Below are 130,607 nucleotides of genomic sequence, written 5' to 3'. Positions count from 1 at the left end.
CCTAGCGGGAGAGAGCCGCACCTACGTACTGCAAGGTCCAAAGGACGCCACTAAGGCCCCCTTGGCCCTCAGAGGACTCAAGCCTGCACCGGGCGTCATCCCCACCTCGCGTTTCTCCCTCCTCCGCTACGGGGGCTCGTGGGCCCGCGGAAGGATGGGAATGGGGAGTCCGCGTCTTCATTTCGACTCTGGTTGTGGCGCCCATGCGCCGCGACGCCCTGAACGCTCCACTTGCCGCCTTTTTCGCCACCAAGCCCGCGCAAGGCCCTACTGGGGTGCCCCGGGGGGGCGCGCCCCTGAGACTCTTACACGCCTTCTCCTCCCAATACAAAACCCCAGGGCCCCGGTGCAAGGATCCACGGGGCTGGCCTCCCTTGCCGGTCGTGGGGCAGGTATGCAAGGCTCCCGGCCACGGCCAGCCTTGGGCAGAACATCCGTGGGCGGTGGGCACCTGTCGAGGGCGTGCCAGCAGCAATGCCCAGTAAGGCCATGAGGCGCTTCCTCAGATCTTGGAGGAGAAGGATAAAGGGCTTCAAGTCAAAACGCTGCGTGTGGAAGCCCTTCCCGTCGGAGGACCAGGAAGGGACACGGGAAGATGGGAAGGAAATTGCGAGAACAGTCTATTAGAAAAAAATAATATTTTTTTCCCCACCTGCAACAGGATAAGGAACCTTGGAAGCTTTCTGCTTGGGGGCACCCCTCCCTAGACCGCTGTTTGGAAAAACAAGAAGTTCCAACCATCCCAAAGCCACCTGCCCTCTATCCCTCTCCCGCTCCCGAGTTGCCGAGGGCTCACCGGGGAACAGGCCTTCCAGTAAGGCGCTACTGCCAGGTGGACAGGGACAGCGGGGGCTGACAGCGCCCTCGCTCGCCCACCCAGTGCCCCTGGACAAGCTGACCTCTTGAGTGGGAGTAGGACTCTCATAGGTGTGTGGATAAGGATTTGGGGACACGAAATGGCCTCTTGGTAGAGGAATACTCTGGTAGCAAGGGCAAAACGCACGCAGTCAAAAGAAGCCACCGTCTCGCCAGGCCCACAGCAGCACGGGAGCCAGTAGCACTAGGGCAGGTCTTGGGGGGCGGGTGGGTTGGAGGGAGGCCTCGGCGTTTGGAGAAGTAGGGTGTCTGTGGCGGGGTGGGGGTGGAGAGAGAGAAAGAGAGCAGAGAGCGGGGCGCTGCCACCGCCTTGCCACACGTCCCTGTCTGGCGAAATGAGTTTTCAGGTTTTGGAAGAAGCCTCGTGGGGGCGGTTGAAATCCAAGTACAAACGTGGCGCGGGAAGGGCGAGGAGGAGCGGTTCCTAACATATAAAAATATATGTGCATAAAGGTAGAAACGTCAAATATAGAACACGCAGGGGCGACACTGGGCAGCCGCAGTTTCTAGGCGCTGTCACCTGTGCCCCCAGGGATAATTGGGGAGGCGGGTGTTCCGGGAGAAGCGGGGAGGTGGGGGTGCTGGGGAGGGAGTGTTGAGAATGAGGTCTGTCTTTCCAGTCCCCCCCCCCGCCCCCCACCACTTGAATGCGCGGTCGGAGCCAGGTGCCCTGGGGCGGCCTGGCAGCTGTGTGGCTCACGTGAATACGCGCGTGTGCAGGTTGGCGAGGTGCGCGCCCGCGTGGGCCAGGAGACACGGGCGTGGGTTCTTACAGGTTCGCGGACTCCACTCGGGACCAGGAATCTCCCCTGCTGCCCCCACCCTCCCGATGGCAGGGCCACGGGGCAGAACCCCCTCATCTGAGTTTAGGCAAAGAGTGTTTGCGGAAGTGAAATGAGCGGACAGAGGCCTTGGGGGTGGGGGGACCCAGGGATTGGGAATGAGGCGTCCTGCAGCCTTACAATGGGCGGGGGGGTGGGGGTAGGGGCATCCAGTCTAGGGGGGAAAGTGCATATAAATGTTGCAACGCGACCCTCTCGTCCGGCGCGGATCGGAGCCACGGTGCCAGAGGCCACGGTGCCAGAGGAGAGAGAACCTGGAGTTTTGCGAGCGTGGGTGCTTGCGTTCAGGTCCAAGGGTGGGAGCTCCTCCAGGGGCGCCCTCTTGAATCGCCACGTGCTCCGGGGCCGCGCTGCCGCCAGGGCTAAGCAGAGCCCGAATCTGGTCCCCCCCAAGCGGGTGGGCCAAGGGGCAGGGCCGCCAAGCCTGGAGGGGCCTCCGCCGGGATGTCGTTGGAGTCTTGTTGGTTTTGGCGGAGGCCACTCCAACAGGGGAAGCCCCGGGGACCAGGCAAGGAGTGGGGAGGTGGGGGGAATGGGAATGGAACAAAGACGGGGAAAGCAAAGAGAGAAGGATGGGGGCGGGTTAGAGAGGAGAAAAAGGAAAATTCTGGAAATGCATGCACATGGGCCCCAGCCTCTGGGAGCCTACTGCCTGTGCAGGCCCAGAACCCACCATGACCAGGCTAGCTGAGCTAACGGTGACTTCTGGCACCCCTGCCCCCAACAGGACAGCAGCACAGGGGGCACAGGGAGACCCCTCATTGCCCAACCCACACTTGAGACACTCAAACGTGGGGTTCCACACAGAAGCCTCCCTTTTCTATTAGTCCCACACACACTGCCCCACTGAGGGGTTTTTGGGGTGCCACGTGCCATGAGGATTAGAGGTTCCTTGCCCCACTGTTCTTTCAGCCCAGGTTTGAGACCCCCTAGACGGTGGGGGACAGTACACTCCTTTCCCCAGGGGTGAGGAGGGGTCTTGTAAAAACTTGAGTTTCCCCATCTGGGCCATAGGACCGTGCCTAGGGGGCAGGTGGGAACAGGAAGCCTGGGTTGCCCTGAGGAAGCTGACCAGGCAGAGCAACTTGTTTTTAAAGGCTTACCTGCTCCTGCCTGTTACACTGAAGGGTGGTGGGGAGAGGAGGGGGATGGTGACCTTGGCATCTGACCTTGCGGCCTCTGTTGGCTCATCTGTAAAACAGGTTACTCCCACGCAGGAGGGTCGCAGGAGGTCACAGGTGCCCGCCCACTGCCCGGTCCCCCCTCCGTTGGTATTTTGCCATCGATGACTGTTAATTTGATGGTGAGGCGTCTGTGACAAGCTGTGACGCCGAGTGTGATCGTGTGAGGCTGGCTGTGGGTATGTACGCCTGTGCCGCTCTGTGTGTGTGTGTGGTGTGTGTGTGTGTGTGTGTGTGAGACTGTGCGTGGACGACAGATTGTGCCGGTGTGCCGCGGTGCCTGTGACAGGCTGTTACCACACGACAGACTGTGGGTGGCGGGGTGTTGCCGGCGTTGACTGCGAAGGGGAGATGAGGCAGTGTGTGTATGTGTGGGGTGGTGGGGAGCTGGGACTGGTCGGTGGCGGGGAGGAACCCTGAAAACCTACCCTGGCGGGGGACTAGGGGAGGGGTGTCAGCCTGGTGTCCCCCCCGGGCCTGGACTTGTCACTTGTCTTCCATGGTGGCCCGCTGTGTGTGACACAGCCTCAGGCTTCCTCCTGGGGGTTGGAGCTATCCAGGAGGGGTGGTCGTGAGACTCCCGGCCGGTTGGGCTGGCATTGGTAACAGGGGTACCTGTCACCTGTCACGTGGGATCGCGCTCCAGGCCTGGGCAGGATGAGAGAGAGAGCAAAAGGAGAAAAGACTGGGGGGTTGGGGTGGGCATTGAGAGACGAGGCCCCTCCGGGCCCACCCCATAGGTGGCAGCTTTCTAGCCTGTGCGGGGCACATGGGGGCCTGGCTGAACTTACACGCCAGGCCCCTTATGAAGTGGGGTTTGCAAAAAAGTTTGTGGAAAATCTACTTTATCTCTTCACTCCCCCCGAGCACAGGTTGCCAGGGGCCCCTGTGTGCGGCAGCCAAGCCCCCCACTGGCTTCCCTCTAGGAAAAACAGGGCAAATAGCAAAGTTTCTTGTGATTCCCTCCATTTTTTTTTTTTACGAGTTACAGACAAGAGAGGGGCCCCCTAGAAACTGAAGCCTCTACGGGGGCTGGGGAGGGGATTTTTTTTTTTAAAGTCCACACTAAATTTCTATGAAAAAAAAAAAAAAAACCTATATACTTACAAGTTCATTTTTTAAAAAATGGGTCGGGGCGGGGGGAGAGAGGGCATGAAAGCAAATCTACTTTTGATTGTTCCAGACTTTTTATTATTATTTTAAGTGTCGGCTGGGGCAGAGTGTGGGGTGACAGGAACTCTGCACTTGGCGGGGGGATGCAGGAACTGTGGGTGTGTGTGTGGGAGTGGGGGGTGACACCCTGCCCCACCACGGGGCCTCGTGGGGTGTCACTATGCCCCTGTGCGTGTGTTACATCCCATTGGACACAGGCCTCCGTCTGCATGTCCGTCCATGGCCGGCGGCAGCTGTGTGTGTGTGTGTGGGGGGGACAGGAGTCAAGGCACACACTCCCCCCCCACCACCTCCAGCTCACACTCCCAACCCCCCTCCCCCGGAAAGTGTGTCTTTGATACTTGTGGCCTCGGCAGCGGCAGCGAAAAACAAGTTTCCACAGGGCCACTTTGGGTTGAGGCCAGGTCGTCCTCAAATAACATCAGAAGTTACTTAGCAAACTTTGTGTAGTGCCGACAGAGGATCGGGCAGCAGCGGGCTGGGAGGGGGGGAGGGCAATAAACCGGTTCTGCTAAAGTTGGGGGGGGGCATTGGTGCCCAATGTCAGCTTTGACTCCCCCATTCCACTCCACCTCTGGGGCAAGGAAATCAATTGAACAGACTCCCCCCCCACCCCCATCCATAAACACACCATTCCTCTTCCTCCTTCCCCTCCTCTTCCTCCATGGCCAGCTTATGCCTTGAACCTGGGCTGAAGTACCCGAAGTGCCCACCCTGGCAGCCAGGGAGTTACCAGAAATGAAAAGGGCTCTGCCCACCTCGGGGCTGAAGATGCAGGGAAAAGCTAAGCCGGCTTCTGGTGTGGGCCCCTCTAAATGTGCGCACACACCCATGTACCCACAAAGCCTCCTCCAGGTGCTTCTCTCCTTACCGCCCCCCAGACCCCGCTCCTCCAGGAAACAGCGAAGACCCAGGAGCCAGCCATGGCGGCCTTGGAAGTGAGATTGGCGCCTCCGGGAAAGGGGGAATGGGAGAAGATGCCAAAAATGGTGAGCATTTACAGGCACAGAGAGAGAGAAAGGCAGGAAGGAGCGGGTGGGAAGATGGAAGCCAGGCGGGTATCCATGCCCAGCTCTCAAAGGGGCACTGGACAATGCCTTCTCGCGAGCGGGCATTGGCAGAGTGTGCATGCTGCGGAGGGGCGAGCACATGGGGGACAAGCCCCAGGTGGCACAGGGCAAGCAAGGGACTCAGATGCATCGAGCTCTGCTACCTCCCGCACCTCCATCCGCGCCCCCCCCACCCCCACCCGCTGCAAGCTGTAATGGAGAGTGGCAACAGCAGCCGTTCAGCCCTGCCTGGGCATGGGGTGGGGGTGGCGGGCAAGGCAGGGGGCCAAACCAAATGCCACCGGCTGGGCACAGCAGTTGCCAGCCCGCAGCGGCGGCGACCCCACCAGCCAGCCAGGAGGAGCTTCGGGGGAGGGCTGGGGTGGGGATGGGCAGAGAGGGTCTGGGGCCTAGTAGGCAAGGCCAGCCCCCTCCTCCACCCTCACTACACATTATACACACATACAGCTCAACCCCCACCCCAGACTATGGGCAGGTCCCCAAGACCCTGAAAAATGATGGCATAGCCTGGTACTGCCAGGGTGACAGGCTGGGGTAAAAATAAACCGAGCCCGCCCCGGGGAGCTAAATCGAGGGGCCCAGGTGGAGACGCCTCTGGGGCCAGCAGCTGCCCCCGCCCCACCCCCCTGGCTCGGGGTGCCAGGGTTGGGAATCTGGGCCCATGGAGGCCTCATGGTGCGTGTGTGTGTGTGCAATGTTTTAAGAGGAAAGACCTCGGCCCCTCTTGCCCATTCGGTCTGCAGCAGAGGTGGCCTTCCATCGGTAGGCATGAGGACCTGGATAGACCCTGCTAACCCTCACAGCCATGGGCTCCAAAGCTTCCTTTTTTTCCTCAAGGGGCAAGGCCAAGGGCCTCCGCGAGGCCACCATCCTGGAGCTACAAGCTGGACAACATCGACTTTTTCCTGCAGAAAATCCACAGCCGCCCCGCGCTCTCTTCCCCGCCCCACCCCCACCGGCACTGTCTTCGGGACCCATTTGCTCCCTTGTTGATCAAGTTCACCAACAGTCGGCCCTCCTGCCCAGGCTGGTACCTTTCGCTCCCTGCCGAGCCCCCAGGGCCTAGCACAAGGCCTGGCACCCACAAGGTGCTGGGTAAATATTTATTGAAGGAATGCATAGTCTCCTTTCCTACCAACACAGCTGCACCCCCAGCACCCAACCACCTCCGGCTGGGTGCCCCGGCAAGGTGTGCGAGAGGACATCCAAACCAAAGTGGGGGTGCAAGGAGAAGCTCACCGATGGGGAAGCGAGGTACATGAGACCACTCCCTCGGGCTCCCGGGACCCTCAGCCCTGGCCAGGAGACCACGTCAAGGTCAAAGTGCTTTCAGAGGCCGGGACACACTTTTAGGGAACGCGAGTGTGTGCAGGCAGGCCAGAGGATGACCTGCTGACTCCCCGGGCGGGACCTGCGGTGACAACGGGGTACTTGTCCGGCACACAACGGGATTGAGAGACAAGCTGGATAAGGCCCTGGGCATATGGGACAGGGAACAGGAGCGCACCGGCCACGGGAGCTGTGGCTATTTTTAGGGATCCACATGCATTTTGCCATCACCGTGTTCTGCACGCTGCTGTCCTTCAAGATGTCCCAAGTCCAAAGTCTGAGCTCTAGTGAAGCCACATGGCACAGGGTCTCGGGGCTTAGCTCCGGCCCTGTCTCCTCTCTCTCCGATGTGTCCACATTCCCCCCACTCCCACCCCAAGCAAGACCTCTGAGTCCAGATGTCCCAGGCATCGGTGGGTAGGTGGCCTCCTGAGCTTGCCCCCCCTCTTGGAGTTCTACAATAGCACGAGAAGGATTTGGAGGTCCCCCGGAGAAGTCTTCCCGGGGTTCAAGCTCAAAGACATCCAGTAGGGGAGATGCAGGCTGGCGGCAAAGGAGTGGGGTCTGGGGTCGTGCCACAAGGCCAGGTCACCTCCAATCCAGGTGTGAATTCTCACGTGGACGTGACTCTGACCTCCCAGGGTGAGGACAACAACGCCAGCTACACCCTTTGTGCTGGGTGTCTGCAAGGGGGGAGGGGCACGGCTGCCTACGGGACAACTGCCAGGGACCCCACGAGCCAGTGTGCACGTGTTACAGAGTGTCACCCGCCACTTGCCAGGGTGTGATGTGTGAGTTTGTGTGTGTGTGCACGCGCTGAGGGAGAAGAGAGACTCAAATCCATGTATGCCTGGAGTGCCTCTGTGTGTGTGTGTGCATGTGTCTGAGTTATATACACTGTTGCCATTTGGCACTGGACCATTCTTTTTTTTTTTGAGGGGGATGTGGGAAATGGGGGCTGCTATACACACCCCCCCCCGCCGGCCTCCACCCACCAGATGTCAATATCTCCCCTTCCTTCAAGTGCAAAAATCAAAAAACATATCTGTATATGCCCACATGGGTCCACACGGGGCACGATCGTCAGAATGACAGCAGGCTAGCCTGTCCGGGTGTGTGCCCCTGTGTGCTGCGCACACTCCTGCGTGTGTAGGTGCGCCATGGGCATCCTCAGTCTGTGTGTTTGTGTGTGTGTGTGTGGGAGGGGTGAGTGTACCTTGCCAAGGGTCCTGTCCCGTGGACACTGCCATGCATGTCTAACGGTACCAGTCTGTGCTCCTGTGTCGGGCACCCTTCGGGTGTCACGTCTCCTGGCTGCGTTCTGGTGCGGTTGGTGCTTCTGTGTGTGTGCGTGAACGCGCAGGGTGAGCGTCTTTGTATGGCAGTGGCGCCTGCTGGAAGGAAGTGCGGGATGCCAGCGTGGTGGCATGATACTCAGTGCCTGCGTGTGCCAGTGTGCGTGTGCCGTGTGTGAGATGGATCCAAAATAAACCAGCCCTCCACACACACACACACACACACACAATTTGACCAAAGCTGAAATTTGGCTCAAACCACTTGGCTGATTCGGCCACCACCCCCGCCCCCAGCTTCTATGTACCTTAGTCTAAAACCCACCCCCAAACCCCCCAGTGTTTGTGTGTGTATATGGAGGGCAGCTGCCCCTCTGAGAAACCATCTCTTCCTCCAGCTTTGCTCACAGATTCAGGTAGGGATGGTCAGACACCTCACACACACCCCACTCTGGCCCGATCTATGCCAGAAAGGCTGGCAAAGAGTGCCGAGAGGGGGGCAGGGTTCTTGGTGCTGGTGGCAGTGGCCGTGTGTACTGCCCCCCGCCCGCTGTTGGGTCACCACCGCCACCCCCCCCCCACCCCCGGCTCTCTTCCTCAGGGTGGGGCCCGAGCAGAGGGGGGAGAGCTCCCTGGTTCAACCCCGTCTTCCGATTGGCTGCAAAGCGCCGCAGTGCCCGCTGCCCGCCTCCCCTCCCTGCCTGGCGCAGCCACATCGGTAGTGGTGGCACACACAACTTGGAGTTCTGGGCACAGCTGCGCCTCGCCAAGGCCTGCCAGCCCCACCAGAAGCCAGACACGACACCCCAGCTCTGTGCCCCCAACCCCTCCCCACCAGCCCACCCGCCCGGTCACTCTGCCTGCTGCCTCCCCAGTCCACCCCACGCCCCCACACACATTTCCCATCAACAACCTCCTGCCCCTACCGTGCCCACCCGAGTCGGTGCCCTCTGAGCCAGGCCCAGTTTGGGATGTGGGGGTGTTGAGAGGGTGGTGGGGTGCCCAGGTCCCTGCACGAGGCCATTCCCGCCCTCAGAGGGGCTTTGGGGAGAGAGAGGTGGTGAGGAAGGCAGTTTGGGGGGGTTGGGGAGCTAGTCCTTCCTTTAGTGAACGCGCCCAGAGCCGGAGCCAAAAATCCAGGAGGAGAAATATTCAGGGAGAGCCAAGACGCGTTTGGCAGGAGAGAGGGAGAGAGAGAGAGCGCGGAGGAGGGGAGGAGAGAAAGGGGGAAAAAAGGGGGGCAGTGCACAGCTTCCAAATCCAAACCCTCAGGGCCCTAAAGGGTCGATGGTGGCCGGGAGGGGGGCGGCGGGTAGAGACCCCTGGGGAGACAGGGCAGGCCTGACTGGGATGGGGGAGTTGGGGGGCGTGGGGGACTGTGGACTTGGCTCCCAGAGACAGCCGGACACCCAGCTGGCCTGGCCAGGGAGGACACGAGACAGAGGCCAAGCTCAATGTGAGCTGGGCAGACAGAGGGAGGCCTGTGGGCGGCTCAAACACATACCCGCACCTTGCCCGGCACACAACGGGTTTCTGTCCACACCAGACCAGGGGCACAGGCGGGCACAGGCGGGCAAGTGGGCGGCAGTGGAGGTGATGGTAGTAGTGGTGGGGGGTGGGGTGGACACAGTCAGCAGGGCCACACAGGAGAAGCGACAGCCAGCTGCCAGCCGGTTGCCTGGCCGCCATCATGGGCCCCGAGTCCAAGGGACGCCAGGGCAGCAGCACTGGGGGGCCAAGCAGTGTGCAGGGAGACACAACGACATGCACAGGAGCGGCGACACGTGGCACCCACATGTAGGTGGCTGACGCGTGCGGTGAGAGGTTCACCAACATGGGGAGATGGGGGTCAGACTGGCTCCTGCGACGGTTGGGGTACATGCAGTGGCGGTAACAGTCACCCCGCCTCCTCGTTGGCATCAAAATGGCGGCGAAAGGTACAACCCAACCATCTTCCACTGATGGACAGTCCTGTGTGGGACGCCCCCTCCTTGCCACACCGAGACATACATGCGTGCACGGATCCCCAACACCTACAGTGGCAGATAGCATGGTGCCCCACCCCTCCGGGCCCAGCTGGAGGACAAACAGAATCCCAGAAAGGACCTGCATGAACCAGTCGCAGGGCTCTGGCCCCCAGGGGTCACACCACTGTGAACATGGGGTGAGGGCGGCGTCTCCCCCGCGGTACCTCTCCCACAACCTGCGCGATCCCACCGAGTGCCCTATGGCTACACACAGTCCTGCCCCTGCCCTGGGTCCAGGGGAGAGTGCCCAGGGGCCCGGGAGCTTCGGGGGAACGTCCCCATGGTTGCCGTCATCCATCAGTTGCACCCCGTCTTTGTGCTCCTCTCCTCTGAGGAAGACTCAGCTGCACGCACAGACTCCTGCAGCCCTAAGAAGCTCACCCTCGCTGGCCTTGGCTCTGGCCGCCCCCCTCGTTGGCATCATCCCTCCGTAGCTTGCAGCTCTGCATGGGTTCTGGGACCTGCAGGCTCATGAAAGCTGCTGAGCCGTAAAGTAACCCATGTTGTCCTTCTATACCTCTTTTGTTTTTTTTTTTTTCTGGCCTCTTCCTACAAGCAGTCCGCCTGGATTTCTGCAGCAGGGAAATGCTCCCACCCTCCCACCTCACCCCTTGTAGGGGGCTTCTGTCTTCTTCCTAAACCCAGGAAGAACAAGAGAACAAGTCTTTTTTTTTTTTTTTTCCCCTCTCTCCAGTACCCAATGCAGTACCTATGTGCAGCCCTCACTGGCTATTTCCCAAACCCAGCCATTTCACAGTAAGGCCCAGCTCTCCGCTGGGAGCCTGTAACCTGTAAAGCACGAAATACTTCCGGTTGAGCCAGGACACCCCTCTGCCCCTTGGCGCAGAGAGGCCAACGCAAGCCTGCCTGTCCTACGAGCGCGTCATAAGCCAGCAGCGGCGCTGGCTGTGCCTTCCTCGGCCTGGCCCAGCGTGGAGACAACAGCAAAAAGCTCCCAACCCATGCCCACTCCAGACACATCCTGGGCCAAGGCCCGTCCCAGCCAAAGCTCGGGCCACGGATGCCCCGTCCCCAGCGGCACCAAACAGGCAAGGCCAGAACAAGCGAGAGAGAGGGAAGGGCCCAGCCCTTCCAACGCCCCTGTAAGGAACACGCATGTGCGTGTGCGGGAGGACAAAGGCGAGTAGATGACTCACTCTGTGTGTGTGTGTGTGTGTGTGTGTGTGTGTGTGTGTGTGGCAGAGAGTAATGGTACGGGTGGATGAGCAGTGTCACCTGTGTGTCTGTGTGTGCGTGTGTATTTGCCGGCATCTGTGTGTGTGTCTCTGCATGGATGCCCCACAGCAAAGGGCGGGAATATGCATCGATGTGTATGTGTGTGTGTGTGTGTGTGTGTGTGTGTGTGTGTTGGCCTATGAGCTCAGGACCACTGCTTTTCCTGTATTCCACCCACATGAGGACCACTCCTGTCTGGGAGGCCCCCGTGTCCATCGCAAGGGGCGCGTGGTGTGTTCCGACGTACGTGCGGTCCGGAGGGAATCCACACCAAGTGTGCGGGCAAGGGTGCCCGTGGTCGCCGTGCCCAGCCATGAGCGTGAGGTGTTCATTTGGCATGTCTGTCGGTCCACATGCTATTATTCTCTGGGGGTCCCGCTGGTTTGGGAGAGGGTGAGGTGAGGAGAGGGGTGTCTGCGCGTCCATTCACTGGAAATCAAGAGACCGCCGCCCCCGCAACTGCCCTGCCTAGTGGCCACACATTTTGGTAATTTTTTTTTTTTTCTAGAAGGAGATTTCCACCAACCTCCCCTCCACCCCGCCCACAGTGCCTTTCCCCCTCGCCAGGGCCCCGCTGCTCCAAGCTCGTTCCTGCTCAATCATTTATTGACTTTAAAATCAAAGCCAATTCTGGCTTGGAAAAAAAAAAAAAAGAAAGAAAAAGAAAAGAGAGAGGCCAGAGAGCCTGAGACGCCAGGAAAAGGAGGGGAAACAAGGAGATGGGGCCAGAGCAGAGACCGAGAGAGAGAGAGAGAGAGACAGGGCCAAGCAGAGAGAGCATGGGCAATGAGAGAGGCAGGGCGTGGGGCAGGGGGGCTGGGAAGACACCAAATGCAAGAGACTGTCTCCAGAGGGATCAGCAGGGCAAAGGAAGGAAGCAGAAAGACGTGTTAAAACAAGAGATGAAGCTAAGCTTAGGTTGCGGTGAGGGGCAACCGGACCTTGCTGGCTGCCCACCGCCTGCCCAGAGCTAAGGGGTTTCCCTGCCTGCCACGCAAGGGCTTTGCAGCCCAGCCAAAATGTGCCCACTCCTCTCCCAGCCGCCCTGGCACACTCCAGCTGTTGGGGCCTGGGCCCTACTGCGCACACACACACACACACACACACACACACAGTCCCAATGTCCTTCTGGGATGCCACAGAGCCAACCCCTTCCCTTAACTCCCAGCTGTGGTCATGGCCCCGGGTCTAGATTTGGATCTAGAAGCGGACGGATCCCATCTCAGTCACTTCCTACTGGCGTCTCCAGGATCATCACCTGGAATTCCTTCTCTCAGGGTGCTGGGCAATCCATGCAGGGGGTGGAGGTGGCGGGCTGGGTAGCTGAGTGGGCGGCAGGGGTAGGGTGGGTTCTCACCCAAGCCCCTAGGGGAGGCCAGGCCCAGATGTCTGCCGGGCTTGGCATGGGAGCCCAGTTGGCAGCCTGCTGACCAAGCAGCTGCTTGTGTGTGGGGGTCCCGCCGGTCCTAAGCAGGCCCCAGACGGGAGCCATCCATGTGCAGTTGCCCCAACTTGATCGCAGCTGGGTGGACAAGACGGGCCGGGCATGGCTGAATCGACAAGGCACACATGTGTGTCGGGCTGGGGAGAGTCCCGACGGCCAGAGAATCCAATCACACCTACATTTATACAGCAACACACACTCCAGTGGGCACACACACCCTTGCCCAGCAGATACATGCTCCTTGGATCCGCTTCCCCGGGGCACACATGAACCTACACAGGCCTGCCTCGCTGCTGAGCCACTGGACCAAGGAAGTCACACACACGTGCGTGCGTGCACTGGCGTGTGCACACACATGCATGCTCACACCGGGGTGATGGCCACAAATACCCCACCTGGACAGACCCTCCACACCCATGCAGGTGTCCTGGCTCACTTCTTTGCAGGCAGACCTGTCCACTCCAAGCCATGGGCATTTGCCACCAGGCTTGAGGTGGGCACAGGTGAGATGCTGCAGGGACTCAGACGAGGCCTGAAGAGGCCCTACGCACGCACACACACACACACACACACACACACACACGACTTAGCATTCCCCACCCACCTAGGTGCCACATCTTGCAGAAGGCTGTGGTTAACCAGTACCACACTACAGGACACTGCAGCCAGCTCTTGGGCCCTCTCTTGCGGATGTCTCCAAGCCGCAGCCCCCCATGGGGAAGGGGGAAGAAAGGCGGGACAGCAGCCCTGGCACGTTCCGGGGCTTGGCCGCCCGCTGCCACCGTTGCCCAGCTCCACGCCGGGTGAACTTCGCAGGAGGCGGGACGCGCGCGCGCTCGCCGCCTTGCGCGCGCCAAGGTCGGCGCTGTTGTGCCCGCGGCTGACCCGACCGACAGCGTGGCCGCAGTGGCCGCAGCGGCAGCAGCAGCGAGGTGGGCACTGCGTACATCCAAGCTACCGGTCTGCCGCCCCCTCCTTGATGCCTCAAGCCGGCGGGACGGGATTCCCCCTAAGGTCCCCCTGCCGCCGCCGCCACCACCACCACCACCACCAAGTCCAGTCCCGCAGCAGCCCCGGGTGGCTGGGGCAGGAAAGTTTGTGCTGAGGAAAGTTTGGGGACCCGGTGTATGTGATGTGTGTGTGTGTGGGTAAGGGGGGAGGGGAGTGGAGTGCGCGCGCGGGCTGGACGGCTAGGGTCTCCGGAGAGGCGCGGCCCCGGCTGGCAGCGCGCCCGCCCCTTCTTCCCCTCCCCTGCCCCTCCGAAATTTGGGAGCCCCGCCATTTTCTTAGCCCCGCTCCCTTTGAGGCCTGAACAAAGACTTCGGGGAGACGCCCGAGGACCGCTTTGGCTCGCCCCCGGGCACCCCAGCTGCACGCCGGAGGTAGCCCCCAAGCACGCACACCCGAAGCAGCTGCCACCCCTCCGAGGACTCGCTAAGCCCCAGCACCCCCTCCAGGGAGCCGCGCCGGACCCCCAGGAACCTCTTCGGCACCCTCGGGACCACCCTCCGGCAACCCTGTCATCCTTGCAAAAAAAAAAAAAAAAAAACAGAAAACAAAAACCACCTCCCGCGGCCACGCCGCCCCCCTGACGCGCGCGCCCCAGCCACCCGCAGGTCGCCGGCTGTCCCGCCGCCCACCGCACCCCAAAGAGCGCGCGCACCGCCACCCCTGCCTCCACGCGCGCGCACCCCCGTCCCGCGCCCTCCCCCGGGGGGCAGCGCCACGCACACAGCCCACCACCTCCCCGCCCCACTCCCGCCACCACCATCCACCCCTCCCGGAGTCCGCCCGCCGGGCCAGGGTCGCACGCGCACCGTGACGCCTGCAGCGCGTGCCCCGGACTCCCCACGCGGGCGCCACTTGCACCCCTCGGCGGTCCGCGGGCTCAATGCCTCCCCCCCTGCAACCCGCCCGCGTCCTCCCGCCCGCCGGCCTCCCCGCGCCCGCTGCCCTTCCCCCGGATCGCTCGGGGGCGGCGGCCGGTACCTGGGTGAGGCAGTACGGCGAGTACATAGCTGGGCGCCCGGGCGGGAGCGCGGCGGCCGGCCGCGGCGAGGGGAGGCCCCGGCAGGCGGTGGCCGCGCTCGGCTCCGGCTCGGCTGCTCCGGCCTCCGCCGCGCTGCGCCCGCCCGGCCCGCGCGGCCCCCCGCGCTCGGCCCGGCGCCTTTCGCCGCTTGCCGCTTGCACACTCGGCCCCCGCGGGGCTCCCGGGCCGCCGCCGCCGCGCTCGCCGCGCTCGCCGCTGCCTCTCGCGTCCGCCGCTGCGCGTCTACTCCATGCCGCCGCCGCTCGGCCGGTCACCCTCGCCCGCGCCGCCGCCGCCGCCGCCGCCGCCGCCGCCGCGCTGTGAAAGTGAAAGTTTAGACAAAGTTTGGAAGCGGCGCACTCCGGGGAGAGGGAGCGGGCGGGCGCGGGCGGGAGGAGGGGCGCGGGGAGGGGCGGGCAGGGCGGGGAGCGGCGGCCTGCGCGCTCGCTCGCGCGCTCTCTCCCTCTCTCCTCTCTCTCTCTCTCTCTCACACACAGACACACACACACACACTCACACGTGGGCATTGCAAGGATACACAGTCTATGCAGGCGGACAGGTATGGACTGACGCCTGCCACAGCAAGACACACACACACCGATCCACGCCGATGTTTGTCCACACGCTGGCACATATGTGACCACTCAGCCACACTCTGACTCACTCCAGACCCACAGCTCCCACAAGGAAACGCCTCTCTGCGCACAAACATACGGGCATCGGTGGCAATGAATGCATCCTGGCACCGGGAGCCATTGTCACACCAACACAAGCACCATCCACCTGAGCCAGGGCGACGTGGCTAGGGGTCGTTGCTGTGGCATAGCACCTAAGACACCATCTGCAGCGCCGGCTTTCCCCTGGGGGCGCTGGTTTGAGTCCCCTGGCTGCTCCACTTTCCATTCCAGCTCCCTGCTAAAGCTCCTGAAAAACAGCAAATGATGATGCTTGGGCCACCACAACCCCTGAGGGAGAGCTGGAAGAAGCTGCAGCCTTCTGGCTTCAACTGCAGCCAGCTGGGGGTGGGGGTGGGGTGTGGGAATTTGGGGAGTGAACCAGTGCATGGAAGATTTCTCTCTTTCTAAATCTGTTGAATAAATCAGTACATCTTAAAGAAAAGAAAAAGGAGCAGTGCGTTGCAATCTTGCACATCAGTGTCACCCACCTGTACCCGGGCCACCTCCGCCCACTCGTTCATGAACCCACACAAGGACAGCAGGGGAGCACACAGCATGGCCTGGGAAGCCTGAACATACAGAGAGGAGGCTGTGTTGCCTCTTGGAGGGGCCCCTGGCTCTCTCCACTTCCAGAGCAGCAAGGAATGCAGACCAGGTATTCCTAGGGCAAATCCTAGGGCAAGGGGAGGAGGAACCCGCAGGTGACCCCCAGGGTGGACAGACAGGCAGAAGCTGCTCACACCCATTCCCCTCACCCAGCTGCTGCTGCTGCTGCTGCTGCTGATGATGATGCCGGCACACCGGGCAAGGAACTGCCTGCCGGAGAGGAGGTTGGTAGCCGGGCGTGCGAGTGTGTGTGTGTGTGTGTGTGTGTGTGTGTGTGTGTGTGTGTGAGCACCTGCTGTGTGGGTACACTTGTGCATGTCTTAGCGCCCCTCCGGAAGGAGCTGACATGGCCCAGTGGTAGGTCAGCATCCCCGTCAGAGTGTCAGTTCGAATCCCGGCTGCTCCACTTCCCCTCCAGCTCCCTGTTGATGCTCCTGGGAAAGCAGCAGAGGGTGGTCCAAGTGCCTGGGCCTCTGCACCCATAATGGAGACCCAGAAGAAGCTCCTGGTTTTCGTTTTCACACTGGCCCAGCCCTGGCTCTCTCTCTCTCTCTCTCTCATTATGTCTTAACAAACAAAAACAGACCAACAAAATCCACTTCAGGCCTGCACAGTGGCCTAGCGGCTCAAATCCTCACCTTGCACGTACCAGTATCCCATATGGGCACCATTTCTAATCCCGCTGGTCCCACTTCCCATCCAGCTCCCTGCTTGTAGCCTGGGAAGGCCATAGAACTTGGCCCAAAGCCTTGGGACCCTGCACCCGTGTGGGAGACCCGAAGGAGGCATTGGGCTCCTGACTTTGGATTGGCTCAGCTACAGTCATTGCAGCCATCGGGGAGTGAACCAGCAGATGGAAGATCTTTCTCTCTGTCTCTCCTTCACTCTGTAAACCTAAATTTCCAATAAAAATTAAAAAAAAAATTTTTTTTTTAAAGAAAACCCCCCTGAGAGTGACTCCTGGTCGCAGTATGCCGTCACTGGTAGGTGAGCTGAGAGCATCCTTGAGGGCCCTGCGGGAAATGCCGAGCAGGGCACCCTCAGGAGTCCCTCCTTTGAGTGCCTGGGGTGCTGTATAGTGACCCAGGGTGTGTGGGGGGGACCAGAGGGTTGTGAGTCTGAGTTGACTCTCTGGAAGGCCTGTGCCAAGCACTGGGGACATGGCATGGGCAGAGACAAAAGACCCCGCCCCTTGGGAAGGTGGTATGCCAGGGTGTGTGTGCGTGTCATGTGCTGAGGTTACCTGATGGGGGTCTGCGTCCACACCGAAATGTGGGTGTGTGAGCGAATGAGAGGAGTGAGGCACCATGCTAAGACGTGGCTATCCCCTTGTGCGTGACCCCGCTGCGTGAGCTCAGCGGCTGTCCCTGTGTGCGTGACCCCGCTGCGTGAGCTCAGCGGCTGGGGGCTATGCATTTCACGAGTGTCACTTGCTGTGTGGTGAGCCCCATGAGCCTGGGACACGGATGAGAAAAGTGCATGGGTGGAACAGTGCATTGCAAGGGAGGGTGGGCAGGTGCCAGGCCAGGTGCCAGGGCTGTGGCTGTGTGTTGGCCGTGTCACCGTGCATGTGTGTCAGTCCTGTCAGTATGTGGGTGGGAACGCGTGTGCATGTGTGTGTGTACCAGCCTGAGTCAGAGCGTGTATGTGCCAGCCCAGGTCGGTGTGTGTGTGTGTGTGTGCACGGGCGCGTGCCAGGGAGGGTCTTTGTATGTATGTCTTTGTATGTGTGCACCAACCCATGTCAGCATGTGTGAGCAGAGGACGCGTGTCCGTGCTGCGCTCTGGAAGCCTCTCTGAGTTCCTCACTCCACCCAGACTGGGGCCTCCATCCTCAGATCCAGCCTTCCTGGGCCCCCACCCCTTGCGCCTGCAGCCGCTGCTGCTGCTGCTGCCGCCGCCGCCGCCGCCCGCCGCTGGAGGAATCGATACGTCCTTAAAAATTCAAGGGCTGCTCGTAAGCAGAAACTTTTAACAGCGTTTAAAGTTTCAGGCCTACCCGCAACCCCGGCTGCACCGCACCTGCGGGGGAGGGGGCTTGAGGAGGGGCGGGGAGGGGCGCAGCTGGACGACGTTGGGAGAGGCTGGAGGATTCAAACAGGTGGGACTTATGTTTGGGTGTCGGGGAGGGGGGCGAGAAGGAGGGGAACTGGAGGAGACTGGGCTGCGTGTAGAGGGGTCTGGGGCGTCTTTGTGGGGGCGCTTCCCAGGCGCCTAAGGTATGTGCAGGAAGGAGCTGGTCTTGATGGGGCAGTGGGCATGGGAGGGGCTGGGGGAAAGAGCAGACATGGTTTGGGGGTGACTGGGGAGCCTGGGTGAGGGGACGCTGAGGCAGGGCCCTGCGGTGGGAGCTCAGCCCAGGCTGAGTCAGGGGAAGGGGACATACGCATGGAGGTGTTGGAGGTTAGGGGCTTCTTGGGGAGCAGGCAGGTGGTCACCCCAACTCCTGCCCTCCAGAGCTACCCACTGGCTGCAGGACCCTGCCAGGCCCCCATCTCCATCCTGGTGGGGCTATCAGCAAACTCGGAACCTCTCCACACACTGAAGCCCTCCACGCACACACACGGCCTGTGCTCACACACACACACACCAGGCAACACTGACACACACACAGCCTCCACTCACAGACACACACACACACCACACACACACAGCCTACACTCACACACACACACGGCCTTCCCTCCCAGAACTGCCATCCTACACACACACACTTAACCTTCACACACACACATCCAGCCCTTGCTCACACACAGTGCTTACCCTACACACAAAAAGGAGTCTTTCACACACACAACACACACACACACACACACACACTACCCCTCCTCTGCTCACACAACACCTGCCCTTTTCTTACACCCCAGCAGACAACCTCAGCTCCCACTCGGCTTTCCTATCTCACACGTGTGCACGGCACACACTCCCACCACAACAAGCCCTGTGCTCCCAGCACAAACACCCGCCCTTGCTCACGCAGCCCCACTCAGCCCCTCCTCCACACCCAAGACACCCGCTTGCACCCACAGCTGCCACACTTTTATGGAAGTGTGTTGGGGGGTGTGGAAGCTGCCATGGAGGCCACCCAGGGCCCTCTCTGTCCCCCCCCCCCGCAGCCCCGGGGTCTCAGGGCACACCTGGCCTTCCAGAAACCACGAGAGAGGAGGGTGCTGCCAGGAGGCTGGGCACAGCTGGCTGCCACAGCTGGAATCCCCCACATTCCTCCCTGCCTGGGCTGCCCACCTGGTTGCGGCTGGCAGCACGTGTGTTTTTTTTTTTTTCCCATGCAGGTGTGGGGGTGGGGGAGGAGCGAAAGGGGAGCAGTGGGAACCAGGCCCATGAACTACCTGGCCAAGATGCCCGGGGCAGGGGAGCGGAGAGCCAAAACATCTGGGCTGTGGCTTCCCAGCCCCTCTCCCCACTCCAGGGCATGAAAGGAGCCTCTGGGTGGTGGGGTGGAAGCAGGATGGATCTCGCCTACAGGGTGGTAAGCCGCATACCAGGTTGTGGGCACTGCCAGGCTGGGAGAGGAAGAGGGCGCTAAGTTCTCACAGCTTTGCCTGGATTGCAAGGAGAGAGGGCAGAGCAGGGGTCCCCAGTCTCCAGGAAGGCTTCAAGTCCACCTCCCCCCCCACACACACACACCATCCCCCCCACCCAGCCTGCTGGGCTCTGGGCCCTGACCTCGGGAGAGGAGCCCTTAGCGGAAGCCAAACCTGGGCCCTTGTGAAGTCCCCATTCAGGAGTTGCGCTTGGGGGATGGAGGATACAACCACGCTGTCACTGCCCAGGTGGGCAGCCCAGCATAGCCAGGCGTGAAGCTCCACGGAAACGTACGCCCCTGCCTGCCCTTCCTCCTTGCCCGTGGGGTCATATACAATGCGGAATTCCGGGCCAGCATAATGGCTCAACTGGCTAATCCTCCACCTCCAAGCACTGGCATCCCATATGGGTGCCGGTTCGTGACCCGTCTGCTCCACTTCCCATCCAGCTCCCTGCTTGTGGCCTGGAAAAAGAACAGTGAGGGATGGTCCAAAGTTTCGGGAGCCTGCACCCACGTGGCAGAGATTCCTGGCTCCTGGCTTTGGATGGGCTCAGCTCCGGCCACTGTGACCACTTCGGGGAGTGAAGATCTTCCCCTCTGTCTCTCCTCCCTGCACATCTAGCTTTCCAATGAAAGCAAACAAATCTTTAAGGAATTCAGAATTCCACAGACGTGCACGCTCACACAGACCACTGTCACCCACACCCCGTGAAGCTGACCGACTTGCAAAGATTCCTACACTGAGGACACACACACACACACACACACACACACACACACACACACACACATGCACAGTCACACCCAGGCGGCTCAGCCCAGCCAGGCCCCACTCCCACCCCGCCCCGGACAGGGCAGCGGTCGGTCGGTAGCACCAGCCGGCCAGCCGGCCACAGCAGTGGTGAAGGAGTTGGGGAAATGTTTCATTTGCAGCTACCCTGGAAACCTGGTCTTCCCTCCTGAATGGGGCCTCTGTGCACAGCGTCCCCCAGGCCCGGCAGCAGAGGCCCGGCAGCCACCCCAGGGCACCCCAGGGCTCCGATTGCCTGACCAAGCCACGTGAGCCAGGGCTGGGCCTTGGTGGGGGGGACCCCTGACGGAGAATCCCTGTCCCCCACCCCCAAACATAGCAGTTCCTGGTGCTGCCTGGGGAAGCCACTCCCCTAATCCCAGCTGCTGGAGAGGAACAGGAGGTGAGGCTGTGTCCCTCCCCACCCCATGCGTGAAGGGCCCCCCTCTTCTCCCACCGCAGTCTGGGGTTTGTGGGGTGCATCCCAGCACCCCTGGTCTGTGCGCCCCTGCAGTTGCAGGCGACCACGCTGGGTCACCAGGGCCTCACTTCGCCCCCGAGCAGGGACACCTCCAGGACACGGCCTCACTGTCGCCACGTGTCCCGCAGGGAGCAGGCAACCCAGCTAGCACGCGTGGCGATGGTTTGCAAGCCGGTGCTGGCACAGCCCCCTCCCCTCCTCCACATGCCGGTGCAGGGTACTGGTGCAGTGTCATGGCCACCGCTCTAACATGGCCCACAAGCCCTGCCCCCACCCCGGTGGCTAGACCGTCACCATGTCCACTGCCCGTCGCAACATGGTGGCAGCCCCATGCTGGCCCAATCAGCAGCTGGGCATGCTGACCTGGTGCGAGTCCCAGGGACACACTCCCCTCCACCCACTGAATCTTCCAACAAGCCTGAGCCAGGAGGACACCTCCCGCTTCCCTTCACAGTCGGTCCAAGTGGAGCCCCAGGAGGGGGACTTTGGGGGGGGGGCTAATGGACTCGCAGCTGTTGGCAGTGGGTGCCAGCCCCCCCATGCCTCATGAATATTCATAAACTGGGACCCTCTCCTGAACCTGTAGGGAGTGGAGGTCCCAGGCAGCTGGGCCCCCCTTCGGTGCCAGGAGGCTCTCAGGTGGTGGAGGGGGTTGGGGGGCGGCTAGGCTGGCCGCAGCAGCCCTTGGAACACGTCCCCAGCTCCACACGCAAGCCGCACATGCAGTGCTCGCACCGGCCCACACGTGCGCTCACACACATATGCAGCAGACAGGCAAAGACACGGGCTCACACACACACATAGACTCACACAGAGATGTGCATACACACACACGCTCACACAGAGACACACACGCTCACACACATATGCAGCAGACAGGCAAAGACACAGGCTCACACACAGACACACACCTATAGGCTCGCGCACTGCACACACAAGCATGCACACACAGGCTCACACACAGACATGCACACACAGACACACATGCTCACACACACACACACACGCTCACACTGACACGCACAAGGTCCCACACACGGGCACCCTTAGGAAGCCCCTCCCCGTAGACTCTCTCCTGTGCAAACCGGTATCCCCTCTATCTACACTGACGCCCGCACACCCTCATCTCCCTCAGCCCACTCTCTCGCGTGGCTGGTGGGCAAACTGAACACAGCAATGTATGCACCCTCCCTGCCCCTCGGGGCAGCGGTTGCAGCCGAGCGCCCCCTGCCTGCCGGGCCGCTTCCTGGTGTGTGTGCACGCGGGCCCGTGTGGGCACACGCCTGGCGTAACCATGGCATCTTCCTGGCACGCGCGGGGGGGACGGGCATGTTGTCATGGTGCCGGCGCGCCATGAATGGGGCATTGTTCCTCGGCCCCGAGGTTCCCCCCATCGCAGACCCACCCAGACCCACCCACCCGGGGCCGTGGGGAGGGACGGAGTGGGGAGAGACAGAGAAAAGGCCTGGCCAGGTACCCAAGACATTGGCCCCAGGTGGGGGTGGGGAGATGGGTAGGGCTGGACCTGGCCATGACATGGAGCGCACACACACACACACAACATGCCATCAGATAAAAGCAGAGAAGTAGCTGAGAAGTAGCAATGGGCTCCACTACGGACACCCAGGTGCTCAGCTATGCAAGCGGGTATAAGAGCTTGGAGACCAGGAGGGGGTATTAGGGGATGGGTCCAGTCCTTTGGGTGGGGTCCCTGATTCTGACTTTGCAGAGAGCCCTCAGCACAGACTCACATCCCCCATGCAGGTGCCACCCGAGGGGACGCTTTGCCCATCGAGGCGGCGGTGGGGAGCAAAGGCAGCTTGCGCTTGAAGGGATTCATACCCCACATGGCAACCCCCTACCAAGCTAACCGTTAGACACCGTGCCACGCGGGCCACCTGCCCACGTGTGGGGGACACACCTGTTCCCCCATGTACTTGGCCCTCCGTCTTGACCCTGTGCTGAGTTCTGCCAGCTGTAACTGAACCAGTGTGTGTGGGGGGGCTGTTGACAGACGTCAACCAGCAGTGGAAACCAAGACAAAGGGGGAGACCCTTACAGCCCACCTCCAACACCCCCCAAACCCAAGCCCTCGAAAGACCAGGTCCAGCTGGACCCCACTGAACCTGAACCACATTCATCCCTGCCCGCATCAGCTTGGCCCAAACCTAGGCCAAGGGCGCCCCCTCGTGGCTGCATGTGGGCCCTGCCGCCAGCTGAGCGGGAGGCTGAAGAGGGGTCCCTTCCCCAGTTCCCCCCAGGGTCACCCCTGCACATACCACAGTCCAGAAGGGAGGACCAACTCGGACTGTAGAATCCAGAAGTGTACCCTAAATTCCAACAATATCAGGTTAAGGTGGAGGATCCAGAGCCCACAAACGCTCTGGGTTCCCCGTGTTTGCTCAGGCTCAGCCTTGACTGTCGGAAGCATGTGGGGGCGTGAAGCAGCAGATAAAAGATCCCTGTGTTTGCCCGTCAAGTAATTACACACATTCAAAAAAAAAAAAAAAACCTAAGACAGAGACAGAGGAGGGAGCCGTGGCGTAGTGGGTCGAGTCACTGCCTGCAGCATCCCCTGTGGGTGCTGGTTCAAGTCCCCGCTGCTCCACCTTCCATCCAGCTCCCTGTCTGTGGCCTGGGAAAGCAGTGGAGGACGGCCCAAAGCCTTGGGACCCTGCACCTGCATGGGAGACCCTAAAGAGGCTCCTGGCTCCTGGCTTAGTATCGGTTCAGCTCCAGCTGTTGCGGTTCCTTGGGGAGTGAACCAGCAGATGGAAGATCTTTCTGTCTCTCCCTCACTCTGTAGATCTACTTTACAATACAAATAAATAAATCTTTTTTTAAAAAAATGTGAACAAGGATCAGCCAGCAAAACCAAGTGCCCTCTGCCCTCCTAGGAACACATGGGTGGTAATGATGGGGGGGGGTACTAAGCCACAGAGGCAAGGGGAGGAACCGCACATAAGCCCCTAGGACCACATCCCCACAGTACACACCCTCCGCTGTCTGCAAACTTCCAGGACACCCGCTGCTTCCCTAGTGGATAGCTACACCCCCATCCGTATGTGCACCCATGCCGTCTCCCAGCCATGCATGCTGTTGCCCTCCTGGGTGCCAGTGTGGTGGCTGGGATGTGTGTGTGTGTGTGTGTGTGTGTGTGTACACCCATGCCAGCTCGCTCTCTCTCACACACACACACATGCCCCCAAGCGCCGCCAGACGCCATGCCCTGGCAACCTCACAACCCCTGGGAACATAAGCCCCGCCTTACCCTGGCACCCCCCCCAGTGCCCACTCGAGCCCTCCCCTGCTTGGGCCGGCTGGCGGGCTGTTAATACAGATGCCAAATTCGTAATTGTAACTGAGGGTGACAGGGTCACCTTGAGCCCCAGATGCTCGCGCGGTGACAGATGGCGTTGGCAAACCTGATTAGCGGCCCCCCGTGCCAGTGCCTGTGGCACCTGCAGCCCCCACCCCCCCTTCCAGCTCTCATTACCCACCCATTCTTGAGGGGGGAGCTTAGGGAAGCTGGGGGGGCAGACAGCTGGCACTGCCCCAGGGATGGGGGAAGAGGACTCCAGGGTCTCCCCCCTACACACACACACACACACACACACACACACACCGACCCATACACACACACCCTGGGCACCAAGGTTCCCAGCTGGCTCCCCTGGCTGGCAGGAGGTGGGCACAGCTGACTCGAATGAGGTGTGTGTGTGTGTAAGGGACAGGGGAGCAGGCTGTTGAGACACACCAGAGGGAGTGGGGCTAGGGACAAGCTGCCCACTCAGCCCCTGGGTTTGGTGTTGTGAACCCCGCAGCAGGGAGTGTGCACTCTCTCTCCCCACCCCAGGAACCCCCTTAGAGTTCCCCTCCCTCCCTCTGGCTCCTTCAAGCCAGGAGAGCTTTGGGAGCTGCCAGCCTGCGTCGTTCCCAACCCTGGGCAGTGCCAACCTGTAGGATCACCCAGGTCGCCAGCTCCCACGCCCTGCAGTGGCCCATCTGCTTCCTGGGGTCCCCTCTTCCTGTGCCTGACCCTCACCTACTGGGGGGTGAGGGGGGCGGCTTCCTTCCGGAGACAGGAAGGGGGAGGGGGAAGGGTGGGCTTGGCTCATTCCCCTTCCTCTCCCTGTCCCCCACCCAGTCCCACGCTCCAGGGGGCATTTGGAGGGAAAGCTGACCACGCCACATGTCCCAGGGTCTGTGCCAGGCAAGGCCATCTGCCGTCCAGAGCCAGGCTGCCCGGGCCTGCTATGGCCCCCGGGCTCCAGCTGGGGACCCCCAAGTGCCAGAGGCCGCCACCCATTTTCAGTCCCAGAAATAAACACAAACACACACACACACGCAGCATGACGGCTGGGCTGATCTTAATGGTCGTGGGCGGGGAGGGCTGAGGGGGGGTCGTCGCGGGCCGGTCTGTGGCCCACAGGGCGGAAACAGCAGCCAGGCCAATTCCAAGGCTGGCCAAAGTCTCACTGCGCGGGCTGGGGTCTGCCCTGGGTGGGGCCTCTTACACCTGTCCTCCCGGGACGTGGGAGAGTGTCAGAATGCGCGTGGCCGAGATGCGGCTCTGTCGAAGGGTGAAGCATGAGCATCCGGTGGGCGGGGATCACGCTGCCCTCTTGGGAGGCCCGTGTCTGTGCCCACCCCAGCCAGAGCATCTGGGTCACCCGGGCTTCATTCTCCCCCGCCCCATCCCAAATGCCCTCTCCTGCCAGCTCCCTGGTAATTAACCTGGGAAGGTAGCAGGTCATGATGGCTCAAGGCCTTGGGCACCCCCCCGCCACTTACTGGGGAGACCCGGATGAGCCCCTGGTTCCTGGCTGTGGCCCAGCACTCCTTGGTGCAGACATTTGGGGAGCGAACCAGCAGATCAAAGATTCTCTCTCTATTTCTCTCTGCCTTTTGAAAAAAGCAGGCATCTCACTGCCTTGGATCTAAATCCCGGTGTGCCACTGAGGGACCCTGCCTCAGTTTGTCTATCCACAAAACGGGGATGAGTCCTCTCTCTGGGGCGGGGGTGGGGGAGAGTGCCTGCTTGAGGGTTCTGCAAATGAGACCACGTGCCCAGCCTTGCGTGGGTTATGAAGACCCTAAGTTCCAGCGCTTGGGCCCTTGCACCTTCAGGAAATGGGGGAAAGTTATTCTGGGGACCTGCCTGCCCACCCCTTGCGCCCCTGGTCTCTCTGGGTGCTTCAGAGCCCGCCTCCCGCCACCCACACCCCACCGAAAAGAGGAAGGCTCATGGCTTTGGGCTGCACTGACAGCTGTCAATCAACACCGTGGACATCTTCACGTGCCGCCACGTTGACACGGGCCCGCCCCCTTGGCACCACAGCACCACCGGGGCCCGGCGCTGGCGGCCCGGCTCGCAGCTGTTGCAGAGGGCCAGCGAGGCAGGGTCGGAGCCGGGCACGAAGACCGAGGTGCAGCGGCCGAAGCAGATGTGGTTGCGCAGGCGTGCCACGGAGCAGCCGGGTCTGGAGAGCACCTGAACGGGAAGGGGGCAATCAGAGAAGGCCGGGAGAATGCAGTCTGGAACACCCCCCACCCGAGGCGTCAGCTGGCAATCTGGGGCCACCCAAGCATGACAGACAAGTGGATGTTGAAATCAAGCTGCCTCCCGTAGCCAAGGTTCAAGTCCCAGATGCTCCACTTCCGAACCGGCTCCCTGCCAATGTGCCTGGGGAAGCAGCGATGACTGGACGATCCTGCAGGCACATGGGGGACCCGGATGGAACTCCCGCCTTCAACCTTACCCTTGTAGCCATCTTGAAAGTTAGCCAGCGCATGGAACCTATTTCTAATTCTGCCTTTCAAATAAACGCGTAAACACCTAAAACTAGACTTTGCATATCATACCCCAAGTCACAGCCTTTCTCTCCTTCCCTACACCCTCCCCCAAAGGACTTCTAAACGTCAAAAATTCTGCTTTATAAACAGATATTTATTTATTTGGAAAGCAGAGTGACAGAGTGCTAACACCTGCTGGTTCACTCCCCCAGTGGCCCCAACGGCCAGGACTGGACCAGGCTGCAGCCAGGAGCCAGGAGCTCCACCCGGGTTGCCTATGTGGGTGCAGGAACCCAGGCCCTCGGAGCCATCACCTGCTACTTTCCCAGGCATGTGAGCAGGGAGCTTGATGGAGGATGGGCGTGTAGGGACTCATACCAGACACTTGCACTTGGCAGCTCACCCCAGGGTGCCGCCCCACCTCCCCCTCAAGTCCTCCCTTCCACCTGGGCTGCTGCCTGAAGCCCCTTCATCCCTCCACAAGCAACGTTAAGAATTCCTCCCTCGCTCCAGCGTGCACCTGCGGAGGAGATGCCGCCCCCTGGTGGTCTCTCTCAAGGCACCCGCCATCCCTTTCCTGGCAATGTCAAGGCGATGGCAAGTTTTGTCTCTTTGAGAATCGCTTTTATTCCTTCTATTTCTCTCTGCTACGAAGGCCAGGTCTTTGTCTGATGATTGTCCCTCGCTCGGGCATTTTGGATAGATCTCCCATCCACTGGTTCATTGTACAAATGGTCACAACAGGGCCAGGACGACGCCAGGGGCCAGGAGCTTCTTCCGGGTCTCCCATGCAGGTGCAGGGTCTCAAGGCTTTGGGCCGTTCTCCGTTACTTTCCCAGGAGCACTAATAGGGAGGTGGATCAGAAGTGGAATAGTCAGGACTTGAACCGGTGCCCATGTGGGATGCTGGTACGACAGATGGAGGCTTACCTAACCTGACTTGTGACTCAGGGGCAGTATTGTCCCTGGGAGCGAGAGGAGCGGCCGGCCCTGGGGTGGGGGTGGGGGGGGTCACCCAGTCAGGCTTGGACAAAGGCCAAGCCAAGGGCTCGTGGGAGCTGACCCCCAGCCAGGCCGGGTCACCAGCACTAGTGCACCAATGGCTCACTTCGACTGGCAGAGGCAGCCACGGAAGCTCAGAAAAAGGAAGCTAGAAGCAGTGCCGGCATCCCGCACGGGCGCCAGTTCGAGTCCTGGCTGCCTCACTTCCAGTGGAGCTTTCTGTCCATGCATTTGGGGAAGAAAACGAGGCGATGGGCCAAGTGCTTGGGCTCCTGCACCCACGCGGGAGACTCGGAAGGAGCTCCTGGCTTCGGCCTTGGGTTCTTCTACCCACGCGGGAGACTCGGAAGGAGCTCCTGCCTCCTGGCTTCAGCCTTGGGCCCCTGCACCCACGCGGGAGACTCGCAAGGAGCTCCTGGCTCCTGGCTTCGGCCTTGGGCCCCTGCACCCACGCGGGAGACTCCCAAGGAGCTCCTAGCTCCTGGCTCCAGGCTTCGGCCTGACCTGACTCAGGCTCAGCTAGCTGTGAGCCTGCAGAGGGGAGACGGATCACGGGCACCCTCTAGTGGCTGGCTGGAAATAGACCTGCTGGAAGCCAAGCTCAGATGCAGGTGGAGTGTGGTGGGGGTTAGGGTGGCACAGCCTGCACCCGGCCAATGCTGCCTGGCATCCAGGCGGCTCCGTCCACCTCCCCATCCCACTCACCTGCGTGAAGGGCACAGCCTTGCACACCTCCTGGGTCACTTCCTGAGGATCCAGCGGCAGAGAGATGGTGGCAGGGGCCACTTCCAGCGAAGCGCCATGCACCCGCAGCCTCCGGGGTCTCTGTAAGCCCAGGAAGGCCTTCCAGCTGCCAAGGCCGGGGGCTGGCACAGGGGCGCCTCCTGGCACAGCACGGGTTTCATTGCTCGCGCCCCAGGGCTGAGGTCTGGGCTTCCCGGATGCTAGGGGCAGCAGGGCTGCGCTGAGCAAGCCCAGGAAAGCAGCTAACCGGCCAAGGAGCACCTGCATGGCTGGCTGTCCGTGGGTGTCTGTCTGGGGGCTCAGGGGGGCCCGAGCAGCCGACCCTGCTGTCTGGGAGTGGAGTCTGGACCCCGGCTCGCCCTCAGCATCTTCTTTTAACTCCTTTGTCCCCGCCCCCATTGCCCCCTCTCTCCCCACCCCGCCCCCCAGGGTCACCTGGGAGCCGCCTGTGTAAACCCACAGGAGGAAGGCGGTAAAGACCCACTGTCTTCTCACACCTCCCCCCAGGCTGGGGCTCTGCCGGGGACCAGAGAAAGACAAATTCTACTAAGAGAAAGATCAACACCCAAGCTCTTGGCAGCTACTGGAACCCTGGAGGGACAGGGATCGGAGCCAAATGCCATCATACAGCTAGGCTTTGCTCAAGTTCAATCCCAACCCTCCTGGGTTCCCTTCACCGCTCTGGGCCTGTGCTCCCTGTCTGTGCCCTGGAGAGTCACCACAGTGCCAGCGTCATGGGGTCGCTGAGAGGGTCTGGAGTGATAGCCTAGCGGCTAAAGTCCTCACCCTGCACACGCTGGGATCCCATAGGGGCGCCGGTTCTAATCCCGGTTGCTCCACTTCCCATCCAGCTCCCTGCCTGTGGCCTGGGAAAGCAGTGGAGGATGACCCAAAGCCTTGGGACCCTGTACCCGCATGGGAGACCCAGAAGAAGCTCCTGGCTCCTCGCTTCAGAGCAGCTCAGCTCCGGCTGTTGTGGCCACTTGAGGAGCAAGTTTTTTCAGGCCATAGAGAGCTGAATCAGAAGTGAGGCCGCCTGGACTCGAATCTGCATCTCAGATGTGGCTATGCTATAACACCCACCATTCCCAGGCCCCACCCCCTCATAAAGAAACCCTTAAATTGCCGTTTTCCATTCAGTTTTTAAATTCAGCCTGCAGAATGGGCAGTCCCCAAGCAGTAAGATCCCGGGCGTGCTTGCAAGAGGGCCAGGTATGGGGCAGGAGGGGTGTCCGTCCCCAGCGCAGAGCAGGGAGCCGTGGGAACAGCCTGCTAACGCGGGCTGGGGGTGGCGGCTGCAACAGGCAGAGTGGGGGAGGGGAGAGGCCCGCCACAGTGGACCCGCACCCCCTACAGGGCGTGCATGTCGCACCCAGGTGAGGAGCTAAAAGGCTCCAGGGACCGTGAGAAGCCACGGTTCTGCTCCTTCCCACACCCCACCCTCACCGCCCTCCACCTCTCATCCCCTCCCCTTAGCAGCCCCTAACCATCACCGCCCCCACCCCTCAGCACCCCCATCAACACCCCCACCCCTCAGCAAGCCCACCCCTCACTGTACCCCCACTTTCAGCGCCCCCACCCCTCACTGCACCCCACCCCTCAGCACCCCCACCCCTTGTGGCCGCGCTGGTCCTCTGGCAGCGGTTCCTTGAATCGCGAGGTGGCAGAGGACACCAGCTCGCTCCTGGGGACCCTAAATATAGGGGGGCGGATGTGGGCCACTCGGTCCCGCCGCGTCCCGGCTCCCCGCAGTCACCACCATCACCCCCAACATGCCCCTCTGCGGTCCAGTTAGCGGGTGCCTGAGAGCACCCCCAATCCTGCCGGGCTGCGGCCACCTCCCTCCTCCCAGGGTGATCTCGTGCAGCTCCCCACCCCGCAAGTCCCCAAGACCAGCAGCAGGAGCCCGGAGGCCCCTGAGTCAGGTCAAGGTACCTCCCCTCGGCCCCGCTTCCCACCCAGCTCCCTGCCTGTGGCCTGGGAAAGCAGTGGAGGACGGCCCAAAGCCTTGGGACCCTGCACCCGCGTGGGAGACCCGGAAGAGGCTCCTGGCTCCTGGCTTCAGATCAGCTCAGCTCCAGCCGTTGCAGCCACTTGGACGGAGGATCTTCCTCTCTGTTTATCTACCTTTCCAATAAACATAAATAAATGTTTAAAATACACTGAATTGGACATGTACAGCACGACTGTACTAAAAGTGACTGTCCGGATCCAATGCAAAGCTGCACTGGCAGAGCTGCAAAGCCCCGCACGCTCCTCTCTGCGCTCAGGCAAGCGCCGCGGCCACCCCGGCCCGGCCCGCGAGGACCCCGCGCGCCCAAGATGGCGGCGCGCGTGCGGCCGGCGCGCCTGCTGCTGCTGCTCGGGCCGGCGGGCGGCCTGGGCCTCGGCGTGCGGCCTTACCGGGCGCCGCCGCCGCCGCGTCGTCCGCCGGGGCCCCGCTGGCCAGACCACGAGGCCCCGCTGACCCCGCACTGGCAGCGGGGGCCGCGCCACGCCGCCAAGCAGTTCGCGCGGCACGGCGCGGCGTCCGGGGTGGCCCCCGGCGCGCTGTGGCCGTCGCGCACGCGGCTGCGGGAGCTGCAGGCCGAGGAGGACGCGGGCTGGCCGAGCCTGGCGCGCATGCAGGAGTCGCTGCGGGAGAAGCAGCTGGCCGAGGAGCAGCGGAGCCGGGAGAGGTGCGGGGCTGGCGGGGTGCGGGGCGAGGCGGAGGGGACCCCGCTTAGGGCGCAGACCCTGGACGAGGTGACCCACGCTTAGGGCGCACACCCGGGACGAAGTGACCCACGCTTAGGGCGCACACCCGGGACGAGGTGACCCACGCTTAGGGCGCAGACCCTGGACGAGGTGACCTGGTGGAGGTGACCACGCTTAGGGCGCAGACCCAGGGCGAGGTGACCACGCTTAGGGCGCAGACCCGGGACGAAGTGACCCACGCTTAGGGCGCAGACCCGGGACGAGGTGACCCCGCTTAGGGCGCACACCCAGGGCGAGGTGACCACGCTTAGGGCGCACACCCAGGGCGAGGTGACCACGCTTAGGGCGCAGACCCGGGACGAAGTGACCCACGCTTAGGGCGCACACCCGGGACGAGGTGACCCACGCTTAGGGCGCAGACCCGGGACGAAGTGACCCACGCTTAGGGCGCAGACCCTGGACGAAGTGACCCACGCTTAGGGCGCAGACCCGGGACGAAGTGACCCACGCTTAGGGCGCAGACCCGGGACGAAGTGACCCACGCTTAGGGCGCAGACCCGGGACGAGGTGACCCCGCTTAGGGCGCACACCCAGGGCGAGGTGACCACGCTTAGGGCGCAGACCCTGGACGAGGTGACCACGCTTAGGGCGCACACCCAGGGCGAGGTGACCACGCTTAGGGCGCACACCCGGGACGAGGTGACCACGCTTAGGGCGCAGACCCTGGACGAGGTGACCACGCTTAGGGCGCACACCCAGGGCGAGGTGACCACGCTTAGGGCGCACACCCGGGACGAGGTGACCACGCTTAGGGCGCAGACCCTGGACGAGGTGACTCCGCTTAGGGCGCACACCCGGGACGAGGTGACCACGCTTAGGGCGCAGACCCTGGACGAGGTGACCCACGCTTAGGGCCCAGATCCAGGACGAGGTGACCCGGCCGGGGTGTCTGCAGGACGGTGCCGTTCCTCCCTGAGGCCTGGGCAGTGGGCTGACGAGCTGGCTGCCCCTCCCTGGCCTCAACCTTCCGAATCTCTCAGATGGGTCTGTAACTGGTACCCCATGGAACTGCACACGCTGAAGCGGAACGTCCATTTGTTTCTTGCCTTGTATTATTATTGGAAAGGCAGATTTACAGAAAGGAGACAGAAAGATATTCCACGCTCTGGTTCACTCCCCACATGGCCAGAGCTGAGCCGATGCAAAGCCAGGAGCCTCTTCCAGGTCTCCCACGCGGGTGCAGGGTCCCAAGGCTTTGGGCCGTCCTCGGCTGCTTTCCCAGGCCACAGGCAGGGAGCTGGATGGGAAGTGGAGCAGCCGGGATACGAACTGGTGCCCACACTGGATGCCTAGCTTAGCAAGCAGAGGATTAGCCAACTCTTGTCCCTTCTTTGCTGAGCACCTAGCACTGTACCTGTGGGGTGATGCTTACAGAATGGAGGTGGGGTCACCCGTGACAACAGCCTGGGTGGGGCTGCGAGTCACTCGACTCCTTCCTGCTCCAGCCTTTGACAGGTCCATGGCACGGATTACAGATTGGGGGGGCTACTCTGCGCCCTCACCGTGCCCCGCTCTCCCTGCAGGGAACAGCACATCGCCGAGTGCATGGCCAAGATGCCCCGGATGATCGAGGACTGGCGGCGGCAGAAGCGGGAGCGCTGGGAGAAGGCGCAGGCCGACAAGGAGAGGAGGGCGCGGCTGCAGGCCGAGGCCCAGGAGCGCCTGGGCTACCACGTGGACCCGAGGAGCGCCCGCTTCCAGGAGCTGCTGCAGGACCTGGAGAAGCAGCAGCGCAAGCGCCTCAAGGAAGAGAAGCAGCGGCTCAAGAAGGAGGCGCGGGCGGCAGCCTTGGCCGCGGCTCCCACCCCGGCCGCCAACCAGGACCCCGCTGCTCCCCAATAAAGACTGCTGGCCTGCCGTCTGTGTGTTTTTTCCCAGTGGGCCCTGGGCCTTCTCTGAGTGGTGGGGGCAGGAAAGAGGGGGGCTGCTGTGGAGGGAGCAGATGGCCGAGGAAAAGGGGGCTTCTGTTTACCAACATTCATCTCCAGTAATTAGCCAATTACCAGGGGGGGAACCGAGCCAGAGCCGGTCTGGGGATTGTGGGGGGCGGCTGGGGGGTGGAAGCAGGGCACAGCCACCCCTTCCAAGGCTGCAATTCAAGGCCTGACTGGGACAGACGCAGCTTTGGGGTGTTGAGGTGAGATGGGAAGGCAGCCCCCAGACCCCGGCACGCTGGAGTGGACCATGGGGCCGAGTTTTTTTTCTTTTTTTGTCCAAAACTTTTATTCACTTCAAAACCTTGCCGACTTTCTTTCCTGGGATGGGGGGGGGGTGGCCTAGGGGCTCAGCCCAGATGGAAGAATTTGGGCCACTCTCATAGAGGATAAAAGTTTGGGGGGCCAGCCTCCCCTCAATCGGGTGATGAGAGGACTGGGGGAGGGGCCAGCGAGCAGCCACCTCTCCATCTGGCTGCGGAGAGTTGGGACAGAGGCCAAGAGGGGCCCATCTGTCGCCTCCCAGCCCTGCCAGCGACTCCCGGGCAGGGCCGAGAGGAGGCGCAGGGACAGCTGTCTGGCCTGGTCCTTGCAGACCAACACGGGAGCTGGGAGTTGGTGTGTTTTTTTTTTTTTTTTAAGGTTTTTGATTCTTTTTTCCCCACTTCTTAAATAAACATGAATATATATTTTCTTCTTTTATAAAACATTCTGTGGAGGAGGGAGGGGCGGGAGGAGGCGGGTGGGCAGGGGGCGGGCGGGCAGGGGCACGGTGGCGGCCCGGCCTCCATCACTCATCATCGAAGTTCTGACTCAGAAGGAAGTTGGCAGCCAAGTTCTCATTCTTCTCACACGCGAAGTAGGCCTGGATCACCAGGCTCTCGGGGAAGCCCAGGGCCTTCAACTGCAAGGGGAGGCGGGGTGGTGTGAGCGCACCGGGCTTGGGGGGCTGTCCCAGCCAGCAGCCCACCCCCGCCCAGCCAGGCCTCTTACTCTCTCTATAGCTTCCTTCTCCTGCGGCGTCACCTGGATGTAGTTCATCTGCGGGGCCTCCTCCCCTATGGCGCCCACCTCCCCCTCCGTGTCCGAGATGTCCGCCAGCTCCCCCGGCGGCTCGTTGAGCATCTGGATGAACTGCTCCTGGTGCCGGCTGATTTGCTGTGGAAGGGATGGCCGCTGACCTGTAGCCCTGGGGCCCCGAGTCCCCGGTAGCTGCTCTTACCAGGTGCCTGCTGAGGCCAGGACCCCAGGCCCAGGAGGGACCTGCACCCATGTGGGGTGGGAACCCAAAAGGAAAGGCCAGGGAAGCCCAGGCAAGTGAACAGAGTGGCAGGACCTGAACCTCGGGCAGCCAGCTGGAGGTGTGCCAGCCTTGTGCACGCATGGCCATTTCCACATAGAGGAACCAGGTCCTCCTGCGCTGCAATGCAGGCCCTGGCAGCCCACGGACCACTGGGACCAGGTGGGGAGGAGAGGCCGGCCGGCCATGACCCTGGGACCAGCTGCTCCTTACAAACAGGGAGGGAGGATGAGTGTGGGCTGAAGTCTAGGGGGGAGCACGTGCGGGCTGCGTGGACAGGTTTGGGGGTAACCTCACAGATACAAGAGGGGCACTGAATGTATGCAGGGGAAGACCCATGGGAACAGGTGCAGCCAGCAAGGTGGCCAGGGGCAGGGGGAGTGTGACAGGAGGGGGGTAAGGAGCAGACACATGACACTGCCCTCCCAGGCCAGGATCTGAGAGAGCCAGCAGGACGCATGGTCCCAGAGTCAGTGGGGGGCCAGGCCACGGCTGCCCTGGGAGGCGCCATGCAACCAGAACCAGCGCGAGGGTGCCAGCTGTGTGTGGAGCCCAGGACTAAAGCCGGGGGCCTGCCGAGCGGGGGCTCTCACCGCCCTCCCAACCCCGCACCTGCAGCAGCTGCGGGTTCTCCTGGCCCAGCTGCTGGAGCAGCGCGGGCAGCAGAGCCGGGTTCTGCTGGACCACTTGCCGCATGTTCTGGAACTGGGGCTGGTCCCGCAGGAACTCCAGGGGGTTCTCTCCTGCTGGAGTGGAGTGAGGTCAGAGGTCAGGCCAGGTGCCCAGGAGCGCACTCTGCACGTGTCTGTGTGTGTACCTGCATACACCTCCCTTGCACACTGCTCCGCCCGCTCACCTGCCTGTGCATGTGGAATGCACGCTCACCTGTACACACCTCCCCCCTGCCCCTGCTTCTGTGTGTGTGTGTGCGTGTGTGTGTAGGGTGTGTGCACACACCGCCCTGCCCCGCCTGCTCACCTGCCTCGGTGGCCGGCTGCTCTGACACCTGGCTCTCCTGCACGGCCCCATGCTCCGGCTCGGGGCTCCCGGGGATCCCCTGTCAGGGCTCCAGTTCAGTTCTCACGCGCAGACCACGAGCCTCCCTCCTTCCCACGGGGAGACCCCTGGATGCCGCCGCTGCCACCCGGGGTCCCCCGAGAGGAGGTGGAGAGGCCCCACCTCACCGTGAGCAGGTACTCCACAGCTCGGTGAGGGTTGTTGTAGCTGGCGCGCAGGGCGGCCACGACCCGCTCCCGCTCGTAGCCCATGGACATGATCTCGGTGAGCATGGTCTCATACTCGGAGCCAGTCACTGCGGAGGGAGCGTGCCGGGGCCGGGTCACCGGGCAGCCGTGGTGGACCCTCCCGCCGACACCGGGGGCCGAGGCCCAGGCTGCAGCGCCGGGTCATGACCTCTGCCCGGGGGGACCACCCACCCACCTAGCGTGGAGGCCGCATCTTCCTCTCGCCCGCTGCTACCTGAAGAGGGAACAGAGCTGCAAATTCAAGAGAGAGAAATCGGACCCGAGCTTCCGGCGGCCAGCAGCCGCGCCCCCGCCCACCCTCAGCCTTCCTCGAGGTGCGCAGCTAGGACCATGGCAGGAGGGCACCGCCCCACATCCCCCGCCTTACCCGGACACGGACTCGGGCGACGTGGTGGGGGCCGACTCCTCGGATGGGCTCTTGTCTTCCCTGCCGGCTGCTGGGGGCTGGGACATGCCGGAGGCGGGGGCCGGTGGGCAGGCAGCGGACGAGGACTCCGGGGCGCCAGTCGGGGTGGCCTCTGGGGGTGCCGAGGAGCCCTGGCCAGCCTTGGCCTGTGGCAGCAGAAGAAAACACCGGGCATGGGCGTGGGCTCGTTATCACACCCACGCACCCCCACCCAAGCCCTCGGCCCTGCCCCGCTGGCCGCGTGCCCCCGGCACTAATCTCTCTCCCTGGCCGGCTCCCTGGAGCTCACCCACCCACCTTGGTCACCATGACGACCACGAAGTTCTTCTCGTCGATGCAGTAGTCCCGGATGGGGACGTCGTCGCTCAGGATCTTGCCGGCGTAGATGAGCTTCTGGCCGGCCACGGGGAACGCCTCGCGGCCCTTCTCGGCTTCGATCTTCTCCTTCAGCATCTTGACCTGGAAGGCGCCGTGGCCGGGCTCAGTTGTCAGACACCACGGACCCTGCTCTGCTGCCCCCGAGCCCCCAGCCCGTCATCTGGCAAGCCGACCCCTGCTCTGCGCGCCGAATCGGGTGCTGGGGATGTGTGAAGTGGAGGGAACCTGCTCTCACCAACGGGGCACGGAGGTGAGCAAGGGGAAAAACAAATTGGCTGAGGGCACAAAGAGGGCAGGGCAGGGCACAGTCCTGCTGCCGTTGCCAAAAGCTCTCATGGGGGTGGCCATTCTCCAGGAAACTGCTGAACAGTTATTTCAGACAGTGTAAAAGAGAAGGAAGAAGCCTTTCACAGAAGCCTAGTGGCTAAAGTCCTCGCCTTGCACACGCTGGGACCATACATGGCACCATTTCTAATCCCGGCGGCCCCGCTTCCCATCCAGCTCCCTGCCTGTGGCCTGGGAAAGCAGTGGAGGACGACCCAAAGCCTTGGGACCCTGCACCCATGTGGGAGACCCAGAAGAAGCTCCTGGCTCCTGGCTTCAGATCAACTCAGCTTTGGCTGTCGCTGCCACTTGGGGAGTGAATCAGCAGACAGCAGATCTTCCTCTCTGTCTCTCCTGCTCTCTGTATATGTGACTTTCCAAGGAAAATAAAAAATAAATCTTAAAAAAAAAAAAAAGGATGATGAGGTAAAAAGCACAATGAAGGCTCCCACATTCCACAGCGCTCAATCAGAACAATGACAAGCTTTCAGGAAGATTCAGCACATTTAATAAGGCACAGTGACAGAGCCATGCAGAGAGAGAAATCTCCCATCTGCTGGTTCTCTGCACAAGACAGGTGAGAGCTGGGACAGGAGGGTCGGGGTTTCATGGTGAGATGCAGGGTCCCTGCTGACAGCGCCATGGCTGTGTGCCACCTGCATTCCACCCCTGAATCCAGTCCCCTGTCCTCCAGCCGCTCCCGGCCCCTCTCTGCAGTGTGGACTCCCACCTGGAGGCTGCCCCGAGCTCACAACCACCAAGGTCCTCACACACAGCGCCATCACACACAGAGCGCTGTCACTCAAGAACTGACCTGCTCAGTGTCGCCGGCCCTTCCGCCGACACCGGGCCAGGCCAGGCTGGAGCTGGGCAATGCATACCGGGCTGGGTGCCCAAGCACTGGCAGCTCCCCTGGCAGGCGCCATGGCCATGGGACCTGGCCCCTGGACAGCTGCCCCAGCCTGGGCCCTGGACAGCCACCCAGCCTGAGCCCCGGGACAGCCCCAGGACAGCCGCCCAGCCTGGGCCCCGGGACAGCCGCCCCATCCTGAGCCCTGGACAGCCCCAGGACAGCCGCCCCGCCTGGGCCCCCGGACAGCCCCAGGACAGCACCCCCATCCTGAGCCCTGGACAGCCCAGGACAGCCGCCCAGCCTGGACCCTGACAGCCCCAGGAAAGCATCCCACCCTGAGCCCTGAACAGTCCCCATCCTGAGTCCTGGATAGCTCCCCCATCCTGAGCCCCGGACAGCCCCCGGACAGCCGCCCCAGCCTGACCCCTGGACAGCCACCGATTCTGACCCCTGGACAGCTCCCCAATCCTGAGCCCTGGACAGCCATTCCAGTCTGGCGCCTGGACAGCCCCGGGACAGCGTCCCCATCCTGAGCCCTGGACAGCCCCGGGACAGCGTCCCCATCCTGAGCCCTGGACAGCCCCCCGATCTTGAGCCCTGGACAGCCCCCCGATCTTGAGCCCTGGACAGCCCCCCGATCCTGAACCCTGGACAGCCCCCCGATCCTGAGCCCTGGACAGCCCCGATCCTGAGCTCTGGACAGCCGCTCCAGCCTGGACCCTGGGCAGTCCTGCACAGCCCTGGCGGGCCCGGCCCCGCGCCGTCCTTCCCCGGCTCTCCGGTTAGAACCCCGGGCTCCCCGCCCCCCACGCCACCCGTCACGCCAGGGCTCGGGCCCGGCCCGCACCGTCTCCTCGGGCTCCATGCGGATCTTGAAGGTCTGCTGCTGCAGTGTTTTCAGCGTGATGGTGACGGCCATGGCGGGGCCTGAGCGACGAGGCGGCGGCCCCGGATTCTCGGACAACATGCAACTCACGCCGCCGCCATCTTATAGCCCAGCCGCGCCGCGCGAGCCGACCGCTTCCGGGGCAGGCGGTGCGTGCGCGGACCACCGGCCCACGTGCCCCCAGCGTGACCTTTGGCTTCCGCGGGCATGCGCACCAGCGCGCGCTCGCCCCCGCGCATGCGCAGAAGAAATTCCCACTTTGCCGGGGAAGAGGCTAATTTTGCGGACACCTGGTCACGTGTCAGGTGACGTCACGCCGTGCCGATGACGTCATGCGGCAGCCAGGCGGCTCCAGCGTCCCTATATTTTAGCCCAAACAAGTTGTGATGTTTTCATTTTTATTCCTTCCAGAAAAATCTCTATTAAAGTGTTTTTTCCTTCTACCTACTTGAAAACCCCAAACACCATGCAGGTCTCCCACCAAGACCGGGACCCAAGTGCTGGACTATCACCTGGCTGCCTTCTAGGCCCCAAAGAGCAAAATTTGAAATATTTGGACCATCCGGGAGGATGCTATGGCCCATCTTCTATCTGCACGCACAAGGATGCCGGTTCACGTCCTGGCTGCTCCACTTCCAGGAAGCTTGTGGCCTGGGAAGGCAGCAGGCAAACCCAAAGCCTTGGCCCCCTGCACCCCGTGGGGGACCCAGAAGCAGCTCCTGGCTTCAGGTCAGCTTCTAGTATGGCCACCCGAGTGAACCAACAGATGGAAGAGCTAGCTCTCTCCTCTGCAAATCTGCTTTTCCGATGAAAACAACCCTGCGCTATCCCTGGGCCACGTGGTGACCTCACTCAGGCAAGATTTGCACCGACTCCTCCTATCCCTTGCTCACCTCACTGCCTCCAGCCGACCCCTACTTCTCGCTGTCCATATATTCACTATGGCTTTTTCTTCACTTTCCCCTGAAATACACCAACCCTAAAAGGCCTAGGAGGGACTGGAAGATGAAAAGCCAGTCCAAGGGACAGGGTCACCCACCCAAATTTGAAGAACAGAGCCCTGGGCCACTGGCTGTAGGTGAAGTTAGAACCGGGATGTCGGGGTGGGGCTGGAAGGCACTCCCACCACTCCCACCACCCTGACCCACTGGACACTGCGGAGCCCCTGGGCACCACACCATGGCCACGTTGCAGTGCACTGCAAACCTTGATTCTACAAGCTCCCTGGCCACTGACGGCTTCCTACCCCTTCTGAGCATTTTTGCCCAAGCCCCTGACCCATGCTGCAACCACCACGTGTGTGCCGTCGCTTCGGCCCGCCTCTCACCCAAGGCCATCCAGACACAAACCCTGCCCATTGCTTGGCTCGTGTCACTAGGGACTGGAGCACAATCCCATGGCCCACGGGGCCTCACAAGAGCTGGGAGGAAGTGACCAGGTCGGTGCGTCCATCACGGCCCCGCCCTCGCTCACCAACTTCTGGACCTGGCTTTTCTCATTAGACCAAGGCAGACGGGTTACAACCGACACTGGCTAGTTGTGGTGTGCAAGGATTACATGGGGGGGAATGAGCCGACACTGGCTAGCTGTGGTGCGCGGGGCACCATGTGGATTACATGGGGGGCATGAGCTGGGGGGCTGCTGGTTTGGAGGGAGGTAAGTAAAGGCCTCCGTCCTGCAGTCTTGAACCCCACCAACCCCAGCAGCTGCAGGTGGGGGAGCATTCTCAGGTGTCCCCCCTTTTGGGTGTTATGCGTCCTGCCTCTCAGAGGGAGACCCAGGAGGAAGACACAAAACTTAATTTAATAGAAATTTTCGTTTGTAGTTCTTACATTCTCAAGTGTGAGCCAAGCTGGAACCCATTGCCCCCCACCCAAAAGCGGCAGCCCAGCCCCGGGGGGTGAAGGTGGGGAGCAGGGGAGGGGTGGCAAGGGTTAGAGCCCTGATCCTCCTCAGTGCTGGGGGGTTGGCAAGTACCACCCCTTTTTTCCTGCCTGCCTAGTGGGGATGGCGATGGCGGGGGGCCTTCCTCCCCACTCCTTGTCCCCCACCCTAGCCCAAGCGGGAAGGGGGTTCGAAGGACGGGGAGGAGAGGGGCAAAGGTGATGTTGGATGAAAAAGGGGAGAATCAAACACCAGTAAAAAAAATGTGGGAGCTGTGAGGGGCAACAAAACCAAAATCCACCCCAAATCTGAACCTGCCTGGAAGGGAAAAACAAAGTTCTCACGGAGTCTCATAGAGACATTAGTGGGCGCGGCCGGCGGTGCGGCGGGAGCGCGGGCCGCAGTCCAGCCCCGCAGCGGGGAGCGGGCGGGCGGCGGCCTCTACAGCTCGTCCTTGGGCTGGGCAGCGTCGTCCTCCTCGTCCTCCTCCTTGTCCTCCTCGTCCTCGTCCTCCTCCTCCTTGTCCTTCTCGTCGTCGTCCTCCGCCGCCTCCTCCTCCTCCTTGCGCTTCTTGTCCTCCTCCTCCTCCTTCAGCCTCTGCTCCTCGTCCTGCTTGTCCTTCATCTGCTTCTCGGCCGTCTGAGGGAACGCCCGGCCCTCAGCACCCTGCATCCCACCTCCCACCTGCTGGCACAGCCGGCCCCCAGCACCCCGTGCCCCGCTGCCTGCAGGAACGCCCGGCCCCCAGCACCCCGTGCCCCGCTGCCTGCAGGAACGCCCGGCCCCCAGCACCCTGTGCCCCGCTGCCTGCAGGAACGCCCGGCCCCCAGCACCCCGTGCCCCGCTGCCTGCAGGAACGCCCGGCCCCCAGCACCCCGCATCCCCGCGCCTGCAGGAACGCCCGGCCCCCAGCACCCCGTGCCCCGCTGCCTGCAGGAACGCCCGGCCCCCAGCACCCCGTGCCCCGCTGCCTGCAGGAACGCCCGGCCCTCAGCACCCCGCATCCCAGCGCCTGCAGGAACGCCCGGCCCTCAGCACCCTGCAATCCCCACCAGCCGGTCCATCCCCCCAGCCCCTACCTTTGTGACACCCCACGTCTCGTTGCCAAACTCCTCAGCATAAGCCTCATCGTTGGTAATGAGGAAGTTGTCAAAGATCGTGCCCGACTTGACCTGAGCAACGGGACGAACGAGTGAATGAGGGTTCAGAGGGACAAGTCCGGCCAGACGGGACAGTGAGCCGGGCGTCTGCCATCCACAGTGCTGCCCCGCAGGTGGCCTGCGTGGGCCCTCGGTCATGGCGAGCTCTCTGTGGCCCTTTCCCCTGACAGCTGGCCTTGCGACTCGGGTACCAACTGTGCAGCTGCGGCAGGGACACCTTCAGTCCCGGCCAGGTCTCTGTCCTCAAAGACCCACTCGCTGACTGAGAAAGGCACTATAGGGAAGAGGGGAGGGCCAGGGACCTTGTCACCCACTGCCTCACCTCCAGGCCAGGAGCCCATCCGGGACTCCCACGAGGCAGAGGCCCAAAGACACGGGTCAGTACCTGCTGCCCCCCCTGGCACCTCGGCAAGAGGCTGGATCGGAACTGGAGCAGCCGCGCCCGGGCACTGTGCCACAGCTGTCTGTGGTGGCAACTCAACCTGCCGCCCCAGAAGACTGACCCCCTCCACCCCGACACCAGCTTTAGCCAATGGCAATGACCTTCCAAGATCACCGAGCTGGCTCAGGCAGCAGGTGCTGCAAGCCCGCCCAGCCAGCAACAAGCTGTGACTGTGAGGGGCCGGCTTCAGGGAGAGCATCGGCTCTGTCCGGCTCTTCCCCTCCGCTCCTGCTGCTCGCCGCCTCTCACCTGCCACAGATCCAGGCCCAGCACAGCAAAGCTGTCGTAGGCGTAGATGTTGGGGTCCGGCGAGTACTCGGGGTTGTCGATCTCTGGGTGGATCCACGTGCCCTTGTAATCGGGGTTGTCAATCTGCCGTGGCTTCCACTCACCCTGTCGGAAGGCGGGTGCACAGGGTGAGCGGCCGAGGCAGGCCCCTTCCCTGTGGGGGCGACCTCCGGCCGCGCCCATCGCGTACCTTGTACTCGGGGTTCTGGATGACCGGCGGCTCCCACTCGCCATCCATCTCTTCGTCCCAGTCCTCGGGCTTTTTGGCGTCGGGGTCCGGGATGTGCTCGGGCTTGTCCCAATCCTGGGAGAGAGGTCCACGCATGAGGTCAGCGTGCGCCCCGCTGGCCTCCCCCGGGTGTGCGACCGGGCAAAGGCGCAGTCCCAGCGCCCACCTCGGGCTTGGAGTCTGTGGGGTCGTCGATCTTGGCCCGCTCGTCCCAGTCGTCCGGCTTGGCGGCGTCGGGGTCCTTGATCTTCTTGGGGGGCAGGAAGTCCCAGTCGTCCTCCAGGGAGCCCGACTCCACCTGGCTGTTGTCGATCTTCACCTCATACGTGTTGTCGGGCCGCACGATGAGCGTGTACAGGTGTGTGAACTCATCATCCTGGGGGGGACAGCATGAGGTGAGCCTTCACCCGGCACGCCCTGCTGTCCCCGGGCAGTGTGCATGCATGCGTGAGTGTGCGTGTGTGTGTGTGTGTGTGTGCAGCACGCCCTGCTGTCCCCGGGCAGTGTGCGTGTGTGTGCGTGTGTGTGTGTGTGTGCAGCACGCCCTGCTGTCCCCGGGCAGTGTGCGTGTGTGTGCGTGTGTGTGTGTGCAGCACGCCCTGCTGTCCCCGGGCAGTATGTGACTGTGTGTGTGTGTGTGTGTGTGTGTGCAGCACGCCCTGCTGTCCCCAGGAAGTAAGCGTGTATGTGTGCAGCACGGCCTGCTGTCCCCAGGCAGCGTGTGACTCTGTGTGTGTGTGTGTGTGTAGCACGCCCCGCTGTCCCCGGGCAGTGTGTGTGACTCTGTGTGTGCAGCACGGCCTGCTGTCCCCAGGCAGCATGTGACTGTGTGTGTGTGTGTGTGTGTAGCACGCCCCGCTGTCCCCAGGCAGTGTGTGTGACTCTGTGTGTGCAGCACGGCCTGCTGTCCCCAGGCAGCATGTGACTGTGTGTGTGTGTGCAGCACGCCCCGCTGTCCCCAGGCAGTGTGTGTGACTCTGTGTGTGCAGCACGGTCTGCTGTCCCCAGGCAGCGTGTGACTGTGTGTGTGTGTGTGTGTAGCACGCCCCGCTGTCCCCGGGCAGTATGGTGCTGGGGAAGGGAGGACACGCACCTTACACCGGATGTCCTTGTTGATCAGCACGTTCTTGCCCTTGTAGTTGAAGATGACATGAACCTTCTTGGTGCCAGGCCCACAGATGTCAGGCCCTGGTGGGGGTGGGGAAGCCACCTCAGTGACCGCTGCCCACGGCTGCCAAGGTCCCCACCCTTCTTTCCCATAACCCCTCCCCCTCAAAACACCAAAGCCCAAGGACTCTCGACGGCAGATGTGGAAGTACCCGCACGTGGCCACGTGTGGCAGACACCGGGATCCCCGTTTCCACCCACGGTGACTGCCCCCCCCCACACACACACACACACACGACGGAGGCATGGGGAGAGTTTCAGGGGGCGGGGTCCCTCACCGAACATGATGTTGTACTCCGAGTCGCCGTGCATGTCCTTCTGGTCCAGGCTGGCCGGAAACAGCTTCACGTAGCCGCCCCCACAGTCAATGGTCTGCTCGTGCTTGACGGTGAACTGCACCACCAGCGGCTGGCCCTTGTTGCTGAAAGGCTCGAACCGTGCCGAGAGTGCGTAGAAGCGGGCGTCCTGGCTCGTCTGCAGCCCTGGGCGGCCGGCACAGAGAACCTGGGTCCAGAGGGCTCCCCCGGGACATCCTGCACCTGCCTTCTAACTCCCAGGGGCGGGGGTAGGGAGGAAGCCCACCCTGCTTCCCAGATCCGGGTCCAAACCTGCACCCCGGGGGGGGGGGGTGCCGCACACCCTCCCTCTTTTGGCGAACCTTTATCTTTCTCCTGATCGCCGTAGAACTTGCCGGAACTCAGCACGAATTTGCCAAAATCAGACTTGTGTTTGGATTCGACCCAGCGGTTGGTCCACCCATCTAAGTGAGGAGCGGGGTGGTGGGGGGAAGGGGGAGGTCGGTGTCCAGCGTCAGGTTAGGGAGACTCTGCCGGATCCCACCCGCCACCCCCTCCCCAGACACACACCCACCACCTCCCATCACCCTTCCCAGACACCTGCCAAGACCCCACGAGGTGGACGGGGTGGGGGTGGGGGTGGGGGACGGCAGAGGGGCGATGTTCCCACCCGTCCTTCCCAGGACGGAGCCTGGGTGACATTCCGGGATGTCTTGAGCAACAATTCCCCCCACAACTTCCAGCCTGCGCTCCCCCGCCCCCAACACCTTACACACACACACACCCCAGGGAGAGGCTGCCGTGCCCTCCACGCTCCCCGGGGAAGGTAAACGACGGATGGCCCCGCGGCTCTGGGTCCCCAGGGGAGGGAGGCCGCCGTGTTGGCCCTCGAGGGAAGGTAATTACGAGGCCACACGACGACGCCGATCCGGGCTTTGGGGGCGGCAGGGAAGGGGAAGGGCCACCGGTCGCGTTCGTGCAAACGGGCGCTCGAGGCACAGCCGGGCGTTACCTCCGTCCAGAAACTGTTCCTTGAAGTAGATGGCGGGCTCAGAGACGGCCAGGCCGAGGAGGCCGAGCAGCAGCGGCAAGGGGAGCAGCATGGCGAGCCGAGGGGGCGGCGGCGGCGGCTCGCGGGCCCTTTAAGAACGACCGTCCAGCAGCGGCTCTGCGGTACGGACGGACGCCGCTGCCGGCTGCGGCCTTTTATACCCGCCCGCCTCTCACACCAACCTGACCCGGCCTCTGGGCCCTCCCTTTCCGCGTTCCCATTGGGCGATCGCCGCCGCTCTGCCCGTCCATTGGACGAACGCCGGGCCAGCACGTCCGGTTGTGCCTCGGAACGCTGGGTTCCCAGATGGCCGATTTCTATTGGCCGCGCCGCCGACCAATGAGGGTCGACCACGCGTTGCGGGGGGGACGCCTCCTCGCGCGGGCGGGGGGCCGCGAGCGCCTCGGGCGCGGGTCACGTGAGCAGAGCTGGGGGGAGCGGCCCCGCCCTCGGCCGCGCGCCGTCCGCGGCGGAAAGCAACGTTCGAGAAGCCGCGGGGAGACCTTCTCTCTTCCCGGGTGCAGGGGGTCGCGGCGAGCGCCCCGAGAGGGGACCCCGCTAACCCAGCCCAGCTTCTCCTCGTCCCCCTTCGTCCAGTCTACCCCGCTGGAGGGGGCACCTCCATCCTGACGCCGAGTCTCTCCGCCCACGTTAGGGTAGGAGGCAGGCATTTGGGGTGGGGGGCGTCCCTTTTAGCAGGGGCTGCATCCCCCTAGTGCTCCAGGGCCGGTAGAGTCCCGGCTTCCTCCTGCCCCGGCACCTGTCACCTTACTGCTCTGTGCCCTGCTGAGGGGCCGCCCTGGCTGCATCTACCTGACAGAAAAGCCTTTTTAATTTCTTTTTTTTTTTTTTCCCCCTCTTAGGGGGCCGAAGGGTCAAAGAGGAGGCAGCTCTGCCTCTGCTCCCGGGGCTGGGGGGGCTGGACGCCTTGTTCCCGCGTCGTTACAGCGTCTGCCCCCCCCCCCAGCTGCTGGGTGCCAAGGGGGCGCTGCCCTGCCCCCCGATCTCCCACAAATGGCCAGCTAGAGGCAGGTGGCTGACCGCAGGTCCCATCGTGTCTCTCTCTCTCTCTCTCTCTCACTTTCCATCCTGATGAGAAGAAGTTTTCTAAACTCTGAGCAAATGGGCCTTGGATCTGGGAAAGAACCGGGAAACAAGGAATAATGTCAAGGAAGTGTGTGTGTGTGTGTGTGTGTGTGTGTTGGGCGGGGCTTTCCTGCTGGCAGAGGACACTCGAATAGAGGAAGAATGACAGTTTTTGGGGGCAGCTGGGGAAGTCGCTCTTCTTTCCCCCAAGGGACTCTGCACCTGTCCCTCCCCACCAGCCAGTCCTGCCATTGGCCTCTGCCCTCCCTACTCCCCCACACACGCTTGGGCTAGATGCTTCCTGTCTTGTGGGTAGGGACTGTCCATCTGCTTCATTCACTGTGTGCTCTGCCCTGAGCGAGGCTGGTGAGGGAAGGAAGGGCCCCAGTGGAATAAGACATTTACTAGGGGGAAGTGCTTTGGCGCCGAAGAGAGGATTTTTTTTTTTTTTAAAGATATACTTATTTGAAAGGCAGAGTTACTGAAACAAAGAGATCTTCCATCCACTGGTTCACTGCCCAGAACAACAAGATGGGCTGATTGGGAGCCAGGAGCTGCTTCCAGGTCTCCCACGTGGGTGCAGGGTGCCAAGGCTTTGGGCCGGCCTCCACTGCTTTCCCAGAGTCATTAGCAGGCAACAGGGTGGGAAGTGGAGTGGCCGGGACTCAAACCCGCGCCTTTAAGGGACTCTGGCTTTGCAGGTGCCCCGTGTAGTGCCTCAAAAACTAATTCTCTAACTCCGAGTGCCAGCATCCTGTAAGGGGGCCTGTTCGCGGCCCAGCTGCCCGACTTCCCATCCAGCTCCCTGCCTGTGGCCTGGGAAAGCAGTGGAGGACGGCCCAAAGCCTTGGGACCCTGCACCTGCGTGGGAGACCTGGAGGAGGCTCCTGGCCTCAGATTAGCTCAGCTTCAGCCGTTGTGACCACTTTTTATTGGAAAGTCAGATATACAGAGAGGAGGAGAGACAGAGAGCTTCCATCCGATGATTCACTCCCCAAGTGACCACAACGACTGGTGCTATGCGGATCCGAAGCCTGGAGCCCGGAAACTCCTCCAGGTCTCCCACGGCTTTGGGCCGTCCTCCACTGCTTTCCCAGGCCACAAGCAGGGAGCTGGATGGAAAGTGGAGCTGCCAGGATTAGAACTGGTGCCCATATGGGATCCTGGGACATTCAAGGTGAGGACTTCAGCCGCTAAGCCACGCTGCTGGCCCAACATCTCATATTAAAGATGTATTTGTTTTTATTGGAAAGGCTGGTGCTTAAAGAGAGGGGATTTGACAGTTAAGCCATTGTACCAGGCCCAATACATATTCTTGTAAATATTTTAAATATAAGCTGGACCTATTACAATGGCTCAATTGTTTAATCCTCCATCACAAAGCAATGGCAATGGCTAGTTCCAGTCCCAGCTACTCCACTTCCCATCCAGCTCCCTGCCTGTGGCCTGGGAAAGCAGTGGAGGACGGCCCAAAGCCTTGGGACCCTGCACCTTGAAGGAAGTTACTGGCTCCAGGCTTCGGATTGGTGCAGCACCGGCCCTTGTGGTCACTTGGGGAGTGAATCATCGGACGGAAGATCTTCCTCTTTGTATATCTGACTTTGCAATAAAAATAATTTTTTTAAATAAAGAGTTTTCTGTCTCTCCTTCATTCTGTAGACATACTTTTACAATAAAAATAAATAAGGTCCATTCTCCAAAAGCCACCTGGTTGTGCCAGGCGCAAAGCGCAGGCAGACACTGCTTCCGGGTGTCCCACGTGGGCAGCAGGGGCCCCCAGTGCTCGAGTCATCCCCACTGCCTCCCAGGCATGACGCTGCATCTGAAGCTAAGGTGTCAACGGGATCCCAGACCATCTGCCAGGGGGTTTTGGGGTGTGTGTGCCAAGTGAAGGCTTCACTGTCGTGTGCCCCAAGTTGACACAAATGTTTTGAAGTATGGTCCTACAGGGTCAAGTCTGGGGGGAGAAATGAAGTGACAGATTTGAAGTAGGAAGCTCTGGGCCAAGCGGATAAGCTGGTACTCCGAGCTGAGGTTCCTAGATGGGTCCTTCTCCTCTCTACAAATGAGTACAGTCTCTACCCAGACTCCCTTTGAAAATTAAACTAAATAAATACAATAGCTGACAGTCGAATGGCAATCTGTAGCCCACTGCGCAACCACCCTCCAGTCCCAGGACATGCGCGAGGGTGCAGTACAGGGTCGCCCAGCCCGCAGGTAGGGCTGCAAGAAGCTAAAGGCAAGTCTGTGCTGCTAACACGGGGCTCTCCTGTAGGAGGGGACGGTATTAGGAAATACTTTCTTATTTTAAAAAGATTTATTTTTATTACAAAGTCAGATATACAGAGAGGAGGAGAGATAGAGAGGAAGATCTTCCATCTGATGATTCACTCCCAAAGTGAGCGCAACGGGTCGGTACTATGCTGATCCGGAGCCAGGAGCCAGGAGCCAGGAGCCAGGAACTTCCTCCAGGTCTCCTACGCAAGTGCAGGGTCCCAAGGCTTTGGGCCGTCCTCCACTGCTTTCCCAAGCCACAGGCAGGGAGCTGGATGGGAAGTGGGGCTGCCGGGATTAGAACCGGTGCCCATATGGGATCCTGGGACATTCAAGGCGAGGACTTTAGCTGCTGGGCCCCTTGTTTTTCTTTTTAGGCTTTTCCTTTATTTCCTCTTCTAACTCACAGTCATCAAAGGAATGCGTGGCAGCCTGTTGGGGGTTCTCCCATCTTCCCCTTCTGTAATTGCAATAACTCCTTTAATGAAAGAGCAATGTACTCCAACAATCAGCAGGAATATCTTCTGTCATTCGGGCCTCTTCTACATGTTTCCGTGCACGATCCAAGACTTCGGTTTCTAGTGTCTCTTCATCCAGAAACCAAGGGTTCTATTTAAAAATAACTTCTAAACAAGAACGCAATTGCTGCCTAGTTATGTTTATTCCGCGTTTCTTTAAAAGGCAATGCATACGAGGTGATTCTGGCCCATTGTTCCCACTCACCTCTTTCTGTGGGGGTCTCTGTCGCACGGGCGCCACTTGTCGCTGTCCCGCAGCGATGGACTTGCTGCACGGAGCCGATAATAACACGCGTGGACCCTGACTGATGGTCAAAGCCGAAGTTGATTAGTGGCATCAGACTTTATACGCTGAGGTCAGACGGGATAAGGGAGGAGGTATTGAGCTCATCAACAAAGCCCATCAACAGTTTTTATGCTTTTGTTTGGAACTCCTTTTGTCTTGTATATTCCATCAAGTGTTCTCACACACATGATTTCCATTCAACTGTTCTTATCCCATCAGGGTTGTTTGTTCGCGTGCAAAGGATATCCAATCAGTCCAACAAAAGGCACTCATTCAGTTGTTTATCACACAAATATTGTCTAATCAACTGTAATCCTGTGCTCGCTGACCTTCTAGGGTCACAATGTCCTACACTCTCCATTTTACCTCTCTGCTTAACCTGATGTCAAAGGTGGAGGTGGAGCGTGGGGGAGTGGGGGGAAGGCCGCCACACTCAAGATGGCGCTGTTTCGCGCCCGACGTCTTGTGTCTGACACCCTCAAGGTGACGCCTTTCCGGTTCCGGCTCCTCCAGGCGGCTGCTTCCGGCGACTCTCACACGCCGAGCTGTTTCGGAGATTGGCACACGCCTAGCTGCTGCCGAGACTCGCGCACGCCGAGCTGCGGAGTGGGTGCAGCCATGACGGACGGTCCCGTGGCCGAGCTGCTGCTGAGGCGGCTGGAGACGGCCGATGGCGGCCTGGACAGCGCGGATCTGGCCACTCAGCTGGGCGTGGAGCACCAGACTGTCGTGGGCGCCGTGAAGAGCCTGCAGGCCTTGGGCCAGGTGAGATGGGCGCGTGAGGGCGGAGGGTCGCCTCTTGGCCCTTGGCATCTGCTGTGTCACCCCAGATCGGCCCTGCCTAGCTTCGCTGTGCACCCGCGGAGAGCCTGGAGCGAGTGACGGGCCAGATGCTCGGATTCTTGTTTGCTAATGGCATCGAGGGGAGGAGGTGGTGGTGGTGGGGGTTTGGGACGGTCGCAGCCCAGGAGGAAGTCATCGTTGACCTCACAAGGCCTGTGATGCTCAAAGGGACCAGAGTGTGGAGGCAGGAGTCAGGGAGAGCCGGTGACAGACCATCACTGGCCGGTCCCTAGCTCACAGAGGGGACGGGGGAGCTGTGGCAGGCTTGGGGGGTGGGGGTGACAGCGGCAGAGAGGGTCCCAAGCTAGAGGGCATGATGTGGCTCTGCAGGGGGCACTGGGATTTGGTGGGGAGGTACAGCATTGCAGGGTTTGAGTGGAAGGGACTTCTGGTTCAAGGGGTCAGGGGGCAGATTCATGGGAAGCGGGCTGTTCACCAAGGGCACGTTCTATGTTCCGTTGGCTGGCCCTTGCTGTGGCGGGGAGACATTGTGCCCAGTCGGCAGATGCAGCAAACGAGGCTTAGCCTAGGTCAGTGGCGAGACAGAGGAGGAGAAATATGCCATGTGCTGGTCCAGTCCCTCAATGCTCGCCAGGAGGAGCGAGGGACACTGGCAGGCCCAGGACCCCCAGCCTTTGGGCCGTCCTCTGGTGCGTTAACAGGGAGCTGGATTAAAAGTGGAGCAGCTGGGACTTGAACTGGTGCTGCTGGCATAGCAAGCTGTGGCCTCTTGGGCCACGACAAACGACTCTTGGGCAACTCGCTTGATGGCTGTCTCCGAAAAGGGGCTGGGGGACTTGGGATTCAGAATAAGATGGGGCATTCACACTGCAGAGCCTTGAGTCATGGGGCGGGCGGTGACAGGGCGTGGAACGGGTGTGTTTGTGCGGGCGTCCCGCCTGGTGACGTCATCCCAGCAGTCACACAGATGCTAAATGCTAAACAGGCTCCATCCCTGGATGCGATTTGATTTCCCCCAAGCTTTACAGCAAGTGTCTGGGCAAGTGGGTGGCCGGCCATTGAAGACATCTCTGTCGCCCACCAGCATGCTCGGGTACATATACTGCCAGCTCCCATTCCTAGCTTCCTGCTCACTGGCGGCAGCAATGGCTCATGTGCCTGGGTCCCTGCCGCCCGTATGGGAGACCCGGATGGCTCCTGGCTTGGACCTGTCCCGTCCCCTGCTCTTGTGGGCATTTGGGAAGTGACTCAGCAGGTGGGAAAGCTGTCCTCGAATCCTCTTTCTGTAACTTATCAGATAACTAAAAGAAAAATAAGTAAATAATGATTCAAGAAAGGAGAAGGTGTCACAGGCCAGTGCCAGGAAGCGGCCGTCATTCTGCCCTGTCCTGGAAGGTTACAACTGTGACACCGCAGGAAGGACAGGAGCTTCCGCCAGGGGACACCTAGCCGAGCCTGGGACGCAAGGCCGGCTCTGGGGGGCTGCACTTCACACCTTGGGTTCTCCCCCACACACACCTGTGCTGTGGCAAGGGGTGCACCTGTCTCTAAACCCTGCCCGTGTCCCCTACAGGTGATTGAGGCTGAGCTTCGCTCCACCAAGCGCTGGGAATTGACGGCCGAGGGCGAGGAGATTGCCCGGGAGGGCAGCCACGAGTGCCGCGTGTTACGCAGCATCCCCTCCGAGGGGCTGGCCCAGAGCGAGCTCATGGTAGCCCCCCTCCCCACCCACTGCGTCGTCCCCCTGTTGCCAGGGCCGAGGGAGGTGGGGCGGGGTAAAGGCACTTGGGGATCCCTACCCACCCACACCCTGCACCCCTCGCCCCTGCAGCGCCTGCCCAGTGGCAAAGTAGGTTTCAGCAAAGCCATGTCCAACAAGTGGATCCGCGTGGACAAGAGCGCGGCGGATGGGCCCCGCGTCTTCCGAGTGGTGAGTGCGGGCACCCCTTCCGAAGGCATGCGGCAATGGCGGGGGGCGGGGTGGGTGCCCAGCGCTCAGTGCCTTTCCTCGGTGGCAGGTGGACACGGTGGAAGATGAGGTGCAGCAGCGGCTGCGGCTGGTACAGAGCGGGCAGGTGGAGAAGCTGGGCGAGAAGGAGAGGAGCGAGCTCAGGAAGAGGAAGCTGCTGACCGAACTGTGAGTGTGGACCGGAGCTGGGGACGGGAACCTAGCCCTGGGTGCCACAGCAGGTGGGCTGGGGTGGGAGGTTCCAGGTGCTGGCAGATCCCCTCAGCTGAGCAGCATGGGTACTAGAACACACACATTTCCCTGGCTGGAGCCAGCTAAGGGGGAGGGGAGCTGTGCTCTCACAGGCATGAGGGTGGGCCAGGCGAAAGCCAGGAGCTTCTTCCAGGTATCCCGTGTGGGTGCAGGGTCCCAAGCCCTTGGGCCGTCCTCCGCTGCTTTCCCAGGAGCAGGATTGGAAGTGGAGCAGTCGGGACTCGAACCAACATGGGATGCCAGCCATTGCGAGCAGCTGTTTGACCCACTGCACCACAGCAATGCCTCCTGTTTGTCTTTTAAAATGTTTAGTTTTGGATCCAATGTGGTAGCCTAATGGCTAAAACCCTCGTTTTGCGTGAGCCAGGATCCTACATGGGCAACAGTTCATATTCCAGCTGCTCCACTTCCCATCCAGCTCCCTGCCTGTGGCCTGGGAAAGCAGTGGAGGATGGCCCAAAGCCTTGGGACCCTGCACCCGTGCGTGGGAGACCTGGAGGAGGTTCCTGGCTTTGGATTGGTGCAACTCTGGCCATTGTGACCACTTGGGGAGTGAATCAGAAGATGGGAGATCTTTGTCTCTGGCTCTCCTTCATTCTGAAAAATCTGACTTTGCAATAAAAATAATTTTTTTTTAAAGTTTACTTTTATATATTTGAAAGGGAGAGAGAGAGAGACTGATCTTGTATTTGCTGGCTCACTCTGCAAATGCTCTGAACAGTTGGGGTCAGGCTAGCCCAAAGCCAGGAGCAGCAGCTCCTGACTCGCCTGTGCGTGCCCTGGACCCCGGCAGGTGACCCACCTCCTGCTGCCTTGCACAGTGCACCAGCAGGGAGCCGGGTGGGAAGCCAAGCAATCGGCCTCCATCCGGCCGCTCCCGACCTGGATACAGACACCCCAGGCCGCACCCCTGCCCACTCCTCCGTGGACATTTGTCGGATGACTGGGCGAGCCAACGGGGTGCTTTGGGGCGACAGTGCTTTCCAGGGAGGACATTGGCCGAGCGTGTGGTGTGGAGGGGTGGGTCTCACTCTGGGGGTGTGCATCAGGCAGGGTCCTCCCTTCCCTCCACCACTCCAACCACCACCATCTCTGGCCTCAGAACCTTGAAGACCTACTGGGTGAGCAAAGGCAGCGCCTTCAGCACCAGCGTCTCCAAGCAGGAGACAGAGCTGAGCCCCGAGATGATCTCGAGGTGAGGGGTAGCCCTGGGCCGGGGGTCTGGGGGGCCAGGCTGGGGGTCTGGTAGCCCCCCACTCAGCAGTGCCCCCCACCTCCACAGCGGCTCCTGGCGGGACCTGTCCTTCAAACCCTACAACTTCTCGGCCCGTGGCATCCTGCCCGAGAGCGGCCACCTGCACCCGCTGCTCAAAGTCCGCTCCCAGTTCCGCCAGATCTTCCTGGAAATGGGGTGAGCACGGGGGCGGGGCCTGCACAGCCACTCCCACCGCACCTGCCGGGGCAAGCCTCACCTCCCACTGCCACCGCAGGTTCACCGAGATGCCCACCGACAACTTCATCGAGAGCTCCTTCTGGAACTTCGACGCCCTTTTCCAGCCCCAGCAGCACCCGGCACGGGATCAGCATGACACCTTCTTCCTGCGAGGTGAGTTGGCGGGGAGCAGCCAGGACTCAAACTGCCCCCCAAAGCAGGGTGCCGGTAACATGACAAGTGGCAGCTGGACCACAGTGCTGGCCCCAAAGTCAGACGGTGTCCCACATGAGTGCCACATGAGTGTCTAAGCTGCTCCACTTCCCATCCAGCTCCCCGCCAGCGCTCGTGGGAAAGCAGTGGAGGGCAGCCCCCACGTGCTTGGGTCCCTGCGCTCACGTGGGAGACCTGGAAGAAGCTCCTAACTTCTGGCTTCAGCGTGGCTGAGCTGCCACCATTGTGGACATCTGGGGAGGGAGCTGGCAGATGGATGACCTCTCTCTGTCTGTCCTACTTCTCTCACTCTGCCTTTCAGCTAAATAAATACATCCCCAAAATTAAAGGCATCCGTTAAAAATTGAAGTCTTGGCTTAAGCAACAGGCCAAAGGAGGTTGCTGTATATGGGGAAGGAAAGTTTCAAGCAGAGGGGGCAGCTGCTGGAAGGGACCTGAGGCAGAGCCACCCATCAAGGAGAGTGGGACTTTGCCAGGAGCCGGGAGCAGCGTGGGGCCGTGGAGGGGTGGAAGTGAGAGGCACGCAGGGAGAGAAGGCCGCAGGTGCGCCGGGAAGGGCGAGTGCCACTCCGCCTCAGGCACAGTGACCGCGGGAGGCCGGTTGGTGACCAGGCACTGCCACACCCCACCCAGATCCAGCAGAGACCCTTCAGCTCCCCACGGACTATGTGCAGCGGGTCAAGCGGACTCACTCACAGGGCGGCTATGGCTCACAGGGGTGAGTAGCGGGCAGGGACAGGGATGGGGAGGGAGAGCCCTGGGCATCGCCCCGGGCGGACTTTCAGCCTTGCCATCCCCAAGGTACAAGTACAACTGGAAGCTAGAAGAGGCCCGCAAGAACTTGCTGCGGACGCACACGACGGCGGCCAGTGCCCGCGCCCTCTACCGACTGGCACAGAAGGTGTGGGGCTGGCTGGCTGGCCAGGGCGCTGGGAGGGAGGGACATGGGCCTGCCGTCCTCGCTCACCTCCTCACCTTTCCCCGCTTCCTACCCGCTCCGCAGAAACCCTTCACGCCAGTCAAGTACTTCTCCATTGACCGTGTGTTCCGAAATGAGACCCTGGACGCCACGCACCTGGCTGAGTTCCACCAGATCGAGGGTGTGGTAGCTGACCACGGGCTCCACCTGGGCCACCTCATGGGCATCCTGCGGGAGTTCTTCACCAAGCTGGGTGAGTGGGTGGGCCCCCAAGCTGGGGCCTGTGGCCTTGGGGGAGTTGGGGGGCAGGAGCTGGAAGCCGGGGAGAGGGGAGGGTAGGCACCGCAGTGCATCCCCCAGGGTCACCAGCCCCGCCTCCTCCAGGGATCACCCAGCTGCGTTTCAAGCCGGCCTACAACCCTTACACGGAGCCCAGCATGGAGGTGTTCAGCTACCACCAAGGTCAGCCAGAGCTCTGGCGGGGGAGGGAGGGAGACAGTGCAGGTTCCCTGTGGCTATGCGCGCCCCCCCCCCCCCCCCCCCAGAACAGCGCCCCCAGAGCCGCCCCTGTGCTCTCACCCCTGCAGGCCTGAAGAAGTGGGTGGAAGTCGGGAACTCTGGAATCTTCCGCCCAGAGATGCTGCTGCCCATGGGGCTCCCTGAGAACGTGTCGGTCATCGCCTGGGGCCTCTCTCTGGAACGGTATGTGCCTGGGCTGGGCTCTGCAGGGGGATAGGAGTCAGCGGAGCAGGTGGCTTCACTCACCTGCCAGCCTGAGCCAGGCAGCGCTGGCCCTAGGCCCTGCACTGCACCAGAAACAGAGGCTCGGGCTCCTAGGAACATGAGGGCAGTGAGCAGGCGTGGTCTAGAGGGTCAGGGAAGGCTGCACGGAGGAGGCACCATCGGAGGGAGGCGTGGAGGTGGATGGAATGAGCTTGGGGAAAGGCCACTGTAGGCAGCGGGCACCACCTGTGCAAGAGCCCTGAGGTGGGGGATCAGACTCGGGCAGGTGGGAGGAAGGAGTGAGGCAAGAAGACCCTGAGTGGAGGTGGGGGAAAGGGAGCAGGGACAGGCAGGACTCTGGCATCTCCCCTGACGGGATGGGAGAGCCCCCAGGGTGTTCTGAGCCTGAGCCCGACTCACCCAGCCGAGAGCTTACCCATGTTCCCCCCCAACCCTCCACGCCTTCCTCCAAGCCCTACCATGATCAAGTACGGCATCAACAACATCCGGGAGCTGGTGGGCCACAAGGTGAACCTGCAGATGGTGTACGACAGTCCCCTGTGCCGCCTGGAGGCCGAGTCGGCGCCCCCGAGGACGCAGGAGGCCACGTGACAGCCTGCCCTGGCTGCGTCCCTGCCACGGTCACCCCTGCCCCGGTCCCGGCCCCCGTCCCCAGTCCCGGGAGCTGTCACTCCAGGCTGCTTGTATTTATAAGGCCTCTGTGAGGCCAGCCCTTCCAGCTCTGCCCCCCTGCCCCACTCCTCCTTATCTCCTCCACCCCCGGGCTGGGGTACAGGAGGGGGTAGGAGCAGGGGTCTCCTCCCCGTCCGGTGGCCGCTTTCTCTCAGCCCCACCAGGCAGCCACTGCCTGCAATAAAGAGGCCATTTCTCTTACTTGGTATCTCTCCTTAGTGGTACGGGGTCCTGGCAGGGAGCAAACCGGGAGCTTGGGTGGTGGAGAGGAAGCTGGGAGGGAGCTGCTGTGAAGAAAAGTGGGGCAGCCTAACTAGTACGCAGTTGCCACCTGCCACCTCAGCATCCCATATGGTGGGCGCTGGTTTGAGTCCCGGCTGTTCGCCTGTGCTCCAGCACCTAGGAAAGCAACAGAGGAAGAGGATGGTCCACACGCTTGGGTCCCCGCACCCACTTGGGAGCCCAAGGTGGAATTCTGAGCTCTTGGCTTCAGCTAGACTGCGACCTGCAGATGGAAGATCTCTCTATCACATTACCGAATAACTAATTCTGAATGCATCACTAAATGATGTTTGTTTTATTGAAAGGCAGAATATGGAGAGGGAGAGAGAGTCCCCAAATGGCCACAACAGCCAGGAGGCAGGCACTGCTCCTGGGTCTCCCATGTGCATGGCAGCCACCCAAGCATGTGGGCCAGCCTCTGCTGACTTCCCCAGATGCGTGAGCAGGGAGCCAGATGGGAAGCAGAGCGGCCAGGACTCAAACCAGCACCCATGGTAGATGCCATTGCCGTTGTCAGTCGGTATAACACCGCCAGGCCAGCCCCGTTCGCACCACATGTTCACCCCGTCACTGCTACAGCAGCCTGATATTTTGAATTTGTATCAGTTCAGTGGTAGTTGGGGGGAGATAGGGACTACAAGAAGCTCATGCAAAATGAACATAGGGCCCAGTTCAATGGCTTAAGTGGCCAAAGTCTCACCTTGCAAGCACTGGGATTCCATATGGGCACTGGTTCCAGTCCCGACTACCCCACTTCCCTTCCAGCTCCCTGCTTGTGGCCTGGAAAAGCAATCGAGGACAGCGTAAAACCTTGAGACCGGGTGTTGTTTTAACTCATACCAGTTATTGTTTCATAGCTTTTCAGCTATGGAAATGTATATAGTGATGGGAGTACTGGGGTCTGCCATATCCAGATGGGGGGGTATAACTCAGCATGCATTCCTGCTTCCACACAACAGTTGGATTCCCAATGAAACTGTTGGAAATGTGTGACCAGTGGGATCCTGGACTGTCAGACATTGTCTATACCAGCAATGTCGTGGTACACTTAAATAACAGACTGATGGAATGATATGATTCCTTAAGAAGGACTATACCATTATAGTATAATGGGGAAAATCTGTTGGGGGGCAGGGGGATCCCAGTCTATATGGAAAAAAAACAAATAAATAAAAAACCTTGAGACCTTGCATTCATGTGGGAGACCCAGAGGAAGCTCCTGGCTTCAGGTCAGCTCAGCTCTAGCCATTACAGCTAGGTGGGGAAATGAACCAGCAGCAGATGGAAGATCTCTCTCCCCTCTCTGCAAATCTGATCTGCCTTTCCAATAAGGAATAGATACACCGTTAGTTCTGTTGTGAAACAGTGCAAAGACATGCTAAAGGCCATCGGGAACTAAGCTCCACAGAGCGCGGTAGAGGTCAGAGGTTTTTCTTTTTGGTTTTTGTTGTTGTTGTTGGCTTTCCTTAGAAACAGATTCCGGATCCAAAGGGAGGAACTGAGGCCCAAAGGCAACACCACCGCCACCATCGTTACCCAGCACGGGCGCCATGGCGGACCTGGCGTCTCGCACATGCGCACACATCCTCCATCCCCGCGTGCGCGGGCTGCGCGTGCGCAGCCCAAACCGTCGCCAAGCGGCCGGCGGCTCCGCCCCCTCGGGGCACGTGCGCGGGGAGGGCGAGGGCGGGGCTGCGCGTGCGCAGGAGGCGCGAGCGTGAAGGCGGGAAAGGCGACGGCGGCGGCATGGAGCGCCAGGGAGTACGCGGCTGCGCTCGGGGTCCCCCGGGGGGCTCCCGGGACGCGGGCGGCGGGGGGACGGGCGGCGGACGGCTCCCCAACCCCTCGGCCCGCCCCGAGCTTGGCCGCCGGGCCCCTAGCCTGTTCTCCCACCGACTGACTGACTGGACGACGCCGCCGTCGAGCATGGCGGCCACAGGGCCCGGACAGCCTGACTGGCCGCGCCCCACTGCTTTACGGCCTCGTCCGTGTCCTCGAGCGGACACCCGGACTGGCTGGGAGCGCCTGTCCCCGCTCGCGCGCGTGTGCGTGCCCCCCGTGCCCCCCGTGCCCACCTGTGCCCCCGTCGCCCCCTGCCCCGCGCGCGGCTCTGACCCCCTTGGCGGCCGGCTGTGCCCACAGGTGGACCTGGCCCACATGGACTGCAGGGAGCCGGAGCCCGCGCCCCTGGCGCTCAGCAGGGAGCATCTGCAGGGCGAGGAGACCTCTGAGCAAGAGGAGGCTGGCAGCGGGCCGGCCAGGTGAGGACGCTCCTTCCAGATCCTTCCACAGGGTTCCAGATCCTTCCACAGGGTTCCAGATCCTTCCACAGGGTGCCCCGCGGGGGGGGGGGGGTCAGCGATGGTGCTGGGAACACAACCCTCAGGTGGAGGAGGCCCCTGGCGCCCCCCCCCCCCCCCCCCGGCTTGGTTCTAGAACCTTCTTTATCCAGGACCTGCTCCTTTCTGTAACGGGCTGTTCCATCTGCACAGCCTCTGGGTGGCTTTTAGTACCTGATCCAGGCAGGCCTTCGCTTCCAGTCGGACGCCCCTGAAACAGATCCCCCCAAATAGTTTGGGTTTCCCAGAGCATGGGAAGGTTCTGTTGACCCTACTCTGTGGTGCGTTCCATGCTCAATGTGCTCTTTCCAAAAATGTTACCGTTCAACAAAAATACATGATGCGTTTTTCAAAAATAATTTTTAAATACTACCGCCCAAACAGGCTAATGATCACGTGCCCTGTTGGAAACATAGGTGCCCTTGGACTTGACGCATTGGAGGTTGCTACGTGAGCGATTGTTGGTCCTGCCGGGCCCCACAGGGTACCCCGCTGTGCCACCGTGCCGGCCCCCAGTCGCTTGAGCAGATCAGGATCCACCCGTGGGCTTCAGACAGCGCGTGGAATTGCAATTAAAGGAGAGGCTCATTTTAGTTAAAACAAAAAACAATCAGTCCGTGCATATGAGAAATCTTCAAAAAGCTCATGAAAAACTGCACGGATTGCAGTTGTGTTTTTTGTTTGCTTTTGCACCCAAATAGCCATCCTTTAATGCCACTATGCACGAGCTTTTCCATCCTGAGGAGACACAGACAAGTCACAGAGCATTGAAAGGCTTCAGGGAGCCCCAGGAGAACTCGGCCAAAAAGGCTGGGGCCTGCTAACCGACCTGGCTAGCACACTCGGCGGCGGCGTGATTAAAATGTTAGCACGTCGTGGAGCAGGGGGGGTTGGGGGAGCTCAGCTCCCGTTCAGACCTCTCCTCTCCTCTCCCCTCCTCCCATGTCTGCTAGCCACCAGCGCGTCCCGGGCCCGCCACACCGGGATGATGCTCCTAAGTGGCTGGCGGCTTGTTTACTGTGTGTGCGAGAGGCCACGTGGGGAGGCCCCAGTGGCGGGCGGCCCTGGCCGGCTGGCCTGCCAATCGCAGCTTTACTGGAGCGAGCAGATGGTCTGCCCGCTCAGCCCCATTTCCTGCGTGGTTCCTGGGCCCCTGCCAGCCCCGCAGGGCCCTGCTTGGGACGCGTCCTAATCCATGCAGCCGAGTTAGGGGATCCCCAGAAGGACAGCTCATAATAGATGAGCGCAGCCGTGTGCTTGCAAGCCCCCCTTGAGCCCCGGCCAACACCTCCAGGGGCCCCCGAGCAGGCCTTGTTCCTCGGGCGTGCAGAGCTGGGCCCACGTCCAGGGCACAGCCGAAAAAGCCGGCCTTGGGGCCTCCCTGAGAAGCCGGCGGCGAGGCCGCCACACATTTTGTTTATTAAAGTTAATTGGTGAATGCAGGCCTGGGGAAGCCAAGGATTCATTAACATCCTGATTAATATGCAGCTGCTGAGTATGAAGGGAAAAAAAAAAAATGAAATGTAACAGACTCGAGTCCCCCGCCAAAGGAGAGGCTCGGCAAAATAAAGACGGGCTCCGAGGCGGGCTTTTGTCCCACACCAAATGGGAGCTGGTTGAATCCCGGCGATTTTTGGCCACTTGCGCCTGCTGCTGCCGCCAGGAGAACCCCTTGCCGTGTTCATCCCTTGGGCCTCTGGAGAGAGGCGTCAGGGCGGCTTTGGCACTTGCAGCTGGTGGCAAACAATGCCACACAAAAAAGGAAGCATGGTGACATCATTGGGTTTTTTGATGGGGAGGGCCCTGACCAGCTAGACCTGACCTCGTGTCTGCAAGGGGGGCGGCGCTGTGTGTGCCGGGGGTGGGGGGCTCTAGACGCAGTTTGAAAAGTCACTGTGCCTGGGAAGAGATGACAAGGGTGGGGCTGCCGAGGAGGACCGAGAGGAGCAGAGAGAGAAGCCAGGCTCCAAGGCAGAATGCTCGTTTCCGCAGCGCGGTCGCGAGCGGAGAGGGGCAGCAGCTGGTCTCCTAGGAGGTTGGGCGCTCCGGGAGAGAGGCCAGGGCTGCTGGTTGGCGAGAGAGCAGCCTCACGAGTCAGGCATGTCCTTGGCATCCATTTGTGGCCCCTCTCGGGCTGGATGGCCACGGAGAGGCTGAGCACGGCCGGCGGGCCCAGGCTTGAGCGAGGAGGCGGGGCTGGTGGCTCCACTCGCCCTGCCCACTTAACCCCACCGAGAACTTGGTGGGACATTGGTGGGGGAAGGGGAATGTCTGCCAGCCAGGCTGCGCCTGGTTCATGGAGGAGAGGCAGGAGCCTGCCCGGCTGTGACATTCGAGGTGTGAGGGGCGGAGAGGGGCCGGGGTGGGGGGGCTGAGGCAGGCACGTCCGGCCCACAGCTGGGTCGTGGTAGATACACCGACGGGGGCGGTGGAAGGAGCCAGGTGTGGGTCAGGGCCGGGGAGTCCTGGAGGTTTGGAATGGCCCCTGGGGGCAGGAGAGAGGAAGGTGACCCAGACACGTGGGCTGACGGATGGCCCAGAGACCAGGCACGCACAGCGTTCGCAGGCACAGCTTCCTCCCGTGACTCTCGGGTTCTTTTAAAAAGTAAAGATGTGAAAGTTTTCTGTTAAAGGCAGAGGTAGGTAGAGAGGGATCTTTCCTCTGCTGGTTCACTCCCCACATGGCCACACAGCCAGAGCTGGAGCAGGGAGCCTGGTGTGTCTTGGGCTGTCTGCTGCTTTCCCACGTGCACGGCCAGGAAACTGAATTAGAACTCAGAGTAGCCCAGACTCACCAGGCACCCCTCCCCCACTAGCTGCAGGTGTCCCAAAGGGCTGCTCAGCCCGCTGTGCCACAGCATTCACCCCTGGCCCTGTGCTGTGGGTGGCCGTTCCAAAGAAACAAGTTGGTTGTCAGATGCGTGTGGGCTCCGGGCCTGGCAGGTCTCCTGGTCTGGGCACACTTAGTCTGCGTGCACTGTTCTTTGGACCAGGTCTGATGTCACTGCTAGTGTGCCTGGGGCTCCCAGCTGCTTGGTTTGCATCTGGCTCCCTGCTCGTGTGCACCTTGGGCGGCAGCGGGGCTAGCTCAGGTGCTTGGGCCTTCGCTGCTCACCTGGGAGACCCCGCCTGAGACTGAGGCTCTTGACGTCAGCCTGGTCCAGCCGCAGCTGTCATGGGCATTTGGGGAGTGGACCAGCAAGGGAAAACCCCTCGATTGTGTATGTATCCCCAGCAAAATGAAATGAAAAAATAAACGAAGAAAACAGTGTGCCCCTGCCCCTCTGGGCAGGTGTGAATGAACCAACCAAGGGAAAGTGCAAGGTGTCTCCCAAGAAGGTAGCTACACAGGGTCTACCTGCCATAGCCTCCTCTTGGTGGGGCCCATCCTGACCCCTCCTCCCCTGGGCGGGGCCCATCCTGATCCCTCCTCCCCTGGGCGGGGCCTGGCCTGACCCCTCCTCCCCTGGGCGGGGCCTGGCCTGACCCCTCCTCTCCTGATTTCTCCTGGGCGGGGCCCATCCTGATGTTGGTCTCCTGTACTTTCAGAAGTCAGGTCTCTAGCCCTTCTGTTGCCACCTCCAGTGCCAGCCGCCCACCACCCACACTGGAGGGGAAGACGGGTGCCTACTTCTCCTCGCTGGACTCGAGCATCGACGTCCTGAAGAAGAGGGCCCAGGAGCTGATCGAGAGCATCAACGAGAGCAGGCAGAAGGACCACGCGCTCATGACCAACTTCAGGGACAGCCTCAAGAACAAGGTGCCAGTCCCCACTGCAGGGAACAGAGGGCCAGCTTCCCGTAGAAGGGGAGGGAAGGGGTGACCACTGAGTGCCCGCTGAGTCCCAGGCGGCTGCCCTGAAGTGCCTCACCTCACCCCAGGGACCAGCCCAGAAGAGAGACTGGACCCATCTTCTGGATGAGGACATTGAGGCCCCATTGCAGAACCAGAAGTGCACCTGCAGCCTAGCCCTCGCACTTCCCAGAAGGCTGTGGGAGTGGTGGGGAGGAGCAGGCTGTCCACAGGGTGCTGGGGCCAGGACCCCTATGGATCCCCCAGTCCACATCAGCACCCAGACTTTCCATGGGGTAGGAGGGGAGTGGGCAGGTCCCCCGAAGCCACAGGCGGGCACACCATTCATCCCATCCAGCGGCAGGCGGCCTGTAAATGACACCATCGGTCCCCAAAGGACCCTGGGCAGGGAGAGGCATGCCCAGCCCGCCCACAGCTGCCGGTGCCCCGGGCCGGTCTCGGGCCGCGCGCGCACGGCTGCGTGCTCCTGTTTCCAGTCCACAGTCGGCTGAATCCCTAGACACACAGACCCAGTGGGGGCAGAGGGCGCAGGGGGTGTGGCGGGCTCCGCCCAGCGCCCCATCTGTCGCTTCCGGCCCCGGCCCTCCTGCAGGTGTCAGACCTGACCGAGAAGCTGGAGGAGAGGATGTACCAGCTCTACGACCACCACAACCGGCTCATCCAGGAGAAGCTGCAGGAGTTCACCCAGAAGATGGCCAACATCAGCCACCTGGAGGCGGAGCTCAAGCAAGTGTGCCACTCGGTGGAGACGGTGTACAAGGACCTGTGCCAGCAGCCCGAGGTGCGGGGCCAGCTCCCGGGGCCGGCGGGGAGAGGTCAGCGAGGCCGTCGGGGCACCCGGCCCTGCTCCCTTGGTGAGCGGCCGGGGCCTGAGCCGGGCTTCGGCTCTCACAGCGGCCCTGACACCGAGACACAGGCCAGGAGGCTGTTCCGCATGGCTCGGTGACCCACAGCCCCAGGCGTGTTGGCGAGTGCCCAGGGGGCCGGCGGGCAAGTGAGACCCGGGGCTCAGGTGCACGGGTGCTCTTTATTTTCATGGCCCTCACCCGCCCTGCCCTGGGGTCCAGAGGAAGTATGGCACTTGCCCCCAGCGTGGCTCAGTGTGGGGTAAGCCGGGGGTCAGGGCCGCCCTCGGGCCTCTCCCTGCCTGGCTCTTGGCTGTGTCTTGTTCGTGGTGGAAAGTGGGCAGGACGCGCTGAGCAGAGTCCTCGGTGCTTTGGCTGCCGGGCGTCCTTGCCTGTCGCTGTCCCCCGACACGGGCCAGGTCCCTCTGCATCACCTCCCCAGCTGAGCCTGGCGCCCAGGGTACAGGCCCGGCGGCCGTCCGGGAGGCAGGGTCACTTGGCAGCCTTGAACGCCTGCAGGCCTGTGATGGCCCTTCCGAGGATCAGGGCGTGAATGTCATGCGTGCCTGAACACAGAATGGGAGCAATTTGGGGGCGCCCTCCTCACCTGGGACAGCTCCCAGCCCCCTCCTGAGTCAGTCTAACGTGTCACCCACCCTCGCCCACAGGCTGGCCCCTTCTCAGAAGAACAGAGCCACAAGGACGGTGAATGCTGACGGGTCACCCGCCACCCCAGGCCCGAGACAACGGGCGCCACGGCCGGGCTGCGGCCGCAGGTTGTTTTCAGAGTTCTGTGTGGAGTCTTGGCCAAGGCGAACCTCAGGGCCCCTGGTGCAAGGCCCCAAAGTGAGGCCCGGGCACCCCAGCCCACAGCTCTGCCCCGCTCTCACACACTCTATTAAATGTTTGATGTTTTCAATCCTGCTGGCTTCCTTGTCTGGCCATGCAGAAGCCAGGTCGGGGTCCCGCAAAGCCACCGCAGTGCCCCCACCCCACAGGGTCACCCTCACACCTTTGGGGACCTCGCCCCCTCTGCTCCCCACAGGAACGACTCCGGGCCCAGCACACGGAGGCTGTCTGCACGGGGAGCCCCAGCGACGCCCCCATGTCTTTGCGTCCCTGCTTGGGTAACCCCGCTTGTGATGAACTCTTTCCACGTCTCCCTGCTCCCCAGCCAGCCAGGAGGGCTGTAGGGCCCCGACTGAGGGGGCAAGCACACTGCGCCCCCGCGCACCGGGCGGCACCCACCTTCGTAGGTGTTCACGGCCTCGAGGTTCATGGCGTGCCGGATCACGTGGTACTCGTCGCAGATCCCGTTGCCCCCCAGCATGTCCCTGGCCTGGCGGGCGGCATCCAGGGCCTTCCCACAGTTGTTCCTCTTTAGCAGGGAGACCATCTCGGGGGTGGCCCTGGGAGGGGTGCGTCCATATGGCTGACCCTGCCTGGACCCCCTCACGTATACACAGGCACCCAAGGGTGTAGGGGCACCCAGCTGCCAGCAGGAGTCCATAGAGGTGAGGAGGGGGCGACACACACATGTTCCCCGGCCACCAGGCAGGGCCCGCAGAGGCCGAGAGAAGCACACGCACACATACAGGCTGCCTGGCCCTTACTTGTCCTGGTCCTTCAGACGGCCGAGCCGCAGGCAGGCGTGCAGGCCCAGCGTCACCTCGGTGAGCATGTCCGCCAGCTTCTTCTGGATCAGCTGGTTCTTGGCCAGGGGAACACCGAACTGCAGCCTGGGCGGGGTGCCCAAGCGGGCAGGCCAGGTCACTGGGAACCTCAGGGGAGGCCTGCACCCCACTCCCACCCCGAGATCCCAGTGTGGCTCAGGCTTAAGCCAGAGAAGGCTAGGGTGCAGGCTTCTGAACCCCAAGCTGGCCCCACTCCACTCCAGGGAGATGGCTGGGCGGTCCCCACGCACCTGTCCAGGGTGTACTGCCGGGCCGTGTGCAGGCAGAACTCGGCGGCCCCGAGCACGCCCCACGTGATGCCGTAGCGGGCATTGTTGAGGCAGCCGAAGGGCCCCTGGAGGGGGAGACCCCGGGGTCCATCCAGAGCCAGCTCGGGGACACGGGGCAGCTGGCTAAAGCAGCCCTGCCCGCCCCGCCGGGCAGCCGCGTGCCACGCTCACACCCAGAGCACAGTTAGTGTGGGAGACGAGGAAGACACCCGTGGGACCCCTGGGATCGCAACAGTGGCTCTGTCCCACGCGTGTCCGGGGCAGGTGGAGGGCCGACACTCACCGCCAGGCCGTCTGCACCGGGGAGCATGCTGTCCTCGGGTACCTCCACGCCATCCATGACGACCATGCCCGTGGTCGAGGCCCGAAGGGAGAACTTGCCCTCGATCTTGGGGGTCGAGAGGCCCCGCACACCCCGCTCCAGCAGGAAGCCCCGGATGCGGCCATTTTCACACCGAGCCCACACCACAAACAGGTCGGCTACGGGCGAGTTGGTGATCCTGGGGGAAGGCACTGGGTGAGAGCCAGCCCACCCGCCGCTGCCCAACCGCCCGTCTCTGCCCAGGCCCCTCACCAGGTCTTGGTCCCATTGAGGACGTAAGTCTTGTTGGCAGGGTTGTGGCGGGCTGTGGTCTCCATGCCACTGGGGTCACTGCCGTGGTTGGGCTCCGTGAGCCCAAAGCAACCCAGGAGCTCCCCCGTGGCTGCAGGTGCAGGGCAGGGTCATGTGGCTGCCTGGCCCACGGACCTGGGGGCAGCGACAGGTTCCCCAACCCCCACACAAGCCATGGTCATGGTGCTAGGATGGGGGCAGGATGGAGTGAGGGGAAGCTGGGGGGTGTTGGGGAGGACCCTAGGGGACAGGCTTTGCAGAGGTCTGAGGGCACCCAAGCTGAGCTCGATGGGAGGGGCTGTGGCACAGGGGGTAAAACTGTCGTCTTGTGACCCCAGCATCCCACATGAGCGCTGGGTTCAAGTCCCAGCTGCTCCACTTCAATCCAGCTCCCTGCTAATGGGCCTGGGAAGCCGGTGGGCGGTGGCCCAAGCGCTGGGGCTTCCTGCTAGCCACATGGGAGACCCAGAGGGAGTTGCAGGCCCCTGGCCTGGCTCAGGCCAGCTGTTGGGGCATCTGGAGAGTGAACCAGCAGGTGCAAGATGTCTCTCCACAACTCGGCCGTTCAGATCAGCCGCAAAGGCCTGGCCACACGCAGCCCGAGGACCTGGGTTTCATTCCAGGCTCGGGCTCTGGGCTGGGACGTGGGGCACACAGCACGTCAGCCGACACAGAGGGCTCGCGTGCAGTGAGGCCAGGCGTCCCCAGCTCCCCAGCTGGCAGATCCCAGGCCCGAGGGAGCCGCGGCCTCTCACCCAGCCGGGGCAGGTACTTCTGCCGCTGCTCCTCGCTGCCGTAGGCGTGGATGGGATGCATGACCAGGGACGACTGCACGCTCATCACCGACCTGTAGCCGCTGTCCACTCGCTCCAGCTCGCGGGCCAGCAGCCCGTAGGCCACGGACGAGACGCCCGCACAGCCGTACCCTGGGGGGAGGAGAGGAGGGGCAGGAGGGGCCACAGGGCACCCGCTCCCCAGCCCGCACTGTGGCCCCTTGGACTAGCCAGGACGCGGCTGGGGCTGCTCCTACCTTTGATGGTGGGGCCCAGCCCGCCCAGCTCGCCCAGCTCCGAGATGATCTCCCGATGAAAAACTGCAAGGAGGCCCGCGAGACACCCAAGATCAGCCTCAGTGGTACGCCCTGTGTCCCAGGGTCTACAAGGGCAGACACCCCGTCCCGAGCCGCAGGGCGCCGGTAGGGCAGGCGGCCCGGGGAGGTGCCCTGTCCCCAGGGTCTACAAGGGCAGACGCCCCGTCTCCAAGCCCCAGGGCGCCGAAGGGAGAAGGGGAGAAGCTCGGGGCACCTTCGTTGCGATTGGCCAGCAGGATGCGCGGCATGAGCCGCTCCTGGCAGTAGGTGCGGAACGTGTCCCTGATGAGGACCTCCTCGGCCGTCAGCTCCTCCTCCAGCAGCAGAGGGTCCCGCCAGTCAAAGTCCGGGCGCGAGGCTGCGGCGAGGAGGCGGGGAGGGCGGTGCGGGGGTGAGCAGGACCGCGGCCGGGCCACCCGCCGCCGCAGGCAGGCCTTCTCACCCCGGGGCGGGCAGAGTCCACCGAGGGGAGTGGACACTCGGCACAGCTGCTCCCGGGCCTCTTACCCTGCGCAGGGCGGCTCCGCGCCTCCCCGCTCCTCGCGCCTGCGGAGACAGAGACAGCGCGCTGCGAGGGGGCCAGGCCGACCCCCGACCCCTGACCCCGGCCACGTTGACCCCCGACCCCGGCCACGCCGACCCCTGACCCCCGGCCCCGGCCAGGCTGACCCCCGACCCTGGCCACGCTGACCCCCGGCCCCCGGCCACGCTGACCCCCGGCCCCGGCCACGCTGACCCCCGGCCTCCGGCCCCGGCCACGCTGACCCCTGACCCCCGGCCACGCCGACCCCTGACCCCCGGCCACGCCGACCCCTGACCCCCGGCCCCGGCCACGCTGACCCCCGACCCCCGACCCCGGCCAGGCTGACCCCCGACCCCGGCCACGCTGACCCCCGACCCCGGCCACGCCGACCCCCGCACTGACCGCTGTGTGCGCTCGCCGAGATCCAGGCGCGCAAGCCACGCAGCCCGGGCCCACGGCTCAGCAGCCGCACCGAAACGCCCCGCAGCGCCAGGGCAGCCATGGCGGCGTCCGCGACCTGGAGGAGCCGGGGAGTCAGCGCGGAGGTGCCCGCCTGTCCCCGGGCCCCATGCCGACCTCGCCTGCCCCCCGAGACCCCCAGCACCCCAGGACCCCGGGACCCCCGGGCCCCCATGCCCGCCTCACCTGTCCCCGGGACCCCATGCCCGCCTCGCCTGTCCCCGGGCCCCATGCCGGCCTCGCCTGCCCCCGGGAACACGGGAACCCGCACCCGCCTCGCCTGCCCCCCGAGACCCCCAGCACCCCAGGACCCCCGGGCCCCGCGCCCGCCTCACCTGTCCCCGGGACCCCATGCCCGCCTCACCTGTCCCCGGGCCCCATGCCCGCCTCGCCTGTCCCCGGGACCCCATGCCCGCCTCGCCTGTCCCCGGGCCCCCATGCCGGCCTCGCCTGCCCCCCGAGACCCCCAGCACCCCGGGACCCCCGGGCCCCGCGCCCGCCTCACCTGTCCGCGTCCGGAATCCCCACGCTACTAAACCAAAACTTTCACGGCCGCCGCAGGTGGGCGGGGAGCAAGCGCGGCCTCCTATTGGTCAGTACGAGGCCCCGCCCCCCAGACGCCGCGCCAGCCGCGAGGGGGCGGAGCGCGGGTCTGCCAGGGTGCTGGATCCGCCTCCCTCCAGCTCTGATTGGCTCTGGGAGGGGCTCGGCCCACTTTGGATTGGCCAATTGTAGAAATCTTCGCGAAGGTCACCCGGAGTGAGTTACGGAGGCCGACGCGTGCCAATCCTTCACCTTGTGGCGCTAGCATTCCGAAGGCCGCCGGTTCGAATCCAGGCTGCTTCTCTTCCCACCAGCTCCCTGCTTGTGGCCTAAGAAAGCAGCAGAGGACGACCCAAGGACTTCCTTATGAGTCCTTTGTTATTTATAAGTATATATATAAATCGCGTTTTAAAAATATTGTTTATCCTCATTGCAAAGTCAGATATACAGAGAGGAGAAACAGAGAGAAAGATCTTCCGTTCGATGATTCACTCCCCAGTGGCTGTAATGGAATTGAGCCAATCCAAAGCCAGGAGCCTGGAGCTTCTTTCGGGTCTCCCATGCGGGTCTCCCTGATGTGGGTCACTGCCCTCTCTCGTTCAGGGTGCAGTTTTGCATAGTGAAGGTGCCCGGCTTCCCCTGTCAGACAGGCTCGGCACAGCCGGTTAACTGCATCCCCTCTCTGCTCCAGTTGAGTCCCAGCTGCCCCACTCCCCATCCAGCTCCCTGCCTGTGGCCTGGGAAAGCAGTGGAGGACGGCCCAAAGCCTTGGGACCCTGCACCTGCGTGGGAGACCTGGAGGAAGTTCCTGGCTCCTGGCTTCAGATCAGTGCAGCCCCAGCCATTGCAGCTGCTTGGAGAGTGAACCATCAGATGGAAGATCTTCCTCTCTGTCTCTCCTCCTCTCTGTATATCTGACTTTGCAATAAAAATAAATTTTAAAAATCTTGAAAAACTACCCCATGTGTTCACTGCCACCAGGTGCTATTGCCCGGCTGCACCATGTTACATTGGGTGATCATGTAATTTCATGCATGGGGACCACACATATGTTGGGGATGGGTGTTCAGTTCTCCTCCCTGGGACATCGCTCTGCATTCCCCCACTTTGGGGGGTGGGGCAAAAACCCAGCCAGAGCCAGGCCCCCACCCCAAAGCAAAGCATCCCTCTCTGCCTCTGTCCCTATGCAGCCAGCCCCTTCCAGGGCCGTCCTAGGGCCCACAGCAGCTACTACCAGTGAGGGGCACTGGCTGGGGAGCTCGTGACCCAGGCAGCCAGGTGACGTTACAGGCCCAGTCCCCCCCCCCCCGGGCTCCCCCACTCACCAAGGAACCCAGCGATGGTTGCCCCATATACCTGATAGCAGCCTGTAGCGTCTGTTATGCCTGATAATGACAGGCAGGAGGCCGTGCCAAGTCCCGCCACCAGCACCACCGTTGTTGCTGTGTTCGCTGAGGAGGGGGAGGTGTGCAGGGGAAGGAAGGGGGTGGGGTGGGGTGGGTCCTGAGCCCCTTCCCACAGTGCCCATTCTGCCTGCCACCCTTTGGCCGGCAGCAGGGCCCACCTACCCACCCCACATCTCCCTTTGCTCAGACACCGGGTCTGAGTCTCTACCCAGACACACACCCCCGCCCCTGACCCCTGACTTGGCATTGGCAAACAGGGTTGGTGCTGGCCCCCAGACACGCTGAGGTGAGGTCTGCTCCCCAGAAAGTCACCCACTCCGCCCCCTCGCCTTGCCTGGCCTGACCTTTTATCAGGCGCCCTGGCCAATCAAGCGAGGGCAGACAGGAGCCCTTCCAGGGGCCCATCGGAGAGGCGGAGCCCGTGCCGCCCGCTCTGCAGCCAGAAGAGCGGCAGGCAGCTGGAGCCCCCGGGGTGGGCACCACACCATGGCCACGGCTGACACTGCACTGCCTTCCATCAGCACCCTCACTGCCCCGGGGCCCCTCCCGGAGACCCAGGAATATTTCAAGGTGGAGTGTGGGTGGGCTGGCTGTGGGAGGGGGAGGGATTCGGGGTGACAGTTGGGGGTCTAGGGTCCAGAGTTATGTTTAGCTGTGGGCCAGGTCTGGGGGGGTGGGGTTCAGGGTTCCATCTAGCTGTGGACCAGGACTTGGGGAGGCAGGCAGAAAGAAGCCAGAGGGAGGGGTCAGAGCTGGAGCTGGAGCTGGGACGGGGTGGTGGCGATGGGCGGTGGGGTGGGGGCTTGGTTGAGAGCAGGGGCTTGTGGTGCTAGGAGGAGCCCATTTCCATATCAGCAAACTGAGGCTTTGAAATCCCCTGGATAGACATGGTGCATTGCACGGAGCCGTCTGATATTCTGATAGCAAAATTTGAGAATTCTTCTTGTTAGGGGATCAATGGCGGGTGGGGGAAGGAGGGGAAACTGAGTCAAGCATCCCGCTCCTCCAACCTCCCGTCCTCCCTCTGTTGGCCACCCCATCCCCCATCCGAGTGTGGCTCCAGATAGTGGAGTCTTATCTCTAGCCAAGCCCCTTCATCAACCTCTGGGCCCTGGGAGCCGGAGGAGGGTGGCTGGGGGTGGGGGGACTTTAGGGGGGCGGTGGGCGACACCCCTCTGTTTCCTGCGCTCAGCCTTTGTGGGGCCCTATCCAAAGCCGGGTCCCCAGCTCTCAGCTCAGCTTGCCCTCTGGCTCCCACAGTGGTGGCGTTCCACGGAGGTGCAGGATTTGGGCCCAGGTCCCCCTGAGCCCTTCCACCTGAAGCTGGAGCCCGACGGCCTGACCGTGAACGCCGGCGAGGACGAAGAGCAGCAGCAGCAGCAGCCTGCCGAGAGCGCTGCCTGGAACCTGGACCTGCTCCTCAGCAGCTTCCCCAGCCCGGAGCTCAGCTGCCTGAGCCGCTCTGGAGGTCTGACCCCAAGCAGCGAGAGCCCCTCCGCGCCCTACCCGCCGCTGCCCGAGGCTCTGGGCGCCTACGGGGGCGGCCCGGGGCTGGTGCCTGCGCTCGTGGGGCCCGACGAGCCGTCGTCCGGCTGGGCGCGCCCTGCCCCGCGTGCCCTGGGCCCCGACGCCTTTGCAGGTGCAGCCCTGGCACCGGGCCCTGCGCCCAGGGAGCTGGCGCTGCAGCCGGGGTACCCGGGCTCCGGCAGCTACTTCCCCCCACGGCCCGCGCTCCCTGCAGCGGCGGGGCCCGGCTCCCACTACGAGCTGCTGCCCGGGTACCCCGCGCTCTACCGGACCCCGCAGTATCAGGGCCATTTCCAGCTCCTGCGGGGCGCCGCCGCCGTGCCCTCCTTCGTGGGCGCCGCAGCGGGGGGTGCGGGACTCGGCCGGGGACCCCCGGGAGACCCTGATCTCCTGGCGGCCGCGGCGCCCAGCAAGCGCAGCCGGTGCTCGTTGGCGCGCAAGAGGCAAGCGGTGCACGTGTGCGAGCACCCGGGCTGCGGCAAGAGCTACACCAAGAGCTCGCACCTCAAGGCGCACCAGCGCACGCACACAGGTGAGGGCGGGGCTTAGGGGCCGGGGCGGGGCCGGGGGCGGGGCTGAGGGAGCGGGGGAGGGGTCTAGTGGGATGGGGCGGGGCAGCGAGTGCAGGGGTCAGGATGCTGGAGGCCGGTGCAGTGAGGCGCTCTCGGCCAGGTTGGACCTGGACCACGGGCTGGACGTGGGCGCTCGGCGTGGAGCTGGAGGAGGGCAAGCGGGGAGCGGGACAGCGGCCCTGAAGGCCCTTGGCGGCGGTTCCAGAACTGGCCCAGGGTCGCAGCAGGGAGGGGACAGGCCTAGGCGGGGAGTGTAAGGGGGCAGGACCCCAGGATTGGGGAGTGGGTCGCAGGTGCATGGTCCCTAGGTGGAGGGGGCATCAGAGGCACCTGTGTGTGCACAGACCCGCTGGCCCCTGAGGGTCCCGGGCTTGGAGTGTAAGGGGGCAGGACCCCAGGACTAGGGAGCAGGGTCGCAGGTGCATGGTCCCTAGGTGGAGGGGGCATCAGAGGCCCAGGTCCCCTCCCTGTAAGTCAAATGTGCAGCCAGCCGGCAGGGACCTCGGGAGGTAGGTGGGACCAGCCCCATCTCACTCATGGCTTTCTGGCCCTGTATCCCCCACCCCACCCCAGGGGAGAAGCCCTATGCCTGCACGTGGGACGGCTGTGGCTGGAGCTTCGCACGCTCCGACGAGCTGACCCGCCACTACAGGAAGCACACTGGCCAGCGCCCCTTCCGCTGCCAGCTCTGCCCGCGCGCTTTCCCGCGCTCCGATCACCTGGCTTTGCACATGAAGCGCCACCTGTGAGCCTCGAGCTGGCGCCTGGACCCTCTCTCCCGGAGCAGATTTCCCAAGAACTTGCCATCCCCTGCAGGTGCACCCCCCCCCCAAAAAAATCCAAGACTTACCCACCTCCCTAGACAGAACTGGAGGCTGGGGCCGCCCCTCCTCCCAGCATCCTCAAACCATAGGGTACCCCGCCAGCATCCGATGCCCACAAACACCAGCAAGATGGAACACCCGTGGAACAAGTGGACACGCAAGGACAGCTCCCGCCCAGCTCCGTCCAGGCGGGGATGTGGGGTGGGCCTTCCCAGAGACCCCGATCTCCTCCAGAAGCTGGGGCATGGTGGCAGGCCTCAGCTCTGAATGGTTACGGGGTCCTATAGGGGGAAATGCCTCTGGTGGATGAACTGGCAGTACTTACTGTTGGATACGCTGTGGCTTTACTTCCCGGACACACCCAGGGGTGACCACCAGATGGAGCTCCCGGCTCCTGGCTTCAGCTTCATCCAGCTCTGGGTGTTGCAGGCATATGGGGAACTACTCCAGACCGTGGAAGATTTCTGTCTCTATGCCTTTCAAATAAAATGAAAACAAAGAAATAAGTATATATATATATATTTTTTTTTTAAAAAGAGCCCACAGGGGCTGGTGTTGTGGTGTAGCATCTTAAGCTACTGACCGAGACATCGCCACTCCATTTGGGTGCTGGTTCGAGTCCTGGCTTCTCCACTTCGGATCCAGCTTCCTGCTCATGTGCCTGGGAAAGCGGTGGATGATGTTTCAAGTGCCTGGGGGGCCTCTGCCACTCGCTTGGGAGTCGTGGAAGAAGCTCCTAGAAGCTGGCCTGGGTCTGGTCTAGTCATCTGGGTCCTCTGGGGACATAAACCAGTGGATGCATGACCCCTCTGTCTCGCTCTCGCTCTGTAACTGATTTTCAAATAAAATATATTTTTTTAAAAAAATAAAAGAGCCACCAACTCGCAAGATTTAGTTCAGGAAGAGCTGGAGGAAAATGGTGCGCAATGAGAAAGGGGAAAGCCTGGGATACAAGCGCCCGTCAAGGTGTGCCCGGCGCAGTGGCGCAAGTGGCGCAAGTGGTTAAGGTCCTCGCCTTGCATGCCCCGGGATCCCATATGGGCGCCGGTTCTATCCCGGCAGCCCCGCTTCCCTTCCAGCTCCCTGCCTGTGGCCTGGGAAAGCAGTTGAGGACGGCCCAAAGCTTTGGGACCCTGCACCCGCGTGGGAGACCCGGAAGAGGCTCCTGGCTTCGGATCGGCATAGCATTGGACGTTGCGCTCACTTGGGGAGTGAATCATCGGACGGAAGATCTTCCTCTCTGTCTCTCCTCCTCTCTGTATATCCGCCTTTCCAATAAAAAAAATAATAAAAATAAATCTTTAAAAAAAGGTGTTACACACTCATATATTCGCAGAGAGGAGGCATCAGGAGCCGAGCAGGGTCTCGAACCCGGACATTCTGGGACATTCTGGGACGGGGGTGGGCATCCCTAGCAGGGGTGGACCCGTGTCTCCACCAGGCGAGCAGCCTGTGCCAGTTGCAGAGGTGGCGACGGGAGCTGGGTCACCCGGAAGAGAGCGCGGCGGGAAGCAGCAGCGTTTCAAAGCCGCGGAGGCGGAGCCCCCGAGGGTCCAATCCCGCGTCCCCGTCGGCCTCATGTGGCGCTTGGGGGGCGCGGCCCGAGCCCAGGAACTCGGGGTGTTGAGCCAGCAGCCAGGCCCGGGACGGACGCAGCCTGCAGGCGCGGGATGCCCACACACCAAGTTCCCCAGCGAGTCTGGGGAAGTGCGAGTTACTGGAAACCTCTTGCCCCAAGCTCGTGACCCGGGCCGCTTCCTCCACCATCTTCACCCTTTGCTGGATGGCTGCGCCGAGCTGGCCGAGCTGGCCTCTGTTGGTCTCCCTGCTGTGGGTCCCTGCCGGCGCCTTGACCTGCTACGGAGACTCGGGACAGCCGGTGGATTGGTGAGCTCGGTGCCCTTCTCCGGGTTGGAGGGGGGGCAGGAGGCATCCGTCAGGCTTGCTGTGCGCAATTTGGTGCCAAATTGGGTGCTTTCTTCTTCCCCGCCTCTTCCAGGTTCGCGGTCTACAAGCTGCCGGCCAAGAGCAGCCCCGGGGAGGCGGCGTCCGGCAGCGGGCTGCGCTACAAGTACCTGGACCAGAATTCTGGAGGATGGCAGGACGGCGTGGGCTCCATCAACAGCTCGGCAGGGGCCGTGGGCCGCAGCCTGCTGCCGCTGTACCGGAGCGGCAACAACAGCCAGGTAAGGTGGGTGGCCGAGGGGCAATGGCTGGGGCGCGGACTCCAGGCTGGGCACCCCATCAAGACCATTCCACCTCCATTCCCCCTGCACCCCAGCTCGCCTTCCTGTTGTATAACGACCAGCAGCCCCAAAGCTGCGGCCCCGGGGAGGCGGTGTCCGGCAGCGGGCTGCGCTACAAGTCCCTGGACCAGAACTCTGGAGGGTTTTCCTCCAGCCGGGGTCATGCCAAGGGTAAGGCTGAGAGGCATGGGGACGGTGCTGGGGAGGGAGAGAAACTCTGGCTGTCTCCCCCAATCCATTTCTCTGCCAGCCAAGCCCCTCCCCATCCTCCTTTCTGGCGCAGGTGTCCTAATGCTGGACGAGGAGGGGGGCTTGTGGCTGGTGCACAGCGTGCCCTGCTTCCCTGCACCTGCCTCCTCTGCCGCCTACAGCTGGCCCCCCAACGCCCAGAGGTACGGGCAGACGCTGCTCTGCGTGTCCTTCCCCGTCACACAGTTTAACAGCATTGGTGAGCGCATCCCCGCCTCCTCCTGGGTGAGGGAGGAAGGGCTAGCACGTCCTGACCCCCTGAACTTTTCCCCACTTCCTCCCATCCCAGGCAGGCAGCTGACCTACACCTACCCGCTAGTCTATGACCACAAGCTGGACGGGGTCTTTGCCCAGAAATTCCCCGCTCTGGAGGAGGTGATCCGAGGCCAGCACGTGAGCCGGGAGCCCTGGAAGAGCAGAGTAACCCTCACCTCGCAGGCAGGGTTGGCTTTTGAGAGTTTTACCAAGTCAGGACGCTTTGGAGATGGTGAGCAGGGGGGGAGTTGGCATGTGTGTGGCGGGGGTGGGGGTGGGGTGGGCTATGCCAAAAGTGGGCACAGCCAGGGTTTGGGCACTGGAACAAACTCAATCCAAAGGGAAGTCAGGGTGCTGGCTGTGGGGTGTGGGACTGAGCCTGGGCCGCAGCCCGCTCGAGGGAAAGGTGGGGTTGGGGTGTCCGCGGTACAGGCTGGGTGTGGCGCGGAGCACACGTCTGGGGTATCACTGATGTCATTTCCGGGGCTACTGATGGGCAGAGTGAACCCAGCGCCCAGATGGCCTGGGAAGTGCTTCTCACCGGCCCTTCCCTCCTTCACCCCAGACCTGTACTCCGGCTGGCTGGCCGCAGCCCTGGGGAGCAACCTGTATGTCCAGTTCTGGCCACACTCGCCGGGTATCCTGCCCTCCAACTGCTCGGGGCCACAGCAAGTGCTGAACGTGATGGAGACAGCCTTCCCCGGGCCGGCCGGCCCCTCCTTCCGGGATACCGAGGACCACTCCAAGTGGTGCGTGGCGCCCAAGGGATCCTGGGCCTGCGTGGGCGACATGAACCGTAACCATGGCGAGGAGCACCGGGGCGGGGGTACCCTGTGCAGCCAGGAGCCAGCGCTCTGGAAGGCTTTCCAGCCACTGGTCAAGGCCTGGAAGCCATGTGGGGAAGAGAATGAGAAGGGCTGGAGCCAGAAACTCCCTCCACTCCACCCTGGGGCTTAGAAGCAGCTGAGCAACTGGCTTGGACTTGATTTTGGACCCAGCTCAGCCTGCCTGATTATATGACAGTAATTATACTGTGTGGGACTCTATCTACCCATCTGCATAATGGGAATGACAGCATGTAGCTCAGGATTGTGGGACAGCAAAATAAACTTGGTGGATGAAGCTGCTGACCTGGCTTGAGGCCGGGGAAGGGCACTGCCATACCCACTTCTGCTTTCCGCTAAGGGTTTAGAAAGCAGCAGGTGCAATGAGAAAAGCAGAAGTGGACAGACCACAGGGAGGGCCCATCCAAAATGGGTCACCCCCTCTCCAGTGGCGACCAGCACTGGAATTCTGTGCCAGGAAGCACAGAGGCAGAGCGGGTGACCAAGGGCAGGGGGTGGGTCATGTTACGTCATTGTCTTGAGCCCCAGGAAGGTCACACTACACAGTGGCATTTTTATTTATATGTGTACATATGTATATGGGACAGCTGTACGGCGCAGGGCCAACCCGGCGCTGGGGTTAGGGGCCTGGGGGAGCGGGGCTGGACGCCCCTTTTTTGGCCGGACCTGCAGGGGCCACAGCTTCGGTGGGAGCCCGTGAGGTCAGCCCCACTTCGCTCTTGGTACCTGGGACCAGGAGGGGAGCGGATGTGGCTGGAGGCCCTGCACTACTACCAAGTGCACTTTTGCTTGGGGCAGGGGAGGAGGTCTGGGGGTCCGGAGAGGGCTTGGGGGAGACCGGCTTGGAGCGGGAGCCGCTCAGCGTGGTTCGCTCCTCCACCACTTCCAGCACCCAGCGCTCCCGGCCTCGGAGGGCCTCGGGCGCAGGAGCGGCTGGGGGCGCAGGTCCCTGCCCACCCTTGGAGTCCACGATGCCCAGCTGGGGTGCCTGGGTCTTGACTCCGGGCCGTGCGGGCTCCACTACAATAGACACTGGGGGTGTGCCCGCTTCCCCGGAGCTGCTGCGCCGGCCCGACTCATGCTCCTGCACGGGGCTCAGCGCGGCCTTGGCCACAGCCCAGGGTCCCCCAGCAGCCATTGCGCCGTCTTCCGTCTGCACGCTCTGGTGCCGCGTGCAGCTGCCAACATCCCGCTCCAGGGTCCTGCCCCCCGGGGTGGTCGCGCGGGATGGAGGGGTGCAGGCCTCCGTGCCGCCCGGGGATTCCTTCTCCTTGCTTGTGGTGGCAGGTGGACGGGACGTGCCCTCGGGCAGCAGCATCGGGTCCGTGCCCAGGCTCAGGGGCGACTCCTGACGGCCCAGGCGGCGGACCGCCACCTGCCTCGGACCTTCGATGGGAGGCGTCTCGCCGTCGGACTCCGCCAGGCTGTGCAGTGCCAGCTCGCCGTGGAAATCCTTGCGGAAATCCGGGTGGCCCACCTCGAGGCTGTGTTTGCGCAGGGCCCCCTTCTTGTCGGCACCCAGGGAAGCACCCAGCTTCTCGGCCGACTGCACACGCTTGAGCAGCGGCGAGCGTGGCGGCTCGGCGCTCTTGGGACGCGGGCGCACGACGGGCGGCGAGGAGTGCAGTTTGGCCGGGAAGCTCTGCGTGGTGTGCGAGCTGCCCACCGTGTGGCCGGGCAGTGGTGGCGGCGACGCCTGCGTTGGGGACGGCGTGTGCGCCAGAGGCGACAGCGGGATGTTGCCGGCCGATTTGCACCGCGCCGAGCGGTACTGGCGGTGCAGCTTGGGCGACAGGCCATGCAGCGTGCTCGGCCTGATGTGATGTGAGGCCGAGGACGCGGGCGAGTTGGGCGTGCTGGAGGCGGGCGAGCTGCTCTGCGAAGAAGCGCCTGCCCGGAGCAGGTGCAGACAAGGGCTCGATGGAGGACCCAACTCCGGCAGAGGGTCTCGCCTTCCCAGCCCCCTGCACCGCCCTCCCCAGGCCCCAAGCACCTGGCCTTACCTAGGTAGGCGGAATCGGGCGTGGAGCGGTAGCTATGCGTGGGCGAGCGCGCCGGCAGCCCGTGCGTGGGCGAGCCAGGGAGGCTATCGCTGGACGACAGCGAGCGGTTCAGCGACGAGAGCGAGCGGCTTGTGTGCAGGAGGTTCGACTGCTTTGTAATCTTCCGGAAGAGAGAGCTGCGCTTCTTGCTGGGGGACAGGGACGGGGGCCACCTAGCCTCGACCCGACCCCCTCCCACGGGAGCTCCGGGCTCCTCCCACTTCTGACTGCACAACGCGGGGTGCGGGTGGACGGGTGGGGGCATGACCTCCCACCCTCGTGGCCCCTCCCTCTCCAGCTACAACCTGCCTAGCAAGACAGAAAGAACTTCTCTTAGTTCAGTCCCACTACGGGATCTACCCACTACCACCACCCCCGAACCACCTAGAAGGAATGAATTTTTTTTTTTTTTTTTGTTCCACCCACCTTCTTTCTGGCTCCTCCCAGACTAAGCTCGAACCCGCTATCCGGTCTTTTCCTCCATCCAGGCCACCACAAAACCGTCCCTTTGTTGTGGGGTGGGTGTGGGGGCCCACCTGGCCCCGCCCTCTCTCTTCTGGCCCTTTCCCGACCAAACCAGAAACACCCATCCAATCTCACAGCCAACCCCCTGGGCCCTGCCCACCTGCAGAACCTCCTCCCTCTCTCATTACAAAGTACCGTCTTGCCTAGCTCCTCTAACTCCCTCTGGTGCCCACGCCTCTCATCCCGGCGTGGGGAAGACCCTTCCAGCCCCACCCACCCTTTCTAGTGCCTTCTGCAGCCTTGTAAGGAAAGGAGCCACTTGCGCTGGCTCCACGCTGCCTGGCATGCGCCCCTGCGTTAGCCATCCCTTCCAGTTGTGTCTCAACACATCCCTGAGGGCAGGGACCCCCCCTCACATCCCCCCAGCTTTTTGGACATGCACACCTGCTGTCCCCCTTCCCCCCAACGCCTGGCGCAGCCTCCTTGCCTGCCTCTTCTCACCATCCCAGCGCCGCCCTCCTTCTGTCCATCCACCCTCCCCCGCAAGCCCTCCTGGCCTTGGTCCACGCTCGAGGGAGCAGGTCGCTGTCCTTCTGCCCACCTCTCCTGGCCCTCCTTAGCAGGACGCTTGTTTCTCCTGGCCATCTTAGCCTTGTAGCTGCTGCGCCTGGCAGGGCCGATGCGGATGGAGGTATTCTCGAAGGGTGTGGTCGTCACCGCCACCTTATTGCCGCTCTAGGGAGGAGTTGGGGGGTGGGAGTGGGGAGGGGGGTGGGAGTGGGGAGAGTGCTAGGTCAGAGACTGCTGGGGGGGGGCTCCCCCCAGCCTCGGCCCGCTCACCCCCATTTTGTCCTACACTCACCTTAAGTATCAATTCCACGACTTCAGGATGCACCATGCCATGCACGGGCTCCCCATTGACGTGGGTGATGAGATCGCCGGCACACAGCCCCGCCTCCTGGGCCGGGCCCCCTTCCTCCACGTGCTAGCCAGGGGGAGCCCCATAAGGTGCAGGGTTAATGGGATTGACCACAAGGAACGGGTGTCCCCCAAGCTTACACACCAGGCACTTGGCTCTCCGGCCACAGATGAAATGGCAATTTTTACAGAGGGAGGAACTGAGGTGTTGGGTGTGTGGGGGGGTCCTCAAAGCTGCAAGGATCTCACCAGGGGTGCCTTGCTCCAGCCATCGCCACCTCGCACCCAGGGGTGCTCACCCAGACAATGTGGTGGACGCTGTAGACGTCCGAGTCTCCCATGTAGACACGGATGGCGCGCAGCGTGAAGCCGTACTTCTTGCCCGAGCGTTGGATGGTGATGGGGGAACGCAGCCCGCTGACGGCCGGAGAGTAGTCCCGGCTCGGGGAGGAGTCTCGCGAGGACGGATTGGAGGAGAGAGAGCGCGGGGACATGGGGCTAGCGAGCGGGGAGCCTCCGTGGGGGTCCACTGCAGACACAGCCGGAATCAGAGATCAGGGCTCTCTCCCCACGTCTGCGCCCCAGAGCAAAAATCTCAGCGCAGAAGCTCATTGGTCCGTGCCAAACACAATCACCGTGGGCGGGAGGGAAATGGAGCATCTTATTGGATCATCTGGCCTTCCATAAGGGTAGAACCTCCCTGCTACCCCGGGGCCCACCATCACCTGCAGGGATCATGACGGACAAGGCAGTGGCCGAGGCCGACTTGATGACTTTGCCTCCGGTTCTCGCCGGCCGCTTCTCCACCGCAGAGTCACCCGACAGCTGCTGGTGCCGTGCCCGACGCAGCACCAGGTCATTGGTGGCCCGAGGGCCTCCTGTAGGGTCCCCATCCTTCGAGGGTGGACAGAGCTCACCGGGGCGGGTGCCGTCAGCTGCAGTGGGCAGCAGGTGGTTAGGGCTCAGCCCCAGGTCAGGGAACGCTTTGTGTACCAGCAGAGGAAGAGGGTGGGGGCTCACTCACCGGCCTCGGAGTTCCCAGAGCTGGGAGGGCCTTCTAATGGGGGCCCCTCTTTGGAGGCCCTCGCGTCCAGCGAGCCAGAGCCGGGCGGGTCGGAGCTGGGCCGGGGAGGTCTGCGCAGCCGGGCCTCATCCTCGTCCTCCTGGGGGGCGCTGAAGCGGCTGGGCTCCAGCAGTGCCGAGAAGCGGCGGCGGGCTCCCAGAGGGGGGCTGGCCTCGCCCTCCAGGAAGCTGGCCTCAGATGCCGAGAAGCGTTTGCTGCTGGAAGGGCGGAAGGGGCACGGTCAGAGGGGGTCACGTCCCACTCAGCTCTCCGCTCCTCCTGCTCGGCTCACTCACATCTCCGGGGAGCCCCCTCTCCAGGTCTTCTCTCGCAGGGTCAGGCCTCCCAGCCCCTCCCGCTTGCCGCCCCCTGTGGCTGCCACAGGGGTCTTGGGCTCGTGCTGTGACAGCTGTTCCATACTGCTGTACACCTGCAAGGCAGAGGGACAGCTGGGGTGTGGCCCATCCTTGATCCGGAGTCAATCGGACAAGCCCAAACCAAGCTCCACCCCCTGACCCCACCTTAGGCCATCACCCAACAACCTACAAATCTGCTCAGGCCCCGCCCTCCCCAGACCCATCTGCTGTGGTCCTGGCCAGGCTGCGCCCACTTCGCCCAGCCCCCCTGCCCCTCTCAATAACCCTCCTCCCTTGAGAATCTGGCCACCTGGACCCAGTTCCCCACGGTCCCTCCCACACCTGCCTGCACCTGTCACGCCCACCCAAGCCGCGCCCCTTGGCCCACCTTGCTGAAGCGAGGGGAGCAGGAGGAGAACTGGCGGATCTCCACGGGCTCCTCCTCGGTCGTGTCATCTTCGTCGTAGGAGTTGACGTGGTGGTACCTGTCGGAACGAGCTGCGGAGGGAGGAGGAGCCGTGGGCTGCCACTGCGGGTGCCTCCCCCACCCCCAAATGGGAGTGGGGTGGAAGGGCGTGAGTCCTCCTCCCCTCTCCCCCACCCCGGCCACACCCCTGCTTGCAACCTCCCAGGTGACTAAGGTTCCGCCCAGATGCTGGGACCCCTCCCCCTTCAATCCCCAAGAGGCAGTGCCCACTGCGCTGGGCACCTAAGGATGTGCGTCCCGGTCACCTCAGCCCTGCCAGTTCTGGGTCTTAGCACCACCTTCTGGGTCAAGCTGCACCCCTACATCAATCAGCATTGAAGCCCCACCCCCTACATACAGACCCCCGGCTGCAGACCCCTGCCCCAAAAGGCCCAGACCGCCCCCTGCAGGGCACGCCCCTCGCGCGTGCCAAGCCCCCTGCCCAGTCTCTCCCGGATCGCACTCCACTCACTGTCAAAGTAACTGGTGTCATCCTCCGACTCGAGGTGCGGGATGAACTCCGCCTTCTGCCGCAGCAGCCCGGTCCAGTCGAGGTCCCGGAAGAAGCTGTGCTGCTTCACTTCAAAAGCGCCGCCTGCGAAGGCCACAACGCTCGCTCCACAAGCCGGAGCGGCCCGCGCCACACAGCCCAGCCCAGCCCAGCCCAGCCCAGCCCGGGGCCACGGCGCCAGCTGCGCCAGCTGCGCCAGCTGCACGCGGCTCTGTCCCCCAGCGCGCAGCGCAGCACAGCCCTGCCTCCCTTCCCTTACCTGCCCCCAGCCTGATCAGGGGGTTAGTTTGCAGCAGGTTGGAAATGAGGAGCTGGGCGTCAGCGGGCAGGGCCTCGTCCCCTTCTGGCCACAGGATATCATCTGCAAAGCCGACAGGGGCTAGGGGCCGCCGCGCCGGGGCGGCCACGGCCAGGGCCTGTCCGTCTCCCACATCTCCCGGCCTGGGGGAGCAGGGGCGCCTCACGGGCTGGGCCACGCGCGTTCCGCTTACCGCTGATGACCTGGCCGAACAGCTCCTCGGGCGTGTCTCCGAAGAAGGGCACGCAGCCCACCAGGAACTCGTACAGGATGATACCCATGGCCCACCAGTCCACCGGCTTGCCGTAGCCCTGGCGCAGGATCACCTCGGGCGCGATGTACTCCGGGGTGCCGCACACCTGGGGGCGTGCCGTCAGCCTGTGCCCTGGCCCACCGCCTGGGGTGGGGGTCCCCCGGGAGAGCTGACCCTGCCACCTGACCCCGACCTGGTCCTGCCTCCATCCTGCCCTGGGTACCCTCCACTCCTGGCAAAGCCCCACTCACCCGCAGCCACGCCTGCAAGCATGCACGCGCACCTGTTTGTCCAGGAACTCGCGGGCGTCCTTTTCGATGTGGCCTTCGTACAGGTTGGTGGTGAGGCTCATGAGCCCCATTTTGGATAGCCCGAAATCTGTGAGCTTGATGTGGCCCATGGAGGTGATGAGGAGACTACAACAGCGCCAGAGGGGAACAGGGGGTGTCACCGCCGGAGGCCTCCCCGGGTGGGTAGGCGTGCAGGGCAGTGGGGGGGACGGTCCAGGCTCACTTGTCCGGCTTGAGGTCACGGTGCACGATGCCATAGTTGTGTAGGTATTCCAGGGCTAGGACAGTCTCTGCAAAGTACATCCGGGCCATCTCCACGGGCAGGGCCCCGATGTTCTTCAGCAGGGTGGCACAGTCACCGCCTGGGGGCCAGGGAGCAGACCCCCATCACGTGAAGAGAGAGGCATCCTTGGCCCAGAGTCCAGAGCTCCCTGCGTGCCCTGGCACCGGCTCAACCACCTGTACCCATTGTGCGGCTAAGAAACACTGAGGCCCTAAAGGAATTTTTTTCTGAAGTCACAGGGCACGGCTTTCTGTTTCTCACATGCCCTTAGCCCCTGTGGCAAGAGAGAGATGAGCCCGTATTGCTAACAAAAGGTTGGGTCGGGCACGCCGAGAGCTGAGGGCAAGAGGTGCGGCCTGAGTGGGAACCTCTGAACACTCAAGGTCACGGTCTTTAACATTCAGGTTCCTGAATCTCACCAGGCGTGCCGCAGGCAGCATTAGTATTTACTGATCAATTTCAAAGTCAGAATTACAGAGTGAAAGAGGAAAAGACAGAGAAAGACAATCTCCCCTCTACTACATCTCCCTGAGATGGAGACAGCGGCCAGAGCTAGATCAAGGTGAAGCCAGGAGCCTTTTCCGGGCAGTGTTTAATCCACCGCTTGGGGCTCAGGCATCCCACATCCAATCCACTGCCTGCTCATGGGCACCCTGGGCACCCTGGGCACCCTGGCAGCAGGCGAGGGCTCAAGGGCCTGGGGCCCTGCTGCCCGTTGGGTGGGGGGAGACCCCGATGGGGTGCTAGGTTCAGAGCTTGTGGCCTGTCTGGTCCTGCCTGCTGCAGGCAGGCATTTGGGAGAAACAAACCAGCACGTTGGAAGAGTTCTCCTTTGCGTCTCAAATATAAAGGAAATAAACGAAAATACAAAATAAACAACAGGGAGGTGGAAAAACATATGGATTCGCAGACGAGCGCATAGATGAAAGGATTAATAATGGAGTGTAGATTGCTAGATGAAAAAAACAAAATCAGTGGAATGGGCCCAGCATTGTGGTGCAGTAGGATAAACCACTGCTTGCAACCCCTAGCACTCATCCTGAGCGCCAGATCAGATCCTGGCTGCTCCACTTCCAACCCAGCTTCCTCCTCATGCACCTGGCAAAGCAGTGGAGAATGGCTCAAGGGCGTGGGTCCCTGCACCCACGGTGGGAGACCAGGAAGAAGCTCCTGGCTTTGGTCTGGTCCAGCCCTGTTTGTTGGGATCATATGGGGAGTGAACCAGCAGATGTAAGATCTCTCTCTCTCTCTTTCGACTCTGCTTTTCAAACAAATGAAACGAGAAGTCTGAAAACATCGCATCCTCGCAGATAGCGTGTGAGCCCGCCATCCCCCCCCCCGTCCCACCCCCGCAGCCCCCGAGGCAGCCACACCTTCCACGTACTCCATGACCATGCAGAGGTGGCGGCGCGTCTCGAAGGAGCAGAACATGCCGACCACGAAGGGGTTCTCGGCGAAGGTCAGGATGTCTCGCTCCACGAAGGCCTGCTGGATCTGGTTGCGCAGGATCAGGTTCTGCTTGTTGATCTTCTTCATGGCGAAGCGCTGCCGCGTGTCGCGGTGCCGCACCAGGTACACGGCGCTGCAGGGGGAGGGAGCGAGGACCGGCCGTCACCGCTGGGACACCCGGCCTCCGCCGCCCGCCCCCCGCCAGAGCCCCGGGTGGCTCACCCGTAAGCGCCATTGCTGATGAGTTTGATGGTGTCAAAGTCATTCTCCCCCGGGGGCTTCTTGGCCTTGGAGGTGCCGCTCTGACCCTGGCAGGGGAGACCATCACTTCCGTCACCGCGACAGCAGGGGAAACTGAGGCACAGAGTTGGTGTGTGTGTGTGTGTGTGTGTAATGGATCAGCAGGTGAACCCATTCCATGGGAGAGAAATAAATGAGCATGGGGCCTGGCGGCGTGGCCTAGCAGCTAAAGTCCTGGCCTTGAACGCTCCGGGATCCCATCATATGGGCGCCGGTTCTAATCCCAGCAGCTCCACTTCCCATCCAGCTCCCAGCTTGTGGCCTGCAAAAGCAGTGTACGGCGGCCCAAGGCCTTGGGACCCTGCACCCGCGTGGGAGACCCAGAGGAGTTCCTGGCTCCTGGCTTTGGATTTGTTCAGCTCCAGCTGTTGCGGTCACTTGCGGAACGAACCAGCAGATGGAAGATCTTTGTCTCTGTACCTCCTTCTCTCTATATAGCTACCTGTCCAATCAATAAAAAAAGTTTTAAAATGGAGGGGAGACGGAAGATGGCCCAAGTCCTTGGGACCCTGCACCCGCGTGGGAGACCCAGCAGAAGTTCCTGGCTCCTGGCTTTGGATCAGCTCAGCTTTGGCCATTGCGACCATTTGGAAAGTGGACCAGAAGATGGAACATCTCTCTTTCTCTTTCCTTCTCTCGCCCTCTCTTTTTTTTTTTTCTCTCTCTTTAATCCTTTGACATAAAAATAAGTCTTTTAAAAAATGGCAAGATGAAATTATGTCATCATGTTTTGGGGGTGTAAGGCAATGGCAACCAAGGATGATTGGCCTCTAAGACACTACATGAAAAGATTGGTGAAATACGAAAAGTGTTGAGCCTCTGTGCTCCTAAGAATACAGCCTGACGGTGCTGATTTTCCAATGGACAGAGAGAGAGAGAAGCAGGCGAAAGCAAGGATTCAGGACCAATCTTTCACAGAGCATAGCATTCATCAGGCAAAACGAATAGGAAGATGGAAGATTCGTATCACTCGGCTCACAGGTTTGATTCGACGGAGTTAATAAGGGTCCTATGAATAGCAATTAGAGATAAATACCTTTTTTAGAGTTTTAGACTTTTGAGTGATGTCATTCCATTACCTATTCAAAAAATTAAGCAAATGCATGCACAGGTAAGACTCTTTTAAATAGATAACTACGTAGAGCAAGGAAAGCGTGTGTGTGTGAGCGCAGAGAGACCATTGGACAACAAGCTTACGACCTCAAATGACTGCACATTCCAGGCAGACCAGGTGTTGGTCAGGAGTAGCTGATGTGTTGGGGGAAGTAGGTACCCCAGAGGACAGGACAAAAGTGACCCAGTGCGACCACCACCTGCACAGCCGAGGTGGGTGCTCGTTTCATATCTTGGCTGCTCCGCTTCTAATCCAGCTCCCTGCTCATGTGCCTGGGAAAGCAGTGGAGGACGGCCCAAGCACTTGGCCTCCTGTACCTTACATGAGAGATCTGGAAGACACTCCTGGCTCCTAAACCAGCCCTGGCCACGCTCTGCCTCTCGAATAAATCAAATAAATTTTCCCCTAACAAATCTCATTTTTTTTTTTTTTGTAGATTGCAGGTCCAGATGGACGAGAGACGGGCCACTTGGAAGATCTGACGGGGCGGGGGTGGGATCATGGCACATTTCCCCCACTCTCAGAGCTGCCCTTCCCGTAGGCAGACAGCCTAGGAGGACCCGGGATGCCTGAAGGGTTACAGTTTCCAAGGCAACCGCGTTTCCTCTCCTGGTTATGGCCACAGGAAGGGAAGCAGGTTTGCCGAAATCGGTGCTTGTGAGCGAATGCTGAGAGCAAGTCTATTGCCAAACAGAGGACAACCCAGTATCTACCACTGTTTCTGGTCCGGCCATCCGCCCAGGACATCACTAGGCTATGACAACAACGGACAAAAGCTGATATGCACCAGAGCACCTCTCGCTCTGACAGGAGTATCTTGAGGACAGGCATTGGGGGCCTAGGGGGTACAGCCACACCTTGGGATCCCCCACGTCTCAGACCCGGATGTTGATTCTGGTCCTGCCGTTCTGCTTCGGATCCAGTCCCCTTGCAAGCAGCGGGGATGACCTTGGGTCTCTGGCACCCACCACGGAAGCCACGGAGGGAGCTGCTGCCTCCTGGCTGTGACGTGGCTCAGCCTGAGCTGCTGCAGGACATTTGGGGATGCACATTTTTTCTCTCTCTTTCAAATAAAAACACGAAGCTAACAGACAGATAGGAGAGCCCTCAGAGTGAACGACCTGGTTTACATGAAATACCCAGAACAGGCAAATTCCTGGTGAAAGTGGCTCCAGGGGCTGGCGTTGGGGTGCTGGGGGCGGAAGTGCCACTTCTGATCCGGCAGCTCATACCAGCAGCTGCTCAACTTCCCACCCAGCTCCCTGCCTGTGGCCTGGGAAAGCAGTGGAGGACGGCCCAAAGCCTTGGGACCCTGCACCCACGTGGCAGTCACGGAAGAGGCTCCTGGCTCCTGGCTTCAGATCTTCTCAACTCTAGCTATTACAGCCACTTACAAAGTGAAGCAGCAGACACTTTTTCTCTCTCTCTCCTCTTTGTAAATCTGTGTTTCCCATCAAAAATAATACAGATATATATATTATTTTTTCATGTTTCATGTTAGGTGTCTTCCAGTAGGACACGCAATTTCCGGGAACAATGAGGTGTTACCACCTCCATTGTACAGATGGGAAGACTGAGAAGTGGGCTGTCCGACCTCAAATGAGGTGGTAACCAAGACCAAGACCAAGAAATCTACACAGAGCCCCCAGGGCAGACAGCTGGCACGTGACCCCTGCACCACTCAGCTGCCGCGCCTTACCTCCGAGAGGTCGTCAGGCTCGGGGGTGTTGGAGCCTCCGCTGTCCTGCTCGTCCAGATGCGCCGTCACGTCTAGGGAGGGGCTGAGAGTGAGGCTGGACTGGCCAGCCCTCCGCCCGAGCAGCCCGGAGCTCCCCGTGCGCCCTGCCCCGGGGAGGGGGCCGCACCTGGAAAGGGGTCCCGCGTGAGGCCGAGCTGGCGGATGATGTAGCGAGGAATGTCAGTCTTGACCAGGTGACCCTCCTTGGCGTGGCCCTCGGCCGCCTCCAGCAGATGGTAGAATTCCTCCGGGTTGAACTCCTGGGGGGTGAGGCAGGGCAGGGGTCAGGGGCCGCCGCGGGCCCCCAGGTTCCGCCCCCAGCTCCCCACCGCGTCCTGCCCCCTCCTCACCAGGCACTCCAGCAGCCGGGCAGGCCTTGAGATGATGATGAGTAATTTCTTCACCAACTGTGTGACAAAGGCCACCTCCAAGCTCTCGGAGCGCTCGTAGGCCTGAGCAGGGAGAGAAGGGCCCAGGTGATGGGCGGCTCGCAGGCATCCTGGGTCAGCTAGGTGCCCGGCACTGCCCTCCGCAATGCACCTGCTCCTGCGGTCCCATTGCACGCCGCAACAAACGGGGCCCCGGGGGTTTTACAGTGAAAAAAAAAATCGCAATGATAGGGGTCAGTGCTGTAGCATAGCATGGAAAAATGCCAACCGCGGTGCCAACATCTCATATGGGCACCGCCTGGAGTCCTGGCTGCTCCACTTCCAGTCGGACTCCCTGCTCATGTGCCTGGAAAGGCAGTGGAGGATGGCCCAAGGGGTTGGGCTCCCCGCACTCATCAGGGAGATCTGGAATACAAAACAAAACAAAACAAACCCCTCTGGCTCTCAGGACCAGCCCAGCTTCAGCCACTGTGGGCATTTGGGAAGTGAACCAATGGACGAGCAGCCTTTAAAACAAAAACCTGCTTTCTCATCGCATCTTCTTTTTCACCCCTGGATGTCCAGTTTCAGCCAAGCTCGTGGCAGGTGCACCTGTTAGCTCCACCACACACACACACACACACACACACACACACACACACACACACACACACACACACACACACACACACACACACACACACACACACACACCAACAGCTGCACAAGGGGCGGGCTTCCTTGGTCCTCCACTCACGTCTTGCAGCAGCTTTTCCAGGTTCTCCTGCAGCTCGTAGAAGTAGACGGTGGTGATGAGGCCATCGCGAGATTTGGCCAGGCAGTCGCGGGCCAGCTCAATGATCTGGTGATGAATAAAGCTGAGTACGCCGTCGGCCAGCGGCAGCACGCTGTCGGGTTCGTAGGCGCGGGCGAAGTCGCGCAGCTTCTCCTCCATCTGCGCCGTGGCCTGCAGAAGGAAAGGGAGGCACGGCGTTTGGAGAGGGGCTGATGGCTAGGCGTGCTTGTAGGCAGTGGCTGTGAAGAGCTTGCTGCCAGCACGGGGCGCGTTCCGGCTGGCACAGAGTGGAGGCCGGCCAGCAGCAGGTGCAGCAGGCGCATGGAGCCCCCTAACAGCAGGGGGTGCGCAGAGTGAGGCCTGAGAACGAACCAGCCCGTTCTCCCCCAGCCTCACCTTGGGGAATCTCTCCTTGTAGACATGGTTCATCATGACGATCTCGTTGTCATAGGAGGAGGGCGAGCGCCCGGGGCTGCAGGGACACAAGGAGCGGCACCGTCTGATCCAGTCCCCTGCCTCTGAGCTGCACCCCAACTATCAGCGTGCAGGTGAGGGTTGGGGCGAGCGGCCGGCTGGACAGCGCCCGCGCACCTGAGGCTCCGGGAGCGCGGCCGCACCGCCGGGGAGCGCCGGCCGCCATCCTCGTCCGTGACGCTCTCGGTGCTGCCAAAGTGCTTGGAGAGAAAGTGCAGCTCGTCCACCGTGGGCTGGTAGGGCAGCTGATGCAGGCGCTCCTGGGAGGAGCAGGAGGACTGCAGGGGACAAAGAGGCCGGGGTGGTGGGGTATGGCTGGGTGTTCCGAGTATCAGCCTGGGAACATTTTGGGAGGACCCCTCACACCCACCCGGTCATGGGCGTCTATGACCACCAGCTCCCAGCATCCAGCAGGACAGGGCTGCAGGGCGGCAGGGAGCCTGTTCAAGCTGGTCGTACCCCTCCACTGGCCAGAACCCCCCATGGCTCCCAGGTCCTCACGGGACCCCACACGGCCTGGCACGCACACCTGTTCCCCTCTCCTGCTTAGCCCTGACCCATTATCATCACCCCTCCTCCTCTGCTGTTCCAGCAGAACCTGACTCGCACAAGATCCTAGAAGGAGCAACGGGCACCGCTGCCTCAGGGGCTGCCCAGGACACCCCCAGCCCAGGGAGGCCTCTGCTGGCCACACACATGTCCTCACCAAGCCTGGCCTCTCCTCCTGCTGGCTGCCTCATCTCCCGCCATATTGCATCTTAAATTTTATCATTGGTTGCTATCTGCCCTTCCAAGCCTGGCATACAGCCGGCCAAACACAGCTGTCCCTTGCGGACACAAGGATGTCCACTCCGTTCTGCTTGCAGCCACACTGATGTCTTATTCTGAATCATTTATTTTGGGGATTAGCACTCTGGGATAGCAAGTAAATCCACCTGTGGTACCACCTGTTTGAGTCCTCACCTATACTCCACCTCCCTGCTGATGCTTTCCGGGAAGCAGCAGACAATCACCCAAGTGTTGGGGACCCTGCACCCCGATGGGAGACCCAGAAGAAGATCCTGGCTCCTGGATCTGCTCAGCTCTGGCTGTTGCAGCCACGTGGGGAGTGAACCAGTAGATTGAAGATCTCTTTCCCTCATGCTCTCTGTAACTCTGCCTCTCAAATAAAATCATCTCTAAAAAATTTTTTTTATTACATTTGAAATACAGAGCTTTAACCAGAGGAATGAAGGAATTGATGTTTTCAAAAATAATTTCGGTAACACAAATAAATGATTTAAAAATAATAATAATAAATTTTTGAGACCTTCGGCAATGGCTCAATTATTTGCAAGCACCACGATCCCATATGGGCACTGCTTCATGTCCCAGCTGCTCCACTTCCCATCCAGCTCCCTACTCATGCACTTGAGAAATAACGGAAGATGGCCCAAAGCCTTTGGGATCTTGCACCCATGTAGGAGCCCAGGAAAAAAAAAAAAAAACTCCTGGCTCCTGGCTTTGGATCAGCTCAGCTGCATATGTTGCAATCATTTGGGGAGTGAATCAATGGATGGAAGATCTTTCTGTTTCTCCTTCTCTCCGTAAATCCACCTTTCTGATAAAACTAAATAAATCTTTAAGAAAAAGTCATTGTGGGGGCCAGAAATGTAGTGTAGCAAGTGAAGCCACCACCTTTAATATTGACGTGCCGTAAGGGCATCAGTTTGGGTCCTGGCTGCTCTACTTGCCATCCAGCTCCCACCCTGCGGATGCTCCCTGGGCGTGACTCCAGTACTTGGGCAGCTGCCGCCCATGTTGGAGACCCAGATGGAGTTTTGGTGGGCTCTTGGCTTTGGCCCCCAGCTCTTTGTGGCCACTTGGGAAGCGAACCAGCAGACAGAGGATCTATCTTTTTCTGTAACCCTGCCTTTTGAACGAATAAGCAAATCTTAAAATAGAAATGCGATAGCCACTTGGTGCTGTCCTGTAGGATTTATAGCAAAATCCACCTCCCAGCCTTCGCCAACAGTCCCAGCAAGGTCAAGGACCAGGCCTTCATCACCTCTTTCCCTTGTCTGCAATCCGGAGGCGTGGCCACAGGAGGCTGCTTTCACCTTCCCAAATGTAGCAAATCCTCCCAGGTTTCCCATTGGGACTTACCCATTGGCTGATCACCCTTCTGGAACATTCCCCCCTCCCCCACAGCAGCCTTCTTGGGCTTCTGGCAGTTGAGTCACTTGCAGCCGCTGTGTGGTCCCCTGCCCTGGTGTTATTCCCATCCCAGCTCTAACCACTCCTCATGTTTTAACTCCCATCTTCCTTCCCCCACTTTCCCCACCATGCGTACTAAAGGTGGGGGGAGGTACCCTGAGGGCGCCACCCTCACACCCACCCACCGGCCCTACTCACCGAGACTGTGGAGCTGGGCGTGTTGGTGCCATAGCCAGAGGAAGGGAGGGAGGCCAGAGACCAACGGCGTCCATCCGCCCTGGAACCCAGCCACAATGCTCAGCAGTTTCTGGGTGCCTGGAGGTCATCCCCACCGTGTGTCCCTCCCTCCCCAAGGGTGAGAGAAGAAGCCACGGCCAGTGGCAAGGGCAGGAGCAGGAGGAAGGGGCATAGATCTGCCACTGGGGTCTCCAGATGGGACCCACCTCTGTCTCACCCTGTGGCCCTGCTTGGCTGTCATCCCCATGACGAATTAGCCCTCCAGATTGGACACTGTGGGGCCATCAAGAGAGTCATCCCAGAGCGACCCTGAAGTCCACCTACAGTGAACCCCATGAAAAAGGCTCTCAGAAGGAGAGCCCCAAGGGTTAATGTGCCAAGGAAATCAAGTTGAGAGTGTGCCATCTCACCCAACACACACAGGCTGAACACGAGGCTCGCACGGCCACCAGGCCCTGCACTGTCACACACATGCGCCCAGACTGCCATGGCAGTGCGGTGGGTTCGGTCCACCCCCTAGCAGAGTGTCCACTTCCATTCCAGCTGTTCTGCTCCCCTGTCAGTGCGCCTGGCCAAGACAGCAGCAGAACGCCCAGGCACCGTGGTGCCCTCACACGAGGCTCCTGGCTTCAGCCTGGCCCAGCCTTGGCCAATGGAGCCGTTTGGGGAGTGAGCCAATGGATGGAAGCTCTCTCAAAGCATCTGAGACAAATAACCTTGTCTTTCCAACAAGACGTGCACGCATGCACATACCCACGCACACACTCCCCGGCGCGTTCACATTCACCCAGCGTGCACGTTCAGGGCGCCCTCCTCCTGTCACACACGGCAGTTCTCACTCCGCCACATGCTCATTCACAGTCCTACACCCCCACGCACGGCTGCACACACCCACGGGACTCACGGAGGCACATGACGGCTGCCACATTCATAATCTCACACACTGACACGTCACCCCCCCACACACGGCCACGGGCACACAGCCACACACCCACTTAGACACACTTCTGTATACACCACCACAGCCTGCTGCCTTAGCGCCCTCCACCCAACTGCATGGGCCACGCCCTGCCCCTGTGGGGCCTGGGTCTCCCACACCAGCCCTTGCCACGACCAAGCTTCCCAATGGTCAACCTGCCCTGCTCCACCCTGTGGAAATGGATACAGTGTCATTGCTCCAACACCTACAGCATAGCAGGTGTCTGAACATTGCTTGGTAAAAGAGGTTGGAATAGGAGTCTTGTCACACCTCTTGGAGATGCCCCATAAGTTTCTCCCCAATGTATGGCAGCAATCTGTTCCCCAAACTTGCCTCCCCCAAATCGTCCCTTGGAAAATGCAATTGCAATTAGAAGTCCTCAGGGGGGAAATCTGAGCTTCCCCCAGCCAGCCGCCCTCCCCCCACCTTGGAGACCAGGAATCCCCTGGATGGGCAACAGCGCGCGCGCGCGCTCTGCGCCTGCGCACCTCCTCTGGGCAGCCCGGGTCCCGTTGCTATGGAAACGGCCGACCAAAGAGAGGGAAGAGTCGGGGAGACACCCGCCTCCCCACCCCACCACCGAGTCCCAGGGCGCAGGCGCACTGTCCATTCCGCCGCCTTGGAAGTCCTGCCCCTGCCAGGAGGGACTGCGGTTGGCACCGCCCCCAGGCTGCACACCCTTAGGGTCCCTCCAGGCCGAAGCGTGGGGACAATTAGGAGAACAGATGGCAGCCCAGACGGTGGGTGGGAGGGAAAAGGTGGCAGGCCAGGGCTCTGGGGACTCACCTTCGTGAGGACGCAAAGGAGAAGTGGGCGGGGGTGTTGGGGGAGAAGTTGCGCGGGCTGTCCAGAGGACTGCTGCCTGTGGCGGAAAGACGGGGTGCTGAAGGCCATCTCATCCAGGTGCCCACAGCAGTGGGGGGCCCCCTAGATCTCCTTGGATGTGAGCCTTGACCCTTCGGCCATGGTCCCGCCTCTCTGATCCCGGGATGTCCCTGAGTCAGTCCAGCCACCTTTCTGGGAGATGGCCCCACGCTTCGGGTGTGGGTTCCTCCATCCTGCCCCCCATCTCCTGTCCACTCCATTTAACAAGCGCCCTTGGCAGGAATAGCTCCATTCCTTCCCCCTCGCCATTGACCCGACCTCCTACGGGCTGGTGCACGCCCACCGCCTCTCACCCAAGTGTCCCGGCAGCGGGGAGTGGGGTCGCGGCAGCGTGGGTGAGGTGCTGGTCAGGATGAGGCTTTTCCGGTTACTGGTGCGGCAGCTGCAGCGAAGGTGAGGCGAGAGGGCCAGGCCAGGCCAGAGCCCAGTGAATCCCTGGGCTGGACCCAGACAGCCCACCCACCCATGTCAGATCCTGTGTGTGTGTGTGTGTGTGCTGGGAGGTACCCCCACCTGCAGGAGGAGGCAGCCGTGTGGATGGCAAGGGAATGCCATCTCCCATGACCTGTGTGCACCTTGGAGACATTGACAGAGTGGATGCAAGGGCCATGGGAAGCACCACACCTGACCGTGAGGGTGGCTTCAGGTGGATGGCAGTCTGTGTGTCCACCTCACCCCGCGTACCCCTGTGTGGGCAGCATTCTGGGGTTCTGTGTGGCCTGACCTGGGTGGGGCTTGTGTGCGATCCCCTGGGATTCTCCATGTGTCCCCTCCCTGGGGGTCAGCGTGGCTTGGCCTGTGTGACACACATGCCTGTCTATAAAGTGTTGTGTGTTATGACACCATTGGGTGCCTGGTTGTGTCCTTGCCACTGGGCGACCTCCCTGTGTGCAGGTGTAGTTGACCACACAGGTGGGATGGGAGAGGATGCATTGAACACAGAGCCTGGGGAGGGGGGGAGCTGGGACCCGCGTGACCCAGTAATGCGGCGCCCCCCCCTCGCCAACCTCTGGGCCACAGGAGCTGGTGTGAGCGCGCGTGTGTGTGACATCATGCCTGCTTGCCTGTGTGGCACTATTTTCAGGATGAGGCTGAGTTTTTGAGGGGGGGAGAGGTGTGTACTAGGAATACAAGCCCCCACCTAGCCCCCTCCCCAGCCTCCTTCCACCTCCCGAGACCCCAACTAGGGAAGAGGGAGGCCCCCTCCCCCAGCCCCAGCCGCAAGATCCCCCCTCCACGCTGAGCCGCAGTGACTGAGCAAAACAGGTCCAGGAGCACGCGGCGTGTGTGGGGTGCGGGGTGGCCAGGCTGTCGCTATTGTTCTGATGGTGCCAAGCACCCCCCACCTCCCCATCTTCCCCTACCTCTCCCCACTTCACCCCACCTCGCCCTGGGGGCGGCCTGAGCCAACACTGCCCGCAGACAAAGACCACCATAAAACCTTCCCCACCCCGCGCCACCCTCACCCCCTCCTCGTGAGGCCGTCCACTGCAACGTGCAATCTTCCAGCCCCCCCACCCCCACCCCCAAGTCTCGGCCCAGGTCGTCCCCATCCTCGGGCGGCGGGAAGGAGCAGCGCGGGCACCTCTGTCTGGCGCAGCTGGACTCAGGAGCAAGAGCATCCCGGGGCCCCGCCCTGCGGCAGCGGCCAGAGGGACGGCGTTCAGGGGAAGGGTGGGGGTGAAGGGGAAAGCAGGGGTCTACCTCTTGGTGCGGCGAAACATACTGCCACCAGGGAAGGAGGGCATCGAGAAATTGGAAAGCGCAGTCCAGAGAGAGTCAGACATGACCCGGCGGCGGCGACATGGTGGCAGGTGCGTGCGCCGGCGGCGGCGGCAGCAGCCAGCAGCGCGGGGAGCGAGCGCGCGGGGTGGAGGCTGCAGCCGCTGCGGGCCGAGGAGGGCGCAGGGGAGGAGGGGAAGGCAGGGGAGGGGAGGGGAGGGCCCTGCGGCCGCGGCCAGCCGGGAGAGGGCGCTGCCGGGGCCAGCGCGCCTGGACCCGCCCGCCTGCGCAAGCGCTTGGTGCTCCGTCCGCATCCTTCCCGCACACCAGGGCCAGCCCGCTGCCACGCGCCAGAGTCAGTCAGTCGGCAAAACTCACCTGCTGCTTTTCCGAGGCAGGGGCAGATCCTTCTGGGGAGCGAAAAGGGGTCAAAGGACGGAGGTCAGCGTGGGCCCCTGAGCAAGTGTCCCTTCACCGTTGGCTGTGGGCTGAGCGACCACCGGCTTCTTGTGGAGAGGGCAGGGGGGGTGGATCCTCGTGGTGACCACTCTTACCACCCTCCTTCTCTTCCTCCATCACCCCTCCCCGACGGCAGGTCAAATTCGCAGGCTAGGCGCAATCTCAGATAATCTTCCTGAGCTGACAGCTCCGTGTTCATTTGTGAACACAACACAAGGTTCTTGGAGGAGTGAGTGAGACTTGATGGTGAGATGTGTGTGTGTGTGTGGGGGGGGGGTAATAAAGACTGCATCAAAGGAAAACGGGGTGCTATGACTGACCACGGCCTCGGCTGCAGGTGTCAAGGCTTGGGGTGGAGAGACAGATGTCTGGAAAGTTGAGCAGATAGATGGATGAGCTGGCTACACCCACAACAGAAATACGCCGTTGCCAGCCAGATGCACGGAGTTGGGGCGTAGCAGGTAGAGTCACCCCAAAGTGTGATTTGAAATGGGATGCAGGTTGCGTGACCCCTGGCAACCGAGACCTTCCAGGGTCTTGAGGTCCCACTTGCCAGACTTTCAGGAAGTCCCTTTGGGGATCTCAGGCCCTTGTCGCAGGTGGGTGACGGGGACCCAGGAGACCCTCTCTTGTGTCCCACAGGCTGACGGGGGTTACGGGATGTTACTATGTTGTTGGAGGAGAGTCTGACTGGAGGGACACGAGAGACACTGAAAGAGCACCTGGAAACTCCTTCAGTGAGGTCCAGACCTTGGAGTAGGCCCCTGGTCTCCTTGAACCATCTCTGGAAGGTGTAGGTGCCTGGCACCTTGGCACTAGAGTGCACAATCAATAATAAAGTTAGAGAGGAGCAGACACGATCATGGCTGGAAATTCTGCATGACAACAGGATGGGACAAAGGGTCCTCCTGCAGTCCCTCAGGACAGTGGCCCAAAAGGCAACCCTGACCCTCCGCGTCCTCGATTGACCAGAAATCCACACTGGGTTTTCTCTCCGTCTTACAGAGACAGGCCGGACGCCCAGCACAGTCCGCAATGGTCCAAGCGCAGCCCAGGCCTGGACTTCATGGCCACGGAGCCCAGGACTGCAAACCCCACAACCTGAGTCTGGGAGGGAGGGGTGCATGGGGGGGGGCTCTAAGCACCCCTCAACATGCTAGGGTTAGACAGCAGCGAAAATTCTGGGTAGACGTCACCTGTTAAGCAAGAAGGGCTCCATCTGGGATTCCTGGCTGGCAAGGCCCTGGACATCAGGGAGACACCCCCCACCCCACTGCGCATGGCGGTGTGTGTGTGGAGGGGGAAGATGTCCACAGTGGTGCGGACTTAACCCTAATGCCTGCGGGTGTATCCAAGACACCCACTTGGTTAATTCTACCAGGTAGGGAAGAAGAGTTTGGGGCGGGCAAGACGGCGGGATAGGAGGGGAGTTGGGGGTCGCGCTAACTACCCCAAACCACTTTCCCATCTGCCAGGTCTGAGTGGCTGGAGCTAGGGTGGGGTGTGGCGGGGCTTTTGCTGGAGACTGGAACTCCCGCGTGGCGCTGAGCCAATGGGAACCGGCGCCGGCTTGGGGGGGCGGGAACACACCTCGGGAAGTCTCCCCGCCCACCCATTCCCCCCGTGTTTTTTTTTTCCTCCCCGCGCCGGGACCCTGCAGAAGGCACGGACTGGGCCTGGCCGCTGCAGTAGTTCAGAAGCCATTCTCCTAACCCAGCCCTAAGGAGGAAGAGAAAGGGGATGGGGCTGCGGTGGGAAAGACTGAGCCCCAAGATGGGACCCTCTGGGCTGGGCTTGACAGCAAATGGGCTTTTCAACTCTGCAGGATCCAGCTCTCTCCGCCCCGCCCCCGCCGCACGCACACCCGGGGAAGTCCTTCCTGCCGTCTCATCTCTATTTGATCCATCAACTCTAGTACACTAGGGAGCGAGGGGGAGTTCCAGAGTGCGGAGAGGGAGACCACCAGAGATGGAGAAGACCCTGGGGAATGGGGGCTCGAGGTGCCTCTCCTCTCAAACTCTAGGCATTGCAGGATGCGCTCTGAGTCAGGACCCATCCTGGACTTTAAGGAAACCCCAGATGACCAAACTGGGGAACCCAGACCCCAGGAGGTCTCAAAGGCTGCAACCCCATTAGACCTTGGGGCCAAGCCTTGACGTGGAGGGGGTGGTGTGCGTGTGTGGAAGAGGTGGGCGTCGCATCCGGCTCCCCTATGAGCCCCTCACAAGAGATGCAAGCAGCCACCCCGCTCACTCTGCCTTGGGGGTGGGCGCACTTATCCTGATGGGAATTAGAACCTCAGCGTCAAGCCCCCAACTCCACCTTGGAGACCCGTGTATGCCTGTTGCCACCGGGTTTTGAACCTGCCTTCCCCATCCCCCACTACCAGCTCTCAGCGTCCCACTACGAGCAGTGGGCCCACATCGCGCGCGCCTGCGCGCAACCTGGCGAGCAGCGGCGTCTTCTTAGGCGGCAAGGAGCTAAAAATCGCTCCCGCCCACCCACAAGCTGGGCCGGACTTGAGGAGGAGAGGAGGGTGGGGGCGGTGGTGACCGTGTTGTAGTGGAGGGGGAGGGCTCGAGAGTGGGGAGGCTGTCCCAATGGGGCAGTAGGAGGAATCCCGGTGGCCCAGCAGGTGCACTGGGGAGGGCGCCGGTAGGCAGGTCCCACGCCCCCAAGCCAAGGGGGCTCCCAGGGTGGCGAGGGGCGAGGCTGCCGCACAAACATGTTTACCCGCTGCGGTGGCGCGCCGGCAGCCCCGAGGGGCGCCCGCCTGGGGTTGCAACTTTGCCCCAACCCCACCCCAAACCTGGCGAGGGACTCTCAGCCTCCCTCTCCTCCGGCTGGCTCACCCGGCGCCCGCCCCTCGGTGGCCAAGCTCCAGGCGGAGCGCGCCTGCCTGCCTGCCTGGGGTTCCCTGCGGAGTCGGGCGGCACCTGAGGGGCGGGGTCCCCCAGCGCAGCTCGAGCCTTGCCCCCCCACCCGATCACCCACCGAAGGCCCTGGACAACCGGGAGTGGGAGGGTGAGGGGTGGCGCCCCTGGGCCGACCCTTGGTGCAAGTTCTCCAAGCGCCTCCCGCCGGGCCCCGCCTCGGGGCGCCCATCTCTCGCCCCCCACCCCAGCTCTGTACCTGCAGCCTCCGGCGGCGGATCAGGCCGGAGTCATCCATGGCGGCGGCGGCTTCGGCCCCGGGGAGGGAGGGAGGTGGCGGCGGCGGGAGGAGGGAGGGAGGGAGAAGCCGCGGGGACCGAGGCGGCGGCGGCGGCGGCGGCAGCAGCGGGGCGGAGCGAAGCGGGGCGGTCCCGGCGCCGTCACTGCGTCTGGACGCCCGAGAGCCCCCGTGCCTCCTCGGCCACCGCTGCCCGCGCTGGGGGAGAAGAAGGGAAGGGGCGGGCGGGGCCTGGAAAATCCCCCAAGGGGGACCAAGCTGCCTGTAAGGAGAAAAAAAAAAAAATCCTTTCTCCCTGCCCCATCTCGTGAGAGGACCCCACCCCAAGACCCTCTCAGGGGATCCTCTAGGTGGACAACCCCCACCCCACAGAGACCCCCCTCCTGGGGAGTCACATTCCCCTACATGCTGGGGTAGGTAGATTCTATAGGGATGCCTTCTCCAATCAAGGCTTCTCCCCGCAAGCCCCCCAAAAGCATCTGGGTGACACCTGGCCTAAGCTAAGGGGGGGGGGGGGCTCATTCTAAAGCACCGTCTCCCCAGGTCTCACAGGGGGATATTCTGCGTGGAGTCTGCAGGGTGGTGCGGGCTACCTCGTCCTTGGAAGAGAGACCTCTCAAAGTGAAATTCTCCGGGAGAAATAGTCCCTCCACCCACCCACCCACCCATGAGGACCACCCTGCCCTCTGCATTTTCACCAAAGATACCTGACCCCCATGCCAGATTCCCCCACCCCCTTAGAGAGCTACAGGCAGATCTACGGCTCGTGTAGCCCCCTGCACCCCACGCGGATCTCCTGATGGAGCCCCACAGGCCCTCTAGCGACCCCTCCCTACTGGGCAGGATTAAGGCTAGCTAGACCAGGCTGTATTAATAGCCGAGATTAGCTGGTAAATGGGGAGGGGTGAGGCAGAAGAGGTTTCCTGCCACCCCCGCCACCATCACCCCATATCACTTCCAGGGTTCACGCAACAGGCGAAACCCACCGTGCTGCCCGGATTGGGAAAGGACAGAGTTCTCCCAACCTTGGCACAGTGGGGACACTGCAGATCTGGGCTGCCCAAGAAGTAGTGGACAGGTCTGCTGGGCGAGCACGACCCCCGCCGGACGGTGCGGTGTGCGGGTGGGTATTGGCCCGGGGACGTGAGCCCTCCTCTCTTTGTTTCGGGTCTCTTGTGTCCACGCGACGAGTGGCGCGCCCTGGGCGCTGTCCACGGCCTGACTCCGCAGGCGGCGGGAGCTCTCCGTGGTGCTGGAATCCGAGGGCCGGGCTGGAGGAGGGCGTGAGGTGGGACTGCTGGAAGGGCAGGTACAAGTCGCAAGCTCCCAGGGCCAGGCTCAAGATGGGCCGGGGGGTGTCTGACCTCACTGGGTGCCTGCACAGGAACCTTGGAGACAGGCTGTCTTGGTCCTCCCTACTGTGCACCACGTCGGGACAGGATAAAACAGCACAAAAACACCTGCTCTGCCCTGACACACGAGGGAGATGGATCTGTGGTAATAACTCAAGCTCCTTACAAAAATACACAAGCAGGGGCTGGCGCTGCGACACAGCATGGTTACGTAGCTGCCTGCAGTGCCACAGCATCCCACGCGGGTGCCTGACGGAGCCCCCGCTGCTCCACTTCCGATCCAGCTCCTGCTGATGTGCCTGGGAAAGCAGTGGAGGATGGATCAAGTCATGGGGTCCCTGCAAATCCATGTAGGAGACCTGGAAGACGTTCCTGGCTCTGTTGCTGTGGCCATGTAGGGAGAGAACCAGCAGATGGAAGATCTTCCTCTTTCTCTCTGTCTCTGCAACTCTGCCTTCCAAATTATGAATAACAAAGTAACAGACTAATCAATTTTAAAAAGTAAGAAATACACACGCACACTTGACACACAGAATCGTGAACATACAGGCAACAACCTCACACAGACACACAGGCACACCCTACAAAGATACACACAGCCAATATACAACACGCACACACACACTTGGCAGACATGCACACACACAGAGCAAGCAGACACACAGGAGCAGCTCTACCCACAGTCACCCTACACACATTCAAACGCAAGGGGACACACGCCTGTACTCACTTGTGGCTGGCAAACACACACTCAACAAATGTTAAGTACCCTCACAGATTTCCCCACCCAAGGCATGTCCCATTGCACACGATCCTCAGCCAACACAAGGCACATTGTCCTTCCAGAAACACACACACACACACACACACACACACACACACACACACACACAGCTTAACCCACAAGCTTACCACAGGGGCCAACCCAGGAAGACATGCCTGGAGTCCCCAGCGGAGGCGGGGACAAGGGATGCCCCGCCTTCATCTCAAATCACGCCCTTTTCAGCTGTCACTCCTGCACACATTCCTGAGGTGTCTCAGCTATCCGTAGGTCCCCGTCCGGTGAACAGGTGAGGGGGCTCCTGAGAGGTGGGTGGGAGGGAGAGAGAGTCATCCTATCTTGACAGCCTCCAAGCTTCACCCTGTCCTGGCGTTGGGGGAACCAACCACCCCCCTCACCCCAGCGACAGAACCCAAGCCCTACTGGCAGCCAAGCTTTGTTCCAATGGCCCAGCCCTAGGTGGCAGCCCCTAAGCCGATTGAGAACTGGGAGAAGGTGACCGTGAGAGAGGCCAGCGAGGGAAGGAGGGGGCTGGGCAGATGAGAGAGAGAGAGGGAAAAATATGACAAGACAAGGAGACCCGCAGCCATTTTCTTGGTTGTGAGAAACTGGAGGGGTCCCTTGAGGCCCAGCAGGGTCGGGAAGCCACTTGCATCAGGTGCAAGCTGGGGTAGTGATGGCTGGGCCTGAAGAGGGATGGACGGGATGGGTCCCCAACAAGAGCCCCCTTGGCCTCTGACTAAGCCTCCTCATTGGTTTCCTGGGGGAGCAGCTAGAGCAAAACCCACACAGGAACAGCCACAGCTGCCCACTCCACCTCAGCCAGCTTCTTATCTCAAGTGGACATGGCCTACAGGGGCCACACCCGACCCAGCTCCCCGACTCAGGCCCTGCAACTGACCCTGGCATGGTTCCTGTTGGTGGCTTGTGAAGGAAGTCGCCCACTCCAAGGACGCCATCCGGCAGGTGATCAAGCACCCAGACTTGCCCTGGCTTGGTCCCCATCCCCACCGTGGCAAGGTAGGATTTCTTAATTTAGGGGCAGCTAGTGCTTGAAGGTGCTGGCCGGGAGCCAAAGGCTGACTGCGTGAGTTCAAATCCCACCTTTGCCACTGGTAGCTGGCAAAAGCTGCAGTATCTAGATCTGTGATGACTGCGACACGTGATGACAATTGCTTGAAATGGCATGTCGCACGGAGGGGAAGCACTGGCTTTGGAAGGCTCACACTGTTGTGGTCTGGCTCCTTCAGGGCATGCCCAAGCTTCTTCAATTCCCCAGCCTTACCTGAGGATCCAAGACCCTGGCTCGTACAAGAGTTCCCATCTGCTGGGACCCTGCTGCCCCTTGGAGACGGACACAGCAGGAACATTGAGCCCGGCTAGCTTCCCCGATGGCTGTGGGCCACCCAGCCCTGGGTGAGTGGAGGAGAACTGCGTCCCCTAGCCTGGGTTAATCCCCGAAGCCAGGACACCCTGCAGACAGAAGGCATGACCCCTGCGGCCTGACGCCTGCAGTCTGATCCCTCTGTCCTGACCCCTCTGTGCTGACGCCTCCAGCCTGACCCTCATGTGGATCCCTGCAGTCTGACCCCTCGTTTGGCTCGGCCTCTCCCCATGTCCAGGTGCAGGTCCTTCCTGGGACATCTCCGGCATGCCCTCCGCAGTCGCTTCCGCCTGCTGCTCCTGGGGGTACACCAGGCGCTGCCACTCTGCGCAGAGCTCTGCCAGGCCTGGTAGGAGGGCCCGGGCGCGAGTGGGTGAGGTCTGGGCCAAGAAGGTGTGGTCCCCTGATGGATGTGGCCTGGACCGAGTGGGAGGGGCCTGCTTGGTGGACAGTGCCGGGGCAGGAGGAGGTGTGGCCTTTGGGGTGTGGCTAGGGCCATTTTAGCCTACTTCCAGTAAGACCAGGATGCAAGGGTTGAGGTTTAGTTAACATTTAGGGTCTGGCGGGGGGGGGGGGGCCTGGAGGATGCAGAAGTGGGTGTGGCTTCTGGATGATCCAGGACAGCTTTGAAAAGGGCCTTATGGGTCTGCAGGCAGGAGGACCCTCGTGCCAGGGCTCAGGGTGCAGAACTGGAGGAAGGCAGGGCGGGGTGAAGCCTGGAGGGATCAGCTTGGTAGCCAGGTGCGGGGCCTGCACGGGGAGCGGCCTGGGTGAGTGGAATCCAGGCAGGTCCAGCCCGCCTCTCGTCCTCAGGTACGCGAGCTGCGAGGCGGACCCCACCTGCGGCCCCACGTGGCTCCCGCTCCCGGAGAAGAGGAGCTGCGAGGCTGGCTGTCCCACCTACGGGCAGGTGAGCGGGACAGGAGGCCGAGGCCCTCCGTCCAGGGCGCTGACTGCCCACCATGCCCGCAGGGGGCAGAGCCCACCTGCAAGGCCCGGCCCGAGGGCGCTAGACCCCGCCCACCACCCCGGGACCCCGCCCTCCACCTCCAGGGCCGGCAGCTCCGCCCACTCGCCCTTTACCACGCCCCTGTAGCCCCGCCCCGGGCCCTGCAGCCCCGCCCCCGGCCCTGTAGCCCCGCCCCGGGCCCTGCAGCCCCGCCCCCGACTGTCACCCACCCTTCTCTCCTAGGCCTTCCCCGACGGCGCGGCCCTCTGTGTCTCGGCTCTGGGCCCGGCCGTGCCCGTGGCGGCCCCGGGCGCCCGTCCCTGCCTGGGCGTGTCGGGGTGGGCGCCCACTCGGCCCAGGGCGGCCCGCAGGGCCCGGCGCATCCGCCGCGCACACCCTGCCGTCCCGGAGGTGGCGGGCAGCGGCAGCGGGGGCAGCGGCAGCGGCGGCGGCCCTTAGGGGTCACCGGGCCTGGACGGATCCCCTGACGGTCCCTCCCATCCCCATCCCCACCCTGAATAAAGAAGCCGGCTAGATGCAGTGATGTGGCGGGTTCCTGGGGCAAACGGTGGGCAGGGCAAGCGGCAGGGCCCTGGCTGCTCCCTGGAGGGCATGGAGCTGTGGGTGTGGGCAAAGGCGAGGGCGGCACAAGCATCTTCAGGATTGTGGATTGTGGAGTACAATCCTGAAGGGCAGGAACAGACCATGTGCTGCAGGGTGAGTTCCCCGCAGTACGTGAGCAAACACTGGGGACGCACCAAGCCTTCACAGATGGGACCAGCACGCATCACGCAAAGCTGTGCTGTAGCTGCTCGAGCCTCTGCCTGCGGCACCAGCATGCCACAGGGGCACAACAGCCCCCATTCAGCCCCTCGCTAACGCACCTGGAAAGCAGTGGGTGATGATCTAAGTACTTGGGTTCCTGCCGGCCCCGTGTAGGACCTAGGAGGAGCTCCAGGATGTGGCCCAGCCTCGGCTACTGCAAACATTCCATGTGAGCAGGAAGCTGGAGGCAGGATGGAGGCAGGGATGGAAATGGGTGGAGCCAGGATGAGATGGGGAAGAGCCAGGATGGAGGCAGGGATGGAGGTGGGTGGAGCCAGGATGAGATGGGGCGGAACCAGGATGGAGGTGGGTGGAGCCAGGATGAGATGGGGCGGAGCCAGGATGGAGGTGGGTGGAGCCAGGATGAGATGGGGCGGAACCAGGATGGTTACCAAGGCTGCATGTGTCCTAAATACCCTGGTATGACTGGACTTCAATCCTCCAGCGCCCTTCTACCTAAGTTCCAAATGGACAGGAGTTAAATGGACAGGAGTGACCAGGGCGCGATGCAACGCAGGCAGGCTCCCCACCCTGTCCCGCACCACCCCAGAACATGGTCCCAAGACTCCGGATCCTTGAACCACTTTAATCACTTTGGAATGAGAGGAGACAGAGGGAGAAGGGGCTGTGGCTCGCTAGAGGGTAGTGGCCACCTCCAATCCTCTCTCCTGGAAGTACCGGTGGGGCAGCCGGGGACGGGGGCCTTCCTGGCTGAAGTAGGACCTGATGCTCCTGGCGCCTTCCGCTTCCTCTGTGGGTGTGTCCTCCCTGGGTAGGGTTGGGCAGAGAGCTGGCCTTACTGACCACTTCGGGAAGGGCGGAGTCGTGGTCCTCCCAGGTCGGGTCCGAGCCCGGCCTCCCTCCCTCCTGTTGCCCAGCACCAGGGACACCCACCACGTTACGCCTTCCGCCTCCTTCTCCAGGATGCTCTGAGCCGTGCTCCAGCTAAAGCGCACGAACTGGGGGAAGCCAAACACGGGCTCCACGTACTTCCGCAGCCAGGCCTTCGTCTTGGGATCTGGGGGATCAGGGCAGGGGTGGGGGGGTAATGGAGGGCCTGAGTGAGCAGGTCCCACGAGGGCCTCACTTTCTTCTGTAAGACCCAAGGCTCCTCGCTGCCTCCCTGGCCTGGGGGGCCCTTGGCACGGGCCTGCCCATTAAGCAGGGGAGTGGCGGAAGTGACGACAACTGCTGGGGATAACTTCCTATGCCGCCTTCATCCCTGCTGGGGTCAACAGTCATCAGAAAACTGGGGTTTGCTGATGTCAGGTGACTGTCGGACCTCCTACACCCCCATTGGGTCAGCAGAGATGGGGTGGGGGTGGTGGGAGGTGCACGCGCGGTCACACCCATTTCACAAACAAGGAGACCGAGAGCTCTGACCCGGGGGACCCGAGCTGCTCATCCTCATCCCTTCCCCTTCACGGCCGGACAGATGGTCGCCTGGACCCCCTGTTCGGGGGGGGGCCTGCAGAGACCACCAAGTGGGAGGGATGCGTGGAATCCACAGAGTTCCTGAACCCCTGGCAATGGCCTGGCCCAGTCCCAGCTGTCACAGCCATTTTTGGGGAGTAAACCAGCAGATGTAAGATTTCTCTCTCTTTCAAACAAATACTTGGAAATTGGGGTTACTGCTGTGGCAAAGTGGGTTAAACCACCCCCGCCACACACACACACACAGTGCTGAATCCCACAAGGGCGATGGTTTTCGTCCCGGCTGCTCCACTTCCCATCCCGCTCTCTGCGAAGGTGTCTGTGAGAGCAGTGGAGGGTGGCCCGAGTGCCTGATCTGCCAAGCATGGAGGAGACCCAGCTGGAGCTCCTGGTTCCTGGCTTCAGTCTGGTTTAGCTCCAGCAGCTGAGTCATTTGGGGAGTGGACTGGCAGATGGAAGATCGTCTCTCTGTAACCCAGCCTTTCAAATACACACATAACTCTTTTAAAAATAAATAAATAAGCAGGCCTGAGGTGGGAGGAAAGGCTGGAGGAGAGGGGTGGCGTGGAGGCAATCTCCCACCTGCCCTCCTCCTCCTCCACTACGACCAACTGCCTGGGACACTCCGGGATCTGCCCCACTGTGCGCCAGCGTGACCAGGACAACCTACACGATGCCCGGGGGCCTGGCCAGCCCTGGCCGAGGCCATGCTCACCGTTGGGGTAGCCTGAGCCGTAATCGGTATCTAGGTCCTCGAGTGTCTCCAGGAACTGCCAATCCCTCACAGCCTGGTCCCGGGCCACCTGCGTTGGGGCACATGGGTGCTGGGACCTCCTGCCCCGATCCGGGCATGCTGGGAGCTGACCCCGCATGGCAGGACCGCGGCAGGGGACAGGGAGCTGACCTTGGCACAGATGCTGGCGGCGCTGACCACGGGGTACAGGGCATCCGCTTTGGCCTTCACCGTCACCTCAATCCCAGGGAAGCTCTGTTGCAGCCGCTTCTGGTACGACTCCGGCGACCCGACTGTGTCCACGAACACCTGGCCCGGAGCACGCAGGCAAACCTCAGGCAGGGCAAATGTGCCCAAGACCTCTGGCTCGCTGCCCGTGGGCATCTGCTGCCACCAGGGACAGCTGCCCAGGTCTCCTCACATGATCTCATTCTTTTTTTAATTAATTTTTTTTTTATTGGAAAGGGAGATATGTATATAGAGAAAGAGATACACAGAGAAAGATATTCTGTCCATCGGTTCACTCCCCAAGTGGCCACAACAGCCGGAGCTGAGCTGATCAGAAACCAGGAGCCAGGAGCCTCTTCCGGGTCTCCCATGCGGATGCAGGGTCCCAAGGCTTTGGGCTGTCCTCCACTGCTTTCCCAGGCCACAGGCAAGGAGCTGGGTGGGAAGTGGGACAGCTGGAACATGAACTGGTGCCTATATCAGATTCCAGCACATGCTAGGCGAGTTTAGCCACTAGGTTACTGTACTGGGCCCGCTTCTTCTCATTTTAAAGTTTTATTTGAACCTGGTGTGATAGCCTAGTGACTAAATCCTTGCCTTGCAACTGCCAGGATCCCATATGGGTGCTGGTTCATGTCCCAGCTGCTCCACTTCCCCTTCAGCTCCCTGCTCACGCACCTGGCAAAGCAAAAGAGGGTGGCTTACGTGTCTGGGTCCCTGCACCCACGTGGGGGACCTGGAAGAAGCTGCTGGCTCCAGGCTGGCCCAGCTCTGGCCATGGAGGGTATGTGGAGAATGAACCAGTGGGTGGAACATGTCTAGCTCTCCTTTTCGCTCTGAATATGCCTTTTAAATAAAAATGCATAGATCCTTTAAAAACGTTTTTAAAAGTGAAAAGAGATAAGGAAATCCCCAGTTTTTCACCGACCAGGGGCCGCCCACATCCCCCCCCCCGCCCGGCCACAGGCCTTAGACCAGGGCCGGCAGTGCCCCCCAAGCCTGGAGCGCCCAGCTCCCCTGCCGCTGTGCTGCAGCAGCGGGCCCCCTGCCGAGGCGCAGAGCCTCACGGCTGCCGCTCCGAGGTGTCTTATGGTGATTTCTGCTCATCGCGTCCCACCCCGTGCAAATCTGCCCGGTTCGGTTTCCATGAAATGTCAAGATTTACATTTTGCAAAGAACCGTCTGCTGCGTGGGGAGCTGCCTGAAGGGGAGTGGCTGCGAGGTGGGCGTGGGAACCCGGGAAGCTGGGCATGCGGCCAGGAGGCTGGGGGTGCCGCGGGCTACGCAGGAGGGTGCAGAGGTGGGGTTCCTCCAAACACACAGCCATCACCTGCCGGCCACCCCCCCTGCCGCTGCACCGCCCCATAGAGCTTGGCAGATTCCAATTCAATTTTATAACTGGGGAGACAGCAAGAAAGTGAAAATAAGAGAGAGAGAAGCTGTGTACAAGATCTCATCTGGTGGCTCACTCCTCAAACACCCCCCAGGGTCGAGGGGATGCTGGGAACGGGACTACAACCCAGCTGTCCCACTGGGTGCCCCCTGAGCCATCACTGCAGCCTCACAGGGGTCTGCATTGGCACAGAGCCAGTTGCAAGAGTCAAGTAAGCCCCCGCTAATGCAGCTGACTGGGGCAATGGAGCATGGCCCACATCCATGGGCCCTTGTACCCATGTGGGGGACTTGGACGAAGCTCCTGGCTCCAACCAGGCCCAGCTCTGGGCACTCAGCCATCTGGGAAGTGGATGCAACAGCCGGAGCTGCATCGATCTGAAGCCAGGAACCAGGAGCCTCTTCCGGGTCTCCCACGCAGGTGCAGGGTCCCAAGGCTTTGGGCCGTCCTCCACTGCTTTCCCAGGCCACAGGCAAGGAGCTGGATGGGAAGTGGGGCAGCTGGAACTGGAGCCAGCACCACAGGTGAAGGCTTAACTTGCTACTCCATGGCACCAGGACCAAAGATGTATTTTATTTGAAAGGTAGAATTACAGAGACAGATCTTTCACCTGCTGGTTCACTCCCCAAATACTCCAATGGCCAGAACAGGCCTGTGAAGCCAGAATCTACGAGCCAGAAACTTCCTGGGGGTCTCCCATGTGGGTACAGGGGCCCAAGTGCCTGGGCCACCCTCCACTGCCTTCCTGGCTTATCAGCAGGGGCTGGCCCGGAGCAGCCAGGATCCACCCAAAGGTGGCTTTTGCAAGAAATAAATGTTAAGGAATTAGAGCTGGGTCTGGAAACCAAGTAGCCATATAAGGGCCCCAGGCCTCACTCCCACGGTCTGAACTTCTGGGCTAAAATCCTGCCCTCTGCCCCTTCTCCCCTGCCCTTAAACTTGACTTTCATTGAAAGGCAGATGTATACAGACACTGAGAGCTCTTCCACCTGCTGGGCTGCCACTCTCCTCCCGCCCCCACACGCCTGCAAAGAGCTTGGGCTGGGTCAGGGGGAAGCCGGAAGTCTTAACTTCATCCACGTGAGTGGCCATGAGTGACCCAGGGACTTGGGTCAACAGCAGAAAGCTGGATAGGGAGAGAGAAGCCTGGACCCCAACCGGGACTCCAAGGTGGCATTTGGGTGCTGCCAGGGGCCTCTCCACTCAACGCTGCCCACGATGCCCAGCACGTCCCCCTCCACTCACCTGGGTCACGTGGACGCCCTGATCCAGGGCGTACTGTATCAGCCCGGTGGCCGTGTCGTGGGACAGGGAGTTCAGGTTGTACTTGACCCTGAGTTTGGGAAGGACACACTTCCTGGTATGACCCCTCTCGGGCCCCCACGCCCCTCCTGGCTGCCCCTGCCGGTGGCCCCCTCACCGCCCGAGCATGCTGGTGGAGATGAGATTTGGAGACAAGATGTCCAATGCCCAGCCCACAGCATCCCCATCCTGGTTGATTTTTGCAAAGAGCCTCTCTCGCTCGCTCTCCGACAGGGTCTTGGAGTCTGTCAGGAAGAGATGGAGAAGGGAGGACAGTTGGCTGGCCTCACCAACTCAGGGTCCCCCTGCACTACCCCAGCCACCCACCAACACACAACCTCGGCCCGGGCTCACCTGCCACCTTCAGGGCCTCCAGCTCCGCCAGGTGAGACAGGGGGCAGTAACAGATGGCATAGACCATTGGGCCTGCGGGAAAGGGAGGGAGGGAGGAAGGCAGGGGTCACTCTCCCAGGGAGTGGGCTGCCCTCCCACTGCCACCACTACTGCCTTTCTGGGATGCAGCAGCAATGCCTGGGGCCACCACCCCGACCTGCCTGGGATGCGGGCAGCAATGCCCACCACCCTTCCCGTCCCGCCTGGGATGCAGGCAGCAACGCCCACCACCCTTCCCGTCCCACCTGGGATGCGGGCAGCAATACCCACGTCCACCACCCCGACCCAGGGGTGCGCACCCAGCACGGGGCCCCGGCCCGCTTCGTCCACGCCCAGGGCGCAGGGCTCCTGGCGGCAGAGCGCGGGCACGGGCGAGCTCACGCGACAGCGGCCCGTGTTGTCTCTCTGCAGCTCGCCGAGCTCCATGCCGCCTCAGCCGCCTCAGCCGCCTCAGCCGCCACAGGTCAGCGCGCAGGCGCAGGGATCCCGCTTGGACGTGCCGCGCGCGGGCGCCGACTTTCAGCCAATCAGGGCGTGGGACACGCCTCCCGACGCCCTTGTCGCCGAGGCACACGCCGACGCCGCTGCCGCGCAGCCTCTCGGGAGTTGTGGTTCCCAGGGCCGACGGTCGACCCGGGCCTTGGCAGATGTCGGTGCACGTCCCGGAGGAGCCTGGGCCTGGTGGGAAGAGAAAGGCAGGACCGGGGACACTGAGGCTCGCTCAATGGACTCTCTCTGGAAGCCTAGAAGGGCAAACGCCGTTCCGTCCCTAGAACGCGGCTTGCAGAGCATCGCTGAATCCCCAGGGTGAGGGGCCCGTGGGGGCGTCGTCCCACCCTCCTTCCCCCAGGATTTAGGCCATGGGGGAGTCGTCTCCTACCCCCAGCAGCTCGGCTTTGCACCCTCCCGTCCTCCCGGGCCAAGTCTGGCCCTGACTTCCCCCGCTTTCCCAGGGTGACCCCACACCTCAGACGTAGGCCCACCCCCTCAGTGCGGGTGGCTCACCCTGGCTCAGGCCCTCCAGTCGCAGTCCGAGGGATGGCAGGACGAACAGTCCCGAAGCCTGCAGGGCCTCACCTGGACCAGGTGATCCCGTTCCCAGAACCCCGGAGCCGGCGCGGTGCCCAGCACGCTGCGGCTGCGCTCCTGCTGCCCCTGGTCGCACCGACACCTCCACTTTCCCCACGGGCCCAGGTTCGATTCTTGCAAGTCTAGAGATGCAAGAACTACGTGAAGACATTCCTCTACCACACACACACACACACACACACACACACACACATGCACACACACACACACATCACTCCTCCCCATCCTGGAGGAACAAGATAAGCATGCAACAAAGGGCAGAGGTGGGGCTTGCCCGTGCCAGCCTCCCACACCAGAGCGCCTGGTTGGAGACCCCAAACATTGCTTCCCAGCCCCGCTTCCTGCAGTGGCGCACACACAGGGGACGCAGCAGAGCAGGACTCAAATGCTGGACCTTGCCACCTTCTCAGGGGACCCCAGTGGAATTCCTGGCTCCTACCTTGGTCCTGGTTGGGTGCCCAGCTTTTGTAGGCATTTAGGGAATAAAACAGAAAATGAAAGCTCTGTCTTGCAATTTTTGAAAAAAGATTCATATATTTTTATTGAAAACACAAATCAGATATACAGAGAAGAGACAGAGAGAAAGATATTCTGTCTGCTGATTCACTCCCAAAGTGGCTGCAGCAACCGGAGCTGAGCCGATCCAAAGCCAGGAGCCAGGAGTCTCTTCCAGGTCTCCCACGCGGGTGCAGGGTCCCAAGACTTCCCAGGCCACAAGCAGGGAGCTAGATGCTTTGGGCCCCATGCATATTTGTATAAGATACATTTTTGCATGAACCTGTTGAATGCTCCCTGGCTATATAAATTTTACCTTATAGCACAAAAGCAAACCTACCTTTTAATTGCACAAACTTTTTCTTTTTTTAAGATTTATTTGTTGAGCATGGTGCAAAAGCTTAGTGGCTAAAGTCCTCACCTTGCCATGCCAGGATCCCACATGGACACTGGTTCTAATCCCGGCGGCCCCACTTCCCATCCAGCTCCCTGCCTGTGACCTGGGGAAGTAGTAGAGGACGGCCCACAGCCTGGGGACAACATGGAGGAAACTCCTGGCTCTTGGCTTTGGATCGGCTCAGCTCCGGCTGTTGCAGCCACTTGGGGCATGGATCAGCAGATGGAAGATCTTCCTCTCTGTCTCTCCTGCTCTCTGTATATCTGACTTTCCTAATAAAAATAAATACATAGATTGGAGAGGTAAATGGGCATGGAGAGAGAGAGAAAGAGAGAGAGAGAGAGATCTGCCATTTCCTGGTTTACTTCCCAAATGCAGCAACAGCCAGAGCTGAGCCAGGACAAAGCCAGGAGCCACGACGAGCTCCATCTGGGTCTCCCATGTTGGTGGCGGGTGGGAACACCCTTGGCCATCCTCTGCTATTTTCCCAGACGCAGGAGCAAGGAGCTGGGCCGGAAGCCAACAGCTCCAACCCAACGTTCTAATGTGGGATTTGGGTTTCTGGTATGACAAGCAGCAGTTTAACTGGCTACACCACAGTACTACCTATCCAGGAACCTCGGGCATCTGCTAGGCCCCGACTCCTGGACTCCTGTTCTTCAAGAACCTTCTGGGGCACACCCTCTTGGCCAGGTGTCCCAGGGAGAGAAACTGAGACCTACCCCCACTCAGCTCAGCCTCTCTGCTGATACCTGCAGACAGCCCGCCCACCCGAGCGGGTGACACCCTCCCCCTCGGCGGTGTCTGTCATGGGAAGGTGACACTTGGCTTCCAGGGCCCTGGTCCCAGGCCTCTCCAGCTGGGCACAGTGCCACCTGCCTGGAGGGCTGTCAAGTGCTCCATGACATGGCATAAATGACATAATGAAGATGCTTAACAGCTCCCAGGATTGTACCAACAAAACCAGCTATGCCAATCTCTTGTCAAGCCCCTCCCCTTTCTTGGTCCCTACTGCTCAGCTCAGCACCCCCAGATCTGCTCCTCAAGCCACCCCCTCCTCCTGCCTCCACCGCCCCCACCAACCCGGGGACACGCTGTCCTCACGTTCTTGCATCATTTGTTTTGTGCTGGTTCTTTAAGATTACAGCTAACTTTGCGGCTCGTTTGTTCTGTTTACCCTTTTGCTGCTTCAGTCCCAGCTGTTCCCAAGTGTCACCTTCGCCGCCCTGCTGACCGAAGTACTGGTAATCCGGGAAGACCCAGGCCCGGGTCGCCAGCAGCGGCACCAGCAGCAGCGCCAACAGCAGCAGCAGCGGAGCCGGCTGACCCCGGGCCATGCCTGGTCCCCAACTGCCCCCATTCGGCGCGCACCCGGGGCCAGGCCACGCGCCGGGAAGCGGTGGGAGCGGTCAGCGGTCCAGCAGGACTGGCTGCTGCAGGCTCTCCATCGGCGCCGCCCCCCTGCCCCGGGAGCGCAGTGGACCCGACCGCTTCTCAGGTCCGCGCCCACCGCCACCACTCCCCCCGCCCCCCGGCCCGCGCGCGTCATGGTTCGCGCCGCCCATAAAAGGCTCCGCTGCCCCGCGCGCACTTGGCGCAGAGAGCCACACTCCCGTGCGTCTGGCTGCCCGCGCATCCACCCCTGACCCTTGCAGGTATGGGCAGCCCGGGTGCACCCAACTAGATGAGGGGGTGCGGAGAGAGCGCCCCCCACCTTGGAGCAACGCCAGCTTCTTTCGCTTCCCGACCCCCGGCCCGCATCGCTGGCTGCCTTTGTGTGTGTCCCATCCGCCATGGTGGCTGCTGCCTGCCTTTGTCCTTGCCGGGGTGGGGAACCGAGGCTGGATCGCCGTGGGCGCCCTGTCTCTCTCCTCCTGGGCTTGGTGGGTAGAGGAGAAAGGCGCTTGGAGCAACTGGCTCCTGGAGAGAACCCGGCCGTGGTCACCCGCGCTCCGGCCGGGGCGGGTCTCCAGAAGCCTCCCCTGGGGCCCAGCTGACTCCAGCCGAGACTCAGGCTGAGCACCTGGGCGCACTTGACCTTGGTGCGGGAAGGAGGATGAAGGGTCTGTCTCCTAGGGCCTTGTCCGGGCGGGAGGGGGGCGTGCGCGCGTGCGTGTACGGGGTGGGAGAGGTGAGGGGATGAGGATGATGGTGATGATGGTGGCGGTTGGATCAGCTTTCAGCCATGGCGTCCGGCAATGCGCACATCGGGAAGCCAGCCCCTGACTTCACGGCCACCGCGGTAGTGGATGGTGCGTTCAAGGAGGTGAAGCTCTCGGACTACAGAGGTGAGTCCGGTCTGGAGCCTGCATCCAGGTGGGGGCGGGGGCGACGGGGCAGAATGCGCATGCCCGCTCGCGTCCCTGTCCCCCCTCCTGCAAGCTGGGTGCTCACTCCAGGCCCGTTGCCCCGCTCCTCCAGGGAAATACGTGGTCCTTTTTTTCTACCCCCTGGATTTCACCTTCGTGTGCCCCACCGAGATCATCGCGTTCAGCGAGCACGCCGAGGACTTCCGCAAGCTGGGCTGCGAGGTGCTGGGGGTGTCCGTGGACTCCCAGTTCACTCACCTGGCCTGGTAAGGAGCCGGCCCGCTGCCTGGTGGGGCTGGGGAGGTTGCTGTTGCCCAGGCCTCCCCTTCCCTCCCCACTGGACCCACTCCACCCTGGTAAATTAGCATCTGACGACCTGTGGCCTGACTGACTGCCTACAATGGCTAATGTGGAGAGTCCAAGCTAGACCCCCCCCCCCCAGGACCCCAAGAAGAGAAACCATTGCAGCCCATGAGGTCACTTAGAAGGAGCTGGTGTGGTGGCTGTAGACACAGCCCCTGCCCCACCCACCTGTCACACTTCCACACCCAGGGTGGGGTGGGTGGGGTGCCCCAGGGCCTCCTGTGGGTGGGAGTTCTTTATCTGCCGTTCCCAGCACTCTCCTGCTTTGGGGGCCCCCTTATCAGGGACCCTGCTGCCCTGCCTGACCTCTCAATCTTTCCCTACCCCCAACCCCGGCCAGGATCAACACCCCCCGGAAGGAGGGTGGCCTGGGTCCTCTGAACATCCCCCTCCTGGCTGACGTCACCAGAAGATTGTCCCAGGACTATGGGGTGCTGAAGACGGATGAGGGAATCGCTTACAGGTGCACGGACAGGCAGCTGGGTCCCCAGGGGCGGGCATGGGGGCCCTCTTCCCGCCCTCCACCCACCTCACCCAGCTCCTCACTCTGACCACCCATGTCCCCAGGGGCCTCTTTATCATCGATGGCAAAGGCGTCCTCCGCCAGATCACCGTGAATGACCTGCCCGTGGGACGCTCAGTGGACGAGGCCCTGCGACTGGTGCAGGCCTTCCAGTACACGGATGAGCACGGGGAAGGTGTGTGGGTGTGTGTGGGTGCGTGTGGGTTCGTGCCTCACTCCTGAGTCGGCCCCTCTGTCACTCATGCGGATGTTTGCCACCAAGGTAGGCTGGGCAGTGGCAGCCCTTGCCTGCCCTCTGACTCTGGGCCTTGTTTTAGGGCGGGGGGGGGGGTCCGGGAGGTGATTAGGGAGCAGTGTTCTGAGCCAGGAGCACAGCCAAGTCTTCTAGGTCTGGGCTCGTGTGTTTGGCTCTCATAGTCCGGGCTGTGGGTCCTCTGACCTTGTGCCTTAACTTCTTGCAGTCTGTCCCGCCGGCTGGAGGCCGGGAAGCGACACCATCAAACCCAATGTGGATGACAGCAAGGAATATTTCTCCAAGCACAACTAGGCTGGCAGGCTGGCCGCCAAGCTGCTTTACCCCCATCTGTGCCCTCATCTTGATTCCCTGAGTGGGCATCCCTCTCCTAACCCCTAGGAAAAACTGCCCCTGGACCTGGGCTTGGGGAGTTGGAAGGGAGGCTTGCAGGGCTAGGCCACCCCCTTGCCCAGAGCCCACCCAGCCATGCACAGACCTAGCGGTGATCAATAAAGTATTAGGGACAGAGGTGAGTCTGGCGTCCATTTGCTCTGTCCCCTGTCCCCGCGGCTCCCCCCCCCCCACAGACCCTGTAGTAACTGATTATGCTCAGCAGGTGGCAGCCTGAGCTCACGCTGGCTACTGGCTCTTCCTCCTCCTTGGCCCGAAGGCCCATTGTATGAGGTGTGTAGGGGAGTGAGGGGCTGGGGGTCCTCCAAGAGCACAAACCCCTGTGTACCCTGGAGGCAGCCAAACCCCAACGTGCCCTGAGACCTGACTCCTGGCCTCCCTGGCCTGGTCAGGGTGATGAGCCAGATTGGAGAGCCACCCACCATGGTCCCTGGGTCTGGTCTGTTCCTTGGTGGGATGGGAACAGAAACCTTCAGCACATGAATTGCCTTGCTCCTTCGGGGACACCCAGTGTGGGATGCTCGGGGGCCTGGCTGTGCTTGGGGCTCAGGGTGGCCAGGGCAGTGCCCTGTAGGGGCTGCTGGGCGAACTCTGACTCAGTCTGTTGCACTCAGAATGAGTCCCTGGTGTGGGAGGGGCAGGGTTGCAGCAGCCAGTGAGCAGGTGTTTCTAAAGGATACTTTGTGTATGCCCCAAGTCAGGTTTCCAAAAAATGTATTTATTCAAAAAGAAATACAAGGAGACAGATTTTTCCATCTGATTCACTTCCTTAATAGCAGCTAGGCCAATCAGAAGCCAGGAGCTAGCTCCTCCATCTCCCTGGGCCAAGCTCTACTGCTTTTCCCAGGCCACAAGCAAGGAGCTGGATGGGGGAAGTGCAGCAGGCGGGACTCAAAGTGGAGTCCACGTGGGATGCTGGTACTGCAGGCTGCACCCACCTCATAGCTTTACCAGCTGTGCCACCCTGCTGCCTCTGCCCCATTCATTCAGTCACCTTGCCTCCCAAGAACCTCCTGGGGTGAGTCCTCCCTTCTGGGAGACCAATCCACACCGGCCCCTTCTGTGTGGCTTCCGTCATGGTTCACTCCCCTCTGGACTTACTGTTGTTCTTTCACAGGCTGCTTGGGCCCTGCCCTGGGCCTGGCATGCCGTCTAGCAGCCAGCATTCATTCTCTTGGGGCCCTGCTCTGTCCAACCCACGGACCAGGCTCCCAGGCCCAGCGTGGGTTACACTGGGGCCTGACACCACCACGTGCGAGTGGTCCCTTTCAATTCAGCTCCCAGCTGATGTGCCTGGGGGAGGAGTGGGAGATGCCCAACTGCCCGGGCCCCTGCACCCACGCAGCTGACCTGGATGGAGCTCCTGGCTCCTGGCTTCAGTTTGGCCCAGCTCTGGCTGTTGGTACCTTTCAGAGAATGAGCCAGAAGATGGAAGATCTCTGTGTGTCATTCTAAAGTATATACATAAACTTTAAAAGTTCTTGCTCTTAACTTCCCACCCACCCCCTTGCCTGATCACTACCCCTTGGATATGCTGCTTCTCTTTGCCCTCGCCGCCACCACCATCCTGTTTGCTTTTCCAGTGGCCGCCCACCCTGGTCCAGCCTGTGTTCAGGGCCTGGTGGCTCTCAGGATTTCCTAAATGTAAGGCTGAGCTTCTGTTTTCTTTAGCCCCTGGCTTCTCTCCGGGGAGCGCCGGGAGCACCCCCCCTTCTCCTCCACCCCCACCCCATAGCCACCACCCTGGCACTGCCGCAGGGGAGGCGGGATGAGGTGAGGGCGGTGCCCGGCGGCTCCAGCAGCCGCCCCGGCAGGACCAGACCTGGCAGTGGCCCGGCTCCCAGCTCCCGGCCTGGCACCCGGGAGGGGAAATTGGCAGGCGGGCGCCGCCCTTCCTGGCGGGGACTGGTGCTGTCGGGGGTGGGGGGCAAATCAGTGTCGACCCAGGTGCCACAGAGGCCACCTGCTATCTCCTGTTCCTAGAGCCAGGGCCTGTGCGAGGCGGCTCGGGACCCTCGCGGGGCAGGTCTCCCCATGAGGGTGCTCCAGGAGCTGGGGCCTGTGCTGGGTGGCTCCCAGAGGGGTGCTCCAGGAGCTGTGGCCGCTGTCCTGAAGGGGCTCTCCAAGAGACCGGGCCTATACTCGGTGATTCCCAGAGGGGCGCTCTAGGAGCCAGGGCGCACAAAGGATGGTTCCCCAAAGGGGCGCTCCAGGAGCTAGGGCGCACACAGGACGGCTCCCCAAGGGGCGCTCCAGGAGCCAGGGCGCACACAGGACGGCTCCCCAAGGGGCGCTCCAGGAGCCAGGGCGCCTGTGCTGGGTGGCTCCCCAAGGGGCGCTCCAGGAGCCAGGGCGCCTGTGCTGGGTGGCTCCCCAAGGGGCGCTCCAGGAGCCAGGGCGCACACAGGACGGCTCCCCAAGGGGCGCTCCAGGAGCCAGGGCGCCTGTGCTGGGTGGCTCCCCGAGGGGCGCTCCAGGAGCTGTGGCCGCTGCCCTGAGGGTCTCTCCAAGAGACCGGGCCTATACTCGGTGATTCCCAGAGGGGCGCTCTAGGAGCCAGGGTGCACAAAGGATGGTTCCCCAAAGGGGCGCTCCAGGAGCCAGGGCGCACCCAGGATGGCTCCCCAAAGGGGCACTCCAGGAGCTAGGGCGCACACAGGACGGCTCCCCAAGGGGCGCTCCAGGAGCCAGGGCGCCTGTGTTGGGTGGCTCCCCAAGGGGCGCTCCAGGAGCCAGGGCGCCTGTGCTGGGTGGCTCCCCAAGGGGCGCTCCAGGAGCCGGGGCCTGGGGCTTTCCGCCCGCCCGGGAAAATCCCAGCCCTCTTCCCGGCGCCCGCGGCCTTGCCCGGCAGCCCGAGCGGGGGAGGGGATTCCCGGAATCTGCCCGGAGACGGCCGGGCCGCGTCACTGGGCACGATCGGCCCATTTATGGACAAGCGCTTCCGCTGCGTCAGCGGGGAAAGCCCCGACGCGCGGCTGGGCGGGGTGGCGTCTGCGCACGCGGCGCGTCCACTGGGGCGGTCAGCGCCCTCTCCTGCCCCGAGCGGCCAGCAGCGCCCAGGGCTGGGAGAGGAGGCCCTGGGGACGCGGGCAAGGGGCAGGGGGCAGCAGGCGGGCTGCGCAGGAGTCCCTCGGGAGAGGAGGCCCTGGGGACGCGGGCAAGGGGCAGGGGGCAGCAGGCGGGCTGGGCAGGAGTCCTTCGGGACAGGAGACCCTGGGGACGCGGGCAGGGGGCAGGGGGCAGCGCCCCGGGCTGGGAGAGGAGGCCCTGGGGACGCGGGCAGGGGGCAGGGGGCAGCAGGCGGGCTGCGCAGGAGTCCCTCGGGAGAGGAGGCCCTGGGGAGGCGGGCAGGGGGCAGCAGGCGGGCTGCGCAGGAGTCCCTCGCCGAGAGGAGGCCCTGGGGACGCGGGCAAGGGGCAGGGGGCAGCAGGCGGGCTGCGCAAGAGTCCCTCGGGAGAGGAGGCCCTGGGGAGGTGGGCAAGGGGCAGCAGGCGGGCGGCTGAGCGTAGCCGGGGTGCAGGGGGCACCTGGAAGAAGGCACAAACAGCAGAGAATGGCAGGGGGGATAACCACCCCGAGTTCCTCTCCTCTCTCTGTCCACCTGGCTTTAGGGAGGAAAAATAAAAAAGACCACTAAAATGTAAAGAATCTTAATTTTTTTTTTTACTTAAATAGATTCAATAAAAAGAGCGCGCGCGTGCGCACGCGCACACACACACACACACACACACACATACACACATATAACATCTTAAAATAAACTCTGTTCTTTTAGAGAGACCAAGTGCGTGTTCTCCACAGTACGGTGCAGGGGCGCTGGGGGTGGGGAGGTCAGGGGGCGGTGGGGGTCCCTTCCCCAAGTGTCCCCGCGCGGGCTCCAGTACCGGGCGGCGGGGCCAGCTCCGCCGCGATCGCCCCCTCCTCCCCTCCTCCTGTTAAATACACAAATATATTATATTCAATATGAATCGAGTCTGTTTCCTGAAGAAAAAAAAAATACAAAAAAAAAACCAAAACCGTGGAGGGGTGGGGGGGAAGCTTGTAAACGTCGACGTGGAGGTTTTCTGGGTGCAGAGCGAGCGGGCCCGAGTCCAGTGTGGTTGGCGACGCGCCCCAGGAGTGAGGTGCGGTGGGCTGGGGTGCCGAGCGCCCACCCCCGACCCCGCGCGCCCAGCCAGCCGTCCAGGTGTGGGATGGCCGGGGTCAGCGCTCAGAAGGCATGTCCCTTGACCCCGAGCAGCAGCTGGCAGCCATTGCTGACGTGGGTCATGACCTTCTGCTTAAGTTGGGCCACCTGCTCCCGGAGGAGGCCGGCGGTGTTGGATAGCCCCGCGTTCTCAGCCTTCAGGGTCTTCACCTTGTCCTCCAGGCGCGCGATCCGCTCCAGCTTCCTCTTCCGGCACTTGGTGGCCGCCAGCCGGTTCCGCAGCCGCTTGCGCTCCACTTTGATGCGCTCCTGGTCTTCCATGTTAATGGGCGACACGGGCGGCGTGGCGTCGCGGCTGCGCGCCTCGGGCACCGTCTGCGGTTCCTCCTTGAAGGCGGACGCACCGCCGCGGCCCAAGCCCAGCGGAGCCGGGTGGCCGCCGGCGAAGGGCGGCGCGTGCGGGAGGTAGCTGATGGTGGCCGTCGGGTAGGAGCTCCCGGTGCCCACGGCGGCCCCGGCGCCTCCGGAGGGCGCAGAGGCGGCCGGCGAGTAGCTGCTGAGGTTGGTGTAGACGGGAGGCGGCTCGGGGCCCGCGTAGACGCCCCCTGGCCCGGCCGGGGGTCCCCCGCTGGCTCCCAGAGAGACGTTGGGGGGCGTCACGTGGTTCATCTTGTGCAGGTCGTCCAGGGCTTTGACGAAGCCGTCGGCGAAGCCCTCCTGCTCCTCCGTGACGCCGCCCCCCGCGGCCCCTGCCCCTCCGGCGCCGCCGCCGCCGCTGCCGCCTCCCCCGCGAGGGTAGAAGTACTGTCCCGGAGGCGTGGGCGTCGTCGTGATCACGCCGTTGCTGTTGGGCACGATCAGGCGCTCCAGCTCCGAGGAGGCGAGCTTGAGAGATGCGCCCGTGTCCGAGCCCTGGCCGGAAAAGTAGCTGGTGGCTCCGCTGCTCTCGGAACCCGGCGGGCCGCGCGCCCCGGGCGCTTTGAGGCCCCGGTAAGGATCGGTCAGGTTAAGCGCCAGGCTGGGTTTCAGGAGTTTGTAGTCGTGGAGAGAGAGGCCGCCGGGGGCCCGGCCGTATCCCGCAGCTGCGTAAGAATCGTCGTGGTAGAAAGGCTGTTCCATTTTAGTGCACATCCGGGCGGCCCAGGCGCAGTGCTGGGGCGCGCGGGCTTGGCGGTGGGGGGTGGTCCCGACGGGGCCACCCCAGGGCCTCGCGGCGGCGAGTTGGAGTCCGGATGGAGATGTCGCTTGGTCCGATCGCGCGTTCCTCTTTTTTTGGAAGATGTGTGTGCGTGTGTGGAGGAGGGGAGGGGGTGGCGGCTGGTACAGGCTGGCACCAGCCTGCTGTCAGCCGTACGCCCCAAGTCCTCTCGGTCCGGCTTCCCAAGTGAGCCCCTTCTTGTCTGGTTCCCCTCTCTGGGCGCGCGCTGGGCTTTCTTGTTCTCTGTCTTTGCCACCCCTACTCCCAACCCTTGGTTGCGCCGCTCCCGGGGTTGGCTCCGACGCTGGCCCGGCTGCTCTCAAGGTCCCAGGCGCTCCAGCCCAGGCTGTGCGCCTTTATACCGCGCGGAGTCAGCCACGGAAGTGCGCCCTGATTGGCCGGAGCCGGGCCCCCGCGCGGCGCGCCCCCTCCTCCACCTCCTCCTCCTCCCGGAGCGTGGGGAAGGGGAGGAGGCGGCTCGCGTCACTGTCAGGAAGCGCGTGTCTTGGTAAACAGCGGCCACGGGCCGGGTGGCTCGGTGCGGGCAGGGGAGGGGCTCGAGGGATCCCTCCCCGGTGGGTCGCTTTGAAATCAGTGCTACTGCCGGTGGTGGTGGGGGGGTCGCGAGGTCTACCCGGTGGTGGAAGGGGGCGGGGGGGACGCGGGTGGGTGTGAACAATAAACCCCGGCGTAATTCGGGGCGCCTTGGAAGAAAGACCTGCTAGCGAGCAAATGGAGCGTGGGATGTGTTTGGGGAGGGGCTGGCGGCGTGGAATGGAGGTCTCAGAGTGGGTATCGATCGGAAAGGGACCCGAAGCGAGACCCGGTGTGTCCCCAGGAGAGATAGGAGGATGGACACGACATCGGGAGACCCCCGAGGAGTGGAGGAAAGGAAGGTTAAGCAGAGTACACGGGCGGGGAGAAGAGGGTGTGTGTGTGTGTGTGTGTGTGTGTGTGTGTGAGAAGGCACCTGACCGAGGAATAGGATGGGGGGGAGGGAGGGTTCGGTCCCTGAGAGTGTGTTTGTGCGTAAAAGGAGACACCTGACTCAGGAATAGACCCTTGGGGGGGGGGTGTCCCAGACCTCCAGGGGGGGTTAGGACCTTTTTCACAAGAGGGAGGTGGGGGAGGAGTTCAGAAAGGGTCAGGGGGCGGGGCTGCCAGGACCTACCTATTTGTTATGCAAGAAATGAGTAGGGGGTCTCCCAGAGTCTGAGGTTCGCCCCTCCACACACACACACACACACACACACACACACACACACGGTCGCACACGCACAGCACCACAAAAAGAGAAGGAAGTGGGGAGGGGTCCGGTCAAAGACGTGCTGGGTGCGGGTAGGAGCTGGGGACCTGTTTATCAGAAGCTGGACATCACCCAGGCTCTGGTGGAAGGGCCAGAAGGGACAATGACACGCAGGGTGGGGGCGGGGGCCGCTGCTGAGACGCACGAGGAGGAGGAGGGGTTTTGGGGGACCCCTCGGGGTGTGTGTGTGTAGGGGGCTGTGAGATCCACCGTGGCTGGCACTCCAGTGCACCCCCCCCCCACAACCCTGTTTCGTAGGTGCTCCCTAGGCACCTGCTGCCCACCCCAGATCCCTCCCTCCCTCCTGACCCTGGGCTCGCCTGGCCCCAGCCCGGACGGCCCCGGGGCGCGGTCGCCCAACCCCACTCCCTTCCTTAGAAACAGGCTGGGGGAAAAAGAGCGCCGCCGCCGCTGCCGAGGCAGGAAGTGTGGCAATAGCCCCGGGGGTGGGGAAGGAGTCCGGCCCTGTCTCCGTCACTCTGCTCCTGCGGGGACCGTGCGCTCCGCCCTCGGGTCCAGCTGCCCGGGACGCGGAACGGCGACCCTCCATCCATCCATCCATCCATCCATCCATCCACCTTCCCTCCCCCCGTTAGGGTAATGGTTCCGCCCGCGGTGCTCGGCCGGCGTCCGTGAAAACAGGCGGAACCGGGACTGTTCCATTTGGCCCGCCCGAGAGACACGGGGTGGGGGTGGGAGAGAGGGATGCCACCCTTGGGAGCTGGGACTGGTCGCCACGGCAACCAGCTTGGCGCGCACTGGAGGCGGGCAGACCCCCGGGAGCTTCTCCTCGACCGAGCCCATATTAGGGCACAGGAAGGGGTGGGGAACCCGCGCTCGTCCCGGGGCCCGGAGCCAGGAACCAAGGAGCCCACAGGGGCTGCCAAGGTCCCAGGGCGCGCCTGGGCCCCCGGACGGCTGGCTAGTCCCGACCAGTCCCGGCCGCCGCCCCCCTCTCTCCTCCTCCCCTCAAGGCCCCCATGTGGGCCATGCCCGGGCTCCGCCCAAGCGCTCCAGGGCAGCGTCCCCGGCCAGGCCCGGCCTGGCCCGACCCAGCCCGGCAGGTCCCCGCCTGCCCGCGGGCGGGCCTGGGTCGGACTTCGCCCCCGGCCCCCCGGACGACTCGGGGTGCGGAGGGGGCGGGCCGCTGCCTCGAGGCGTCCCGGCGCCTGGGCGGGCTGGCACGGCGGCGGGCAGGCAGGCAGCTGCCAGCTCCTGAAGGTCGGGTACCCTTCCCTTCATCAGGGAGTCACTCCTGGGAGTCAGGGACCCCCCCAACACACACACACTCACACACACTAACCCCCCCCCCCCGTTTGAACTTGGTAATCCTGTCAGTCAACCAGGATACCTGAGGAGCTTGGGAGCCCCCCTCTCCAAGGTGTTCCTTTTAATGGGAGCTCCCCTCCACCCCCACCGCTGCCCAAATCCATGAGAATATGAGGGAAGGCCAGGGTGGCTTCTGGTTTTGACCTAAAGTGGGCTTTCCATGCGATGCGTATGCGATGCGTCCCCATGCAGCCACCAGGCCTCCTCCTCAGAGTTGCGAGGGCCTGGACCACAGGGACACTTGCTGAGCCGGCTTGCTTTTGGGGGCGACAGGCCCTGAGGCTAGCTTTGTCGTGTTGGGGGTGGCAGGCCCTGAGCGTCCCCCAAGCACGCGGGGAGAAGAAAAAAGCTCAAATGGGCAACAGGCGAGAAAGAGAAACTGGGGCTGTGTTGGGGCAGGGGAAGTCCAGGGGCCCTGGGGTGGGAGGAAGATCCCAGAAGACCCTGGGGACGCCCCCACCGTTGGCAGGGTCCCTGTGACCTCTGAGTGCCCCCCCCTACACACGCACCTTCCCCCCACCCTAGGCTCAAGGGAGATTCTGAGGCCTGCTGAGTCGGGCGGGCACCTTGCCAGGCCAGTGTCTCCCGCCCATGCTAATAATTGTAGCTGACATCTGGCCGGCCCGCGGGGGCGCAGCAGGCAGTGCTGGGGGGGGGGGGACTGGCGCTGGGCACGGTCCGGCCACAGGGCAAGCACCTTGGGAAGCCAACCTGCAGGTCCCACGGGCTGGGCCAGGCTGGGGCTGGGAAGCCACAGTGACTCAGCCAGCCCCAGCCAGCGGCTGAAGCTGACCATGCCAAGAGGGAGTCCCAGAGAGAGCCACCGGCGGCCGAGGGGGAGGGCAGGGACTGGCCCAGGCAGGAGGGTGTGTGTGTGTGTGTGTGTGTGTGTGTGGAGGGGATGTCATAGGGGCAAAGGGCTAGGGCAGGGAGAAATGGCAGACACCCCCAACCCAGCCGGCCAGCCAAGGGTGAGCGTGTCATGGCGCCGACAGGCAGAGTCCCAGGCAGGGTGAAGGTGGGCAGGCTGAGAAAGAACAATGATTATTTTAATAGCCAACACTTAAACCAGGCTCTTGCCCGTGGGCCAGGCGCTGCTGCCTGGGCTCCAGTGGCTAGCTGTCACTGGCGGCTTCCGCAGATGCCCGGGGGTGGGGGGGACCCAGCTCATAGGTTACAAACAGCTGCCCGGTCTGGTGTCCACCCGCTAGCCAGCTCCAAGTACCCCGGAGCCAAGCTGTCCACTGCAGCATGCCTGACTCCAGCTGGCCCGTCTGGGCAGGGACGGTGACAACCTTAGGGGTCCTTAGGCAGCGCCAACTGTATCCTGAATGCTGCTGGAGCTGTGGCCATGGGTATACCTGTCCTTGGGCACAGATAGTGAGTCGCCCTGGGTGGTGGTGGTGGTGGCTAGGCCAGCCTGGTGGGGGGAGAGGAGTTGGGGTCCCCCTTCTCACTGTACTTGGTCTTGGGTGCTGGAGCAGGGAGTGGGGATCAGGCCCAGCCAGGGAGGAGGAAAAGGGCGGGGGCCCAGCCTAGCTGGTACAGCCGGTTCCAGGCCCCTACCAGTCTCACCTTTGTGGCCTGGGCACCACCCCCTCAAGCCGCCCCACTGGCGCCAGGCCTGCCCAGGGTGAGGAGGGCGTGAGGGGGAGCGCCTCTCCCCTCCCCCTCCTCCCTTCTCCTGCCAGCCAGCCTGGGTGCACAAGCCTTTTCGGGCTGCAGACCAGCATCGGGCTATCCCCCCAACCCATGCCTCCAGGCAGGGGGAGGCAGGGCAGGGTGGGGTTGGGGGGACAGGATAAGGAGGAAGTTCACCCACCCCCACCCCCCACCCACAGGTCTCAATGGGGCTTTTGGTCTTGGTACCAGAGACTTCTCCTTCTTATAAATAGCCCCAAAAATGACCCTCCTTCTCCCCCTCCTTCTTCTCCTCCTGGCCCTAATGACCGGCAGGGGCCCTCACCAGGAAACCGGGCCGGGGGCTGCCCATGACTCAGCCAGCGGGACAGGCTGGGGCGAGAATACACAAGTCGGAGCACCCAGCCTCGCGTCCCTACCCCTGGGTGTGGACAGGCAGGCTGCTTGGCGGGAGGAAGCTGGGGAGCCATGAGAGAGAGCCCGCCAGCCACTCCCCTTCCCCACGCCGTGGCTGGGTGGGGAGGGGTCCCAGCCTCCCTCTGCACCCCCCCCCCCAAGCCTCTCCTTCCTCTCTGTCCGGTTTTCCTGGAGGCCGGAGGGAATCCCTGTCAGCTCGGGGGACAAGCAAGGGGGACTTTCCCAGCCACCAGGTCTTGGGGGCTGGGAAGGGAGCGCCGGGCGTCACTTAGATCTGGGGTGCCCCTCAACGAGGGAAGATGGGATGAGAAAAGCAACCCTGCCCACACCCCAGCAAGGGCTGGCTAGCCTCCTGGAGGAAGTGGCCAACAACCAGAAGGCAGCTAGGGAGCGAGGAGGAGGGGGGATGTTAGGGGAGGAAGTGCCAGGTCTTAGGATTGGAGGGGGCGGGCAGGGGAGGAAAGCAGAGACCCGAGCCAGGCCTCTCCCCCACGCCTCGGGTTGGGGGGAGGCCCAGTGTTCCCAGAATCACAACGAGGTCCCTGGATAAGGGCTGGGGGGAATGGAGGAGGGTGGGGGACAAGAAGTGGGTGGCTGGCCTGTCAGGGCGTGCCAGAGTGTGTGTGGGGTCCCTGTCTCCAGGCTGTGTCTCCATGTTGGCCCAACCCCACAGCTGGGTATAAGGCCTGAGCTACTGTGTAGCAAGTGCTATTCCACTGTGTGTGTGTGTTCTAAGTGGCTTGCTGGGGGTGGTCCTGGTAGCCTGGCTGTGCAGCCTATCTCTTGTGGGAAGGGTATGTAGCTGATTTGTTGCACGAAGTATGTGTGTTGTTGGGGCGAGTGTGCATTTCCCGGCTTGTGGTCTGCGTGCTTGTGTGTGGTCTGTGGCTGAGCTCTGTGTGTGTGCGCGCGTGTGTGTGTGTCTTTCAGGAGCCAGCAGGTTCGGTGTGGGTTCTGGGTGTTGATGCGCTTAACGCTAGACCCACCGTGGGCTGTGCCTGCACAGTGTGGTGGGTATGACTGGCCTGACCACAGCTGCCCCCATGTGTCGGGCAGTGTGCCCGTGTGTGTGTGTGCCAGCCACACGTGTGTATGTGTTTTTCCGGGGCACCTGGACACTCCCTCTCCCAGCCTGTCCATGGGCAGGTGCTGCTGGCTTCTGGCTGCTGTCCTTTGGCCTCGGCCGCCGGGCTGCGTGGCTCTCAGTGTGGTCTGCCTTGCCCTGCTCGTCGTCGCTGCCCCCGAGAGTGCCAAGCATCGCCAGCTTCGGCTTGGTTTGCTCAGATGGTGTGTGTGTGTGTGTGTGCCCGTGTCTGGGCGTCCCTGTGGCCAAGGTGACAGGGCTGTGTGTGTCTAGACCGGCCCGGAGAGCTGGGGTGTGTGTGTGTGGGGGGGTTGACTGTGCACACACATTCCTGCCCCCACCCGCCCCCTGTCTGGCCACTCGGGGTCATGTTTACTCTGCCCCCAGCCCGTGTCTGCCCAGCTCTCCAGGGAGGGGCCGGCCTTCCCGCCTGTCCAGCCGGCCATCTACAGGATGTATGCGAGACACTGTCTCCAACCCCTCCCTCGGGCCGCCCTCGGGTCAGGGTCAGGACCCAGGCATGCAGGGCAGCAGAGACGGGAGGCTGCCACCAAGCCAGCGTGGTGACGGCTGGCCGTGGGTGGGTGGGGGGTGGTCCCTGTCAAGGCACCAGAACGAGGGTGAGGGGGCAGGGAGGCAGCGACGGGCCCAACAGGTTCCGTCTCATTCCTGCCCCGCCTCTCACTTCCTGGGTGCCCGCCCTGGGCTGGACAGGGTGAACCCCATGGCCTCCAAGTGGAGTGCCTGGGTGAGCCAGAAGCCTTAGGTTGGCACTGGGTGGGTGGGTGGGTAGGGGCACACCAGGGGATCTCAGGCGGGAGTAGCCCCCCCCCCCACTCCAGTTACAACGTGTCCACCTCCTCTCACTCACTTCCTCCTCTGGACAGTCCAGTAAGCTGGACATAATTATACCCCCTTCTCAGATGCGATGAGGAAGACTGAGGCCGCAGCCGGCCACGGGAGCCAAGACAAGGTTTTGAATCCAGCCTGTGGGTGCCACCAACCCAAGACCCCTGGCCAGCAAATGCGGCCCCTCCTCCCTGCCTCCTGGGGTATACACGTGGGGTAGAGGGGGAACCAGGCCCCCCAGGAGACCTGGCTGGGGGGGCGCCTGCCTGCCTGCCGCAGGCTTGCTCTGAGTCAAAATGGGCCCCTGGATGACATGAATAAGAAAACGGCTTTAACCGTTTCATCGCCACGGTCGGCTCTGCCAAGAAACTTCCTGTGGGCTGGGGGGTTGGTGGGGGGGTGGCTGGAGGGAAGGGCTGGGTTCCCGGAGGTCCGGGGTGAGGGAGGCTCTGCGAACTGGGGTGGCCACAGAGGAGGGGGAGGGGGAGACAGGGTCCTTCCAGCATCAAGGCCTGCCTGGAGGGGCGTGTGTGTGTGTGTGTGTGTGTGGGGGGGTGTCCTAGACCCGGCAGCCCCCTCCCCAAGGGCTTGAGTCACACCCGGGGAAAGCCGGGAGGGGTGAGTCACGGAGTTTGGGGGGGGAGGCGGGAGCAGAGAAGGGGGTTGTGGGGAGCCAGGCCGGCTGCGGCCAGGGGACCCCAGGGCTGGCCTGAGTCACACACATGCGGTGGCCTCGCTGACCCCAGCCCCCGATCGGGGGGCCATCAAGGGGTGGGAAGCCCAAGGCCGGGTGGCCCCAGGAGCCAGAGGAAGGGCGGCAGGAGGGGACAGGAAGCACGCGCCGGGCTGCGCGGGAAGAGCTGGTTGCCGCGGTAACTGCGCGGGGGATGGGGGGCTGTCTCAGCTGCACCGGGGTGCCGGGGGAGGGGGGTCCTCCCCCAGCGGGGAATGCCCCCCGCGCGCTGGGGAAGCCCCCGCGCACCCGGCCGAGGGGCCTGGAGTTTCAGGTCGGGGCAGGAAGGGGTTAACGGCGGGCCCCCCCCTCCCGGGTTTCACCCGCACCCCGTCTCCCCAGCCACGCGCCCCCGCGCGCGCACACGCACGCACGTACACGCACACAGCCGGCTCCCCGCCCTCCGCCGCCACCCTCTCCGGGCCCGCGCTTGCTCGCACGCACGACCGCGTCGGTCGGGCTCCACACGCACATGGAGCGACCCCCGTCGTGGCTCGCGCGTCACGCACGACGCACGCGCCCCCGCAGCGCGCAGAGGGGCCGTTCCTGCCCAGGAACGCGGGGCGCAGGCGGGGGCGGGCCTGTGCGCGCGTGCGCGCCCTGGAGCGCTGGCCGAGCCGGGTGGGGCGCTGGACAGCCCCTTGGTGCGCTCGGCGCCCGTGCATCTCCGTGCCCCACGGCCGTGCACACTGGGCTTCAGGATACACCTGCCACGCGTTGGCACAGACCCGAAGCCCCGCCAGCCCCCGCCAGCCAGCATGGCCAGGGGTCACACTGGTCACACCCCGGACATCCCACGGAGAGACGCAGATGGTCACGTAGGCGCCCTGGGTCATACGCCATTTGCCTTAGGGACCCGGGTCACAAGCGGATAGGTGACAGACACTCAGAAGCAGAGAGACAAGAGGGTTGGATCAGAGATCGCTGTGGCCAGACCAAGGAGGGCCGTGCTGTCCCCTCCAGGGCTCACATACCCACGCCTGTGGGTGCACTGAGCGTGTCGCAGTGGGGGTGGGGTGGGGAAGGTGGACAAAGTCCAGGACACACGCATGACCTGACAGGACAAAAGTGGTCACAGACGTGTTGCTTAGAGCCACACAGAGGCTTGTGGCTGGCGTGAGGTTGTGACTGTCACCGCCTCCCCCTATACAGCGGCGTGGTGGGGCTAGAGACCCCGGTGGGGGTCCCGTACGGAGTCTGGAACAGATTTGGAGGGACAACAGACACAACCAGAGAAGGCTAGCCGTTCCCTGTCTGCGTGAGCCACCCTGGGCTGAGAGATACACCAGGGGTGTGTGCCCGTCTCCTGCCATGACCCCAACACACGCACACAGCCTGGTGTACAAGCCCAGCATCCCGAGCCCCGGGACACACGTACGCACCCCTGCCCACACTCAGAGATGCATCTCACCCCTCCCCAGACGAGCCACACGCCCAAACGCTGGGTGGGTGAGGGGAAGGACACCAGAGGAGGGCCTGGCTGGGTGTAGGCAGCCTGCGGCCCAGCTGGGGAAGGTGGAGGGGTGACGATGCTGTGTTTTCCCTTGGGGACCTGGCAGCCTGTGTGTGAGGGAGGGGGGCTGTCTCTCCCCTCTTTCCCTCCCCTCTTTCCCCTTCTCCCCTCCCCCTGGGTAGGGAAGAGTCCAGCCCCGATGGCTGGGTCCCTGCCCAGATGTGCAGGCCGGAGGGGCCGGGCCGGGGTCCAGCTGTGGCCGCAGGGAGGGGTTGAGTCACTGGTGCTTCCCAGCAGTCGCAGCCCAGGCTGGGGCCCAGCTGTTCCTGGAAGCAGGCAGCACTTGGGGGGTGGGGTGGGGTGGGGTCCCCAAACCAGCTGGAGGCTGGGCTGGGGGTGCTGCTGGGCTGCAGTGCACACTGGTGGGGGGCTTTAGATGACCCAAGGTCACCTAAAACATGGGTGGGGGAGGGCTTGCAGCTGGCCCCCCGGGAGCAGGAGGAGGCTCCTGGCCCCGAGTGGGAGTCGCCAGTGAGTTCAAACTCCTTGGATTCCCCCACAAAGGTGTGATTCCTTACACCCCCCTAAAAAAAACCAAACTGGCCTAAGGGGAACCTCACACCCCCAATTCCCTTTCCCCAAATAGTTGGATTTCCAGCATTCCCTGGACATCGTGAC

At 62.3% G+C, this 130,607-nt stretch overlaps 15 protein-coding genes across 23 annotated transcripts; 7 read left to right on the top strand and 8 right to left on the bottom strand.

The window, feature by feature from the left end:
* Window positions 1-25,842: 25,842 nt before the first annotated feature.
* On the bottom strand, window positions 25,843-28,538 carry DAND5 (DAN domain BMP antagonist family member 5). Its single transcript, XM_040990233.1, has 2 exons — window positions 28,101-28,538; window positions 25,843-26,091 (listed from the first exon to the last, which is right to left on the bottom strand). Exons 1-2 carry the CDS (start codon window positions 28,536-28,538, stop codon window positions 25,843-25,845), a joined length of 687 nt encoding a protein of 228 aa, XP_040846167.1.
* A 1,923-nt stretch (window positions 28,539-30,461) lies between these two features.
* GADD45GIP1 (GADD45G interacting protein 1) lies at window positions 30,462-32,753 on the top strand. The gene is made up of 2 exons (XM_040990937.1): window positions 30,462-30,817; window positions 32,420-32,753. Exons 1-2 carry the CDS (start codon window positions 30,462-30,464, stop codon window positions 32,736-32,738), a joined length of 675 nt encoding a protein of 224 aa, XP_040846871.1. The 3' UTR covers window positions 32,739-32,753.
* An 833-nt stretch (window positions 32,754-33,586) lies between these two features.
* RAD23A (RAD23 homolog A, nucleotide excision repair protein) lies at window positions 33,587-38,365 on the bottom strand. Of its 7 annotated transcripts, none has more exons than XM_040990883.1 (9): window positions 38,204-38,365; window positions 36,099-36,260; window positions 35,763-35,947; window positions 35,571-35,626; window positions 35,315-35,442; window positions 35,109-35,187; window positions 34,743-34,876; window positions 33,891-33,988; window positions 33,587-33,736 (listed from the first exon to the last, which is right to left on the bottom strand). In XM_040990883.1, exons 1-9 carry the CDS (start codon window positions 38,321-38,323, stop codon window positions 33,679-33,681), a joined length of 1,020 nt encoding a protein of 339 aa, XP_040846817.1. In that variant the 5' UTR covers window positions 38,324-38,365; the 3' UTR covers window positions 33,587-33,678. The 7 variants fall into 7 exon arrangements, with proteins under 7 accessions (XP_040846817.1, XP_040846816.1, XP_040846813.1 ...); XM_040990882.1 differs by having other exon boundaries at window positions 33,587-33,734; window positions 33,824-34,019; window positions 38,204-38,360; XM_040990879.1 differs by having other exon boundaries at window positions 33,587-33,734; window positions 33,824-34,011; window positions 34,736-34,873; window positions 38,204-38,358.
* Window positions 38,366-40,026: 1,661 nt separating this feature from the next.
* Window positions 40,027-44,884, bottom strand: CALR (calreticulin). Of its 2 annotated transcripts, none has more exons than XM_040990855.1 (9): window positions 44,721-44,884; window positions 44,071-44,172; window positions 43,691-43,894; window positions 43,339-43,433; window positions 42,412-42,621; window positions 42,207-42,320; window positions 41,978-42,121; window positions 41,206-41,298; window positions 40,027-40,765 (listed from the first exon to the last, which is right to left on the bottom strand). In XM_040990855.1, the coding sequence occupies exons 1-9, from the start codon at window positions 44,809-44,811 to the stop codon at window positions 40,568-40,570; spliced, it is 1,251 nt and encodes a 416-aa protein (XP_040846789.1). In that variant the 5' UTR covers window positions 44,812-44,884; the 3' UTR covers window positions 40,027-40,567. The 2 variants fall into 2 exon arrangements, with proteins under 2 accessions (XP_040846789.1, XP_040846790.1); XM_040990856.1 differs by having other exon boundaries at window positions 43,333-43,433; window positions 44,721-44,849.
* Window positions 44,885-49,474: 4,590 nt separating this feature from the next.
* On the top strand, window positions 49,475-56,131 carry FARSA (phenylalanyl-tRNA synthetase subunit alpha). Its single transcript, XM_040990828.1, has 13 exons — window positions 49,475-49,688; window positions 51,301-51,438; window positions 51,559-51,657; window positions 51,746-51,864; window positions 53,051-53,143; window positions 53,231-53,359; window positions 53,439-53,554; window positions 54,248-54,332; window positions 54,416-54,515; window positions 54,618-54,786; window positions 54,918-54,995; window positions 55,121-55,235; window positions 55,730-56,131. Exons 1-13 carry the CDS (start codon window positions 49,542-49,544, stop codon window positions 55,866-55,868), a joined length of 1,527 nt encoding a protein of 508 aa, XP_040846762.1. The 5' UTR covers window positions 49,475-49,541; the 3' UTR covers window positions 55,869-56,131.
* A 1,846-nt stretch (window positions 56,132-57,977) lies between these two features.
* On the top strand, window positions 57,978-64,225 carry SYCE2 (synaptonemal complex central element protein 2). Its single transcript, XM_040990963.1, has 5 exons — window positions 57,978-57,992; window positions 58,374-58,492; window positions 62,156-62,330; window positions 62,976-63,164; window positions 63,897-64,225. Exons 1-5 carry the CDS (start codon window positions 57,978-57,980, stop codon window positions 63,942-63,944), a joined length of 546 nt encoding a protein of 181 aa, XP_040846897.1. The 3' UTR covers window positions 63,945-64,225.
* On the bottom strand, window positions 63,392-68,444 carry GCDH (glutaryl-CoA dehydrogenase). Of its 2 annotated transcripts, XM_040990838.1 has the most exons (12): window positions 68,382-68,444; window positions 67,820-67,934; window positions 67,402-67,440; window positions 67,109-67,252; window positions 66,835-66,897; window positions 66,560-66,730; window positions 65,766-65,895; window positions 65,475-65,691; window positions 65,153-65,256; window positions 64,842-64,967; window positions 64,477-64,637; window positions 63,392-63,794 (listed from the first exon to the last, which is right to left on the bottom strand). In XM_040990838.1, the coding sequence occupies exons 2-12, from the start codon at window positions 67,917-67,919 to the stop codon at window positions 63,721-63,723; spliced, it is 1,329 nt and encodes a 442-aa protein (XP_040846772.1). In that variant the 5' UTR covers window positions 67,920-67,934; window positions 68,382-68,444; the 3' UTR covers window positions 63,392-63,720. The 2 variants fall into 2 exon arrangements, with proteins under 2 accessions (XP_040846772.1, XP_040846773.1); XM_040990839.1 differs by lacking the exon at window positions 67,402-67,440.
* Window positions 68,445-70,244: 1,800 nt separating this feature from the next.
* KLF1 (Kruppel like factor 1) lies at window positions 70,245-73,092 on the top strand. Its single transcript, XM_040990895.1, has 3 exons — window positions 70,245-70,395; window positions 71,086-71,884; window positions 72,498-73,092. The coding sequence occupies exons 1-3, from the start codon at window positions 70,312-70,314 to the stop codon at window positions 72,671-72,673; spliced, it is 1,059 nt and encodes a 352-aa protein (XP_040846829.1). The 5' UTR covers window positions 70,245-70,311; the 3' UTR covers window positions 72,674-73,092.
* Window positions 73,093-74,374: 1,282 nt separating this feature from the next.
* Window positions 74,375-76,620, top strand: DNASE2 (deoxyribonuclease 2, lysosomal). Its single transcript, XM_040990867.1, has 6 exons — window positions 74,375-74,635; window positions 74,748-74,934; window positions 75,030-75,165; window positions 75,278-75,442; window positions 75,533-75,730; window positions 76,064-76,620. The coding sequence occupies exons 1-6, from the start codon at window positions 74,532-74,534 to the stop codon at window positions 76,453-76,455; spliced, it is 1,182 nt and encodes a 393-aa protein (XP_040846801.1). The 5' UTR covers window positions 74,375-74,531; the 3' UTR covers window positions 76,456-76,620.
* Window positions 76,621-76,962: 342 nt separating this feature from the next.
* On the bottom strand, window positions 76,963-95,680 carry MAST1 (microtubule associated serine/threonine kinase 1). The gene is made up of 26 exons (XM_040990695.1): window positions 95,529-95,680; window positions 94,118-94,206; window positions 93,726-93,801; window positions 91,922-92,000; window positions 89,645-89,805; window positions 89,450-89,525; window positions 89,015-89,224; window positions 88,240-88,341; window positions 88,017-88,149; window positions 87,851-87,921; window positions 84,960-85,045; window positions 84,662-84,870; window positions 83,229-83,367; window positions 82,999-83,131; window positions 82,656-82,821; window positions 82,424-82,525; window positions 82,126-82,248; window positions 81,576-81,685; window positions 81,128-81,261; window positions 80,793-81,046; window positions 80,494-80,703; window positions 80,068-80,297; window positions 79,713-79,835; window positions 79,452-79,585; window positions 78,347-78,534; window positions 76,963-78,233 (listed from the first exon to the last, which is right to left on the bottom strand). The coding sequence occupies exons 1-26, from the start codon at window positions 95,609-95,611 to the stop codon at window positions 76,963-76,965; spliced, it is 4,692 nt and encodes a 1,563-aa protein (XP_040846629.1). The 5' UTR covers window positions 95,612-95,680.
* A 6,404-nt stretch (window positions 95,681-102,084) lies between these two features.
* RTBDN (retbindin) lies at window positions 102,085-104,101 on the top strand. The gene is made up of 5 exons (XM_040990231.1): window positions 102,085-102,275; window positions 102,560-102,725; window positions 102,932-103,042; window positions 103,507-103,603; window positions 103,886-104,101. Exons 1-5 carry the CDS (start codon window positions 102,155-102,157, stop codon window positions 104,099-104,101), a joined length of 711 nt encoding a protein of 236 aa, XP_040846165.1. The 5' UTR covers window positions 102,085-102,154.
* A 936-nt stretch (window positions 104,102-105,037) lies between these two features.
* RNASEH2A (ribonuclease H2 subunit A) lies at window positions 105,038-110,472 on the bottom strand. The gene is made up of 8 exons (XM_040990909.1): window positions 110,250-110,472; window positions 109,912-109,983; window positions 109,676-109,802; window positions 109,501-109,588; window positions 106,806-106,943; window positions 106,617-106,704; window positions 105,362-105,485; window positions 105,038-105,235 (listed from the first exon to the last, which is right to left on the bottom strand). The coding sequence occupies exons 1-8, from the start codon at window positions 110,374-110,376 to the stop codon at window positions 105,103-105,105; spliced, it is 897 nt and encodes a 298-aa protein (XP_040846843.1). The 5' UTR covers window positions 110,377-110,472; the 3' UTR covers window positions 105,038-105,102.
* A 68-nt stretch (window positions 110,473-110,540) lies between these two features.
* Window positions 110,541-113,409, bottom strand: THSD8 (thrombospondin type 1 domain containing 8). The gene is made up of 3 exons (XM_040990979.1): window positions 113,109-113,409; window positions 110,956-111,161; window positions 110,541-110,628 (listed from the first exon to the last, which is right to left on the bottom strand). The coding sequence occupies exons 1-2, from the start codon at window positions 113,266-113,268 to the stop codon at window positions 110,962-110,964; spliced, it is 360 nt and encodes a 119-aa protein (XP_040846913.1). The 5' UTR covers window positions 113,269-113,409; the 3' UTR covers window positions 110,541-110,628; window positions 110,956-110,961.
* Window positions 113,410-113,496: 87 nt separating this feature from the next.
* PRDX2 (peroxiredoxin 2) lies at window positions 113,497-115,889 on the top strand. The gene is made up of 6 exons (XM_040990946.1): window positions 113,497-113,586; window positions 114,108-114,219; window positions 114,353-114,506; window positions 114,944-115,066; window positions 115,171-115,301; window positions 115,588-115,889. Exons 2-6 carry the CDS (start codon window positions 114,117-114,119, stop codon window positions 115,671-115,673), a joined length of 597 nt encoding a protein of 198 aa, XP_040846880.1. The 5' UTR covers window positions 113,497-113,586; window positions 114,108-114,116; the 3' UTR covers window positions 115,674-115,889.
* A 3,867-nt stretch (window positions 115,890-119,756) lies between these two features.
* On the bottom strand, window positions 119,757-121,440 carry JUNB (JunB proto-oncogene, AP-1 transcription factor subunit). The gene has a single exon (XM_040990894.1). The coding sequence runs from the start codon at window positions 121,048-121,050 to the stop codon at window positions 119,983-119,985; it is 1,068 nt and encodes a 355-aa protein (XP_040846828.1). The 5' UTR covers window positions 121,051-121,440; the 3' UTR covers window positions 119,757-119,982.
* Between the last annotated feature and the right edge of the window lie 9,167 nt (window positions 121,441-130,607).

This window comes from Ochotona curzoniae, unplaced genomic scaffold (genome assembly GCF_017591425.1).
Source record: "Ochotona curzoniae isolate NIBS_2020 unplaced genomic scaffold, NIBS_Ocur_1.0 contig_605, whole genome shotgun sequence".
NCBI classification, from domain to species: domain Eukaryota; kingdom Metazoa; phylum Chordata; class Mammalia; order Lagomorpha; family Ochotonidae; genus Ochotona; species Ochotona curzoniae.
The sequence above is the reverse complement of the archived record's forward strand: the minus strand, read 5'-3'. Positions and strand labels throughout refer to the sequence as shown.

What these genes read in the sequence shown, in the direction of transcription:
- MAST1 (XM_040990695.1), bottom strand. Translation starts at nt 95,611, where the DNA reads ATGTCTGACTCTCTCTGGACTGCGCTTTCCAATTTCTCGATGCCCTCC. An exon ending in TGACACCAGTTACTTTGACA is followed by an intron (nt 81,686 to 82,125) that starts GTGAGTGGAGTG and finishes CTCCCTCCGCAG; the next exon opens with CTCGTTCCGACAGGTACCAC. An exon ending in AGAGGGGGCTCCCCGGAGAT is followed by an intron (nt 81,047 to 81,127) that starts GTGAGTGAGCCG and finishes CCCTTCCAGCAG; the next exon opens with CAAACGCTTCTCGGCATCTG.
- SYCE2 (XM_040990963.1), top strand. An exon ending in GCTGGCAGCGGGCCGGCCAG is followed by an intron (nt 58,493 to 62,155) that starts GTGAGGACGCTC and finishes TGCCACCTCCAG; the next exon opens with TGCCAGCCGCCCACCACCCA. An exon ending in ACCTGTGCCAGCAGCCCGAG is followed by an intron (nt 63,165 to 63,896) that starts GTGCGGGGCCAG and finishes CCTCGCCCACAG; the next exon opens with GCTGGCCCCTTCTCAGAAGA.
- CALR (XM_040990856.1), bottom strand. Translation starts at nt 44,811, where the DNA reads ATGCTGCTCCCCTTGCCGCTGCTGCTCGGCCTCCTCGGCCTGGCCGTC. An exon ending in ACATCCGGTGTAAGGTGCGT is followed by an intron (nt 42,622 to 43,332) that starts GTCCTCCCTTCC and finishes TGTCCCCCCCAG; the next exon opens with GATGATGAGTTCACACACCT. An exon ending in CCACAGACTCCAAGCCCGAG is followed by an intron (nt 42,321 to 42,411) that starts GTGGGCGCTGGG and finishes CCTCTCTCCCAG; the next exon opens with GATTGGGACAAGCCCGAGCA.
- JUNB (XM_040990894.1), bottom strand. Translation starts at nt 121,050, where the DNA reads ATGTGCACTAAAATGGAACAGCCTTTCTACCACGACGATTCTTACGCA.
- RNASEH2A (XM_040990909.1), bottom strand. Translation starts at nt 110,376, where the DNA reads ATGGAGCTCGGCGAGCTGCAGAGAGACAACACGGGCCGCTGTCGCGTG. An exon ending in TCCACCAGCATGCTCGGGCG is followed by an intron (nt 109,589 to 109,675) that starts GTGAGGGGGCCA and finishes TCCCAAACTCAG; the next exon opens with GGTCAAGTACAACCTGAACT. An exon ending in CCGCCAGCATCTGTGCCAAG is followed by an intron (nt 106,705 to 106,805) that starts GTCAGCTCCCTG and finishes GCCCCAACGCAG; the next exon opens with GTGGCCCGGGACCAGGCTGT.
- DNASE2 (XM_040990867.1), top strand. Translation starts at nt 74,532, where the DNA reads ATGGCTGCGCCGAGCTGGCCGAGCTGGCCTCTGTTGGTCTCCCTGCTG. An exon ending in CACACAGTTTAACAGCATTG is followed by an intron (nt 75,443 to 75,532) that starts GTGAGCGCATCC and finishes CTCCCATCCCAG; the next exon opens with GCAGGCAGCTGACCTACACC. An exon ending in GTCAGGACGCTTTGGAGATG is followed by an intron (nt 75,731 to 76,063) that starts GTGAGCAGGGGG and finishes CCTTCACCCCAG; the next exon opens with ACCTGTACTCCGGCTGGCTG.
- FARSA (XM_040990828.1), top strand. Translation starts at nt 49,542, where the DNA reads ATGACGGACGGTCCCGTGGCCGAGCTGCTGCTGAGGCGGCTGGAGACG. An exon ending in TGACACCTTCTTCCTGCGAG is followed by an intron (nt 53,555 to 54,247) that starts GTGAGTTGGCGG and finishes CACCCCACCCAG; the next exon opens with ATCCAGCAGAGACCCTTCAG. An exon ending in GGCGGCTATGGCTCACAGGG is followed by an intron (nt 54,333 to 54,415) that starts GTGAGTAGCGGG and finishes GCCATCCCCAAG; the next exon opens with GTACAAGTACAACTGGAAGC.
- RTBDN (XM_040990231.1), top strand. Translation starts at nt 102,155, where the DNA reads ATGGCCTACAGGGGCCACACCCGACCCAGCTCCCCGACTCAGGCCCTG. An exon ending in CCAAGGACGCCATCCGGCAG is followed by an intron (nt 102,276 to 102,559) that starts GTGATCAAGCAC and finishes TGGCTCCTTCAG; the next exon opens with GGCATGCCCAAGCTTCTTCA. An exon ending in TGTGGGCCACCCAGCCCTGG is followed by an intron (nt 102,726 to 102,931) that starts GTGAGTGGAGGA and finishes CCCCATGTCCAG; the next exon opens with GTGCAGGTCCTTCCTGGGAC.
- THSD8 (XM_040990979.1), bottom strand. Translation starts at nt 113,268, where the DNA reads ATGGCCCGGGGTCAGCCGGCTCCGCTGCTGCTGCTGTTGGCGCTGCTG. An exon ending in GGGACTGAAGCAGCAAAAGG is followed by an intron (nt 111,162 to 113,108) that starts GTAAACAGAACA and finishes TTGCATCTCTAG; the next exon opens with ACTTGCAAGAATCGAACCTG.
- GCDH (XM_040990838.1), bottom strand. Translation starts at nt 67,919, where the DNA reads ATGGCTGCCCTGGCGCTGCGGGGCGTTTCGGTGCGGCTGCTGAGCCGT. An exon ending in GAAGTACCTGCCCCGGCTGG is followed by an intron (nt 65,896 to 66,559) that starts GTGAGAGGCCGC and finishes CTGCACCTGCAG; the next exon opens with CCACGGGGGAGCTCCTGGGT. An exon ending in CCGGTGCAGACGGCCTGGCG is followed by an intron (nt 65,257 to 65,474) that starts GTGAGTGTCGGC and finishes CTCCCCCTCCAG; the next exon opens with GGGCCCTTCGGCTGCCTCAA.
- PRDX2 (XM_040990946.1), top strand. Translation starts at nt 114,117, where the DNA reads ATGGCGTCCGGCAATGCGCACATCGGGAAGCCAGCCCCTGACTTCACG. An exon ending in GAAGCTCTCGGACTACAGAG is followed by an intron (nt 114,220 to 114,352) that starts GTGAGTCCGGTC and finishes CCGCTCCTCCAG; the next exon opens with GGAAATACGTGGTCCTTTTT. An exon ending in GATGAGGGAATCGCTTACAG is followed by an intron (nt 115,067 to 115,170) that starts GTGCACGGACAG and finishes CCATGTCCCCAG; the next exon opens with GGGCCTCTTTATCATCGATG.
- GADD45GIP1 (XM_040990937.1), top strand. Translation starts at nt 30,462, where the DNA reads ATGGCGGCGCGCGTGCGGCCGGCGCGCCTGCTGCTGCTGCTCGGGCCG. An exon ending in GAGCAGCGGAGCCGGGAGAG is followed by an intron (nt 30,818 to 32,419) that starts GTGCGGGGCTGG and finishes CTCTCCCTGCAG; the next exon opens with GGAACAGCACATCGCCGAGT.
- KLF1 (XM_040990895.1), top strand. Translation starts at nt 70,312, where the DNA reads ATGGCCACGGCTGACACTGCACTGCCTTCCATCAGCACCCTCACTGCC. An exon ending in AGACCCAGGAATATTTCAAG is followed by an intron (nt 70,396 to 71,085) that starts GTGGAGTGTGGG and finishes TGGCTCCCACAG; the next exon opens with TGGTGGCGTTCCACGGAGGT. An exon ending in GCACCAGCGCACGCACACAG is followed by an intron (nt 71,885 to 72,497) that starts GTGAGGGCGGGG and finishes ACCCCACCCCAG; the next exon opens with GGGAGAAGCCCTATGCCTGC.
- RAD23A (XM_040990878.1), bottom strand. Translation starts at nt 38,323, where the DNA reads ATGTTGTCCGAGAATCCGGGGCCGCCGCCTCGTCGCTCAGGCCCCGCC. An exon ending in GCAGCCGGCCACCGAGGCAG is followed by an intron (nt 34,877 to 35,108) that starts GTGAGCAGGCGG and finishes ACTCCACTCCAG; the next exon opens with CAGGAGAGAACCCCCTGGAG. An exon ending in GCAGCTGCTGCAGGTGCGGG is followed by an intron (nt 34,012 to 34,735) that starts GTTGGGAGGGCG and finishes CCAGGGCTACAG; the next exon opens with GTCAGCGGCCATCCCTTCCA.
- DAND5 (XM_040990233.1), bottom strand. Translation starts at nt 28,538, where the DNA reads ATGGGGGCGGGGACAAAGGAGTTAAAAGAAGATGCTGAGGGCGAGCCG. An exon ending in AGGCTGTGCCCTTCACGCAG is followed by an intron (nt 26,092 to 28,100) that starts GTGAGTGGGATG and finishes CTTCCCGTTCAG; the next exon opens with GTGCTCTCCAGACCCGGCTG.